The following is a 144,179-nucleotide window of genomic DNA, read 5'->3' as shown; positions in this document are numbered from 1 at the left end:
CATCGACCCATACAGTCTACTTAAAGCCTCGGACGCACCACACAGATGACACATGCAGGTCAACGGACCCTACTATGAACAGTTCTGGCACATGGCACTCATGCACAAACATGATTGGAATCCAGATAAGGACCACACATCTCAAAGAACCTCCAATTACAGTAAATAACCTTCTCTCATGTACCTAAGTTGTTTCCCATACAGATTGATAGTCTTCCTATACAGAGCCCATCACCATTATTAATATCATAACAATATGAAGAGGAGGAAAGATTTGTGGCACATTTTCTTTGAAGCGAAGTGAAATCCTAATGCTTTCATGCGTTCAGATGCAGTATATAATATGACAGCCCTGAACAAAACAAAATAATTTAAATAAAAATCAAACTGCTTAATTAATATAATGTTAGCCCTACAGTCTTCAACAGTTGTCCTATGTTCTCACTTGTAGTTGCTTAGCAGCTGAAGCCTGCATATGGATCTGTGCAGAGCCTTATTGAAGTCAATTGTGGTTCGCCTACTCATTACAAGCTCAGGGCTATGGACTGTAAGGTCTTCAGGATAAGGACTAGGGCCCAGAATCCTTAGATGTATTGAGGTACCTACCTTCCATTGAAACAAAGGGGAGTTAGGCACCTAAATGCAGTTGAGGATGTGGGCTTCGGCTTAATAGTCTAACTCTTGTAAACACGAGGAGATCTGCCCCCTCGGTGGCCGCCATGGACCTGGTAGTTGAAAGCAGTTTCCAGGTCCGGAGGAGGTCCTGGTAGAAGACCGACAGCCCGGAGAGGTCTCGCGGAAGACTCTCGGATGGAGATAAAGGAGCTGCCAGTTGTATCGGAGCCCTCGGAAGCGGCATAGGAAGGCCTGCGTCAGTATGCTCCATGCCGGACTACCTGCACCATAAAGGAGCCTCTGCAAGGCTGGAGGCGGAAGACATGGACCTGAGTAAGCAGACATTTCAGACTCTGCCCTCCCTCCTCCAGGGGTAGATGGAGAACCCCTACAGGGATCCACTGCAGTCCTGACCAAAAGAACTTCAGAATCGATGTCGGGAGGTTGGCCAGGAAACCTGGAGCCAGGACCAGGGTGTTGAGCCGGTACCAGAGCATGGACAGGACTAGTTGATTAAGCACCAGCGCTCTCCCTCGAAGGGAAAGGCCCCGGAGTAGTCCTGTCCATTTCCAGAGCCACTCTATCACCCCACCCTCTAAATTCTGCCAGTTCTCCGGCAGAGAGGGATGCGTGGCAGAAAGGTAAACGCTGAGATAGAGCAGCGGACCTGCACTCCACCAGATGGCCTGAAGCGCGGGTGGGAGGGAGCTCACCTGCCGCCAGTCCCCTACCACCAAGCCAGAGCTCTTGACCCAGTTGACCCGTGTGGAGGAGGCTGCCGAATAGATGGCCTGACAAACCTCCACCCGCACCAAGTTGCCCGGGTCCTGGACCACAAGGAGCACGTCATCAGCGTACGCCGACAGGACCAGCCGCAGCTCCGGCTCCTGCAGCACCAACCCTGTCAACCTCCTTTGGAGGAGACAGAGGAAGGGCTTGATCGCCAGAGCATACAGGTGGCCTGAGAGGGGGCAACCCTGCCGTACTTCTCACCCGAAGCTGACCGGTTTGGCTGACTAGAACACGCATTAGAACTCCATGGTCAGCCCGTCCATGCCTGGAGATTTACTGGTGGGCATGCGATGGAGGGCTTCTGAGAACTCAGCCAGCCAGAGTGAGAGGCAGCTTTAGAGGTCTCGGTCGCACGCGCTGACTGTTGGGAGCTCCTCCCAGAGCACTCTGCAAGCATTAGGATCGGTTGGATCCGGGGAGAAAAGGCTTGCATAGAAGGCTCTTGTCCTCCTCGCATCTCCACCGGATTCGTGAGGGGGGTGCTGTCTTCTGCCAGAAAGCAGGTGATGTGTTTTTTGGTCCCCCTCCTTTTCTCCAGGGTGTAGTAGAAGCGAGAGCCGTGATCCATCTCCCAAAGGAGACGGATGCGGGATCGAACAAAGGCCCCCCGGGCCCGATGGTCCTCGAGGGCCCGGAGCTCCTCCCACTTCTCCCTGCATGCTCTGCAGAGGGGCGGATCTTCGGGGCTGGCAGCCAGATGCCTCTCCAGCTCTAAGACCTCCTGTTCCAACTGCTCTATCGCCGCATCCCTCCGTCGGCTGGTGCCCCGGGTGTAGTCACGGCAGAAGAGCTGGGCGCGCACATTCTGTAGGTCTCACCACCGCCACGCCAAGGGAAAGGCACACCGCTGCCCTCGCCAGGCCAGCCAGAACTCCTGGAAGGATGCCACGAAGCCCACATCCTCCAGCAAGCTGTTGTTGAAATGCCAATAGGCCAGCCCCGGCCTCTCTGTGCAGAGGGAGGCTGTCACAGTGGCTAAATGATGGTCAGAAAATGGGGCCGGCCGGATGCTGGAGGAGTGGGCTCATGAAAGATGGAAGCGTGATAAATAAATGCAGTCCCACCAGGAGTGGCTTGACTGAAGGACCTCCACCCAGACGAAGGTGAACGTGGAAGTGTCATCCGGATGGTGGTCGCGCCAGACGTCCACCAGGGAGTGGCGTTTGACTATCTCCCGGAGGATGGCGGCGGCGGCCGGGCTCTGCTCAGTCCCACTCCTCGAGGGTGATGTTAAAGTCCCCTCCCAGGACCAGGCACTCATGAGGATCCAAGGTGCCGAGGAAGGCAGACACCTGCTGATAGAATTGCAGCCACTCCGGGCTCGCTGCTGGGGCATAGATGTTAACGAGGTTTACCACGAGCCCCTCCATACGGACCCGGAGGTGCAGCAGGTGGCCCGGCCCAGCTTGGCGACCCCCAGCACCTCGGGCCGTAGGTCGGGGGAGAACAGGGTCGCCACTCCACCCATATGAACTGTGAGATGGCTAAAGTAGACCTGTCCCCCCAATTCAGCCACCAGCTGTCTTTGGCGGTCAGATCCATATGGGTCTCCTGCAGGAAAACCACAGAGTACCCCCTCTCCTGAAGGAAGGAGAGCACCTGGGACCTGCGGAGACCCATCCTACAGCCCCGGGGGTTCAATGTTGTAATGGTAAGAGATGCCATGAGGAGGGCTGGAGGGGATCCTCGCCAGCAAGGACACTCGCGACTCCCGACAGGCCGCGCAACAGTCCGTGACCTACCCTGTAGGTGAGTAAGGAGTCACGGAAGAGGTGGACCTGCTGGTAGGCTGTGGCACCCTGCTTCCCGGTCCTTTTACCCTCCCCCATGAGGGCCCTTGTGGCCTGGAGGATTTGATGAAAGTCCCCCCATCACTGGAGAGCAAGCTGTACTTTGTTGCGGGAGCCACGGATGTCTTCTAAAAACTCCCACAGCTCCTCTCGCAGTGCATGGGGGGGTGAGGTTACGGTCTCCTGGTTACTCCCCGATGGGGCCCTTGGTACAGCCCCATGGCCCATCGAGACAGGCAGACAGGGTGCGGACCCCCGATGGGGCGCCTGATGGGCTGGCGCCACTAGGCCTGCCTCAAACCTTGGGGCAATAGGGGGCGGCGGAGGGAAGATAGCAGCCCCTGGTGGGTCGGGACGGGTAAACACAAAGGCTGATCCCTGGGGGGTCATCTACTGGAAAAGGGCCCCAGGGGTGGCAATAACATTGCAGGAGGTGGTTGGGATAGGGGCAGCGGCAGGGGCAGGGGCAGGATTAGAGGCGAGATTTTGGGTGAGGAGAGGGCTCTCAGTGACGCCGGGCACAGGCTCTCTGGTGGGTTTGGCAGCCACGGCATCAGGAGGTGGACTATCTTCTGTAGGGCCCCCTCCCGGGAAGGAGGTCGATTGCTCCTCACCAACATGGGGTGCCCCTGGTGGCTCGGGTCCTGGGCGTGTGGCACTGACCATCGTCTCAACAGGCTCGATGGCCCTCAGCTGGGTGCCATCTGCGGCCGGGTTGATGGAGAAGTCCAGGGGCTCTTCGGAGGTGGGAGCGGAAGCAATGGTTAGGGAGAGGGAGCATGGGGAGAGGGGGGCTGGAGTGAAGTCGCCCAGATCGAGGCCCACTGGCATAGGATCGTCCTCCCACTGGGTGACCGGGGTCAGACCCAGGGCCTCGATCTCTTCATATATGGATGGGAGATCGCTTTCCACCACCCCGGGATTCTCCCCACCAGCACCCAACATGATGGTCGCCTTGGGGCTCACTCAGGTTTCAGACGGCACCAGGGCAGGAGAGGCTTCCTCGGGGGCCTCGGAGGGGAGGGACTCCCATGGAGGGGAGATACTGCCTTCCAGTGCTGCCACGTCATCCCCAGCCGGCTCTGGTGGATGGAACACACCCGTGGGTAGAGCGGAAGGCTCGGCATCAGTGCCCCCCTTCCTGGTCTTTCAGGGGGCCTCCACATCAGATGGGAGGAGCGGAGCTCAAGCCTTCCGCTTGCCCCGCTTCCCCTGGACTAGGACCCAGCCCTCCATGGCATCATCCGGGGGCTGGCTAGCAGGGGTTGTGTCAGGGGGCAGAGGTGATGGCTCAGGGACTCGAGGGGGTAATGGTGGGGCAGCACAAAGGAGGGAAGATCCCCCTCGGGGCGGGCCCTCTCCCACACCTGGTAGTGTCCCTGTCGCACCCTCCTCCACAGGCCCCGCCAGATTGCAAGCAGCGAGGGCGGGGCTCTCCCTGGGCATAGTGGGGGAGGTGCCCCTTGGGCCCGAGCGGGAACGGTGGTGGACTGGGAAGGAGGAGGGATGGTTTCGGGTACCAGGCAGCCGGGGCGCCGGCAGTGACGGGACCGGTGCCCTGACGAGGCTCAGGGGTCCCGGATGCCCTTCCTTGCCGGGCCCATGGGCAGTCCCTCCGGACGTGCCCCATCGCCCAGCAGAGGTAGCACCGGGCCTCCCCCGTGGAGTAGTGCACCTGCTAATGGGCCCCCTGGTAGGGGACTAGGAAGGATCCCTCGAGCGCCTCTCCGTCACGCGCCGCCAGCGGCAGTTGAAGCTGCACTTGCCGGCGGAAGGAGAGGACGTGACGGAGGGCGGGGTCTTTGCAGCCCAACGGGAGAGGGCTGATGACAGAGATGGGCTTCCCCAAGGTAGAAAGGGCGGGTAACAGGGTGGCATTGGGGAGAAAGGGAGGGACAGAGGTCAGGACCACATGGACACCCAGGTCCTCTAGCGGCTCTAGGGGGATGAACACGCCCCCCACCTCCAGGCCCTTCTCCACGGCCTCCTGGGTGGCAGCCTTTCCGTACATTTTGGAGGCCACTTTGATGGCCATGGGCCCCACCACCCTCGCCACACCCGCACGTAGGTCTCCACGTGGGGTGAGGCGGGCACCAGGAGGCAACGGACACCGTGCTTCCTGGTCATGGTGGGAAAGGGGCCCCGGCAGCTATAGCTGGTAGCGGAGGCGGTGGGCGGGAGAGATGACGAAACGGCAGGTGGGGGGGCTGCCGCCACCTGGGCGTACGCCCTGGGGGCTGGAGGAGGGACACCCGCAGAGCTGTGGAGGGAACAGCGGGGAGGGACGCCGCGGCCGGTGGTGGGGCCATGGCAGTGGGGGCAGCCCCTGCCATGGAGGACCTGATCTTTTTAGCAGGGCCCTTCCCCTTTTTCTTACCCTGGCCTTTCCTGCCGGCTGGGGGGGCTCCCCCAGAATCTGAGGGGGGGAAGGATGTGGCAGCAGCGGAGGTCACCCCGGTGCCCGTCGCTGCTGGCACCCCAGCAGAGGCAGTTGCAGATGGTTCGGCAGCGGCGGTTGAGGTACAGGCTTGGGGGGGTGACAGAGGGGCAGGCAGGGGAGGAATAGCTGGGGCTGCTGGAGGGGCCCCACCAGTCTCATCCCCTGCCATCGTGAGCAGGGAGGGAAGGGGAGACACCAGAAGGAGGAGGGGAAAGGGGAAGCAGGTTGACCACTCCTCCCCGCTAGGCTGCAGGCAGGGGAGGAGGGTGCCAAAAGGGATGGGCTGGACACGGGGGCAGTTAGTGGTTAGGGGGTCAGTTGCCGACACGGGGTGGAATTCCGGCTCCTCTGGCTGCACTAGGGGAGGGGGGAATACAACAGCATTGGGGGTGGAGTGAAGAGGGTTGAAACTAAAATGGGGAGTTGCATAAGTGCATGGAGCAAGGGGCTAAGTGGGCTGGAGTTAGGGCAGGGAAACCAAGGGGCTAGCTTCAGGGACTGGGGCGGGGCAAACAAACAAAGGCTGCAGAGGGAAAACGGGCAGGGCAGGCAAACAAACTGAAGCTAGTAAGGGGGCTGGGGCAAAAGGGGGGCAAAAGCTGCAAAGGGCAAATAGGGCAGATTGCAAGTGGAAGAGCAGTGAGGTGGGTAGTCCGGGGGGGAGGGGGCACGTGCACCCCCGTGCGCTTGCATGAAGTCTGTTTAGGCTAGCTGCTACTTCTGGCCCAAAGGGTAGAAATATGGCATGGCAAGTCAAGCAGCTGGGTCTAGAGGCAGAAGCTGAGGCAGATGGTATACAGCCAGTGGGGGTTGTGGAGGGGGCAGGGGTGATGGTGGTAGTGGTTGGGGGACACACAGATGGATCAGGGGGCAGCTCCACACCACATCCCCTGTGTCCCTGGAAACACAGTCAAGACCCCCACCACAAGAGCACAGTTTGAAAGTTACTCAGTCTTAAGACCCCCTCCACAGTGGTCTGCAAAGTCTCTAGGTGCTCCCCCACTGGTAGACTGTCCTCTTCTTCTCCTCCTCAGGGCTTCAGTAGCTCTAGGCAGCAGACTCCACAGCAGTAGCAGCTCCAGGTGGTGGTCCAGGCAGGCAGAAAGGACTCCTCTCAGATGGTGGTGGTGTCCCTCACTCCCCCCCCAAGGGGCTGCAGTTAGAGCAGTAGCAGTACCCAAAGGTGGGGGGTCTAGTAGCCAGCCAGCCAGCCAGCAACCAGGTAACAGAGAAAAGGCATGGTGTCTAGCCTAGCCAGGGGAGCAGCAATAGCAACCCTCTCCTTCCTTCTCCCTCTAAACCAGCTAGCTAGCTATAGTAGAATGATCAAAACAAGAGCTCTGGGTCCCAAGTTAAGCAGGTCCCTTTTCCCTGGGTAAGGGAACAGGGAAGGTTCCAGAACAATCAGGAACCTTCTGGAGACAATTAAGACAGGCTGATTAGAACACCTGCAGCCAATCTAGAAGCTGCTAGAATCAATTAAGGCTGGCTAATCAGGGCACCTGGGTTTTAAAAAGGAGCTCACTTCAGTTTGTGGTTTGCATGTGAGGAGCTGGGAGCAAGAGGTACTAGGAGCTGAGAGTGAGAATGTGGACTGTTGGAGGACTGAGGTGTACAAGCATTATCAGACACCAAGAGGAAGGTCCTGTGGTGAGGATAAAGAAGGTGTTGGGAGGAGGTCATGGGAAAGTAGCCCAAGGAGTTGTAGCTGTTGCACAGCTGTTCCAGGAGGCACTCTAGACAGCTGTATTCCACAGGGCCCTGAGTTGGAACCTGAAATAGAGGGTGGGCCTAGGTTCCTCCCAACTCCTGGTCAGACACAGGAGAGGTCAACCTGGACTGTGAATTTGGAAAAACAGCCAAGCTGAGGGCTGCTGTGAAGCTCCAAGGTGAGCAAATCTGCTAATAAGCACAAGATCCACCAAGGTAGAGCAGGAACTGTCATATTATGTATTTCTTTTAGTTTGGTGAAATCAGCATCTATATTATTTTCATGGGTATTAAAGCCTGATAATGCATAGCACTGTGTCATTTTGAATTGGTTTCCAGCTCCATTCCAACTGTTGATTGCCTTGCTTTTTTTAAAAATAAAATCAGCATTCCATTCACAGGTTGCAAATGAATAAGGCTTGAACAGATGTTAAATAATGTTTTGTGAATGTAGGGCACTTTATGAATCAGGTTAGTATTCTCTAATTACAATTATCTCACACACATGCTGGCATTCAGCCTCATTAATCGCAGCTATTTGATTTCATTTGCCATAAACACTCCTTGCCTAATGTTGTGTGAAATTATCTCATGTGCAGCAAAACATAACACATACTGGGTAAACAGAGAGAAACTATAATAGTGCTTAGCATACATTGGCATCAGATGCAGATTTTGTTTGCCACACATGGTCAATTGCTTTAAAAAATCTGAATGTATGAATCTAAAACAAATGTTTTACTTTGAGTAAACATTCACGTAAAAACATTCACTTGTGGACACAGACTATCAAAACTGCTTCTTTAGAACATGTTCACACCTTGTAAATCAGAGTACTTAAGATATACATAGGGGACCACATCAACTTAATAAAATTGCTCTTGACAACCAGCCTCTCTTAATTAGGCTGATTAAAAGTTGACAGTTTGAAGCCAACACAAAATGTAACATAAGCATATACTTGCCAATGGCATAAGTTCTGACTTCATTTACCCTGGGACCTTTTAAGGCTCAAGGATTCTCTTACCTCCAAAACTCAATCTTGTATGGAAGGACATCCTTCCTCACAGTGGGGAAGAGAGCATGCAGCTCCCCTGTGGAGTATAATGCTGTACTTCAGTTGGACAGAAGCGGCGCAGTGTAAAACCTCCATAAAACTTTACACATCTACTAGCCCAGGAATCAAGAGCTAACTAATTTCAAGCTCACATCCCTTTGTGGAAACGTATGTTGCTACTGCTTGCCTGGCCCAACTGTAATTTTAAAATTGAAACTGTTCAGTGGCTAATAACATCAGAGGATTTCATATTTCTAAAACTTAACTTGCTCTTTATTAACAGAACTTTTAGCAGAGATGTTGCAACTGCAGCTGGCGTTCAAACCATAGGCACCCAGAGTGGCTTCCTGCTGCCTCCTTCAAATGCTTTCCTCCCGCAACCTGTGTTCCTCCCTCCAACTCCCATGCAGGTTGCTACATTTAGTATGTCATTTACAAATTAGAAGATCTTATGTTAGAAATCTGTTTAAGTTTTAAGTTCTATGACTGGCCCAGTGTGACAGACTGTACCCCATATAAGGCACAGCCAAACCATGGTTTGTAAGCCACATGTGGCTCTTTTACAGTTGAAGTGCAGCTCGCGGAGCCCCTTCCCCCACTCCATTCTCCACCTACCAGATGGGGGGCAGGAAGCTCGGCGCTTCTGCCCGGTGGTGGGGGTAGGGCCTTCTGCCCTGTGGGGATGGGGTCTTGGGGCTTTAGCCCCACGGTTTGGGGGGGGCAATGGGGACAGAAGCCCTGTGCCTGCAGGGCAGATTGTGTGTCTTGCAGCTCTTGAACTTCTGAAAATTATTGGATGTGGCTTGGAGGGTTAATAAGTTTGGCCACCCCTATCATATCTTCATCCTTTTTACAAGACTATGATAAATTTTGTATGAAGTATGCCTTGTGAGGTATTATTTGAAAACTCAGAACCTGCTGAATATTATTGTCTTGGTAAAATATATATCAATGCTGTGTGTAAAGTTATAAGATTGTTCTGTATAATATTCCTGTAACATGTGCCAGAGTTAGAAAGGCAGGCCCAAACCAGTTTTTCAGAGACAAAGACAAACTGGCACCCTCGCCAGGTATCAGCATAATTCAGATGAACAATTATAGACTATCACCTAGTTAAGTGGCCACTCTGTGGCAGTAAGAAAGGTCTGAGTGAGGACTTTATACATTGACAACAAGATAGCTAGGAGCTTTGGGGTAAACAGACTGTTGCCTGAACCTCCACTGGATGTAATCAAAGAGGGAAGAATGGTATAAGAATGGAGGGGAGACATAACACAAATTCTCCCCCACCTCTTCTCTACTCATGACATCAAAAAAGCTTGAAAGACAAGGAAGCATCACTGAACTGGGCGGAGGTCCTGGCTGAAACAATTCAGCCAGGCCCCTATAAGCTTTTGGTGCGAAAAACTTTTGCTTTTAAAGTTCGCTTAGCTTGTTAAGTTAGGCATAGTTTGTGATTTATCTTTTTATTTTCTTTGTAACCAATTAGGACTTTGATGCCTCATTACTTGTAAATCTATCTTTCTGTAATTAATAAACTAGTTTCATTGTTTTACTGAACCAGTGTGTTTGGACTGAAGTGTTTGGGAACCATCATGTGAGATAACAAGGCTGGTGCATATCACTTTCATTGATGAAAGGATGGACTTTCAATGAGCTTGTATTGTCCTGAAGGAGAGAGCTGGGCAGTACAAGACGCACATTTCTGGGGGAAGGTCTGGGACTGGGATGTTCCTGGTGTTGCCCTGTATGTAATTCATGAGTGGCTGGCCAAAGCATTCATTGCAATTCAGCTAGGAGTGATTTTGCATGCTAACGGCTGTGTGTGAGCAGGCCAGGAGTGGTTGCTCTCACAGAAAAGCAGTGTAAAAGGCACCCAAGGTTGGAGATTTGAGGGGACACAGCTGTCCAGCAGTCCAGATTGTACTCTGGGGAAATGTGACACACAGGTAGTATGACATTTGCATAAAGGGTGGATTTTAAAGGATGCAGAGGAGAGTTATGATCTAGTGTTCAGAGTACATGAGCAAGAGTCAGGATCTCTTGGGATTTAATGCAAGCTCTCATTCAGAATCCCTCTGTGGACTGGAGCTGGTCAGGAATCTTCTGACAAAATAGTTTTCCCTCAGAAAAATGCCAATTTGTTGGAACCAAAATGTTCTGCAGAAACGTTTTGAGTTTGATGAACTTTTCCCTAAATGAAGGTAGGGTTCTAAATGGAAATCGACTGGTCTCCTGACCGCTCAGCTAGTAGGCTGCTGGGAAGCATGGGCTTCCAGGGGCCATACAGCCTGGAAGCCCTGGCCCTAAAGGGGCTCTCAGAGTCTGCAACATGGCGCCTGAGAGCATCAACCCACTATCTGCAAAATGTGGGACTTCCAGGGCTGCCTCAAATCCTGGAGGATACCCCAGGCTTCCCCTGATGGCAGCTCAGGGAGCTAGGGCAGCTAGCAGCTCCATTTTGGCTCTGAGAAAAAATAACATGGAAACATTTCAATTTTTCAGAAATTAAAATCTTTTGGAATGGCCTTTCCACGTGAAATTTCAAAATTGATAGTTTTAGTTTGAAAAGGTCAATTTCCCATGAAACAAAAATTAAAGTTTCAACCAACTTGGACAAGTTCCTTACCTCTGCCTGATTTCCCCCATAACTAACATATGAACAGTTAGATCACCCACCTGTAAGGATTAATTAGATGATGTTTTGAAAGCACTTTTGGCTCTTAACGCTAAGTTTTAGTACAGCCAGAATTTCCAACTCACTATAGTGTAGTTTTTAATGTTGTCAGTTTTGACTTCCAAGGGTTTATTACACTATGAATTTTCTCTCTCACACTTTTTTAAAGTGGAAATACCTTCTACCGGTACCTTCTTTTTGGAGCTCTCACTCTTCTGCTTACAGATGCATTGCATTACCAAGGCAATCCCTGCAAAGGAAATATAGAAGCCTGATCATTTTAAAATGGAAATAATCCAGACTAAAAGTCAAATCCTAGATACAGGAGTCATAAATTCATTCACATCAAGTCTACTTGAAGACTGGAACTGTATTTGTAAAAAATATAGGCAGGACAACTCTTAAGAATGCAGCACTGTTTTGCCTAAACCATGATTATATTTGTTCACTGCTGCAAAATGGCTAATCAACCAGTCTCGATACTTTGGTTCAGGTGCTACCCCTTCCTAATACAGAGATATTCACAGAATCAAGATATTGAAAAAGGGAAGACATTTTTTTATTTATATTTTTGTAACCATTTCTGAGAACAAAATCAAACTGAAGAAACTGCCCCGAGTGTTCAATAGGTATGAAGTACAGTTCTGGCAATGGATTTATTAACAAGACAGCAGTTTGCATGTATATCTGGCAGAGGAAACAGTGCCCTCTGGGGGCTCAAATTCATATCAATACAGCTGCCTCTTGCAATTGTAATGTTTCCTTTATCATCTGGCTCTTGATATTTGTTTTCTGAATTAACACCAACAGCAGTTTCACATTTTTCTAAACTCTGATTGTTTTAAATTTTATTCATTTCTTTTTATTAACAATCCTTTTTAACCTGTGACATAATAGGAATGTTAGATGCATAGATTATTATTTCTACATAGTTATAATTGTGCATGTGAATAAAAAATAGCATAGTCCCTGCCCTGAGGAACTTAATCTATTTACATGACAAGCACAGCTGTGGGTAGCAGGAAAGGGAAGCTGGGTTGGGCCGTAAGACAGCTGTAGGAGAGCCCTGCTTTAGGGGAGAACAGTTTCCTACAGAGAGCAGAGGGTGTATGATAGTTTCACATGAGTTGTAGTTGGCACTCGGATAAGATGGTGATGGACATGGTAGGGGAAATATGAACAGAAGAAAATTGTTAATTTGATTTAAAATTTATTTTTATTTTAATTTGGGAATAAACAGAGAGGAGAAATCCTGTTACAAGCCGGGAAATGTGATCATTTAAATCCTACAACCAATGGCCCTGTGAGTTCCCAAATAATCTGTCAACCTTTAAGAATGCCAGTATGAGAACCACAGAGCTCTCCTTCTGACCAATAAAATATCGTGAGAGGGGGGAGAGAGGTGTCAGGGTTCCCTCCCCACTCTGAACTCTAGGGAAAAGATGTGGGGATCCGCATGAAAGACCCCCTATTCTTATTTCTACTAGCTTAGGTTAAAAACTTCACCAAGGCACAAATTCTTCCTTGTTCTTGGATGGTACTGCTGCCACCACCAGGTGAGTTAGACAAAGTTTCAGGAAAATGACCACTTGGAGTTCCTGTTTCCCCAAAATATCCCCCCAAGCCCCTTCACTCCCTTTCCTGGGGAAGCTTGAGAATAATATATCAACCAAATAGGTAAACAAGGTGAGCACAGACCAGACCCTTGGGTTTTTAGGACACTAAAAATAATCAGATTCTTAAATAGAACTTTATTATAAAGAAAAAAAATAAAAGAAGCACCTCTGTAAAATCAGGATGGAAGGTAATTTTACAGGGTAATAAGATTTAAAACACAGAGGATATCCCCTCTAGGCAAAACTTTAAAGTTACAAAAAAACAGGAATAAACCTCCCTCAGTGTAGGGAAAATTCACAAGCTAAACAAAAGATAATCTTGCATAATTGTAGATGTATCATTTCAGTAGAAACTGGATTATTTGCTTGGTCTCTGTTTCAAAAGGGAACACACAGAGAGCACAAACAAAACCTCCCCCTCTCCTGTTCAAGACATGGCACTCAGTGCTTCTGAGCACAGAGCCTTGGCAGAAATGACCAATCTGCTCCTTGTCATCATATCCTGGTTTTAAATCTGCATCTCGCTTCTTCTACAATGATCTCTTAGGTGAACATTTCCCTCTGAAGGCCAGGACATCATTTTTACCAAAACTACAAGTGCATGAGTAGGCGTCACCATGCCTTGCTATCATGGAACCACTTGTGTAGCCTATTAATATATACATGCCAAACTTGCCTTCTCAATGGGCATCTTTGGGTTCTCCTTGTTCTTTGATCTCCTACATAGTTTTAGGAATAAGGGAGTAAACTCTTGTATTCTCTCAGGGTGTGAACATTCTGGTCAGACCAGAATTAATCTGAGATATACAAAGTAGACAATTCCTTCCCAGATCAATTTGAAACATGTATTAATGGAGATGACTTTAGTGAGTCCATAGATGTTATGCCAACATTTATTGTTGATGAATGCATTTAGAGCTTTCTCTCTCATCTATCCTTCAAAAGCAATGATAGTTTTTATAATACATTTATATATCATAGAGAATGGAACATTCTAACCAACTTTCCCGGCATGTCAGTTAACTGTGGCTAGTTTACCCTGGAATTGTGTACCTAATGCAAAACACCACCCTACAGGTACTCTCTAGAATTAAGTGAATGAGCTTTGGGCATGTTTACACCTTTTTAACATTCACATTCTATTGTGTCTTTATCAGAAAGTATCCCTTCTGAGAGTCTCCATCCTCTCCTTAGTGTTTCTGCTTGATGATATGAGATCAATAGCTCTAACAAGTGCAAAACCTCGCTTTGTCCTCCTTTGTCCTTTCTTTTTATTAAGGTTATTTTATTTTGATATGTTGGGATTTCCTTTTAATGGAAAGTAATGATTAATCTGGTTAAAAGAAAGAATATAGATGTTTAGGTGGTGTATAATTGCTAATGTGATGTACCAGTGTTATGTTATGTTTCTGGAAGTATGAGATATTACCTTTTTATAGCACTGTTGTATGCATTTACCTACTGGCTAATACAAATATATTAGTATTAGTATACTAATACAATAATACAAAATGTATTTGTTTAAAAGAGTGCCTCCTCCAGGACCTGACCCAAAGCCCCAGTGAAGTCAATGGGAGTCTTTCCATTGACTTAGTGTACTTGGGATCAGGCCCTCAGCCTCCCATTGTATAAAATCTCTGCACATAATTTTTTATAACAAAGGACCAACACCAAATGGTAATACAACATATTGCATAACTTAAATAGACAAGGAAAAGAGGCAAGAATTAAGTGGCTGTCAAATTTAAATAGAATAGAAAATAGAAATAAGATGACCAAATTAGAGTTCTAGGAAATAAAGTTAGTAACATTAGTCCTCTGCATCATATAGCTTTGTATTAGCATCCCAACTATCCGCCTTTTCACCTATCAGGTTTTTGGCAGTATCATAAGAAAACCCCCTCAGTTTAAATATACTGGACATGCATTAAAATCATGAACTCCATGATTGTCTCATAGAATCACATGCACTAGTCATAGAAAATACTATTAGGTCATCTCCACTGTCCGTGCAGGATTCTCTCCTATACTATCCTTTAATGAGTTTTACCCAGACTAGTGATGATGTCTCAGCTGTTAGTTCCTACCATGACATCCATAAACTTCTCTACTTGTAAACCCAATGCCCTATACATCGTATACCAAATGAGCTATACCCTTTCTGCAACAAGCCAACTCAGTCTAGCCAAGCTAAGAAAAGGGAACAGGCAACATTTATTGATGGCTGTTGTTCATTTAGTACAATTTGTACTTTAACTGTTGGCAGAATAACAAACTGGAGGAGCTCGTGGCCAAATCAGCTTTTATCTGTGTGTGTGTGTGTGTGTGTGTGTGTGTGTAGCTGGCACTCACTTTAATATGGAGCTCCTTCTGTCCATCTGAGGAGAGAATGGCACAGAGGGCAAAATTTCCATTATGATGCACTGTTTCAGCCTCAATTTGATACCTGTTGTTGATACATTGTTGTTTTTGTATTGCCTTGTTTTATAGATTTCTATCGCTTCTGTTTTACTTCTAACATTATATTTAAAATATAAATAGAAAGGGAGCTTTACACCTCTCTACAAAAAATAGCAAACATTCATTATAATCCACAAACCAGAGCAATCTGAGAGGATAGACAAAAATTACCAATTTTAAACTGTTAAGTTCTGCTGTGTGTATTTTAATCAGCCCTTAGTTTTATGGTAATAAGTGATTTCCATTATTTTTAATTTTTACATCAGCTCTCTTTGCAAGGTAAAAAATAAACCTTTTACATAAGTAACATGTTTTATGGATCAAATGTTGAGAGAGCTAAATTTCTGCCATCTTGTGGTACCAAAGTTTACTGCAGCTAGGCAGCACAGTCCCTAGTGGTGGCGATGATTAGCCTGCATTTACATCAGGCAGTAAATGTACACATAGTAGGATGACCAGTCCATCAGAGACTTAGGTATGCAGGTTGAGGGTTTCAAAACATGCTGTTATTGCGTTACATTCAGGCACATGAAGTGAACATTTATGTGGCTTTGAATCAATACCTAGCAAAAAATCTTTTTACATACTGTTACAGTGCAGCTAAATATCATTATTAGTATTAGTAGTAAATATTATATTATGGTGAGTGTCCAAAGGTTTCCATTGGAATAGTAATATATTGTGTCTTACAATCCAAAGCTTATCTGTAATATAGTTTTTGTCCATTTTTTATTGTCATGATGAACAAAATAACTTGCCTTCTTGAAAAAATCTGTATATATGAAGGAGGCTGTTGTCTGTAGGACTCAATCTGATTTCTTGCAGAAATTGGAAAGTGTGTAGTGAATAGGGTAGGGGACTGAAGAAAGAGGAAGAATAATCCTATGGTTAAGTCAGTTGAATGCTGACCTGGAGAACTGGATTCTATCTCTATCTGACTCGGCGTTCCTGTCTTATGCTGGACAATTCAGTTAAACCAAGTTGTGCGTTCCTTGTTTTCTTGGTGCCCAACTTGATATCCTGGCTCTAATTTGCAGAAGTGCTGATTCTCACAACTGCAGCTGAAGTCAATAGAAGCTATGCGTTGAATGTATAAAATGCTATATAATGCTAAGTAATTTGAAAAATTAAATTGGGCACCCCAAATTAGTGGACACTTTCAAAATTAATCTTTGTGCCTCAACTTTTATCTTTAAATAGGAGACTTAAGGAGCTTGGCTTGTTTAGCCTAACTAAAAGAAGGTTGAGGGGAGATATGATTGCTCTCTATAAATATATCAGAGGGATAAATACAGGAGAGGGAGAGGAATTATTTCAGCTCAGCACCAATGTGGACACAAGAACAAATGGGTATAAACTGGCCACCAGGAAGTTTAGACTTGAAATCAGACGAAGGTTTTTAACCATCAGAGGAGTGAAGTTTTGGAATAGCCTTCCAAGGGAAGCAGTGGGGGCAAAAGATCTATCTGGCTTTAAGATTCTACTCGATAAGTTTATGGAGGAGATGGTATGATGGGATAATGGGATTTTGGTAAGTAATTGATCTTTAAATATTCAGGGTAAATAGGCCAAATCCCCTGAGATGGGATATTAGATGGATGGGATCTGAGTTACTATAGAAAATTCTTTCCTGGGTATCTGGCTGGTGAATCTTGCCCATATGCTCAGGGTTTAGCTGATTGCCATATTTGGGGTCGGGAAGGAATTTTCCTCCAGGGCAGATTGGAGAGGCCCTGGAGGTTTTTCGCCTTCCTCTGTAGCATGGGGCATGGTTGACTTGAGGGAGGCTTCTCTGCTCCTTGAAGTCTTTGAACCATGATTTAAGGACTTCAATAGCTCAGACATGGGTGAGGTTTTTCATAGGAGTGGGTGGGTGAGATTCTGTGGCCTGCGCTGTGCAGGAGGTCGGACTAGATGATCAGAATGGTCCCTTCTGACCTTAGTATCTATGAATCTATGAAATACCACTCACTCACCTCACAGTGGAATTGTGAAGTTAAATTAATTGTTTGTGAAGCACTTAGATACTGTAGTGCTGAGCACCATAGAAAATCTCATGAGGAAATTAATATATTGAGAGCAGGGTTTGAATTTTAATTAAAAAGGTTTAAGGCCACATATTGAACAATCAGAATTAAACAAAATATGGAATAGTGAGCACCATCCAGCATGTGGACTGAATGAGGCAGGGGTCCTGTGGGAAAACAGTATGACCTAGATCCATGTAGGAACTTAGATCTTGTGATGCAGAACATCGCAACACCTAACTTTTAGGCACCCAGAAAATGCCAGGAACAACACTGTGATCCACAAAGCCTGAGTTAGGTGCCTAGGATCCCCATACAATGAACAGGAAGAAAAAGGCACCTTAGACTGCGATCTATATGACCAGCAAGTTAGGCAGTGAGCTGCCTTAGTTAGCCAATGAGAGACACCAAGGGGGGGGGGGAGGGTGCTAAACCACGCCCCCTCACAGTTGCATGCAGGAGGCTCCTGCTAGCCATTTTGTTTTGGTCCTGCATGCAACTTATGTGGCCACAGACTATCTTTCACAGTTTGTGACTTGCTCTGGGGCATATAGGCAATAGGTGCCCGGTTGTGTATCACAAGGCAGTAGTGCACATGCTCAGGAGGGGGATTGGTATCTAGCATTAGGCTGCACTCTGCATTCCCAGAGGCAAACACTAAGGCACTGAGTGAGTTTAGGCGCCTATAGGGTTAGGCAGCAGTCAAACAAGAGTTTGGTGGTTCACAGTGGTACCTAAAAACAGGAATTAGGTACCCAAGTACCTTTGTGGATTGTACTGTTTGTGATCATGTAATTAAAGACTGCATCATAATGCATATGCACAAGGGAGCTTGTGGGAAATGCTAGAGTTTAGCATTTCCCATCTTTTAAGTGCTTGATTTACATCCTTAATATGTTCTTTAACACAGTTTTTTATGGACTATATATTGTATGTGATCACATTTTGGCTCCTGGTGCATTTCCTATTCACCGCCACAGAAGCATTTAAGGACCATAACAGGTGTGCAATGACTTTTCAGAAAACTTCCCTGTTACGCTGTAGGGAGTATGTGGAATGCTTGGTGATATTATTGATACCAATATTATCATATTGCAAATGATCTGACCAGATAGGCCACGTAAGGTATCTATGGAAATTTTATAATTTGCCAAATATGATGATCTTGTTCATATGTTTGTATCACTTGTGTACAATGAATTATAGATATATAGGGTATATCTGTATTTCCAAACTTGTACAGTGTTTCTGGGTGACACCCCCGGATATAATGGCATCAGCACTGCCTAGCCTGTTCAATGGCCCATCAAGCATCATCAGTCGTACAACGAACCCATTGAAAGGAGTCCAGGAATAGACCTGATGAGTCAGCAAGGTATGTAGGGGCAGGCTGATGGACATAACTCTAGGGCTTTTCCATGCCAGGTGCAGTGAAGCTTGTGTTTGGGACACAGGCAGTACAAGCTGCATGGCAAAAGGAATATAAATGGCAGCTGCATCATCTTCATTTTGTCATCTTCATTCTTGTTTCTTACCTCTGGAGTAACTTTTCTACAAACTGAAGCTCTGAACAAAGGACTGCATGACCCATCCAAGCTGTGGATATTTTCCAGAGGGACTTTCAAGCCAGCAACTCACCAATATTGCTAAGAACCTGAGATAAGGACGTAGTAGTCTTATGTAGATATCTGATTGCTTATCATTTAACAACTTTCTTCTTGTTCTTTCTTTTTTTCCTTATTATAAACCTTTAGTTTTAGACACTAAAGGTTTGGCTTGCAGCATGTTACTTTGGGTAAGATTTAACCTAATATTGACCTGGTAATGTAGCTGACCCTTTGGAGTCAGAAAAAACATTTTGTATATGTGAGCAGAGTTTTTAAATAACTTCTCATTGTACCGGACCTATGTATTGATTGGGACCCAGGAAACTGGAATGCAATGAAGAGGGCTGTGTGATTTATTTATTTATTTATTGCCTTCTTGATAACCAATGTGGGGGATCAGAAGCACAGTTTGTGACTGGTTGTTGTCTACTGCTCTCCCTTTTGCAGGCTGCCCTGACCTTGGCATTTTCAATGAAGGCTATCCTAGGCACACTGGGTCACATCTCCCAAAGCAGGAACAATGTAAAGTTGGCAAATATTGCCCTATGCTGTCCCCCTTTACAGCACCTGGCCAGGGGCATACTGGGGGCAAGAGAGGGAGTGGTCAGAGCATTCTGCACTCTGGCTATTCTGCAGAGCAGCCCTATAGCCTTGAAACTAACAGGCTAAAACTCAACAAAGTCAGGAAAATCAAACATCAGTGCACAGACCCCCAACAGCAGAAAAATAAACCAAGAGAAAAGTCAAGCAAACTAAGGGGCATATTCTGTATCACCCTCCCTGGTGCGCACATGGAACTAGCATTCATCTCAGTCATACTGAGATGAGAATATACCTGCAATCATTCATATGTGTCTTTTTGTTTTCAGCTGCTGAGTTTCAGAGTTGTCTTCAAAGGGCAAACTGCAGGAAGCAATCTGCCTCCACAGAAGTGGCAGCCACCCAGGAACTGATGCTCAGTACAGAGACTGGTTGAGCAAGACAGTGTAAGTGTTCTTGACAAAGCACTTTAAAAAGAATCATTGTGCAGGAACAGAAGGATATGGATAGCACAGTCAGCTGTACACTACCAAGACATTTCCCGTTAAGGCATCCTCTTTAAGATTTGTTTTACAGACTGAGTGGATGGGTCACTACAAAAAGTAGTTTTCCCTCTGCTGATACTCACACCTTCTTGTCAACTGTTGGGAATGGGTGACATTCACCTTAACTGCATTGACCTCATTAGTACTGACCCCCCACTTGGTAAGGCAACTCCCATCTTTTCATGTGCTGTAAAACATATATATTGCTTGCTGTATTTTTCACTCCATGCATTTGATGAAGTGGGTTTTAGCCCATGAAAGCTTATGCCCAAATAAATTTGTTAGTCTCTAAGGTGTCACAAGGACTCCTTGTTGTTTTTACAGACTCAGTTTCAGAGTATTCCAAAAGTCACAGGGCTATAGTTTTCCCTTGTTGCTATAAGTTGCTCCTCTGACTACCACATCTACACATTCATAAAGTGAGATCCTCACCCGTTCTCTGGCCTCTTAAACATAAAAACATTGGAGAAGCTGAAAGCAGTTCTACAAGTCCCATGTCCAGCTGGGGAAGGATTCCCTCAATACAAGCACTATGGATAGCCATATGGCTGCCTTCCGAGAAGCCAGGGTATAGAGGGCCTGTTGGGAGCGGGTCTGGGAGGGGAAGGGGCATGTTGAGGCATGGGGCCACAGTACACAGCACTTTGAAGATTCCAGGAAGCACTACAGATCATAAAGCAGTCCTTGACACTGCTGTAATTTACACAGGCCTCCAGGATTTCTTCAGGGGTCTCTGCAGTCCATGGAGCAGCCCAAGATCAGAAGGGTGCAAAAGGTGGCTTGTAGCTAGCTTAGCATCCCCCTTCCTCTTGGGCTGTGACTTCTGTGCTGGGCTCACAGAATCTCACCTGTACATTTTAAGGCCAGAAGTGATGGAACATTTACCATATCCAGTGGAGGTCAGACAATGCTGGCGCTAGGCATAAACATACAAAGTGATTGCTTTGGGCCCCAAGCAGCTCCAAGGGGACCCCCTATTCACTTGTTGTGGGCCCCCTCCCCAAAATATTCCTGTTAAGGGCTTCCACTGGGCTAGCACAACCTCTGAGGTCAGCTTAAACTATCCTAATGATCTCTCTGCCTTTAAAATCAATGTCAATAGGTGTGTCATGTCAGGAGTACTGCATGTGGGAACATGGGTTTTAGCTCACAGAGTTTATTTGTATTTGCAGGTATAACTTATTAAGCTTTCTGGGATTCTTTTATATAAATAACTCTACATACAAAATAAATTTTAATTATACAATAAATCAGAATATTCAAGATGTCCACATGAGGGATTTAAGGGCACTTGGTACAATAAAAAAAAAATAAAGGTATGTAGTTGATTCTAAGTTGTTTTTCTTTGCTCAGAAGTATAAAGTATTCATGTTTTATCAACTTCTAGTTTCCCTTGTTAAAATCCACGGCCCCAAACTTCATTAATATAGAGTTAAGGTTGACCAGCAGTGCCTCATATTTTTCCCCAATGTTGAGTACATCTGTATTTAAGCCTCTATTAAACCAGCATATCAAGAGTGAAAGTATAATGGTAGATTTTACAGCACTTAGAAAAATCAGCTGTTAAACTGTTAAGCTACTTCAACCTTACCTATAATGGTGCTACTGCTAATTAGTACACTAATTAATTTATGCACTAGAAATAATTCCAACGTTGCCTTGTGTGAAAATGAGCTTGGGTTGTGGATATCTTTTCCCTTGTCAACAGCATGAGTCAGGTTAAAAAAAAAACCCTCACTATACTGGGTTGCATCTCCTCAGGACTTTAATATGCAATATGCCAACACCAAACATTCCAAAATCATCAGACAGACCCCCTCTGATGTTCTTCTCTGTAACCGTGAGGGCTAGAATCTTACTTTGTTTTGAAAAATGAGAGCTAAGATTCTCACTAATCACTTTTCCCCAGGAGCTTTAAGTAAGAAACCAAATATCACAAGACATGATAAAACTGCAAGAGTTGGTAATGTTGATGGTTCAACAAAAATAATTGTTATTAATACAACTGAGGATCAACAGACAAGGTTAAATAATGACCCAATCAAAAACTCATACCTGTATACCATAAACTTTTTATAAGCAAAAAGACCTCAAAAAATCTTAATAATCATATTGAAGTTGTGAATTGCGTATTCCATAGAAATCTATTTGTATTTGGATGTCACTTACTGGGATAATTCTATGCTATAAAGGTATATAGATGTATAAAAAAAAAAACCCCAATCACATAGAAAGTCAAAATAAAGCAATTATAGAATAGCTAATTTTGAGGTTAACATCCCTTGTAAGTTCAAAGCTTGTTCTCTACTTCAGAATAGTTAGTCTGTGGCTTCCCACATTCTATCAGAACTACTGATACAGCTTTCAGCTTTGCACAACTGACTAGATGTCTGTGATTTAAGCTTTTTATTATTTTTGCTATAGGAATAAGAATTGCTATATGAGAACAGACAGCACTGTTCCCTTATAAACCTATAATCAGCACTGTATGGTATCCTGTAGACAGCATGGTCAATCCTAAATGTTTCTGCAGAACAACAAAAAACATCCATATTACACACAAGTGTGCAATACTACACAATGACAAAGGGAAGAATTTCTTCCCAACCCCATCAAACCTAATGATTAGTTCATGCCCTGAAGCATAAATATTGATAATCAGTATAACTTCTATTCTAGAAGGCAGTATTATATCCTAAGATTCAGGGAGAGTGGGCCCCCAATAAGCACAAGTAAATAAAGTAATTGTGTGAATAGCAACCCATTTTCACATGCAGCCACCTTATTTGAAAAGGTCAGTGTGGGAGTTTTATTGGTACAATGTGCCCTTTTGCAGGCTCAGTGAATCTGTGTGTATTTTTGCAGGTACGCCCATGGCACTCACAAGTAAAAAAAAAAACAAAAAAACAAAAAAAAAAACCAACTATTCAAAGACGTCATTATACTGGACTTGAAAGAACCTGCCTAGAGGGTATGTGCCACAATACTGGGTGCAATCAGGAGAGATGTTGTCCCCTAAATGAAGAGATGGATGTGGGGAAGCATGCAAGCAAGTCCTGGCCTCCTGGAGAAGAAAAGATCCAGAATTTCCTGAGTACAGCTTCCTCTGATTTACTGCCATGTCTGTCACTAACAAAGCATTGACAAACATTTGTGATAAACACTTTGTCAGGCTTCTCTTGTGAAAGCTTTGGAGCTGTGCCTGACCGTAGCTGGTGATAGTGCAGCAGCCTTTATCAGCCTAACCTTTATTCATGCCACTTTTTAAATTTGGTATCAAAGAATGACCTTTTATTTCTCCTTTGATTAGCCCCTGTTCAGACAGGTGTTCCCAATTAGCTTGCCATCCTTCACTTCTTTTCTTGCAGCTTCTCTAGTGTTGCCACCTGTTCCTGCTTGTCCATTGCCCTTCCTGTTGTAGTTGCTTTATTCCTTGACCTATATCAAATTGGGATTATTGAAGTTACTGGTTTAAGGGCTTTTGGTCACTCAGAGGACTTGTAATGGGATACAGAACCTTACCTTGGGGACATTTGTCTGCATCCAGCATAGGCTAGTAGTTAACAAAAGAAGTTAACCTTTGTTAGCTGAAATGGGTTGCTGGTCTCAAGCCTGTTCCTGATCATCATGGATCATCATCATCATGAAACCACCACCGTAACTAGCACTCCAGTGCGCAGACTCAGGAGTAAGGCAAAGGACCTACTGGCCTAGAGACTGACCTACACTCTGTCCCCTAGAACAGAGCTGAAGTATGTTGGTGGTGTGGTGTGCTGAGAATTTTGGTTTTTACTGGAATCATTACAGTATTTATCAATTCTATTTTAAAAAGCTCCTGTTATAGTGAGAATCCAAATTTCAATCTCCATCTGTCAGGGTTTCTGAGCCAGTCCCACTACTACTAAACAGCTACAGCAAAAAAAGAATCCATTTTACTCCTAACCACTGTCACCCAAAAGATAAAGCTGATAGTCTGACTCCAACAATGTCAGTCAGTTCACTGCAGAGATGTCCTGAAAGAAAGGTTTCTACAGAATGGGTCAAGAAGCCATTACTTACAAGTAGCAGAGAAACTAATGACTACTCAGCCAGGTGATTCTTCAGAGCAAGAAACATCTGAATTCCTTTTATTTCCTTGTGCTTTCAAAACAGATTTACAAGATGATATTTGCTGGAATTCTTGTTCACTTTACCATTTTCAGTAAGGATATACATAAACAGAGCAAGCAACAGGCCTGAGCAATTAACAAGAAAATTAAAGCAAAAGAAAACCTGGAACCCAAATTTTTAGGCACTATTAAAACCAAATAATTCAGCTGGGATTAGGACCTTTAGCATATTGTAAAAGTTAAACACTCCTGTTTTGAGTTATAATGAAAATATGTGGAGTATAAGTTTCTGGTCAGAATTGCACACTTCATATTCTCCAGTTTGGATTAACTCCAGAGTTAGTGGATAGATGGTTCTGGTGAGGTGAGATCCCGGCATCAAAGTATTGAAGCCTCTGTATCCAAATGTTGTATTTATGTCCTTTCCCCAGCAATAGGAACAAGTTAAGTATCTTCAGATTCACCATTTTCTACAGAGACTTTACATGTTTCCCTTGTGAGCAGTCAGATCATTTTAGTTAGAAACCCCATATTCTATCTTCCCTTTGATAAGTCTAGCATTATTAGACCAGTTATGCAAATAGTCTGCATTCACAAAATTGAGTGTCAAATGTACATTAAACCTGTGCTCATAAGCAATGGGGAGAATCCTGTTGGTGCCTTGTGTCTGCTTAGACAGTTCAAAATATTGCACAAAATATGGACTCATGCGAGTCTTTTCTGTATTGTCATTGGCTCCTGCTGATGCTGGTAAGTCGCACAAAGCTTTTGGTGATGCTTGGTCCAACAGGCATTTTGACAACAAATAACTGACTCTGGAAGAGATCCTGAGGTTGGACAATGACTGGACTGCATGATGTTGGAGACATCAAGCCTCTCTGTTCCTGCATTGAGGTGTCTACTCAGTCATATGCATCTGTTGGGACTGATATTATGACACTGAGGTGAAAAGACACAGATTCATCAACCACCAAAGAGGTTGTACACAGAGTGAAATTCGCTAGTGGACTTAAGTAGAGGTTAAACCTTGTACTGATCATCTGCAGAGGGGTGAATTTCACCCACAGTTAGTGAAAATGGCTTCCCATGAATGGGTTATGCTCTGTATTCCTTCAGTGAGAGATAGGCATTGTCTGGTTCTGTGATGAGGTATACAAACCCCACACTTGGCAACAAGGGATTAAGGAACTGCTCTGGACTCAGCCAGACCCTCCCTGTCACATCTTTAGGAAATGCATCAACTGGAGCAGGAGTTAAAAGGCAGAGAAGCAGCTCATTTGGTGGAAGCCCAGGGAAGATAGCAGACCTACAACCTGCAGCTCTATTAGAGAAAAGCTGGGGTAAAGGCAGAATATCTCCTCACAGCACCTGTCAAAAGATCCCTCCCTGAGCGAAGGGAGGATCCACTACAGAGACAGCCCAAGAGGGAAGCATTCCCCTCTCCCTCTAATATAAACTTACCCCCTTTTGTTTTGTATGATTACCCAGCAGGGGAAAGCCCTAGGACTGAGCTGGCCCAGGAGAGCGAGACAGTTGCCACTTGAGAAAGGAAGAGAGCTACCATGTTACACGAAGCTGCTAGAAGGTGCCTTGTGGACAGAGGACATCTTTTACAGCACCTTAACCCAGATAGAAAAGGAGCACTTGTGGCACCTTAGAGACTAACAAATTTATTTGAGCATAAGCTTTCGTGAGCTACAGCTCACTTCATCGGATGCAGCTTATGCTCTAATAAATTTGTTAGTCTCTAAGGTGCCACAAGTACTCCTTTTCTTTTTGCGAATACAGACTAACACGGCTGCTACTCTTAACCCAGATAGTGACCTTGGGGCAATCGTGAAGTGGGTGATAGGAAATGGCCCAGGGAGGGCAGCCTTAAGCATCCTCTGGCTGTCAGATCACTGATAGCCCTCAAAAGGCCCTGAGTCGGAGCCCAGTGGCGAAGGTGGGCCCAGGCCTCCCCCATGACAATCCCCTGCAGGTCATGGGCCTAAGACTCCAAATTTGCCTTCTGGTTTCTGAGCCTTTAGGGTTAATGTTTTCAATTAATCTGCAACCCTGAGGACTAGGAACTTGCTTTTTTTTAAAATGAAAGCTGAGTGGCTATACAATCATGTGACTCTAAGGACATTGTTTTTAATAAAGCCCCCAAATATTGCTTTAGACTCACTGTAAAACTGCATGAGTTGAAAACGCTGCATTTCCAGGAGCTTAAAGCCAGCTTTTGGGCTACACTGGCTCCTGATTTTGTACTCCCTTACACATTAACACTAATCACAGTTTCCATGGTTTTTAGTGTCAACGTCATTTTATTGCTGCTGATATAGCCCTCTAAAATGTAAATTGATCTCGGTGTGTAAGTCTGACCAAGTGGTTCTTCCTATTTCAGTTTGTGGATACCTTCTCCAGGGTTTCTCAAGAGGAGGTCATTGTTCTTGGTTTGGAAAACAGTAGCTGTTCTGACTTAAAGTAAGCATTGTTGAAAGAAACATAGCAAAAACAAGCAGAACTAAGAAGCTTTCCTGGTTAAATGACTTTAGAGTCACCAGTCATGTTCCCCTTCAACAGATGTCGATATTACAGAATGCACCACCACAACTGGCTTAGCTGGCAACTTTACAGGAGGTCTCAGCAGGAAGGCCCAGGATTGAATGAGACTTGGAGACTGAACTCCCAGCTCAACCGTAGGGATGATCCTTTCAAGTCTGGGTTGATTCATGAAGTAAATGGGTGAGGCAGGATGGAGAATTTTGCAGTGCTGTTGCACGTGCCACACCTAGTCTACATATAAAACTTCACTCTACAAAGCCAGTGATACACTGGACAATATTTTTACAAAGAAAATCTCAAAAGTGCTAGATAGATGTCATTCCTAGCGTGCATAAGATTCTTGTTGAAACCCTAGCGCTATTGAAGTCATTGGCAAAATTCCCATGCATTCCAATAGGACCAAGATTTCACCCATTGTGTCTAGAAAGAAGGTGAACTCCAGAAGGGAAATTGTTTTAAATGTCTCATCAACTTAATGGTGCAATTTTAACTAAGGGTTCTTGTGAGCCCTCCCCAGCCTGGATACCCCCATTAATTTCATGGATATCAAGCCAGTTTTTATTGTTCCCTCCCATTTTGTATTCTGCTATTTAGGTGAAAAATTTAGGGAAAGATGTGATCCTATGCACTCAATTGGCATTCCTGCGGCACTTTTTGAGAAAGATCCCAGAATATAACCTTGCATGTGTCTTCCTTTGCTATATGTACTGTCTTTGGTGACTGAGGTTGTGTTAGTATACTATCTTATAGAACTCTAAGGAATAATTAAAAAACTTGCTTGTCCATATCAAATATAAAAACAAAAACAACAATGAAACCTCTTAAAGGCCTTGAACAGCTCTTAATTTTAGATTTTTTTAAAAAAGGAAAAGCTGCCTATTAGTAATACAGTTTACAAATTCTAATACTTTGGAATTTACAGACTATGGCCCCCAGTCTCGTGACTGAATTGTGACAGAGCTTATTCCTTCACTCTCCCACTTCCCTGGTCATTCTCGCATGAACAGAGAGCAACAATACCCGAAGTCTGAAGGTGCAAACAATTTGATGTTTATTGGGGTGAACTTCCAGCAAGCTTAAATCCAAGTTCCTTTTCGAATCGCAACTTACTTCCTGTTTGCCCCTAATTTATATAGTAGTATTCTTAGCTATACCTTAACCAATCATTCTATTGAAATTTACCTAACCAATCCTAACATATTGTAACATGATTAGCTAATCAATTATATCCCACCACCTTAGTTTACACCAAGCAAAATTAATTATACAGCAGACAGAAACAATCACAGAACCAGACAGAGACCATGCAAATAAACAATAGCAAAGTAGGAACTATAATGACAAAGAAATACAGAAATGAGGATTTCACAACTACATCTATAAAGACATAAGGATTTCCCAGCTGTGTCTATTGATAAGTGAGTTCTTACCAGACAGAAAACTATCAACCTAAATTTCCTTTTACATCTTCTAGACTCTTCCCTTGCTCTGGAGGCGATAGATTGGATCACCTTCCTAACAGCCCCATATTGACGAGTTTGGAATGTGAGGATGTGACCATTCGCTTCCCAGGGGCATTGGCCTAAGAACAGGGCCTCAGACTGTCACAGTGAGAGAAGGCCCTTACACGGATTCTTTCTTGTATATCTCTATTACTAGCTAAAATGATAAACATATACCTACATTGTTAGAGTATAGACCTTTACAGGCAGGCCTGAATATCTATATCCTAACAACTTACAGTGTACCGGTAAGAGCCGGTGTGCCATACTGGGACCGGCTTTCCCAGAGGGCAATTTAAAGCCCTGGGGTAGCAGAGGTGGGACTGCGGTGGGGATTTAAAGGGCCCTGGAGCTCCAGCCTCCACTACCACCCCAGCCCTTTAAATACCTGCCACCGCTACCCCAGGGCTCAGGCAAGGATTTTGGCGTAGTGGCAGTGGGGCTCTGGCGGGGATTTAAAGGGCCCTAGAGCTCCAGCCGCTGCTACTGCCCCGGGGCCCTTTAAAGCCTTACCTGACCCCTGCTGCCCGAGCCCTGGGGTAGCGGCAGCAGGGCTCTGGTGGGGATTTAAAGGGCTCTGGAGCTCCAGCCGCCACTACAGCCCCAGCCCTTTAAATCCCCGCCTGAGCCCTGCTGCTGAAGCCCTGGGGTAGCTGTGGCAGGGCTCTGGAGGGGATTTAAAGGGCCAGGGCGGTAGTGGCTGCCGGAGCCCCAAGCTCTTTAAATCCCTGCCTGAGCCCTGCTGCCGAAGCCCTGGGATAGGATTTAAAGGGCCCTGGGATTTAAGGCCCCTCCTCTTCCGGTTGAGGCCACACCCTCTGCCCAGGACTCCAGCATACTGGTAAGTCCTCTAACTTACTTTCACCCCTGCCTAACAGGCACAAGGGTCTGTTTGCACAGAATCAGCTGCAGGAATTGGGCTGTAAAAAGAACACGTGTTATATTCCTAGTCATAACTGAACTAATCCAGACAAATATAATGAGATAAGACCCTATAGAAACTTGTTTACAACACATAGGATTTTAAACAAACTAGAGACAATGCTGGAGGTCAAAGCCAGTACAGAGATTTAAGAGTCCAAGTAATGCATTAGACTTAGTATTGGAAAGAACCATGCACAGCAGAATTTTGAATCAAATGCAGTCTATGAATCAGCAGCTCTGGAATGTCAGTGCAGAAAGAATGGCAGTAATGGATGCAAGAGGACGTAAAAACACGTGTAGGCCATTCCAAATCTATTTTAGTTTAGAGACAAGTGCTTTGCTAAAAGATATTCCTGTGATGTCTTGGTAACATATTAACTAAAATCCTTAAAGCATTAATTCAGATCCCTAAGATTCTGAACAAAGGACAAAATCTGTTAACCAGACACAGAGAACAAAAAAAGAGCTTCCTGAAGCAAGGAGTGGATACTGGAGGGGCTGAGTGTGGCAACAGGATGTTGTCTTATCACTACTAAGTTTCCAAAACATTTTGGGCCAAATCCAGTGGTGCAAGTAGAAATAATTTCTTGCTGCTACGCTGCACTCATGGGAGGGACACAAAGGGGGGGGAACGTGACCTCCCCACGTGACTCTGCCCTGCCCCCAGCCTGGGCTCACCACGCTCTCCCCATCCCCTCACCATGATCCACATCCATCCCATGTTACATGGGGGGAAGGAAGGTGCTCTGTGCTCCTCCTGCTGTGCTGGAGACTTCTGCTGTACAGACCCCAGCCAGGAGGATTCAGGAGACAGTTGTGTGGAAGGGTTGAGGACCGGGCTGGGGGCGGTACAGCTGTGCCAGAGGAGCTGCTGGTGTGAGGCTGACCTGCAGCCCCACATTCTGCTCCTTTTGCTGCTATGGTTCCTGGGAGATCAGGGCTCTGTGGAACCGCAGCGGGGAAAGGAGCAGAAAATGGGGCTGCCCGACAGTTCCTCCAGCACAGCTGCTCCCAGGAGGAACTGTTGGGCAGACACAGGAGGAGCCTGCCCCCAGCCTCCGCCCCCAGTCCCGTCCTCCAGCGGGGCTGCTGTACAGACCCCAGGCAGGAGGACTCAGGAGTCGCAGCTGTGTGGAAGGGCTGGGGACAGGGCTGGGGGCAGGCTCCTCCTGTATCTTTCCAGTATACCGTACCAGCTATAAATATCTTACTGGTACGGCGTATCAGACTGTACCACCATACTTGCACCACTGGTTAAATCATACTTTGGCTGGTACTGAGACAGACCAGAGGAAGCAGAGACTGCTGTCTCAATCCTCTGTAAAAGCGGCAAAGAGTTCTGTGGCACCTTATAGACTAACAGATGTATTCGTCACCCACGAAAGCTCATGCTCCAATACGTCTGTTAGTCTATAAGGTGCCACAGGACTCTTTGCTGCTTTTACACATCCAGACTAACACGGCTACACTTCTGAAGCTTCATAATCCTCTGTTACTGGCATCCTCCTGGCTAAAGTAGCATTCCTCAAAATGGGTGGGGAAAAGAGACACGTACTCTGGACAAGAGCAGCATCTGTTCCCAGCTATCTCAGGCTACTTACTGCATTGCAGAAGGATAAATGCCAGCTATCTGGAAAGCTGGATATAAACCTTTAAATTGCAGAACACTCCCCCAACTTAGGGAAGTAGTATGTCAGACCAATGCATTTCCTGGCGTCATTACTAACTTTCTCTTGAGCACTATGGAAAGATCTTGTCCTGCTGTTCATGCAGTGGAAAAGACTCCCTATGCTTTCCTGCCCCCCTATTCCCACCTCCTTGCCTCTCTCCACTTGTGCCCTAGCCCAGTACAGGGAAGCATTTTTTCCTCCAGCATCTTCCAGGATCCCAAAGCATCTGAACACTCATTAGAGAAAAAATGATTTTAGACTAAGTTAACATGAAGAAAAAAAATGGAGTAAATCACTTTTGTTACTGTGAAGGAGGGGAAAGCATGTGAGCAATGCTAGAAGAGTTTTGGAACTGAACTTTATTTTTAAATGGGTTATAATTCAGGACCTCTTCCCCCTTGTCAAATTCATTTCAAACCTTTGTAGAGAATGTCTACCTTTGCTCCAAATCTAACCTACCAGTTTTGAGGCCAACGTAATCTTTTTGTGCACTTTAAAGGGGAGACAAAAAGCAGTCTTGGAATGAAACTCAGTTACAAACTTAACTGCCATTGCTACATAAAAGCACAAATTGATTAAGAAATAAAATGATTTCAGAATAAACTTTTCCCCAGGCTTCTGCACAAAAGAATTCAGACATCTGAAAGACTCTTCTGGTTAACTTTCTGCATCAGAAGCAGCTGACTGAATGGGTAGATATCATGAACTGATCAGCATACAAAGAGTTCATTGCTATCATTCGCAGCGTGGACTCTAAACTCTATTAGAAATTATGTGGCAAGACAATAATGGTGACTGGATGGACAGTTGGCAGGCAGGGCTCTGATAGTAATGGGAGAGAGCTACTAAAAATCACCACTTAGTTCTCCGATTTTCAGTTGTGCAGGATTCTTTCACTCATTTCAGTTTCCTGTGAAAAGGCAGGCTATATTGTCAACAGAAAAGAGTATCTTCAGTGCTTCCTATACCTACTTCTATAATTGTCTCTGACTGGAGCTTCTTTCAGCATATAATAAGGGGTATACTTGTGGCACCTTAAGTAGTCACAAACAGGTTCTAGTTTTGAATGGTTTCCTGGGTTATCCAGTAATTGCATTACAATTAATTTCTAAACAACAACATGGAGTCCTTTTCAGAGAAAAGGATAATAATCCTTCCACCACTACCTGTTGCACTGAAATCATTGAATGGGATTGGAATAAGGACAGGCCAGAAATGAGGAGGAAGAAGAGTCACTACATTTCATGCTTCTCGTCAGTATAAAACATTCTCAAAGGTATCATAAATATATTTCAGCAAAGATTGTGGTCAGAGGGAGAATATTGCATTTAGAAGATTATTGCTAAAGTACTGTTCTGAAGAACTGAATATGCTGAACTCCGAGAGCACTTTAAGACACATTCTTTTCAGCCTCAGTATGTCCAAACCAAGATCTTAAGTGGAACTTTAATGATGCATAAGACCTTGCGTGGGCCACCTGCACTTGGGTGAATTTCACCCACAATAATGTGAATGCAGGCAGCAGCAACAGGACAAGTTTCCTTACAAGGTTCCGCTAATGACCTTAGCACTGGTTTGAAGGATGAGAAAGTAATTCACTCCCTTTGTTCATTCAGTCCTTGGTTTCTACCGAGACTTCCCACAAGTGTGACAATTAATGTCAAATGTGATACTGTGGGTGATGAGGACACCTGTCCACTGAGACCTGGACTGAGACCACCAAAATAATTTCACACAAAACACCTAATAAACAATATGTGGTAAAAACTGTTGATTACTACCAGTGTGGTATTTGAACCAATAAATTAGAAGCATAATGCTCTGTTCCCCATTACTAAGCCCCTGAGCCATCCAATCCTCCTTCAAAATTTTCTGTGCTGTAAAAACATGAAAGGAAACTACTGAAACCTCCGGCTATTTTCTTTTGAGTTATTGTACAGGGAGAGTAGCAGCCGTGTTAGTCTGTATTCGCAAAAAGAAAAGGAGTACTTGTGGCACTTTAGAGACTAACAAATTTATTAGAGCATAAGCTTTCGTGAGCTACAGCTCACTTCATCGGATGCATTTGGTGGAAAAAACAGAGGAGAGATTTATATACACACACACAGAGAACATGAAACAATGGGTTTATCATACACACTGTAAGGAGAGTGATCACTTAAGATAAGCCATCACCAGCAGCGGGGGGGGGGGGGGGGGGAGGGGGGGAGGAGGAAAACCTTTCATGGTGACAAGCAAGGTAGGCTAATTCCAGCAGTTAACAAGAATATCAGAGGAAAAGTGGGGGGTGGGGTGGGAGGGAGAAATACCATGGGGAAATAGTTTTACTTTGTGTAATGACTCATCCATTCCCAGTATCTATTCAAGCCTAAAGTTAATTGTATCCAGTTTGCAAATTAATTCCAATTCAGCAGTCTCTCATTGGAGTCTGTTTTTGAAGCTTTTTTGTTGAAGTATAGCCACTCTTAGGTCTGTGATCGAGTGACCAGAGAGATTGAAGTGTTCTCCAATTGGTTTTTGAATGTTCTAATTCTTGACGTCTGATTTATGTCCATTTATTCTTTTACGTAGAGACTGTCCAGTTTGGCCAATGTACATGGCAGAGGGGCATTGCTGGCACATGATGGCATATATCACATTGGTAGATGCGCAGGTGAACGAGCCTCTGATAGTGTGGCTGATGTGATTAGGTCCTATGATGGTATCCCCTGAATAGATATGTGGACAGAGTTGGCAACGGGCTTTGTTGCAAGGATAGGTTCCTGGGTTAGTGGTTCTGTTGTGTGGTGTGGGTTGCTGGTGAGTATTTGCTTCAGATTGGGGGGGCTGTCTGTAAGCAAGGACTGGTCTGTCTCCCAAGATCTGTGAGAGTGATGGGTCGTCCTTCAGGATAGGTTGTAGATGCTTGATGATGCGTTGGAGAGGTTTTAGTTGGGGGCTGAAGGTGATGGCTAGTGGCGTTCTGTTGTTTTCTTTGTTGAGCCTGTCCTGTAGTAGGTGACTTCTGGGTACTCTTCTGGCTCTGTCAATCTGTTTCTTCACTTCAGCAGATGGGTATTGTAGTTGTAGGAATGCAGGCCCATGGTATTTCCCCATGGTATTTCTCCCTCCCACCCCACCCCCCACTGTTCCTCTGATATTCTTGTTAACTGCTGGAATTAGCCTACCTTGCTTGTCACCATTAAAGGTTTTCCTCCTTTATCCCCCCCCCCCCCCCCCCCCCCCCGTTGCTGGTGATGGCTTATCTTAAGTGATCACTCTCCTTACAGTAAAAAGAAAAGGAGTACTTGTGGCACCTTAGAGACTAACAAATTTATTAGAGCATAAGCTTTCGTGAGCTACAGCTCACTTCATCGGATGCATTTGGATGAAGTGAGCTGTAGCTCACGAAAGCTTATGCTCTAATAAATTTGTTAGTCTCTAAGGTGCCACAAGTACTCCTTTTCTTTTTGCGAATACAGACTAACACGGCTGCTACTCTGAAACCTCTCCTTACAGTGTGTATGATAAACCCATTGTTTCATGTTCTCTGTGTGTGTGTGTGTGTGTATATAAATCTCTCCTCTGTTTTTTCCACCAAATGGATCCGATGAAGTGAGCTGTAGCTCACGAAAGCTTATGCTCTAATAAATTTGTTAGTCTCTAAGGTGCCACAAGTACTCCTTTTCTTTGTACAGGGAGACTTTGTCTTGCCTCTGAATAAGAGACCTGGTTCCTGCTCAGCATCCCACCTTTAATGAATAATTTTAAATAATTTAAATTAAAACTAAGAAATCATTGCAGAATAATTGTTTTAACCACTGCATATAAAGCTGGTCCTTGGAAATAAATACATCATTAAACAAACACAGTCTGTAATATTTCCAGTCGAAGACTCAATTCATTTAGATTACTCAGCTGGTCCCTTCCCCAAAGGCTGAGGAAAAAGGGCTCTCCAGAGGAACAGGCAGAAAAGAGGAAACAAAAAATTATGTCTAATGGTTTGAACAGAATCACTCTCAATATGTGTACATTAAATAAAACTGTTTAAAAAGCTTATGATTTTGGACAGCACTGTTTATGGGTGGGAAAATTAGGTTGAACAGTAGAATGTTTTACCAGTAGAATGTCTGTTTTGGAACACTTAAAGTAAAAGTTAACTAGGTATGGTACATCATTGTTGTCATCTAGACAGACAATTGTAATGCATGGCTATGCACTTTAGGATTATTTAATTCTTTATTTTAACATCCTTTTATCAATAACAAAGTCTGTAGAAGCTTGTAGGGAAAAGTGCATAATAGTCCATTATTGATAGGCTGTTTGGTTAAATTGTGTAAATGTTTACACTTTAAATCTGATTTGCATTTTTGAAAGACAAGTAATGAGCAGAGGCATATGCAGAATTTGTCTCTTTAATGTTGAAGTAAAATGTTTGTTTTTTCTCTCGATTGGCTTTTTAATAGATGAAGTATAATGACACGACAGAAAATTAAGAAGTCACTGGCAGATTTGGGTGTGCAAGGAATACAGAGTTAGACTCTAAAGTGTGCATTCTCTGTATTAATGCTGTGTGCAAGCTATATCCCTTTATACTCTAACAGCCCGTTTTTTTTGTGAGCAATAAGAAGACATCTTAACAGCCTAAAGGCAAGAGGTCCACTATAATATTAAAGTACTGTACGGAGTCATAAACTTAAATACAAATCTTTTATGGATTATTCTTGATCATGCACAAAATTTTGACTTGAGACAATGGTTTGTTGTGGAGAAGGTTCTTATCTGTATAGCTAGTGCCAGTAGCATGCCAACACAAGAAAAAATAACTCTGAAATGTTATGTCATTTATTAATTGAGCCAGCTGGAATCCCAAATACAGCTTCTCCAATGGCATAAGTGTCCATGGCAATGCACTATATACTAAATACATGATGCAAACATGAGCCATCCTCTCTCATAATAACTAGAGCTGCAGTTCTGAGGTTATTATTTCGGCTGTCAATTAATCGCAGTTAACGCAAGTGATTAACGCAAAACAAATTAACACTTTTTTTAGGGCTGTCAAGCGATTAAAAAAATTAAATTGTGTGATTAATCGTGCTGTTAATAATAGAATAACATTTACTTAAATATTTTTGGATGTTTTCTACATTGTCAAAATATTGATTTCAATTACAACACAGAGTACAAAGTGTACAATGCTCACCTTACAAATATTTGCATTGTAAAAAACAAAAGAAATCATATTTTTCAATTCACCTAATAAAAGTACTGTCGTGCAATCTCTATCATGCAAGTTGAATTCACAAACGTAGATGTACAAAAAAACCTGTATTCAAAAATAAAACAATGTAAAACTTTAGAGTCCAGACTTCTTGTTCAGCCAATCGCTCAGACAAACAAGTTTGTTTACATTTACAGGAGATAATGCTGCCTGCTTCTTGTTTGCAATGTCACCTGAAGTGAGAACAGGCATTTGTATGGCACTGTTGTAGCCGACATTGGAAGATATTTACATGCCAGATGCAGAAAAGATTGATATGTCCCTTGATGCTTCAACCACCATTCCAGACTATATGTCCATGCTGATGACAGGTTCTGCTTGATAACAATCCAAAGCAGTGCGGACCAATGCATGTTCATTCTCATCAGATGTCTCAGACGAAGATTTCTTTTTTGGTGGTTTGGGTTCATTAGTTTTCGCATCAGAGTGTTGCTGTTTTACAACTTCTGAAAGCATGCTCCACACATCATCCCTCTCAGATTTTGGAAGGCACTTCAGATTCTTAAACCTTGGGTCGAGTGCTTTAGAAATTTCACATTGCTGTCTTCTTTGCATTTTGTCAAATCTACTGTGAAAGTGTTTTTAATACAAACAGGCACTGGGTCGTCATCTGAGACTGTTATAACATGAAATATATGGCAGAATGTGGGTAAAACGAAGCAGGAGACATACAATTCTCCCCCAAAGAGTTCAGTCATAAATTTAATTAATGCAGGATTTTTTTAACGAGCATCATCAGCATGGAAGCATGTCCTCTGAAACAATGGCCGAAGCATGAAGAGGCATATGAATCTTTAGTGCACCTGGCATATAAATATCTTGCAAAGCCAGCTACAACAGTGCCAGACGAATGCCTGTTCTCACTTTCAGGTGACATTGTAGTTAAGAAGTGGGCAGCATTATCGCCTGTAAATGTAAACAAACTTATTTCTCTTAGCGATTGGCTGAACAAGTAGTAAGACTGAGTGGATTTGTAACTTCCAAAGTTTTACATTGTTTTGTTTTTGAGTGTAGTTATGTAACCAAAAACCCCCACATTTTTAAATTTCACTTTCATGATAGAGATTGCACTACAGTACTTGTATGAGGTGAACTGAAAAATACTATTTCTTTTGTTTAAATTTATACAGTGCAAATATTTGTAATAAAATATAATATAAAGTGAGCACTGTACACTTTGTATTCTGTGTTGTCATTGAAATTGATGTATTTGGAAATGTAGAAAAAATCCACAAATATTTAATAAATTTCAATTGGTATTCTATTGCTTAACAGTGCAATTAATCGCAATTAATTTTTTAAATCATGATTAATTTTGAGTTAATCGCATGAGTTAACTGTGATTAATCGACAGCCCTACTTTTTTTTTTAATGAGCGTTAATCGCAAATCTCTGTTTTGAACCTCTTCACTTACTGTACTTTATCACTCTGTGGAATTGGCACAGTTCCACTGTGTTCTCATGATCTGAAGTGATTAAATATCATAAGAAGTTAATGGAGCAAAGTAGCAAAAGTTCAGGTCTTTTGAATAGGATGTTTATTTTTTAAAAACTTCTGGATCATTCTCTGGATAAAAAGAGTGTTATCTGTAACTATTCCAAGGCTGAGTTCCGACACCATCAAAGTACTTCAAGTCTGCAGTAGCACCTATGTGCTAAACATGCTTTTGTCTCCAGTTCTTCTGCTATAGATAACTCTCCAACAGCAAATGAATCCTCCCAGCCATGACAGAGTACACTTACAGAGTTTCAGGACTGCTACAAGCCCATGGATCAAACAAAAGTACAACAGCTTAACCAATGCTATTGCAAAATGGATAGCTATTGACTGGAGACCACTCAACACCGTAAATGACAGAGAGCTAAGACATGGTATTCATATTGCATCTTCCAGAATTGCATATTTTGTGTTGTAACTGAAATCAATATATTTGAAAATGTAAAAAAAATCCAAAAATATTTATAATAAATTTAAATTGGTATTCTAATATCGTTTAACAGTGAGATTAAAACTGTGATTAATTGCGACTTTTTTTTAATCTTGAAATTAATTGCAATTACTTTTTTTTTTTTTTTTAATTGTTTGACAACCCTAGTTACTATGACAGGTTTCAGAGTAGCAGCCGTGTTAGTCTGTATTCGCAAAAAGAAAAGGAGTACTTGTGGCACCTTAGAGACTAACAAATTTATTAGAGCATAAGCTTTCGAATGCATCCGATGAAGTGAGCTGTAGGTCACGAAAGCTTATGCTCTAATAAATTTGTTAGTCTCTAAGGTGCCACAAGTACTCCTTTTCTAGTTACTATGTATACCTATCAATAGAACTTTTCTGGAAACAGAAAGTTGATCCAAGTTTATTGTAGACAGCAACAATGCTAAACTTGAGAATCAGCATGAAATTGCCCTGGTTTTCTGTCTGGATAACAATAGTTCACTATACAGTTTGAATATTGGATTTTGAATCATGTAGTTGTTTAACATTCTAAAGAGCCTCCTCATCTGGGACATGGTGAATGACGAATTTAGAATCTCGGTGGGTTATAGAACTTGAAAACAAGTCTGGTGCAAAGTAAAACCACCTTCAGCTTTGCCCAATCTACGTTGAACCCAAAACAAAATATTGAACAGATTCACCCAGACACCAGCCAGTTAACAGGCCAAGAACCTTGCAGAACCTCTCAACTGCTGGAGATGCATCCACTTGAATGCCTTACTATCACAAAGCCTTTGATCCTGTCACAGGACTGCCCTCACATGGACAAGTATCTGCACCCAATGTCTCAGAAGCACTGAACTACCACATTAGATTTTCTGCAAAACTCTCAGGCAGGAAGAGCCCATATCAGTTTATCTAATGTGCCATTAGAGTTTTTACTCTTTACAGAAGAGATTTATTGAGATATTAAAATTCGTCTCCTCCAGTCTGAGTAGAAACTGGATTTAACATCTATCCTCATAGTGAAAAAACATTGTCCGAAGAGGGCAATTGGTTTTGTTCTTCCAATCCTAGGAGATTCTGCAAGGTGAAAGGCATTTTTATGCCATGAAAACCACTTTTATCACCACATTTTATTGTAGACCCTTCATCACACAAACTAATGGGTCCTTACTTGGTATCCCCATGCTCATCTCTTTTGGTCTCTCTTTCTTTCTCACTTCCTTTCTTTTTTGTTTCTCGTGAACTTTTTCTTTTCTTTCTTATTCTTCCTCCTCTGTTTTTATTTCATACAGGTTGACAAGGTGTTAATGGCATATTGTTAACCTGCACTCTCTTCTTAAGAGAATCTGATTTTTAATGCTCTTGCATTTTTGGGTGCTTAAAAATCTGACACCAAGTTATTTTTTTCCTAATTCCTTCCCCCACATAATGGCAATGCCTTGGACCAAACTGATCCTTTAAATATTTCCCTTTAAAGTTTCCCTACTCATTGGTTTCTTATATAAAATTAAGTTTCCTTGTATGGACTTTGTCCAATCTGCTATCTCTTTACATCTATACTTTGTTTATATGTTTATGGAAAAAAAACAAAAAAGAGTATTTCATGTTAATAGAAAAAGAGATAGCATTCTAAAGAGCTATTCCATTATAAACACAGCCTTTTAAAAGATAAAAGATCAGTCTTTTCTTACTCTTTAAAAGCATTGCTAGATAGTGGTCTAAGAAGGGGAAACTAATCCGGATAAAATAATAACTGATCTGAAATTTCTTTTAAGTTTGGTTACCATTTGTTTTTGTTTATTTTAATGTTCTTGTTCCTGGGTTGGAAGTGGTACACTAGAAGGCTATTCTTATGACTCAGCCAAAGTCAGGAAGTACTGGAAATCTCAAGAGAAACCTGTTATTTCAAAACATCTAGCCCTGAAAGGTTCAGATAAATTGTTACTTAAAGGTTTGATTCTTTATAAATAAGACATCAAATACTCACAAATAACCAAATTTATTAACCCATGAGTACTCGTCAAAGATCAGTTAGCACAAATACAGAAAGATAAGAGTTAAACACTTTTTACTATTTAATTGATCATCTGGGGATGCAATCAGCAGCATGGACTGTTCCAGAAATAAAACTCACCGCTGAGGAGTATATATACACCTTATGTTGTTACCATGGGCACAAACTTCCCAAAATTAGTTTGCATAATTCTTGCCCTAATATTTCCATTTCTATGTAGTCTACACTTGCTATCCAAGATTGTTGGGAAATTGTTCCTAGTTTTTAGCACAATTATATTAGTTGCTTCTTATTTTCACAATCCTCAGCAAAATACTATTTTATTTCTGTGCTAGTTAAGAACAAAATCTTACACCCAGTTTATAATATATTTCAGTATAGACGATGCTGGGGAAATGGTTTACTTTAGCATAAGCATGGATTCTCTTAAAAAAACATATAATATTGACTAAGTAATTTTGGCAACAATTGGAAAAGTATCTGAACTTTTGATTTGATTCAAACAAGCATCCCAACCACCACAGGTTTTGAAGTGTGCTCCTTATGGAGTTGCACAGATGTACTTGACTGGAATATAGTTAACAACTCTCCTGCCGCTGTACAAGAAAGAGCAGAATTTGGCTCACGCCCTTCAACAGGTTTGACAAGAGTAAATAGAAATACTTTTTTTTTTTTTTTGGTCATTAAAGCCAGCAAATAAACCTTTTTATAGACAAAGAAAGCAGATCTCATTCTCAGGTAATCACTTTTTCAGGATAGAACCATTCTTTAAAGTAAAGCAAAAACCAAAAAAACCCTCCCTCACACCTCCTTTATATATTAGAAGTAAGGACTTCTTTGTATTCTTGATAATTTCCCACTCATTATTACTTCTGTTTGTAGATCTTCTAAATCTCATCAGGCCTTCCTGGGTCTTACTGAAGAGTCATGCCCACATCAGAGTTGCTGGTTAATTTAAAAGTGATGTAATCAGCAGTCTAACATGCTGTGTCTGTTTTATAGTCCAAGTCATACTGCTCAGCATAAAAAGCCATAGCTAAGGATATGTCTGCCTCCCAGGTAAAGAGCTGTGCCACACCCACATGCAAACAAGAAACAAAAAAGCACTTCAGACCCAAAGAAATAACTGGATCTTCTTATATATTCAACAATCTCTAAGCACTCACCTGGAATTTTTTAAGAAAATGCTTAACTTTTATTAGACCTAGAAGGATGTGCTCCAAGCAGTTTAAAGATCAAAAGAGCCAGCCTTCCATGCTTACAGAAACTGCTTCTCCCTCTGCCTCTAGATTTATACCTATGTGCAATGTAGAACATTAGCTGTAACAATATACTATTGTCTGTCTGTTCCCAGGCAAATAAATCTAGCTTGTAGGAACACAACAGGCACCAGGTGTGTTGCTTTTTGTTTTAAAGAAACAAGAGCTTGTAATTAACCCTTAAATTATTTTTATTTAAATGTTACAGGTGAGATCCATAAAGGAACTTAGATACCTAAGTCCCATTTTTAGGCACTACTGCAATCCACAAAACCTAGCTTGGTTGCTTTCTAACTCTGTAGGCATCTACAGTTGCTTGGTGTCTATGTTTTTTGAAGTAGAATTTCCCTAGGTGCCTATGTTTCTGCCTCAAGCATGCATATTGCTGCCTCCCTCTAGGCAACTGGGTGCCTACCTCCCATCTAAGCCCCACAACAATCACGGACCAGAGGAAAGATAGATGTTTAAATTGTGCATGAGGTCTGATCCAGTAGGTCTGCTCAGAGGCCCCCCCTAACCACTAGGCTATAGAGTCAGTCCAATAGAGCTTTCTCTAGTCCAATTAATATGTAATTGAATTAAAATGCAACAACTTTAATAAGAGAGATTGAGGGAGCCCCACATCAGAATATTCCACAGGATAGTGATTAGGGTTGCCAACTTTCTAATAGCACAAAACCGAACACACTAGTCCACCCCCTTGTCTGAAGCCCTGTCCCCTGCCCTACCCCTTCTCCGAAGCCCTGCCCCCTCCATTCCTCCCTCCCTCTGTCACTCGCTCTCCCCCACCCTCACTCACTTTCACCAGGCTGGGGCATGGGGTTGGGGTGTGAGAGGGGCTGAGGGCTCTGTCTGGGGGTCCGGGCTCTGGGGTAGGGGGATGAGGCATTTGGGGTACAGGAGAGGGCTCCGGGTTGGAGTCAAGGGGTTTGGTGGGGGGGGCTAGGGTGCAAGAGAGGGCTCAGGGCTGGGGCAGAGGGTGCAGGCTCCGGCAGGGTGGCGCTTACCTCAGGAGACTCCGGTTGGCAGTGTTGCGGGGCTAAGGCAGACTCCCTGCCTGCGCTGGCTCCACGCGGCACCCCGGAAGCGGGCAGCATGTCCGGCTCCTAGGCAAATGGGGCCAGAGAGGCTTCTTCTGCTCAGAGTCTCCAACTCCAAACCCCATTCTTGTGTGAGGCACCTAAGCCAGATCAGCTGTTTAGGTAGCCCATGCAACTCCCATTTGCTTTTTATTTGCCTGTTTTAGTAGTATGGGAAGGGGGCCAAAAATATTCTGCTTAGGGCCCCCAATGGGCTAGTGTAACCCACACACCTTCTGGGTGTGGTGTTCTGTCCCATCTAGTGGCACTGAGACCACTTAAAAAGAGTGAGAGAAAATGAGTCTGCCCAACAGCCTTAGCTAACAGCCAGTTGGCTTTTAGCTCATGCTTCTCCGCTCCTTGGAGTTAAGATCAAAGTGTAAGTTCCAGAGGCCCCAGGTTCTATCCCGCCCACCGATGACCAGGGTCTGTCGGCATTACACTAGCACTGGCTCTGAGTCCTGACTTGTAGTCTGCTGACCCAAATGCTGGAGTGCTGCCCCGGTGCTGTGATATGCACCAGCTGGCTGCAAGGAGAGGCTCAGTCAGAGCAGGGATCCCTGTGCCTGGCCTGTGGGGAGTTGGGCACTAGCCTTCAGCACAGGAAGGCTCAGGCTGGTAAATCTCCGGCTGGGGGGACACAAACTCTTTGTCCTACCCCAGCCCGCCTGCCCCGTGGCCGGGGCTGTGCATGGGTGGTGTTACTGCAGCATGACTTAGGTGGCCAAACGCCTAACTTTCCCATTTCGTGACTCACAGGCAGAGCTGGGTGCCTCACTGCAGCCTGGACTTAGGTGCCAAACTCCAACAAAGGGGTAGGGCTTAGTACACAAGCTCTCTTGCTGGTATCTCCCATTGGCTAGCTAAGGCGGCTCCTCACCTAGAGTGCTGGCTTTATGGATTGCATTCTAAGGTGCCTATCTCTCCCCATTCATTGTACAGGGAACTTAGTCACCAAACTCAGGCTTTGTGGATTGCAGTGTTGTGCCTGTGATTTTCTAGGCGCTTAAAAGTTAGGCATTGTGGTGTTCAGTGTCGCAATGCCTCAATCCCTTTTGTGGATCTGGGCCTACATAATGCTAACATAACAGCACCAGAAACTGGTGTTTACTACAACCAGCAGTGCCCTGCAGGCCAGACCTCATCTTCCAAAAATGAATGATGATCTTTGGTTTACATAGCCAAACCCTGCATCCTTACACAAGGATCCTTGCACCACACATCTGGCATCTAGTTAATCGACATAGAGAAGACTTCAGTACAATTAGCCCTGGACAAACACTCTCTCACAACTATAACCAAGGAGGGAGGCAGCGCACGGTGCAAACAAACTTGTATTATATGTCTATCACCAGGGATGTTTATACTGTGTTCTTGAAAAATGTGCAGAGTATAGTGACACTCCAGCACAGTATACATTCTGTGTAATTAGAAAAAGACTTTTTAGGGGCCATTACAATAGCAAAAATATGGCTCTATTTTTATGAGCCCCAGAGACAAGTCATTTCTGGCAAGGTGTATTCTACTCTCCTCCCTCCATTCTGGAAGTCTGATGTTAACCACAGGCTCTAGACTGAGAGCCCCAGGGAGCTCTCACCAGCACATCTATTTTCATATCCTTTCCCTTGGAGTGAAGGGTCTTACGCCTTTGGTGGGGTCATGTTGGTAACATCTGCCATTGGATAAATGTTTCTCCTCATAAGATAAAAGAAAATAATAACACTTTCCTATTGCTGAAATCACAGGTTAAAATTCTCAGGTCCAAAAGAATCTTAGTCTCTAAGGTGCCACAAGTACTCCTTTTCTTTTAGTGAATACAGACTAACACGGCTGCTACTCTGAAACCTGCTCTCCTGCTGTGACCCATAACTTCTCTGTGTCTGTAAAAAGAAAAGGAGGACTTGTGGCATCTTAGAAACTAACAAATTTATTTGAGCATAAGCTTTCGTGAGCTACAGCTCACTTCATTGGATGCATTCTGTGTCTGTGACATTTATTAACGGCGGCCCCCATCAACACAAATCCTAACTCTCATCCCTTGTGTAACATTCTTACAGGAAGTTGACAGATTTCCATTCTATATGGCTAAATTCAGTGCCTTGCATAATGACAGGTTTCAGAGTAGCAGCCATGTTAGTCTGTATTCGCAAAAAGAAAAGGAGTACTTGTGGCACCTTAGAGACTAACAAATTTATTTGAGCATAAGCTTTCGTGAGCTACAGCTCACTTCATCGGATGCATCCGATGAAGTGAGCTGTAGCTCACGAAAGCTTATTCTTACAGGAGTATCAAAGGAGATCTCATTTTATCTTGGCATATCCACACCTCCAGAATCACTTGATTGACTTCCTTTAGATAAGTTTCATCCACTAACATTAAAGACCTCAAGATTTGGTCTGAGGTCTTCAGCTGTGTATACCTGAAAACATTTTATACCTGAAAACATTGAGCATGAAAATCCACACTCAAATTTCTGCTGTTTCTTTTTGGATTATTTTTCTGCTTCTAAAATTTACTTTTTCATGAGTTTGATAAAATGCCTTGTTTTGCACTGAAGCCTGAATACATTCAGCCATTTTACATTTCTTTTTGAATTTCAAAGCAATTTTTCATTTGAAATAGGCCCTTTTTCCACTGGCAAAAGAGGTAATTTCTGAGAGAAAAATTCATGAACCGTAGCATATTTTGAGAAACCGATTTGTTTTTTAAGTTTGCAAGGAAATAAATGAAAAGAAACCTATAAGTTTTGCTTCTGGTTGTAACTATTATACCCACTTCTGCTCAGCAGGTTGTGCTACTTGAGTAACAGGAAGGAAGAGCAGCCATTTGTTTTGGATTGGTGGAGCACCAGGCAGGAAGATGGGCGTGGAACAATTCTGAGAATGCGCTAAACTGCACAGAATAGCAGAGAACAAAGGCAAAGAAAGGAGATTCTGAAAGCTTTGAAAATAGCTTTACAATTCTCTTGTTGTTGCTGTTGCCTTATCTATGCTAGTCCCACACTTTGCTAGGAGTATCTCCTTCTAAACAAAGGAGGCACCTGCTTTGTAGATGCTCAGACGTCACTGTCTGTTATGTAATAGGGGTATAAAATTAAATTCACAGAATTAAATATAGAAATACAGTAAATAAGATAGGGAATAAAATTCCTGGATAGCAATGCCAAAGAAGAAATTCAGTACTGTACTACCAAAGACATTATAGATAGATCCAGGAAATGGATCTGTGCAAGCAGACCCCTCTGTCTATTGCCCACATGGATCAATTTACAGGATCTGGCACATAGTAGGCATGGTATATAACTATTCTCATATCCTAGTGGTGGTCTGCTTACCCTACTTCCTTTCTTCCCCTCTCCTATGCTGCTGCTGTGCTATGAATTACAAAGATTATTCTTAGGTTTCAGAGTAGCAGCCGTGTTAGTCTGTATTCGCAAAAAGAAAAGGAGTACTTGTGGCACCTTAGAGACTAACAAATTTATTAGAGCATAAGCTTTCGTGAGCTACAGCTCACTTCATCGGATGCATTTGGTGGAAAAAACAGAGGAGAGATTTATATATACACACACAGAGAACATGAAACAATGGGTTTATCATACACACTGTAAGGAGAGTGATCACTTAAGATAAGCCATCACCAACAGCAGGGGGGGGGAAACCTCAGAAACAACTCTGACATCATAATCAAAAAGGCTGACAAAGGAGGTGCTGTCGTCATCATGAATAGGTCGGAGTATGAACAAGAGGCTACTAGGCAGCTCTCCAACACCACTTTCTACAAGCCATTACCCTCTGATCCCACTGAGAGTTACCAAAAGAAACTACAGCATTTGCTCAAGAAACTCCCTGAAAAAGCACAAGAACAAATCCGCACAGACACACCCCTGGAGCCAGGACCTGGGGTATTCTATCTGCTACCCAAGATCCATAAACCTGGAAATCCTGGACGCCCCATCATCTCAGGCATTGGCACCCTGACAGCAGGATTGTCTGGCTATGTAGATTCCCTCCTCAGGCCCTTCGTTACCAGCACTCCCAGCTATCTTCGAGACACCACCGATTTCCTGAGGAAACTACAGTCCATTGGTGATCTTCCTAAAAACACCATTCGAGCCACTATGGATGTAGAAGCCCTCTACACCAACATTCCACACAAAGATGGACTACAAGCCGTCAGGAACAGTATCCCCGATACTGTCACGGCTAACCTGGTGGCAGAACTTTGTGACTTTGTCCTGACCCATAACTATTTCACATTTGGTGACAATGTATACCTTCAAATCAGCGGCACTGCGATGGGTACCCGCATGGCCCCACAGTATGCCAACATTTTTATGGCTGACTTAGAACAACGCTTCCTCAGCTCTCGTTCCCTAATGCCCCTACTCTACTTGCGCTACATTGATGACATCTTCATCATCTGGACCCATGGAAAAGAAGCTCTTGAGGAATTCCACCATGATTTCAACAATTTCCATCCCACCATCAACCTCAGCCTGGACCAGTCCACACAAGAGATCCACTTCCTGGACACTACGGTGCTAATAAGCGATGGTCACATAAACACCACCCTATATCGGAAACCTACTGACCGCTATTCCTACCTACATGCCTCTAGCTTTCATCCAGATCATACCACTCGATCCATTGTCTACAGCCAAGCGCTACGATATAACCGCATTTGCTCCAACCCCTCAGACAGAGACAAACACCTACAAGATCTCTATCATGCATTCCTACAACTACAGTACCCACCTGCTGAAGTGAAGAAACAGATTGACAGAGCCAGAAGAGTACCCAGAAGTCACCTACTACAGGACAGGCCCAACAAAGAAAACAACAGAACGCCACTAGCCATCACCTTCAGCCCCCAACTAAAACCCCTCCAACGCATCATCAAGGATCTACAACCTATCCTGAAGGACGAGCCATCGCTCTCTCAGATCTTGGGAGACAGACCAGTCCTTGCTTACAGACAGCCCCCCAATCTGAAGCAAATACTCACCAGCAACCACACACCACACAACAGAACCACTAACCCAGGAACCTATCCTTGCAACAAAGCCCGTTGCCAACTCTGTCCACATATCTATTCAGGGGATACCATCATAGGGCCTAATCACATCAGCCACACTATCAGAGGCTCGTTCACCTGTGCATCTACCAATGTGATATATGCCATCATGTGCCAGCAATGCCCCTCTGCCATGTACATTGGCCAAACTGGACAGTCTCTACGTAAAAGAATGAATGGACACAAATCAGACGTCAAGAATTATAACATTCAAAAACCAGTTGGAGAACACTTCAATCTCTCTGGTCACTCGATCACAGACCTAAGAGTGGCTATACTTCAACAAAAAAGCTTCAAAAACAGACTCCAACGAGAGACTGCTGAATTGGAATTAATTTGCAAACTGGATACAATTAATTTAGGCTTGAATAGAGACTGGGAATGGATGAGTCATTACACAAAGTAAAACTATTTCCCCATGGTATTTCTCCCTCCCACCCCACCCCCCACTGTTCCTCTGATATTCTTGTTAACTGCTGGAATTAGCCTACCTGCTTGTCACCATGAAAGGTTTTCCTCCTTCCCCCCCCTGCTGTTGGTGATGGCTTATCTTAAGTGATCACTCTCCTTACAGTGTGTATGATAAACCCATTGTTTCATGTTCTCTGTGTGTGTATATATAAATCTCTCCTCTGTTTTTTCCACCAAATGCATCCGATGAAGTGAGCTGTAGCTCACGAAAGCTTATGCTCTAATAAATTTGTTAGTCTCTAAGGTGCCACAAGTACTCCTTTTCTTTTTGTAAAGATTATTCTTAAGCCTTTCAATACAAATACACATTTTATGCTGATTTCACTGATTTTTGTTTGAGGACAGGGAGTCAGGAAGGAGCTCAGGTATCCAGGAATCTTTTCTGTCTATTATTGTCACTATTTATTATTTGTTTCCAGTAGCACTTATGATGCTGTGCAAACACCGAGGAATACAGCAGAGTCCCTGTTCTGAAGAGTTTTGGGAGAACCAGGGGTACAACACACAAGTGAAGTTATTGAGGAGATGACAGACCACATCTTCATAATACATTAAAAGTACAAAGTTGTAATGATGCTGGTTCTGGCGGGACCCAACTGAGAGTGTCAATTCAGGACAGGTTTCAGAGTAGCAGCCGTGTTAGTCTGTATTCGCAAAAAGAAAAGGAGTACTTGTGGCACCTTAGAGACTAACAAATTTATTAGAGCATAAGCTTTCGTGAGCTACAGCATCCGATGAAGTGAGCTGTAGCTCACGAAAGCTTATGCTCTAATAAATTTGTTAGTCTCTAAGGTGCCACAAGTACTCCTTTTCTTTTTGCGAATTCAGGACAAACTGCTTAAAGCAGGGCTGTTACAGCCCAAGGCTGGGGTTTTTCCACCTCTAAGGCAAACCAAACCAGACAGACAGAGAAGACTTTGGTTTTACCCTACTGGCTAACCACAAGTCAGACCAGCAATTCCCTTAGACACTCCAATTTCCCAGTATCACCACCAGTGGCACTCGATATGGGGACAGATGGTTATGAAAACCAATACCCCAGTAAAAGAAAAAAGGTTCTCTTGATCCCAAAGGACCAAGTCCCAGACCCAGGTCAATATACAAGTTAGATCTTATCCACAAATCATGCTGTTGCCCACCCTTTAGAATCTAAAATCTAAAGGTTTATTCATAAAAGGAAAAAGATATAGATGAGACCAAGAATTGGTTAAATGAAATCAATTACATACCGTAATGGCAAAGTTCTTGGTTCAGGCTTGCAGCAGTGATGGGATAAACTGCAGGTTCAAATCAAGTCTCTGAAGTACATCCACAGCTGGGATGGGTCTTTCAGTCCTTGGTTCAAAGCTTCAGTGTAGCAAAGTTCCTCCAGAGGTAAGAAGCAGGATTGAAGACAAGATGGAGGAGCTGCAGCAGCTTTTTATATTCTCTTACCATGTGGTCTTCCTTTCTTTGTTCCAAAGAGAAGCTGTCCATCCCATGGCATGGAAAAACCTCAGGAGTTCTATCCATAGGCCTGTCCCTGCATACCTTGCTGAGTCACAAGTGTGTCTGCCTTCTCTCAATGGGTCAGTTGTATAGCTGATGGTCCTTAATGAGCCATCAAGCAGGTTAGGCAGAGCTGACACCAAGTTGTCTGGGGTGTCACCCAGAAACATAGCACAAGTTTGAACTACAGACAGTATAGAGCCACTAGTCATAACTTTAACTACAAAAATGATACACACAGATAGACAGCATAATCATAACCAGCAAACCATAACCTTGTCTGAGACACCTTATTTGACCCAGTTTATACAAGAATTGGTGCCACTACAGGACCTTAGTTGCAACAATGTTCCATACGGTCACAGTCCAATTCAATAACATCACAAAAGTGTATATAGACTATTCCCAGTTGTCCCTCTACTTTGCCATTACTAGTTGGCTAATTTCTCATAGCCATCAGAATAGTAGTGGTTTTTTAGGAAGAACTGAACTTACAGATCAGCTCAAGAGGGCACTTCATATGTAAAAAGTGATGTGGTAGAAAGCATAGAGCAGGCTGTAGAAGTAGACAATACTGTACTGAAGCTGGGATCATTGGCAGAGCAAAGAGATTGAAGAAAAGAGGCAAAGACAGATTAGTAAAGAGAGATAGGGTTATGCAGGGCGTTGAACACAAGAGCAAGGATCTTGAACTTAAAACAGTGGATGTATTCAAAGAAGGGGTGATATGATCAGAACAATGGGCAAGAAAGATTATTTTAGTAGCTATGTTTTGTAAGGATTAGATGAGGACTGTGTAGGAAATGGGAAAGCCAGAGAGGAGGATGTTACAGTAATCAAGGCAGGATATAATAAGAATTTTAGCAGTAAGGATGGAAAGAAAAGGTAAGATCTTAGAAATTTTGCAACTGGTTGACAGCATGAACAAAATCTAGATGTGAATTAAATTTACTCATCATGATCAAAGCTGTGTCAATGCTACCCGTGGAGTGATTAGCAACTACCTTCTATCTTACCTCATTTTCTTTTTGACTCAGCCACTCCTGTGTGTGCTAAATCAGCACTTCTAGAAGCAGAAGCTTCTGACTAACCACCAAAAACCTTTGCTTTCAGAGATGCCAATTCAGTGTTGTAAGGACTTGGCAAACATCCAAGTTAGAAAGGAGATCTAAGCTATTGCAGCCCCTCTGTTGTATCCGGTGTGCGTGGCAGCATGATGAATGAGCGTGGTGGAAGACTTCAGAGTAGGAGCCGTGTTAGTCTGTATTCGCAAAAAGAAAAGGAGTACTTGTGGCACTTTAGAGACTAACAAATTTATTTGAGCATAAGCTTTCGTGAGCTACAGCTCACTTCATCAGATGCCCCTGGTAGAAGAGTGATTCTGAAGTGACTGAGAGCACTTGTTTTTTAAAGCTTGTACGCCTGAAGCTATGACACTATGGCATACGCACACAAATAACGTCACACCAACTTTTGCAATCTTTCCAGCAAATGAGGACTCTTCTACTTCTCTGAACACATCCATTTATGGGAAGATCAGAAGTCAATACTGTTAGACTGTTTTGTATGAGGAACTCAGGGCAACAGCAGAGGTTAATTTTAATATGCGGTTGTACCCTGAAAATGGATCTGTAAAAACAGCATAAGGTTCCAAGGTGTGTCTATCATTGCCAGAGAAATTATGCTCATTTTACAATTAAAAAAATAAATCTTTCAGCCTGACAAACTCAGCCTGGGTTCTGAAAGTCAAGCTGCGTTCTTTTCCACCTGTATGACTCATGTATTAGAATCAGTAATAAATATTGGTTTCAGAGTAGCAGCCGTGTTAGTCTGTATTCGTAAAAAGAAAAGGAGTACTTGTGGCACCTTAGAGACTAACAAATTTATTAGAGCATAAGCTTTCGTGAGCTACAGCTCACTTGCATCCGATGAAGTGAGCTGTAGCTCACGAAAGCTTATGCTCTAATAAATTTGTTAGTCTCTAAGGTGCCACAAGTACTCCTTTTCTTTTTTAGTAATAAATATTATAAGCTAGTTAATTGTTTTCCCGATATGTGAGCTAACATACAATTCAGACCCTTCTCCCATAGGTTTGTTGGCTCTGCAGAGCTTAAAATACCAGAATTTATTAGAAAGTAGTAAAAAAATAGTTGTCCAGTCATCAGGTCTGATCTGTAAAGTAATGCCTCTGTCCAAACTAAAGTCTCAGCCTGTCACTCTGATATCTTCTTATGGATATCGATCGGGCTGTCAGCTCAGGCTGAACATGGCTAAAACAGAACTCCTAATCTTCCAACCCAAGCCCTCCCCACTACCTCCGTCCTCCATCACTGTGATAACACCAATCATCCTGCTCTCCTCAAGCTCTTGTCAAGCTCTCATCATCTCACATCTTGATTGCTGCAACATCCTTCTCTCTGGCCTTGACAAATTCAGTCTTGCCCTACTTATATCCATTCATGCTGCACAGATCATTTCCCCAGCCCACCGCTTTGACCAGATCAACTCTCTCTTTGTATCTCTTCATGGAACTCCCCCTTTTTTATTACACCACATATAAGATGCTTGTGTTTACTTTCAAGCCTTTATGGTCAATTCCCACCCTACCTTGTAATCTCCTATTGGCTAATGGAATTGTCAATACTCACCTCTGATTGTTTCATGGTGCCAACAACCATTGCCTGCTTGTTAAATTTTCAACTAAACACCTTTGTGCTTTCTCCTATACTGCCCCACATGCTCATTGAGAGGTGCTCTCTGTAAACATCTGCAGAGCAATCTCATTATATCCATCTTCAAATCCCTCCTTAAAATCTCTTTGCTATGATAGCTATAAAAAAACTTACCCTTTAGACAGCTGGTGTGCTCATATCACTGCGTATCATACTGACCAATATTGTCTCACTGTTTTCTCTCCCACCTGTCTGCATCCATCTGTTATTTCTTGTTTTATACTTAGATTATAAACTCCTTGGGGTAGCGATCATCTTTTTGTGCTGTGTTTGTATAGCACCTACAACAATGGTCTGCTGATCCATGATGAGGGTTCTTAGGCTCGATGGTAATACAAATAAATAAATAATAATAAATAATTACATGTATATAACCACTTTTCCAATAATAACCACACATGGAAAAATAAATTGTATGTGAATTAGTTCATCTGTCATTTCACAGTGCAAGACTTATTTCATTTAACTTTTAACCATTTTGCTGTGTTCCTGCTTTTATATTTTCATCTCTTTTTAAAGTGTTTAGTTTAAACTGTCCAAACTGACAAGCACTAACAAAATTAGTACTAATAATAACTGTCCCTTCTCTCTATAATATTGTATGTGAGGTTATAAACCCCTTTCCGCAAATAAAAATGTGGTTCATATTTGTTTAAACACCCCTCCGCATTCAGTGCTCACTGAATGAGCAGCTATTCAGTATTTTTTTCTCCTCATTGTTCAATGTGAACATACTATTCATACCCTGCTCTGAATACAGAAATATTAATTTCCTCATGGTTTTTTGATGGTGCTCATTATTATTGTATCCAAGTGCTTCACAAACATTAACTAGTTCATCTTCATCACTCCCTTGTGAGATGAGGGGATGGTATTATCCCCTTTTACAGATGGGAACTGAGGCACTGAGAGATTAAGATCAAAGTTATCCACTGCTTTTCAAAAAGAAAAGGAGTACTTGTGGCACCTTAGAGCGAGTGAGCTGTAGCTCACAAAAGCTTATGCTCTAATAAATTTGTTAGTCTCTAAGGTGCCACAAGTACTCCTTTTCTTTTTGCGAATACAGACTAACATGGCTGCTACTCTGAAACTTGCCACTGCTTTTCGGTGCCCAATTTGAGATGCCAAGGACCTGATTTTTTAGAGTACTTTGCATTACGGGGCACTTTATAAGTTTAAAGCACATCTCCCATTGACTTTGGTTGAAGTTGTCAGTTCTCAACACTTCTGCAAATTGGACCCTAGTGTCTCAAGTCAGGCACTCAGAAAACAAGGCACAGAGTTAGTGACCACTTGTGAAAAGTTTAATTTCAGTGACTTGCATAGGCTCACTTAGACTTCTGAAAGGCATTTGACTTGGATTAAAAAACTAAAACTATATAAAATTAACATGGCACACATTAAATTGATTAAAAAATTGGTTGACTGATAGGACTCAAAATGTAACTGTAAATGGGAAATCATTATTGTACAGGAGTGTTTCCAATTAGTTTCAAGAGGGATCAGTTCTTGGCCTTATGCTATTTAACATTTTCATCAATAACCTGGAAGAAAACAAAAACAATCCCGGATTAAGTTTGCATATGACACAAAAATTGGGGGAGTGGTAAATAGTGAAGAGGCTACAGAGTGATCTGGATCACCTGGTAAACAGGGAACAAGCAAATAACATGTGTTATATTATGGCGAACTGTAATGTATACCTCTAGGAACAAAGAATGTAGGACATATTACATGAGGGGGATTCTATCCTGGGAAGCAGTGAACTTGAAAAATATTTGGTGGTTGTGGTAAATAATCAGCTGAACATGAGCTCCCAGTGTGACACTGTGGCCAAAAGAGCTAATACAGTCCTGGCATGCATAAACAGGGGAATCTCGAGTAGGGGTAGAGAAGTTATTTTATCTCTATATTTAGCATTGGTGTGACTGCTGCTAGGATACTGTTTCCAGTTCTGGTGTCTACAATTCAAGAAGGATGTTGATAAATTAGAAAGGGTTCAGAGAAGAGCCACAAGAATGATTAAAGGATTTGAAAACATGCCTTCTAGTAATAGACTTAGAGAGCTCAATATATTTAGCTTAACAAAGAAAAGCAAGGTTAAGGGGTGAGTTGATTACAGTTTATAAGTATCTACATAGGGAACAAATATTTAATAGTAGGCTCTTCAATCTAGCAGAGAACATTATAACACAATCCAATGGCTGGAAATTAAAGTTAGACAAATTCAGATTGCAAGTAAGAGTATTTTTAACAGTGAGCATAATTAATCATTGGAACAACTTACCAAGGGTTGTGGCAGATTCTCCATCACTGACAATTTTTAAATCAAGATTGGATGTTTTTCTAAAAGATATACTGTAGGGATTATTTTGGGGAAGTTCTATGACCTGTGTTATGCAGGAGGTCAGACTAGATGATCAAAATTATCCTTTCTGACCTTTGAATCTATGAATCCAATCTTAGGGTATGTCTTCACTACCTGCCATATCGGTGGGCAGCGATTGATCCAGTGGGGATCGATTTATCGCATCTAGTCTAGATGCGATAAATCGACCCCCAAGCACTCTGCCATCAACTCCCGTACTCCAGTGCCACGAGAGGCGCAGGCAGAGTTGATGGGGGAGCAGCAGCACTAGTACTGAACATGTGCAAACTAAGATTTTTCAAAGGCTTATAAAATGGCTAAATTTGGGCAGTTTTACAAGGGCATAGCAAAGGCATTTTCCTGGCACAAGGTTAAATGCTCCCCTCTCTCTTCCCCCCCTCCCCTTTCTCCTGCCAAATTCAAGGTTCTGCTCCAAAGCTTGATTGGGTTAGAGCTTTGAAATGACACAGCTGTAAGATTTTTTTTTAACATGGCAAAACAACAGGACTTTCCCTAATCTCGTTCTTGGAAACTGATGAACTGTTTTGGCTGAAAAATAAATAAAGAAAACAGCCTGAAGCAGACACCCAGGATGGAAAAATTTCAGTCTAAATGGTTGAAGTTTAACAAAGTTATAAGCAACTGAAAAAAGGATCTTATAATGGGAAATGTCAGGCAACCTTTATGAGAGGGAACAGTGCCAGTATAGTAGTTGAAAATTTAGATATAAGGTCCAAAACCATATTCATTTGTCTGAATGGGTTTCAGAGTCAGTTTTCTAGCTAGGGAGGTTAATAAAAAAAGCTTCTTTAAAAAAGTATTTCCAGAAAAAATAAGCTGAGATAAATATGTTATATGGAAGGACAATATTCTCCAGGTATGAAGAATGGTATGAAATAATATGAAAATAATTTGGAGCATGTTAATTGGATGAAAAGTCAAACCTGTTTTAAGTGTTTCTGGTTTAATCAGCAGAAAAAGAGGTGAGTTATTACTTAGGATGTACAACTAGAATAAGCTGATGTGCATCAGGAGTTGCATCTTCAAAGCATGTTCCATTCTGTTGCTTCGTTCAGGGGTCAGATATAACTGAGACAGGAGGTACATTCCATAGAAATTCATACATTTCATATAATTTATGTCCAGAAGGAATCATTAGATCATATGCTCTGGCCTCCAAATATCACAGGCCATTAAATTTTACCCAGACACCACTATCTTGAGCCCAACAACTTGGGCAAGTTGCAGAGCTCCCTGAGCTAAGCGGGGGAAACTGCTCCTTTTCAGTCATGTCATGTTAATGTGGGTATGAACTTTGAATGGAAACTGGGTAGTGAATTTGAATTAAGAGATTTAACTTGAAGGGTGGAGTGGGTTTGCAATCAAGTTTTATTGGATTGGACGGCATAATGTTATTCCTAGTTACATGCCAATGAAAACATTAAACTGATGTTAATGTTGCTTACATGAAAATACAGGGTAAGAGGGATGAAAGGAAGATAATTCCTGATATCCATGACTGTCAGGAGACCACAAATCAAGAAATTTGTGTGAGATAGCAAGCTACACTTGGAAAGGGCAAAGGATCCAGCAAGGCTTAAAATTAGCTAGGTTGCATGTGGAGGCAACCTGGTTGTTGGTGTGGAGATGTTATAAATGTATTTGAATAAGCTGTCAGAGCCCTAAAATATTTTTATTCTAAATTGACAAATTTCCATTGTCAGACAATAACAGACCTAACATATCTTTGATGCCACTTTAAGCCATGTTGTCCATGGCTTGCTTTTGTCACCAGCACCCAGAAATTCTCTTGGTAGCCCTAGATATATATACAAAGAGAAATGTGAAGTAACAAAGTATTTCAGACTGTTCAAAGGATGCCATGTCTGACAGACCATTCTCCCATCTGCCTCTGCATACTGATTTTCAAATTCTAAATAGCTTTGACATGCAATATACTTTGAATTCTGGCAAGTGCTATATATTTCCAGCACATTGAAAATTAAAATGAAAAAAGCACTTGTGTTTGCATTATGGATATTGAATTTTGATTTGTGCTATCAATCGATGAATCTATCATCTCCTTTAATTAATTTTTTTAAAGGGTGGGTAATTAACTTTTATTTGCTTCTGCAAGAAAACTTGATTTAAAGATTTAGTCAAATATGTTCAATCGTTTTAGATCAACTCAAGATTGCTGTCATTGCTCCCAAAACAATTTTGATGGGCCAATTACATCATTATTCGGATATAGTTTCACTGTAAGCCTCAGAATTGGCATATCCTCTTTGCTGAAGATGCTGCTTTTATAATGCTGGATAGAGATAGGAAATCTCAAGTAGCTGCAAATCTCCTTGAAGAATTTCTAAAGTTTGTTGCATAAATCATTAATGAGTAGAAACACTGTTGGTGAACTGGCAGATATAAATCAGTCGGATAAATTACTGTTTTACCAAAGTCATCCGTCTTTATCAACCTACTTTACTAAAGTTATCAGTAAGATAAAGTATGACTTTAAAATTATGTATATATATAAAATTATATATATCTAATACATGGCAAAAATCAAGTCTCTTCTGAGAAAGCAATGAACGCTTTAGTAGTATGCACAGCAGATGATTAAAGAGAATTCAATCTGAAGTGTCAACAGCACAAGTCATGGCTTCTTAGAAGACTGTCACCTTGATTTTTATAGAATGCATTTTCTCCACTGAGAAAATTCTCACCACAATTTTACACCCAAAGTTTTGTGAAATAATTACTACTTAATATATTGAGATATCAAAGTACAGGTTCTACATTTGCCAAAGACATAATCTCAGGAATCTGCTTGGAAAATTATTGGGGACTTTTTAAAATTCATTCTTTATGAATATTCATTCTTCTACTAATCCTGTGCTTCCCTGAAACTTTGTGAAGGTGTTTTTGTGATGGGAACACCACTTCTTAAGAACTGATTAAGTCTCAGCAGAATTCATTTCACAAAAAGGTCCCCAATATTAATTATGAGAAGTATTGTCAACCAATATTCCAATGAGTTTGCATGAAACAGGTAACATAGAAGTGAAAACTGTTTTTACTGATACACTGAGCCAACTCTTTGTGATATCTTTTGTTCGAGAGTAATTCAAATATTGGTAATTATTTATTTCATTCTTCCTTTTTGTGTATTTGTGGAGTTTACACAATTTAAAACATTTAAAAGTTTAACAGTTGGCCCCTTCATGTAATTTCTTGAGAATTACTTCAATTTAGCACTAGGATATTATGGAGTACTTGGGAGCAAGCTACTGCAAACCTGCTCCTGTACTGAAGTTGTTTTAATAATATGCACAGTATCTCATCATATTTGCTAATGGTTTATATTCCCTTTGGTTATGGATAATGGTAATTACAAAATAAAGGATGTCTCAGCAGTTGAAGCAATTGTTTATGTGAGTAATAACCATGGAGGGGAAAGCTTGTTGATTTTGCAGTTAATGTATTTGTTTTTGCTTGGAAATGGATAGAAAAAGACAAGGAATTTTCATTGTAACAAATAATTTACCTCCATGTTCTTTAAGCAAGGTACTTAGGTACATGCCTAATTATAAACACATGAATAGCCCTATTAATGGTTAAAGTTAGGCATGTGTTTAAGTATCTAATCACAATTACGAAATTATCAATAAACAGAAATAAGCTCTTTTATTTAGAAATATAGAGTGCATATTCTTAAGGCTGGCAGCCATTATGTTTAAAATATTTTACTACAATTAAAGATAAGCACAACTTTAGAGTCACATACATATGCTATATTTCTTATGTTAGATTGCATCACGCCTCAGTGCCCCATTTGACTGTGTTCACACCCTGTGCCTATCAAATAATTATTGCATAGAGTACTTATGTGGCTGGGAGGTGTAGCTGTTGTTGGCCTGATTAAGACAATATGCTCCTGCAAAGGTTTTAACTAGAGCAGAAGGATGGACTTGTTACAACATGATCTTGATTGAGAAGACTGAAAACTTGCTTCACAACACAGAACTAGATTTTAACAAATTACATCATGTATTAAAGTGAGAAAAACAGCTCTGAATACATTTAGACAATTGGTAATATTTAGAATGATTCCCAGATGCATGATCCATAATCTGCTAGTATAATTATTGGGGCTGCACAGTGTCTGAGTGCACCAAACCCTAGGATGCCAGTTGCATGCCATGTACACTGCTATTCTGAGGCAATCACTGTAGGTTCTTCAGCAGGTAGGCTTTGTAGACATTATTAGCCCTGGTGAGTTCCCATAATCCTTCAGACATGGCTATGTGAAAAGGTATTTTACTAGGGCTGGCAGGAAAGCCGAAGTTTGCATATACCCTAGGTACAGAGGCTTGAATAGTTATAGCTCAAAGTGAGCAATAGTGGTTCTTGGTTGGGCCACTGGGGTAATCCACTTGAGGCAGTCAAGGCTCTTCAGGCCTAGCGATGCCTGCTCCAAGTTTATATTCAATCAAATAAGAACTTGCAGATTTCCAGGAGAGGTTCAGTTAATGCCTCTCATTGGGCCACTCTGCACTGGCTCCCTACCCAGCCACTTCTGCTCCTCCATAAGTCCCACCCAGACCTCTGCTCTCATGTCTGACAGTCACAGCCTATTTCACGCATGGCTCTGTGTACATTTCCTGAGGGTCCTCTCTGGATTCAGCTTTTCTGCAGCTCCTCCCTCACAATGTGGCTGCTGCTTCTCAATAGACCCTGGCCCCTTCCGGGTTCAGTACCTGGCTAAGGGAAGGGGATATGCAGTAGGGAGGGGGCTGGTGAAAGGTGTAGTCCCCTGTGTTGCAGATCCATCACACTAGTTTTGGAACAGGATCCATCTAAATAGCCTACCCCCAACAAACACATCGTATTCAACCAAGTCTTTGCTGTGAGAAAGGTCTTGGGGATAGACAATGCTGTGTGGCAGATCAGTCCCCATTAAAAATCATAATCCTCACATTTAATGTATAAGCACAGCCTCCACTTTTGTTCATAAAATACATAAATAGTGCAGCTACCATTAGGGGCCATTTAGACCTACTAATCTTACTAATTTAAGAAAGAGGCTTCCTCATTTTTTTTAAATAATTTCATGCCATTTTAAAAGTTTCTATTTTGCAGGCTGGTAATCTCTGAATGTGAGCAGACTAAATTGAACAGAGAAGTAAATTTGTACTTGGATTCAATCTCCAGCAGTGGAAAAAGCTCATAGTATATCTGAATTTAAACCAGCAAGGTGGTAAAACCTGCTTGAACCACCCCTTGAGAGCCTTCACGCTGAAGGATTTAATTATGTTTCAATTACATTTAAAACTTCATTCAATTTTAACTTTCTCTCTGAAAATTGTTACAGCCTTGAAGCCAATTGATGAGTCAATTGATGGGTGAGAGGATGTCTTCTCTTCCAGCCCAGGAGCACAGAGGCAGAACAAGGTAATGAGCTTGGCTATTCAATAGTTCTCTCCAACATCCCTGCCACTGCTTTGACAAAACAAAATGAAAGATGTTAGGTAAGCTTGACCTAAACTGGACAAAATCAATGGGTTTGTATTGACTAGGGTTTAAAGGGACAGGGACTTTTCAGCTTGGAAAAGAGATGACTAAGGGGGGATATGATAAAGGTCTATAAAACCATGACTGGTGTGGAGAAAGTAAAGAAGGAAGTGTTATTTATTCCTCTCATACCACAAGAACAAGGAGTCACCAAATGAAATTAATAGGCAGCAGGTTTAAAACAAACAAAAGGAAGTATTTTTTCACACAATGCACAGTTGACCTGTGAAATTCCTTGCCAGAGTATGTTGTGAAGGCCAAGACTATAACAGGGTCCAAAAAAGAACTAGATAAATACATGGAGACTAGGTCTATCAATGGCTATTAGTCAGGATTGACAGGGGTGGTGTCGCTAGCCTCTTTTGGCAAGATACTGGGAATAGGTAACAGGGAATGGATCACTTGATGATTACCTGCTTTGTTCAGACCCTCTGGGGCACCTGGCATTGGTGCCAGGAAGACAGGATACTGGGCTAGATGGACCTTTGGTCTGACCCAGTATGGCCGTTCTTATGTTACCTTACGTATGGTACCCCAAATAACTATATGAAATGCTTTGTACACTCATTTTACTTTCAACATGTAGTGTGTTCTGTGCCAACCATCGTTCAAGGCAAAGCCTGTCATTACTTGTCAGGTGACAAAATTGCAATGAGCCTGAAAAGTGACGGCCTGGTCTAGTCTGTGTAAAGTTCCTGTTCTGGCCCCTCCCAGGGCAGTTGGTGAAAATACGTAGGGGCCTGGTGCTCCCTCCCTGCCTCTCATCTGTGGTTGCCAGAGCCAGAGGGCTCTAACCAGGAGCTGCACATGGCTTCCGATTACAATTTCACGTGGACATGATTTTAAAAAGATAGGAAACCACACAGACGATGCATGCGACGCCATCGCCCAGTGCTTCATGAGCACTTTCATACAGATGCCCGTGGTATAGCTGGGTGGATCTGTGATATATCACAGCCATGGTTAATGATGATTTTGTGATGCTAAAACGTGATGCCACAAAACTGCCCCGGGTTACGTATTTTGAAAACAGGGTGACTGCTGGGGGGAAGAACCCAGGGGCTGACCACCTGCAGGGGTGATGGCCCTGACAGGCACAGAGCCTTGTAAATGAGCCCTTGGCAGCACCCCTGTCGCTCCGCCCCTGCCTGAAAGCAGGGCTGGGAGCCCTCGGCCGCCGCACCTTTCCATCATGCTGTTCACACCCCACACCTCTAATCTGCCCCCTTGACCCGATCACCGCGCCTGCGCTACAACATGGCCCAACCCCCATTTGTGCGCCTGCGCAGGAAATACGTGAGTCTGCGGGTAGCCATGTTTCCCCCTAGTCGCCGAACCTAGTGCGCGCCTGCGCAAACGAGCCCTTCGGCGGCCGCCGCCGCTGTCCTCGATGCGCGCCTGCGCGGTGAGTCTGAGGTGGCGGGGTAGGAGTTCCCTGCGGAGGGTGACGTCACCCCCTCCCTGCCCTGCTGTCGGCAGCGCCTCTGCTCGAGGAGGGGAGGGTCCGGTCTCGCCGGCTGCAGGCGCCGCCATGGCTGCCATATTGGGGAGGAAGTGAGAGCAGGAGGCGGCAGCGGCGGCCAGGGAGGAGCCCTTCCCCTTCCCCTCTCCCCTCCGCTCAGTGAGGCGCTGCTCTGCCGGCGGCGGCCGCTCGCAGGAGTCCGGAGTGAGCGGCGCGGCGGCTGGGCTGAGCGCCCCGAAGGCGGCGGCTTTGGCCTAAGATGGCGGACCCGGCGGAATGTAACATCAAAGTGATGTGTCGCTTCAGGCCTCTCAACGACTCCGAGGTGACCCGCGGCGACAAGTACATCGCCAAGTTCCAGGGAGAGGACACCGTTATCATCGCGGTGAGCGCCGGCCTGGGGAGGGGGCCGGACACCACGGGGATGGGCGCGGTACGAAGGGGAGAGGCCGGTCGGAGAAGAGCTGAGCGAGAGCGGAGGGGGCCAGGCGAGGGGAGCAGCCGGGCTTCGTGGGGGCATGACAGCGCAGAGGAGGGAGCAGGGCAGGCACAGGGGTTGACTTGGCCGGGCGGAGTACAGGTACTATCTAAAGCTGCCGCCTAATCCAAAACTCCCTCTTGCAGAGCCTTAGGCAAACAGCACTCGAAACTTTGGGCATGACTTAAGTGGCGGTTTTGAAATTGAGGTGGGACCGTCGTGCACATTTCATACACTGTGCATGTGAAAGTTGTGGTGCTTTATCGCAGAACAGTGCTGCGATGAGTGCCCTCCCCCACGCCACCTAAGAGACATAGAGAAACAGCTCTTATGTGTGGAGGAAAATGGTGTATACAGCAGTGCGTGGGCCATTAGTGGATTTGGATGGTTCTTTACTGACCAGTAGTAACTTTCTTTACTAATCGGTCTGAGGAAGTTTGCACTGAACTAGGGTACAAAATAAGCAGGGTGACTCCTGAGAATAGAGCGCCCCAGATATTGGGCTTTCCATTCTTCTGTTTTCAGGATATTATTGAGAGTGGTTTTGTGAATACAGTAGTGAAATTTTAAAATAAAGAACCGACATCCTAGAAATAGGTGTATGGGAAGAGAGAGAAAATGGGCAAAAGATCTAGGCTTCTTTTGTGTAAGCTAATGAGTTTGGCAACTAATGTAATGTCTGCATTAGTAACGTCTAAGAAAGAAGTTACCAGAGTAATTTGTCCACTGAATAGTTTTGGCAAAAGAAAATCTGTTGAGTGGCTTTTGTGATCAGTACATCAACCAGTGCGCTAATACTTTGTCCAGCAAAATAAATTGAGCCTGCTTATGTCTTTGTGGTTCATCACACATATGTGTTTGCAATTTAACAAAAATCACTTTCTGTAGAATAGAGGCCTGCTGTGAAGAGATCTTGTTGGTGTCCTGGAAAAGATCATTCCAGCAGTGCCAGTTTGCAATGCAGCTGCTGTAGAGTGAGTTATTGAATGGAGAGCTAGACTATATTTACAGTAATAGTCTTCTCTGGTATCATTTGCATTTGTTGGTAAATGGGTTGTACAAAGATTTTTTTTCCTGTAATTATCTCTCACTTGTACTCATTCTTGATCTGCACATTCAGATGAAGAATTTTGCCACAGTGTCACAATTGCAAATTTAGAGAGGAAATGAGGAATATACTTTAAAATTTACCTTGCTAATATTTGTTTAGATTGTAGGTTCTGTACACCATATTTTCTTCTTGAAGCAACCCAAATTAAACATATCTATCCATAACAGCTTAACTTGGAAGTGGAACAAATGTGTAACAGTAAATAAAGATTCTGTTAGAAAGCTTCATATTTATAGCACAAGGCTTTAAGTAGAAGAGAAGTAATACTTTAAATTCAGTTTTAGAAAACAAATGGATTGCTAATGGAATATGGAACCTTTTGCTGTTTCTGGTATAAATTCAGATCAGATCAGTAGTAAGTAGGCCACTGAAAAGCCAGCAAAATGCTTGTGAAATTAGCTGGTATTGGCCCATTAAAGATCTCATTTCAGAGATTGGTGAAGCAGACTGCATTAATTCTCACAGTTACCCAGAAGCTTGCCTATCTTTTATCTAGACAGTTAGCAAATGCAGAATATGACAAAACTGAGGTCACTATTAGAAGTAAACGTGCTCACTTTCATGCTTGGTCCTGAGTATCCATTCAGAGGAGCACCATGTGCCCCATCTGAAATCAAAGGCTGTAAAGTCCGTTCTTGAGATGCATCAGATTTTCTAGGTGATAAATTCTGTTCCATCCTCACTCTCTCTAACCTTCTAGCAACTACCTTTTGGGCCAAAGTGCAATCATTGCTAATGGGGCAGGGGCTTGAAGTTCATTAGGAGGATCCATGGTTTAGGTTTTAAATGATAAAAGTCAGGTAATTTGGAGTGGACATTGAGAAACATTACCATTATGGTTTAGACTATGTAGGAGCTTCCACAAGAACTCCAAGATGGTCAGTTTTTACAAATTTAAAAAAATGATTGAATGTTTTCTCATTGCTACTTTTTACCACTAATGGAAAAGCTAGAATTTTCCCTGGGTAGTAAAGAAAATATCACAGTGGTGCGAGCTTTGCTTTTCTAGTAAGATTTCAAAATAACATCTGAAGGATGAAGTGGTCTGGAGACTCACTAAGTCAGTGTGAGGCAAACTAGTCCTTCTCCTTAGAGACCACATGGAGCTTGAAATTGACAGAATTAGTAGGGAATTAACATGCATTGTAATGACTTTTTTTTTTAACTGTATTCCTCTGCAATAGTGAAGGCTAAATGTAAAACATCCAGTAGTCTTAGGTCCAGGACTTGCTATTTTCAGCCTTGGACCAGTGCCCAGGAAAGCACTGATAGGTTGAGGTACCACTGACAGTCTTTTAAGTCCTGTTTCATGATATTCCAACCATTGGGTGTGTAACAAATGCTCTTTACAGTGAATATGCTGGAATTCCCATCATTCCAGTAACATAAAGCATTTTTACTCCTGATATATGGCAAGATTCCCAAACTCAAAATCACATCCTCTGATTACTAAATAAAATTGAAGACCTAATTCTCTGGGACTTTCAAATTTGCACCTTTCATGACCATTCAGTTTATCTCCAAGGATGAGTTAGTCAGGTTTTTCAAAGCTTCACTGATCCCTAGTAGCCTGAACACTTAACCAGCTAGCCTGTCTGAAATATCTTGTCTGAAATAGCCTTCCTAAACCCATTCCTCAGTTATTTCCATGCAGAGTACTGTACATCAGTTTCCCTCTCCTTTTCATGCATATCTTATCGGGCTTCTCTTCACCACTGTATATAGTGGTAGCTGCCTGCCAAGCTCTTCTTTTCAGTAACTTGGGCTAGGATTCTCTTCACAGCCTCCTCGCTCAAGGGGAGGCTACACCCTCTTGATTGGACCATGGTACTTACAACTCTGCCTCTGCAGGCCCATGCTGAAATATGGAGAAGCTTGCCTCTTACCTACCCTGTAGCATTTCGGAGAGTTGTCCCTATTGGCTGGAAGAAGGGCAAGATTAGAAATAAGATAGGAGACAGAGTGGGAGCAGAGATGCTCCCAGTATTCTTCTGTGGGTTTGTCCTACTCTAACCATACACATGCGTTCATTGATTTCCTCTTCCTTTCTGGGGAAAGCAGCAATAGTTTTCTTTTTCCTGGGCATCCATACATCTACAGGCATGATTGTTATCCTGGACAAGTGTGTCTTTTCCATCTCTGTCTTTTAGAAAAATGATTTATTGTAGTTGTAGATGTTGATTATTTCACAGCAATTTGTGGTTGAGATGCAATATTATTTTGTTTTGAAGAACAATAGCTATAAGAAAGATGTAGCTCCTTAATTGTTCTTGCACGAGGCCATATCTCTTGGGCTTTGAATTCTAATTCCAAGAAAGTCTTTTTCATTTTAGAAATAGTTAATTTTAAGGGGAATCTTTTCTAGCTGTTCTTCCTGATGAATTCATGTGTTTAAAAAAACAAATGCACATCATTAAGACAGTATGTGGACTTGTATGCATGTAACATTTTTGTTATAGCAGTATAAAGACATGCTTTCATTGTGACTCCAGTTCTTTGGAGGTTGGGTGAGTATTATCCTATTTCTTCAAGTACTGTTAACACTGGGGATTTGCTCAAGATATTTTTGCTTTGGTGCTAGAAAAAGCTGTCAACCTAACCTCTCTTTAAATTGACTAAGTTAAAGAAAAAATCTAATTTTTGTTAAAACACCCTCTAATTTTTAAAGATTCAGAACACAAATTTCTTTAAAAAAAAAAAAAAAAGATTTTTCTGATCTCCTTTAAATAATTAGAGGTATTTTTTCATTGAGGGATGAACTGACTGTAGAGGGAAATAGTGAAACTGACAATATATTCACTGGTCAAATACACAAGTTAAGTAAAAAAAACAAAAACAAAAAAACAACCCCCCCCCAAATTCTATAATCCCTACAGTTTATAGTAACCTTAAGTGTTGTAATTATTGTAGGTAGAATATCTTCATCTTTAAACATGGCATTTTGTGAGGAGCACTGAGACTGTCTGGAAATAGCTGTGCCCCCTAAATGTTGTTATGCAATTTAGTCCTAGCACAGCTCCTCCTCTCTTTGCTAGGAAAGTGAATTGTGCTTTAATATTATTTTTAACAAGTTAGCAAGCACAATGATGATGGGGTGTGTGTAGACAAGGACAAATCATGGGGTTTGGGCTGTGCCGACAGAGGTGAGTTGTTGGTAAAGCTTTCAAGTGTGGTCCAGGCTATGATAAGCATTATGACACCTAACTCGAGGCAACTTAATCTTGTCTAAACATGACTGTCTTACTGATGATATTTCCTTGATGATTGCAGCAGCATAATTTTCAAATTGATAAATTTAAGTTATTGTGCTTTTAAAATAGTAAAGCCTTTTCCAGCTAATGACTCTATTGAAATATTTACAGCATGAATGCTGAGAAAACTGGGTTCTTTAATGCTGAATTCATTATAATGCCTTTTTGTTTAAGAATGTATGCAAGGCAAGCTGGAACCTAACACAACTGCAGTGAACATGTTTTTATAAGTCCCTGTTGGAGTTGCCCACAGATTTATATTTCTTCAGTGTTAAATGTAAGTTATGGGGAGTGCTTACTGAAAAGGTCACATGAAGAGAAACCAGCATATTCATATGTATGTGGTTTTGACCTTTATTTTTTTACGCTTGAAACTGTTTGTTTGCAAGCAGAGAGCATTATCACTCTGAATGAAATGCTTGTATGCCACTTTTAGTACCTGTATATGTGCTCTTTCTTGTCTTGTGATTTGTTTCTCCCCCCTCAAGGAAACAAAAAATAAACTAGTGTCCTCAGTCACACCCAGACCTTTCAGACTGTTCACAACTGCTTAAGTCTGGATTGAGATCTGGAAGAGGAGTCTGGGTATTGACATACAAATAAGCAGTGTCCTATTTTTCCTTCAAATGCCTATATTCGGTAATGTAGAGAGCACTCCCATCTTTGCCTCACTGTCATCTAAAAAAACAGAAAATCAGATATATTTTCTAATTAACTGGGTAGTATCCTTAACATGCAAGGCCTGGTCCTTGCCCTGAATATCTAAATATATGTGGCTTTCAGTTTAAAGAATATACTTCTTTAAAACTGGTTTTGTATATTAAGTTAAAGAAAGGTTTGGCTCTGTCACTTTCTTGCAGAACCAGACTAGTGAAGATCACTTTCTTCTACTGACTTCATCGTCTTGGCAGCAGGAAAGCAATATTCAGAAAGAAAATGTAATTCATATGGAACATTGAAAGAGGGTAGGGCATGCAAGAAGTGGGACACTTACACAAAACAGCAGAAGTAGGACAATAGTATGCTGTTTTGTATTTTAGAAAGAAAAAAACACTTCCATACTTGTAAAAGTACTCCACCTTAATATTATAATCTGATCTCATATGGAAAATGACTGCATATGTTAGAAGCTGTACTCTTACCTGTAGCTGAAAAATTTGGATTTTTCGGTGGTGGTTAGTTTAATATTTTGCCGAACCTTGATCACTTAGGGAAAGTACAACAGTTTCTCAAAGCATATGGCTTTGACAAACTCTGTAATAGTGCAGAAATGTATGGCTAGAAGACTTGTTTCAATACTGAAGGAAGTATACTGTATTGCTACTGTGCTATATCATTTTAGTAATAATCTCTGTTCATCTCAAATGTGGTGTTCATTCTAAAACCTAAAGACACTTTAAATATCAGCATTGTTAACTGTTTCACTGTTGATCCCTTTAGAACAACATCCAGCTAGAGCGATAATCCCAGGTCGGCTTGAATGCTAAAATTCCAGCTGTCCCCCACCCATCTGCTAGAATCACCAGCTTTCCCTAACATCTTCCCAGCTGCAATTATGTATTTTCATTACAAAAACTTCTCGTGTTGAAACTGAACATGGGGCCATCATAAAATGGAGACCATCACATTAAATACCAGGGCTATTTCACTGATAGTATTTTCCCATTTATCCTCTGGCAGAGGAAATGCTGCCGAACTTTATCCTTACTGGTTGCAGAGTACACAGAGCCTTATATATGATATATTATGTAAGCAAGCAAGTAAGGAAGCACTCAAATTACAATCTTAACACAGAAAAATAAGAATGGAGGACTGGAAAACTAAGGTCCAATGACATACCCTGCACCCTCTACAGTTGCAGAAAATCAGTTCTACATGAATCTTATTCTCCTCATGCACCCCAAAAGAATTGAAAAGCATCATTTTTCTTCCTAGAAGCAGAATACTGTGCTGGGACTCTGCTTGTCTGTCTTTTTTGCTACTTTGAACTCTGTCACTGACAGAGCAATAGTACATTATGTTTCAAACTGGGAAAGAGGGATGGGAATGGAAAATAAATGTGTGCTCTCAAATTAATGGGGGAAAAAAGGGATAAGTTTTGCTAAAATCACTCCATTTGTGATTTCTTTGAATCATAGAATATCGGGATTGAAAGGGACCTCAGGAGGTCATCTAGTCCAACCCCCTGCTCAAAGCAGGACCAGTCCCTAACTAAATCATCCCAGCCAGGGCTTTGTCAAGCCTGACCTTAAAAACTTCTAAGGAAGGAGATTCCACCACCTCCCTAGGTAACACATTCCAGTGTTTCACCACCCTCCTAGTGAAAAAGTTTTTCCTAATATCCAACCTAAACCTCCCACACTGCAACTTGAGACCATTACTCCTTGTTCTGTCATCTGCTACCACTGAGAACAGTCTAGATCCATCCTCTTTGAAACCCCCTTTCAGGTAGTTGAAAGCAGCTATCAAATCCCCCCTCATTCTTCTCTTCCGCAGACTAAACAATCCCAGTTCCCTCAGTCTTTCCTCAGAAGTCATGTGTTCCAGTTCCCTAATCATTTTTGTTGCCCCGCTGGATGTTTTCCAATTTTTCCACATCTTTCTTGTAGTGTGGGGCCCAAAACTGGACACAGTACTCCAGATGAGGCCTCACCAATGTCTAATAGAGGGGAACGATCACATCCCTCGATCTGCTGGCAGTGCCCCTACTTACACATCCCAAAATGCCATTGGCCTTCTTGGAAACAAGGGCATACTGACTCATATCCAGCTTCTTGTCCACTGTAACCCCTAGGTCCTTTTCTGCAGAACTGCTGCCTCGCCATTCAGTCCCTAGTCTGTAGCGGTGCACGGGATTCTTCAGTCCTAAGAATCTTTATTTAGACCTAAAGCTTTACATTTTTTGTATATTTGTGGGGAAAAAATGGTGGTAGCAATACCGTCATACTGTTTTGCATTGGGAGAAAAGCTGTTTTTTTTTTTTTTTTTTAATATCTCAATCTTTTATAAATGGTCTTGTGCTCCTCATGCCAAGAATAAGCCAGCTACAGTGTCACAGAATGGGTTTCTAAAATGATTACATTAGCAAAAAGAATATGCTTTAGCGTTAAAAGCGTTGTGTACGTTGTGATACAGAAATGGAACATTACTGACTGCTCATCTTACAGTATCAATAATGAAAAGACTATTCCAGGTATTAAGGATCAGAAAACAAGATGATCCAAGCCACACATTGTTATGGATGGACTCTGAAAATCTTACAGTAAACTTTAAAACTATAGGTATGAATGCAATAGAAATAAATAATACTTTTATACAATTTATTTTCTGTACTTCTGAGGATAACCTGAAGTTAGAGGTGATTCTGTCTCATTAAGAGTAACAGAATTGTCTTCTATGAACAAGACACTGGGAGATGATGACTTGCCAGCGGACATCTGTGAAGAGCAAAGTTTTGTACATTTCAATTGTTTCGAATATATTTGAATGTAGGCTAATACTGAAAACAGTTGCCCAGTACAGCTAAACTGGCCATTAATTATGATAACAAAAAGATACTGTGTCAAAGTCTGTAAAAAGCCTCCATTAAGATTTGAGTAACTACTGCTGGGTCATGCTGGCAGGTGGCTGCAAGTTAGCTTCAATGAGGGCTTGGAATATTGCTTTGAGACGGACTGATTTAGGTTCATTTTGAGAAGGTTCATAGAACTAATAGAAGCAGCCAAGACACCATAGAAGCAGCCAAGGAGGAAGCTTAGGCTGATTCTTATGGGGTAATGTTTGTTTCTAGTACAGCCAAACTCTGGGAAAGAGGTGAATCTGGATGTTTAACTCCGGGTCTGTGGGCTCTGGGGAGACTGGAAAATAGGGATTTGGCGCACAAATGAATAGGCAATCTATAGGCTTAATTTGTAATTTTACTGAGCTATTGTGAGTCTGATTCCTAGTCAAAAGGATATCTGTATTCCAAAACAGAAGGGTTGTTATACCTAACGTATAGAGTATATGTGATGGTCCAGCTTGTTTTTTGTCACTTATGGTAATACCCAAAAACTGCAATCCAGAGCAAGGCCTGATTCTGTACCCTTCCTCAGAAAGCTTTCAGTCATAGCCTCTTGATGCAGCTAAGGTGTTTGTGGCAAAGTGAGGGAAATCTGTGCAACAATAACGGTGCAATCTGGGCACTGAAAAATAGGGTTTGCTTCTTCGTAATGTATAAAGACATACTTTTTTTTTCTTTTCGTAAAGATTTTTTTTTTGTTTTAGAAATTTGGTTGTCCTGCTGTGAGAAAGTAGGCCACTGGAAAACAGGTAGAATTGATATTGTAAATGCCAAATAAATGAAACCTGTTTGGAATTCACAACAATCTTTCAGACTGTTTTTTGTGATAGGTGTATATGTAGTTCTAGGCAAAGCTCTTCTTTATCACCTCTGCTTATTTTGGCATTGAAATATTGATCGTTTTAAAATTAAAAACAGTTGTTTGACAAATATGGATCAGTGGAGATGCCTGAGCTAGAGCCTCATTGGTATAAAGTGTGATGGGAGGGAGTGGACTACAGGCAGACTATTCTGTTAGGACACTGAACCTTTGGAATTTGCATTCCTGGTTTGGTCTGTAATCACTCAACTTTCAGGGCATGCCACCAAGACCGCCACCTTTTTGGTCAGTAATGAGAATGGGGAATCTAGTGGGGATTCTGGTAGATTTAGTAAATTTATTACAGGGAACTGTTCTGGAGGAAGTCAATCTGTCAAGGGTTCCTGAAGTTTGTGATGTATAAACTTTATATTTTAAGATCAATTCAAATAAGGGATTCATTGTTTGAGAGAGAAGTCCTTATTATATATAGATTACTTCCTTTAACTAATCCATAAAATTCAACAAAGTGTAGTATGTATAGTGAGTAATCCTATAAATCAAAAGGAGTGGGAAGAAAATTTGATTATTTTTTTTCCTCTAAGCTCTGCCCTTTCATAGTACTATCTCAGTGGCAGCTTAAAGGAGAATTATAAAGGCATGATATAGCTAAATTATTTTAAGTAGAGTTAGTAAATTCAACCTCCCTGCCTACTGTTTGTTAATGGGGATAAATTTTATACCTTACAATGTGGAGAAGAATGTTAAACTGATTTTCAAAGAAGCTTCTGTCTCTTACCAACAGAAGTTGGTGCAGTAAAAGATATTACCTCATCCACCTTGTCTCTCTCTAAAGAGCTCAAAAAAGTTAAACTAACATGAAGTTTAATTTGATTGAAATTAAAATGTTACAGGCACACTGAATGTGATGTTTAAGAAATTCCTATAGGACTTGGCATTAAATCAAAATAAAATATAGGAGTTTGATTGTTTTGGACAACATCACTAACCTATCTATCCACTACTTAACAAAGAATTGTGGAAATTTCTTATGTAGCTTACAGCTTTGTTTTATAGTTCTGTTTTCATTTTCCCATGTGAGGAAATGAAAAGCTAAAAATTAACAAAACATTGTACCCGAAACATCAGGAATCGGGTACTTTGACCATTTACATGAAGAAAAAAAACTGGATGAGTTAAACAGTCTTTTAACTGTTAAAGATAGATATGGATTACTGCAAGATGTAATGTTTTAAGAACAATGACCTGCCTGACTTAATCCCACTAGAGAGTCTCCAAAATCAGTTGATAGTCACTTAAGACATTTCTCAAAAATGTACTGACTTGAAATAAGAAAAGGAGTACTTGTGGCACCTTAGAGACTAACAAATTTATTAGAGCATAAGCTTTCGTGAGCTACAGCTCACTTCATCGGATGAAAGCTTATGCTCTAATAAATTTTAGTCTCTAAGGTGCCACAAGTACTCGTTTTCTTTTTGCGAATACAGACTAACACGGCTGCTACTCTGAAACCTGACTTGAAATAGTGTATTCATGAATATCAATTTTTTTTTTAAGTGGAAATAATTTGGAGGAAGTTTCAAATTGCATCTAAACCTGAAGAAATGCCAGGCACATCAACAGTACACCATAATTTTTGTTTAGGATGTTATTGGACACAATATGAATAGTGTAGATATGGTACAAAAGGTGATAATGGGGCAACTTGATCCAGCAATAGGGATGTTTATATGAAGTAGTGCATGCAGACTTTTGCATATTAGACAAATGTTACCTGTGAGTTATAATGAGTTGGCCTGCAACACAAAATAGCAGATATGCCTGTTAATATTCCTTTTATTAAAGTCACTACAGGAAGATTGAGGAAATGGCTGTATCCTTTATTCAATGGCTAATTTTATAGATGTGCTTATTGAAACTTCAGCCTGACATCTCAAGACTGATAGTAATTGTTAAAGAAGGCATCTGTCTTGCTAATAACAGTGTCCATCCCAGTTTTAGTTTGGCTTGGATAAACTTCTTAGACTGTGTATTAGATCATGGGTGGGATTTCCAAAAGCACCTAAATGATTTGATGAAGATCCCTGAATCTTGTGTCCTAAATCACTTAAGTGCTTTGGGAAATCCCGTCCCAAAACACAAAATTTCTTTCATCATAATGCATCTACCATGCCGATGGGAGTGGTTATGAGCGTCTCAGAGTAGTCACTTGGACGATGGGAGTGGTAGCCGCATACTCCAGAAAAAGGGGATAGTGACATACTCTACCTCAGAGACATAATACTACATTGTCTCTTTAGTCAGATCAGCATGTAGTCACCAAAGTATTAGTAATGGACACCTCTAAGAACCTGCTAAGTCCAAAACTAAGTCTGCACTAACTGAAACACTTAGAAGTAGAATTCAGTACTTCAGCAGCTTGAATATTTCCTTCCATCCAGAGAATAAAATATAGGCAGCAGTCTGCTTTTCCAGCATAGACTTCAGGTTTGGCTTCTGCCTATAAGCACTGTTGTTTCTTGGCATACCTCTAGAACGCTACTACTCTTCCCTTTCAAGAGGGGTCTCATCTATCAGAATCTTGAAGTAATAACCTTCTAGTCCTTTTCTCAGAGGAAGCAATGTTCTTGGGTGTACAGTATTAACCTGAGCATTTTGGTTTAAGATTTGTGTGAAAACTTAAAATGAACTGACTTACTGCCAAACTGTAATTAAGTGAGACTGGGGCATACTTCTGGTGAAAGTTCTTTTGAAAAACTGTTTAGGCTGGTTTCAGGATGCAAGTAAGTTTAGTTCAAGGCTTCATTCGTATGTGGTCAGCTATTGATCATCTTTCACTCTGGTAACTTGTGTATAAATCAATTCCTCTTACTGAAGGCTTCAAGTATACAAACAAAAGCAAAAAGACACTGTAGAAGCAGGCTTAATATGGACCGTTCAAATTTGAAAAATGTTCAGTTTTACTTTCTGTGACGGGGATTTTTTACTCTTCTTGTGTCTTTTCAGTCCAAGCCGTATGTGTTTGACCATGTATTCCAGTCAAGTACATCGCAGGAACAAGTATACAATGATTGTGCTAAAAAAATTGTAAAAGGTAAGGAAGAACATTGAACTTGACAATAAGGAAGCCATCAATAGGCTGTTAAGTGGCTTTTACTGTTGAAAATTGTGATGTAGTTCCATCTCTCCTCTTCCTACCCATCTTTCCCCCAAAAACTGTATCTAAAAGAAACAGCATGAATTATAGCAGGAGTGGCAGCAATCACTACCATTAAAGTTGATGAATGACATCAATTCTGAACCCATGTATTCAGTTCATAGCTGTTTTTGAAATGTTGATCTTGTCAGGTTGCAATTTTTCAGGCAAGCTCTCTTCCATTAAAATTCTCTCTTGGACAATTATAGGGGAGAAGTTTTTCTTAAGTAAAAGGATGGGAAAATATAACTTTTCTATTTTAAAATGATGCTCGAGACTTTTTAAAAAAAAAAAAAAAAAAATTGCAGCCAAAATCAATGGGGTTGAAATATGGCATAGGAATAGACTGTACTATGGAAATACCTGATCCAGGATAAAGTCTTGATTAGTATAAACCTTCAAAAATCAAGAATATGCAATGTTTTTTCTAAGCTTGTATAATACATAGCTAAGTAAGAGTTTGAGATTGTCTTAGTTGAGTAAAGAGAACTTTAGTCAACTATAGTGAAGATCTGCAGATAGAACTCCTGCCTTAATGCTTATGCATCTTAGAGTACAGAATCTCTGTCCTTGAATATATTAAAATTTGGTTGAGGCAATCCTTTTAAAATAATTATAAAACACCTAGAAAATCACCATGTGATAGTCTAACCAGTTCATCATTTGCAAAATAAGACACAAAAATAAGGCACAGACAGCTGCAGCGGCACAGGAGCTAGCAAACAGAGCTCTAAACAGGGGAGTTTGAGTGGGAGTTCTGTTGGAGGAGAAGGTAGTTGTACTTGGTTTTGTATTTTTAGTATTTGAGTGTGTGTGTAGGGGTTTTGTGCTGGGAGAGCAGCTGAGCCTGATTAGGGGATGGGCTTTGTGCTGAGAGAGCAGCTGAGCCCTGCTTAGGGGGTGGGGCTTCTGACTGGGGCCCTATAAAGGTAGCCAGCCAGTCAGGCAGTGGCACAGACAGCTGCAGCGGCAAAGGAGCTATCAAACAGAGCTCTAAACAGGGGAGTTTGAGTGGGAGTTTGGCTTGTGGTGCTTGTTTGGGGTTTGCTTTTGCTGGGGGGTGTGTGGTCTTTTTGGTGTGGCTCCTGTTTCCCAGATTAACAGGATTTAGGTGGGAAGGAGATGACAGATACAGAGGCAGCTGTGGGAGTCACTCCTGTAGTGAAAGACACATTGAGGATGACTGGATGTGGAAGCTGTGGTATGTACATGATCCTGGAGGGGGGAACCGGTAAGAGTTTTTTCTGCATGAAATGTCGTCTGATAGAGCTGATGGAGGAAAAGATACGAGGTTTGGAGATGCAGGTGGAAAGTCTGGTTGAGTTTAGGAAGGGGTTTGAGCAGATGATGGAGCAAAGATATGAGGTATCTGAAGGGAAAAGCTCAGACTCACAGATGGAAGCAGGGCTGGGGAATTTTGAGGAGAGACTGGATGAGGAAAGTGGTCAGTGGAAACATGTGACTCAAAGAACCAGGCAGAGAAAAAGACGGGCTAGTGAAGGAGAAATAGAGCTTAGGAATAGGTTTGCAGAGTTGGAAAATGAAGAAGGGGCTCAGCAGGTACTTGTTGAAGGTGGAAGGATAAGGAAGAAGAGAAGAGAGGCTAGTCCTATAGAAAAAGGGGAAGAGTCAAGGGAGACTACACCAAATATGAGCCCCAGGAGGATACAGGATGGGTTGAGGAAGATTGTAAGGGAAAATAGGAATGGAAAGAACTTGCAGCCAGAGGGAACAGGGGAGAGACTGGAGAATAGCACTGTCACCAGGAAAAGGCAGGTCTATGTGATCGGGGACTCTTTATTGAGAAGAATAGACAGGCCTGTAACTAGAGCTGATCCTGAGAATAGAAGGGTGTGCTGTCTTCCGGGTGCTAAGATACGGGATGTAGACCTGAGGTTGAAAAGGATCCTAAAGGGAGCGGGAAAGAATCCCCTAATTATCCTTCATGTGGGAACAAATGATAGAGCCAGATTCTCGCTGGAAAGTATCAAGGGAGACTATGCTAGGCTGGGGAAGACACTTAAGGAAATTGAGACTCAGGTGATCTTTAGCAGGATCCTTCCTGTTCCTAGAGAAGGGCAACAAAGGTCTGACAAGATTATGACTGTCAACAGATGGCTTAGGCAGTGGTGCTATAAGGAGGGCTTTGGGATGTATGGCCACTGGGAGGCATTCACGGACAGAGGTCAATTCTCTCGGGATGGACTTCATCTGAGTAGGGAAGGAAATAGACTTCTAGGATGGAGGCTGGCACAACTGATAGAGAGCTTTAAACTAGGAATTGGAGGGAGATGGATGGGAGATGTCCAGAAAATCTCCATGCCAGATTTTAGCATTGAGAGGGAAGAAGACGAAGTAAGAAAGGATACAGCCATGGGTAGGAGAATGTATATAAGGAGCGAGGGCGGTGTGGATACTAGTCTAATAGGTTATACTGGCTGTAGAATGACTGTGCCTAATAGGGTACAAAATGTGAGCGAGGCCAAACAGCAAAAATTAAGATGTTTGTACACCAATGCGAGGAGTCTAGGTAACAAAATGGAGGAACTAGAGCTACTGGTGCAGGAAGTGAAACCAGATATTATAGGGATAACAGAAACATGGTGGAATAGTAGTCATGACTGGACTACAGGTATTGAAGGGTATGTGCTGTTTAGGAAAGACAGAAACAAAGGTAAAGGGGGTGGAGTAGCATTGTATATCAATGATGAGGTAGAATGTAAAGAAATAAGAAGCGATGGAATGGATAAGACAGAGTCCGTCTGGGCAAAAATTACATTGGGGAAGAAAACTAGTAAAGCCTGTCCTACGATAGTGCTTGGGGTGTGCTATAGACTTCCGGGATCTAATTTGGATATGGATAGAGCCCTTTTTAATGTCTTTAATCAAGTAAATACTAATGGAAACTGCGTGATCATGGGAGACTTTAACTTCCCAGATATAGACTGGAGGATCAGTGCTAGTAATAATAGGGCTCAGATTTTCCTGGATGCGATAGCTGATAGATTCCTTCATCAAGTAGTTGCTGAACCGACTAGAGGGGATGCCATTTTAGATTTAATTTTGGTGAGTAGCGAGGACCTCATAGAAGAAATGGTTGTAGGGGACAATCTTGGCTCAAGTGATCATGAGCTAATTCAGTTCAAACTAAATGGAAGGATTAACAAAAATAAATCTGCAACTAGGGTTTTTGATTTCAAAAGGGCTGACTTTCAAAAATTAAGGAAATTAGTTAGGGAAGTGGATTGGACTGAAGAACTTATGGATCTAAAGGTAGAGGAGGCCTGGGATTACTTTAAATCAAAACTGCAGAAGCTATCGGAAGCCTGTATCCCAAGAAAGGGGAAAAAATTCATAGGAAGGAGTTGTAGACCAAGCTGGATGAGCAAGCATCTTAGAGAGGTGATTATGAAGAAGCAGAAAGCATACAGGGAGTGGAAAATGGGAGGGATCAGCAAGGAAAGCTACCTAATTGAGGTCAGAACATGTAGGGATAAAGTGAGAGAGGCTAAAAGTCGAGTAGAGTTGGACCTTGCAAAGGGAATTAAAACCAATAGTAAAAGGTTCTATAGCCATATAAATAAGAAGAAAACTAAGAAGGAAGAAGTGGGGCCGCTTAACACTGAGGATGGAGCGGAGGTTAAAGATAATCTAGGCATGGCCCAATATCTAAACAAATACTTTGCCTCAGTCTTTAATAAGGCTAAAGAGGATCTTGGGGATAATGGTAGCATGACAAATGGGAAGGAGGATATAGAGGTAGATATTACCATATCAGAGGTAGAAGCGAAACTGAAACAGCTTAATGGGACTAAATCGGGGGGCCCAGATAATCTTCATCCAGGAATATTAAAGGAATTGGCACCTGAAATTGCAAGCCCATTAGCAAGAATTTTTAATGAATCTGTAAACTCAGGAATAGTACCGAATGATTGGAGAATTGCTAATATAGTTCCCATTTTTAAGAAAGGAAAAAAAAAAGTGATCCGGGTAACTACAGGCCAGTTAGTTTGACATCTGTAGTATGCAAGGTCCTGGAAGAAATTTTGAAGGAGAAATTAGTTAAGGACATTGAAGTCAATTGTAAATGGGACAAAATACAACATGGTTTTACAAAAGGTAGATCGTGCCAAACCAACCTAATCTCCTTTTTTGAAAAAGTAACAGATTTTTTAGATAAAGGAAATGCAGTGGATCTAATTTACCTAGATTTCAGTAAGGCATTTGATACCGTGCCACATGGGGAATTATTAGTTAAATTGGAGAAGATGGGGATCAATATGAACATCAAAAAGTGGATAAGGAATTGGTTAAAGGGGAGACTGTAACGGGTCCTACTGAAAGGCGAAGTGTCAGGTTGGAGGGAGGTTACCAGTGGAGTTCCTCAGGGATCGGTTTTGGGACCAATCTTATTTAATCTTTTTATTACTGACCTTGGCACAAAAAGTGGGAGTGTGCTAATAGAGTTTGCAGATGATACAAAGCTGGGAGGTATTGCCAATTCGGAAAAGGATCAGGATATTATACAGGAGGATCTGGATGACCTTGTAAACTGGAGTAATAGTAATAGGATGAAATTTAATAGTGAGAAGTGTAAGGTTATGCATTTAGGGATTAATAACAAGAATTTTAGTTATAAGTTGGGGACGCATCAATTAGAAGTAACGGAAGAGGAGAAGGACCTTGGAGTATTGGTTGATCATAGGATGACTATGAGCTGCCAATGTGATATAGCTGTGAAAAAAGCTAATGCAGTTTTGGGATGCATCAGGAGAGACATTTCCAGTAGGGATAAGGAGGTTTTAGTACCGTTATACAAGGCACTGGTGAGACCTCACCTAGAATACTGTGTGCAGTTCTGGTCTCCCATGTTTAAAAAGGATGAATTCAAACTGGAGCAGGTACAGAGAAGGGCTACTAGGATGATCCGAGGAATGGAAAACTTGCCTTATGAAAGGAGACTTAAGGAGCTTGGCTTGTTTAGCCTAACTAAAAGAAGGTTGAGGGGAGATACGATTGCTCTCTATAAATATATCAGAGGGATAAATACAGGAGAGGGAGAAGAATTATTTAAGCTCAGCACCAATGTGGACACAAGAACAAATGGGTATAAACTGGCCACCAGGAAGTTTAGACTTGAAATCAGACGAAGGTTTTTAACCATCAGAGGAGTGAAGTTTTGGAATAACCTTCCAAGGGAAGCAGTGGGGGCAAAAGATCTATCTGGCTTTAAGATTCTACTCGATAAGTTTATGGAGGAGATGGTATGATGGGATAATGGGATTTTGGTAAGTAATTGATCTTTAAATATTCAGGGTAAATAGGCCAAATCCCCTGAGATGGGATATTAGATGGATGGGATCTGATTTACTATAGAAAATTCTTTCCTGGATATCTGGCTGGTGAATCTTGCCCATGTGCTCAGGGTTTAGCTGATTGTCATATTTGGGGTCGGGAAGGAATTTTCCTCCAGGGCAGATTGGAGAGGCCCTGGAGGCTTTTTTGCCTTCGTCTGTAGCATGGGGCATGGTTGACTGGAGGGAGGCTTCTCTGCTCCTTGAAGTTTTGAACCGTGATTTAAGGACTTCAATAGCTCAGACATGGGTGAGGTTTTTCATAGGAGTGGGTGGGTGACATTCTGTGGCCTACGCTGTGCAGGAGGTCGGACTAGATGATCAGAATGGTCCCTTCTGACCTTAGTATCTATGAATCTATGAATTAAAATCTTGCCTTACTACGGTAGTAGAATCCCTTGAACAGGTCAGTAAAATATTGGGTAAAGAGAAGGTGTCCCAGTTGATATAAATTTGGGCTTTCAAAAGGCTTTTAACCAAACCTTCACAAATTATTAAAGAAAAAAAATTAGTCTTGGGGTAATAGGGAATTTACTGGCAAGGATCAGAAGCTGACTAAGAGATAAAACAGAGAAATAAATGCTAAATTTTCATCATAGCAGAAGTTTAGCAGTGAGTTGCTATAAGGGTCTGCAGTAGCACTTGTTTTGAATGCATTAATGATTTTAAAAGGGGATGAGCCGTTTGGTACTCAAACTTACAGATACAAATTACTTGAGCAAGACTGCAGAAGACTGAGAAACTTCAGAGGATCCTTACCAATCTAGGTAAAATGCATAACATGGTGGCAGATGAAATTAATTGTTAACAAATGCTAAATAATGAGCATTGGAAGAGATAATTTGAACTAATCATACACCTTTCAAGGTTCTAAATTAACTGTAAAAACTTAGGAAATTCATAACTGTGGACAGCAAAGTTAAGACGTAAGCTCAATATGCAGCAATTGTCTAAAAAGCAAATAAAGTTAGGAGGCATAAGGAACAAAGAGATGAATAGTACAGAAGTATTATGTCAATTGTATAAATAGTGTGTTCTAACCTGGACTGCAGTGTTCTTTTTTTTGTGAGGCGATAAGTAAAAAGGCACTGCATTATTTGAGGGAGTTCAGATGATGAGCGATTAAGGGGATGGTTAAACTGTCATGAAGAGTTTTAAAGATTGGTACTACTCCCTTTCATCGTGTTCCTCCTTACTAGTCTCCTCGCAAGTACAGTAATTAATAGTATTGAGAGGTAGATGAGGAATTTCTGTTTGTCATCTCATAACACAAGGACAAGGTGCCATTTAATGAAACTGGCAAATTCAACACTGATAAAAATTTCCTTTTTCACACAAGTCACAATTAAATTATAAACTTGTGGTAGTGAATTAATCATTGAGGCAAGTTACCTAGGAGACTTCAAAAAAGTTTAGATATTTATATGGATAACAAAAATATCAGTTCAATAAATATTACAATAAATTTGAAATGTACATATATTAGTCACAATACTTTTAAAAAACCTAGCTTTAGAAAGGATACAAACGTTTAAGCTTATGGCATAAGCTAACCTCTTAACTACTGGAAGTTAAAAAGAAAGTTTCTCTGGGTGGGCTGGTTATCCAATAACAGCATGTTGTAGTATTTCTTCCTCTGTCCTCAGAAGCCCAGTATTTTTGTTCCTAGTTTTTCAGTTCTCATAGTTTTCCAGCCTAAACAAGACACTAATTTCTAATGTAAACTTTTTAAGAAAGCCTTTCTCCCTGCCTTATATACTAAAAAGAAGCAAAAAGGTACAAGCCCATTTTTTTCCTTTGCAGCTCACCTTTTAAAAGTGTCTGTATGTTGAGTCTGAAACTCTTATGTAATGCATTAGTTTACATTTTAATTTATTAATGTAACTTCTCCTACTCTGTCATGCAATTCTGTTTTATTAGACTTGTGTTCATAGTGGAAACACCTCGTAATGGTCAAAAGTCATTTGGAGTCAAAATCCTAAATTAGATTATTTGTCCATCAAACATTCAATTATCTTCTTGCAAACTTCTCCATAGGAAAGTTTGCTTGGAAAAGAACACTAATGCATAAATTCTTTCTTGTTAGATGTACTTGAGGGATACAATGGTACAATATTTGCTTACGGACAAACATCATCTGGGAAAACACACACTATGGAGGTAAGGTATCTAAAAAGGACTTTCTCACAATATTTTATCATTTTTTCCATCGTGTTATACCCTTCTCCTTTTGAAATAAAAGTCCTCAGTCTTCTCTGTTCATCTGGCATCCCTCCGCCACAATTTCTTGGTGGGCTTGATCATAATATAGTATTTTGGGCATCATTATTACCATGAGTCTGGGAATAACAGTAATTAATTTGTGGAGCCTTATTTGGCCCTCCAGCAGCAGAATAAGAAATACTAGGTATTCCATTAATAGCAGCTTTTTATCTTCAATTTATTATTTAAAAGATTCCTGGGGTCATTTTTTACCTTAACAAATCTTGGTCCTAAATGGGTTGGCAAGACTTCTTAAAAATTTTCTTTCTAGTTACTATTCTAAAATCAACTCCTTCCGTGTTCAGTTTGTCGTCTTTGAATATTAGAAATCTGTTGTGTTCATGGAATTATAACTGATAAAGAATATTTCATTTAGTTGTCTTTTTTTCTCAAAAGGGAACACTTCATGATCCAGATGGGATGGGGATTATTCCAAGAATAGTGCAAGATATCTTCAATTATATTTACTCCATGGATGAAAATTTGGAGTTCCACATTAAGGTAAATTGCTTGGTTTAAGAAGTACTATTAAAACAAAAAGTTGCATCTAATTTTAAAGTAAAGTAATTGATGGTTATATCTTTGGGGTTTTTTGGTATATGTGCAAGGCTCCCAATTTATTTGGAAGATATGAATCCAAAGACAGTTGGGCCCAGAGGTTGGGAATACCTATTTTTCATAAATAGGGAATTCATTGACAATAAGATGCTAATCTTTAACAGTGAGGGCAGTTATCCTTTGGTAACTTGGATAATGGTTGTGGTAAATTCTCCCTCACTTGATTGATTAAGCTTGGATGTTTTTCTAATAGAGATGCTTTGGTTCAACCACAAGTTCTTGGGTTAGGTGCAGGAATCACTGGAAGGAAGAAAGTCTCCTGTGTTAGGCAGGAAGTCAGACTAAATTATTGTAATGGTCCCTTTTGGCCAAAAATCTATGAATTACTGTGTTTTTAATGCTGTATCTTTTTTATTAGGTGTCATATTTTGAAATATACTTGGATAAAATAAGAGACCTTTTAGATGGTAAGTCTGTGCCCTTTATGTAGGATGGGGATAGCAACTTGTTAGACTGCAAAGAAGGGGGAAAGAAACTTTACCGCCAGATTAGGATAGTTATGTGGCACATTAATGATATGTTGTAAATGGCAACTATAAATGTAGTCTTTTGTTGGCTTTCATAACCTTACAATTGTAAAATTAAGTATAGCTATGCCTTTTCTTTGTATAATGTGTTATCTGTATAAAAGCATTTGGGTTTCTCTAATGGCCACTTTGTGTAAATCCTTGTTCAGATGTTAGTATATAAGAATTGCATGGGATACCATGGGAAATGATGTTTGTTTCCCTAGGGATATATATGATCATTCACCGTATTATTCTTTTGAACAAATGAAATATCTTATCTGTAGAGTTTTGTTTTTTTTCTTCCAGTTTCAAAGACCAATCTTTCTGTTCATGAAGACAAAAACAGAGTTCCTTATGTAAAGGTGAGTATAAGTGTTACACTATTGAACTAACCTATCTTTTCTCCATGTATATCACTTATTTATGCTTTGTCAATTTTTAAAGGGCTGCACTGAACGTTTTGTATGTAGTCCGGATGAAGTAATGGATACTATAGATGAAGGAAAATCTAACAGACATGTAGCAGTTACAAGTAAGTGGTTCTCCCCCCCCCCCCCCCCCCCATGGCATTCTTTTCCTTTCATTGGTTTTATAAATGAGAGAAGCCCAAACTGTGAATGTAAGTGAATAGTTCTAGTTTTTTTTTTTTTTTTTTTTTTGAAATATTGACTTTTGTGTAACTCGCCTCAGTGTGTCACTTGCGGCAAGAGTAGGTTGACAAATTAAAACAATCTTGGTCTATTTAGTTTGTCTCCCCTTCATCCAACTTCCTCTTTCTAGGACAGTGTTACTCAACTTGAGGTTGCATGCCCTCTCTTGGAGTAGGGGCAGAGCACAAGCATGGGGTAGTGAAAGGTCATGATCCCAGATCCATGTCCCCCACCCCTTGAATGTACTCCTGTGTCTGGAAGTAAAGCAGTTTGTGTCTCATGAAGCCACCTGCTTTTTGTCTCTACTACTGCAGAGGCCTATAACAAAGCTGATCACGAGATGCTCATGTTTACCTGTCTGCAGATTTAGGCAGCATCCCATAGGTCTAAGCTTCTCTCTTTAGTCCTATGGCACTCCACTAAGTTGTAAAAGTATGTGCCTTGTGTCTTTGGAGCTGTCAGTGGACTCTCACTGTAGGCAACATGTAGCCTTCTTCTGAGTGGGACGTAGGGAGGGGAAGCTACAAAATGAGATGGCAAAATGAGGAAAAACAGAAAATGGTGCAGTGGGGTCAGGGAACAGAGGCACAAAAGGTAAAACTGAGGCAGAAGGAAAGAGAATATAAACAAAAAATATGACAGCATTTGGCCAAGGGAATGGACAAGCTTTTCATCCACAGAGGACTTCATCAGAAAAATGTTGGGACCTGCTATTTTTGGTGGAAATTTCCTATTCCTGCTGCCTTTTCTTACTTTATCAGTAAAAGGTTGAGGAAGGCAATCAAATATTGAGGCCAATCCTGCTCTGACCCTCCTTTTGATCAGGAGTGTGTTTTGGAGGAGTGATAAGCCAAACAGTTACTTTTTTTTCCTTGGTGGCAGCAAGGAACAGAAACCAGGACTGGTCAGCATTTAAAGGCTGAGGAACAGGGAAGTAGCAATGGATGGGAACAAGAGACTATTCCTTCTTTACACTTTCTCAGCTTCTCTTGTAGCTACCCGCACATCTTTAAAGGGGTGAGGGGGATTTAGGGTTGTTTCTGTCTGACACAGAGCTAGAGAGAAGACTAAATAGGGGGCTCATCTTCTCCCTTTTCACCTCCAAAGTAAATCAGCTTAGACTTCTGTTACTGGACTCGAAGAACTGTTTGAATTCAATATGAAATGTCTTGTGTTTCACACATCTTACCTATGCTATGAAGCATAAAGAAAAATCATTATCTTTAGAAGCTATTTCATTTTTGTTATAAAATTAAAGGAAACTCTACACGTTGGGTCAGTATGTAACAGCTTTGAAAAAAAAATTGACAAATGTTCTAGTGTTTCTAATAAACTCCAAAAATACTTAAGCCCAGAGTAAAAGGCCAGACTAGTAAACTGTCAATATACTTTACATTTTATTAATAGAAATGTGTAGAGAAAAAGCTGACTTAATCTATTGAATAAAATGGGATTGACCATTCATTTGCCTGCTTTAGTTTAAATACACTGTATTCATCACAAACTACTGTAAGGCTGTCTATCTCTAGATATATTTGTTCACTGTGGGAGGTTCATATTAGTACACTAAATGTTCAGCTAAGGTCAAATTAGAGTAATTGTTATCCAGGGTAGATTTGTTGTATAAACAAGTGTTTTTTGAAAATTCTTAAATATTTGCATTATAGATATGAATGAACACAGCTCTCGAAGTCATAGTATCTTCCTTATTAATGTAAAACAAGAAAACACTCAAACGGAACAGAAACTGAGTGGAAAACTTTACCTTGTGGACTTGGCAGGCAGTGAAAAGGTAACTTTTTCTTTATATATTTGAAAACTAAAGGAACATACAGAATCTTTAACGTAGAGCTCAAGTATCACTTTCTAAGAACACACAAATCATAATTCTGACTCCTCAGTCATCTTCATGACTCTTTTCAACTCCAGCACTCATATGTGAAACCCAAACTCCAGTATAGGCTAGGTTGATAGGCTCCCTATTGATAGATAAACTTGAATTTGGTAAAAGGTTGAGTGATGGGTTTTTTTGTACATGAAAAAAGTAGATTTAAGTTCATTGTCCCTGTTTAAGTGTGATATGGCAAATGGGAGGCGTGGGTTGTGATTGGTTACATGTTGGAATTGAAAGGGAGTTTGTCGTGAAGGTCGTGTCAGTGTGGATATTTGTGTAGGTTGTGGTTGCTTGTGTTAACGCTATCCTAACTGGTGATCACGCTGACTGGAAATGCACTTGAGAAACCTTAATTCTGAGACAAGGCTGTTATGTGAAAATTTCTTCCTTATTTCCACTGAATGAAGTGGAGTGTGCACTCTGCCAGTACTGTGAGCTCCCTATTTATGGGGTTCTGCTTGTCCCCTGTAGTCCACCAGGAGGCCCACATTTGGCCTGAGTGTACTATGGTGTTTAAATTGAGTTTGGATAGTAGCATGAGTGATAGGCGCAAAGCATTTGACCAAAAAGAATAAGATCATGAAAAAGGGGGATTGTCTAGGTTAAGTTTGTAGTGACCCTTGAAATACCAGTGTTATCTATCTTAGGATTTGGGTTGAGGTAATAAAAATAAAGAAAAACATGGCTAATCGGGTACCCACCAGGTGCAGGAAATAATTAGTTATATTAGTTTGTTTTAAAAATAAATGCTTACTCCTGTAACTAGGGAAAAATATGGCACAGTGAGATGAGGAAACCTTGAAGAGAGCAGGTTTCAGCCCTGAACTGCTTCATCTGACTTTTTAGTTAAGGTCCAATAACCCACAGTGACATCACTTGTTTGTTTATAGTGTATAAAAAACCTAAGGTTTTAAAGGTTTCTTTGTCAGAGCTTTTCCTTGCCCCTCGGGAGTCATGCTATGATGGAAAGTTATTTCCAGGCTTGATCCTGTTGTGATTATCTGGCCAGTGGAGTGCAACAAAAATTACAAAAGGTTTAGAAAACTTGATCTACAAGGAAACATTTAAAAAAGTGGCCATGTTGTTGAATCCCCTTCATTGTTTTGTTGGTTCCTAAAAATGGTCAATGAGCACAGTTTTCCAACAAATTGTGCATCCACCATATAGCATATGTATTTGTGTTTTAGTAGTTTACACTTAACGCTTATTTACATTAATAAAATAAAACGCAACTTCAAAATTCTTTCAGTGTAGATTGGGAGAATGTGAGGGAAGGGAGATGCAGATCATAGAACTGTAGAGCAAGGTTGGGCATTTAGACTAGGAAACTAGGCTGGGCAGCAGATCTGGGGACAGGTGTTAGCAGGAACCGGTGATGCTTCCTGTTCTTCAGTTTCTCCCATCTTTATCCATGACCCTTGGGTGCCTTCTGAGACAAGTCAGGTTGTAGTAATTTTCCACTGCAATCTCCTCTGCTCTTATAGACTTTCAATGTCAGGAACTTGTATCTGAGGTTTTTTTTTTTTTTTTTTGTGGCAGAGGCTGTTTTTGAATCTGGTCTATATCGACTTCCCCTATTTTTTTAAGATGGTAACTTTCCTGCCTGACTTGATTGACTTTCGGGTTAATTGGTGTCCATAACTTTGAATTTCTTAGTTTTTGCACATGAATAAGGTTAAGATTTTGTCACTGAGGTCATGGAAGTCACAAAATTGGTGACTTCCAGGCAGGGCTTTGGAGCTGTGCTCTGGCTCCGCTCCGGCTCCAGGCAAAAACCTGCTGCTCCGCGAGCTCTGCTCCAAAGCCCTGCTTCCAGGGACCTCTGTGACATTTTCACTTCAGCCCTGGAGTAGCAGGGTTGGAACTGTCAGCCAGCGGGGCAACCTGGTGGCATGGGCAGACCCCCGCATCTCCAGGCTGCTGCATGGGGGGAACAGGGGGATCCCACAGTCTCAGTCACTGAGGGTAGGGGGAATCCTGGAGGCCCAGAAGCAGTTGGTGCTGGACCCTCCTCTTTCCCCATTTTGTCATAATTATTTTTAATAAAAGTCAGGGACTTCTAGTTATTGCCTGTGAATTTTTGGTTATTGCCTGTGACTTGTCCATAACTTTTACTAAAAACCATGACACAGTCTTAGCTTTATGCATGAATTGTTTGCATTCAATCCTTTTTTTTTTTTTTTTTTGACGGGTGAGTACAGTTGGTCAGACTTTTCACCAAAATTGGGTTTTCAACTCAATTTTTTCACAGAAAGTGTCTGCTTTCCTTGGGAAATTTTTGATTTTCATTGGAAAAACTGATTAGTCTCGAGCTGAAAACTTGTTTTGATGGAAAATCAGAATTTTTCTTCAGATGATGTGGAGTGAGGGAAGGGAATACATTTTCCAACTCCTTTTCATTTTCCCAACTGGCTCTACCAGTTAGTGGTGCTACAGTGACACTTGGTTTTAAAAAAGAGCAAGCTGTTCAGGCTTTTTTATAAGCACTGAACCTGAAAAATGCTTTCTAGAATGTTTACTTTTATTTACTCAATCTTTCTTAGGTTAGTAAAACTGGAGCAGAAGGTGCTCTGCTGGATGAAGCTAAGAACATCAACAAGTCTCTCTCAGCTCTTGGAAATGTCATTTCTGCTTTGGCTGAAAGCAGTGTAAGTGTATTTTTTTAAGTCCAGAAAAAGAGAGAATACAGAGGTAATAGTGCCCAGGAGCTATGGACTGAAATTTTCAAGGCAGTGCATGGTATTTAACCACACATCTCCCCATACACTGCCTTAAAAATCTCAACCATTGTATTACTGCATTGCAAGTGCAACAGTGTCTGTTAGTGTCTCTTGCTGTGTAAAGTAGAATTTTAAATAAGCTTATATAATGTCAAAGATTATATTAAATATCTTAATGGAAGTTTCCTCTACCCTAAAAGTACAAAAGCTTGGACATAACTCTTTTATTTGAAAGGTTTGTGCTTCTACCACTGTGTTGGGCATTGTTTAAGAAATTTCTTAAAGAAAAGTTTCTGAAGAGAAATTATCTTCTTGCTAATTTATTGGTCTTAGCTGAATTGAGCGCAGATCCTTATCCAACAAACTAGATAGATGTCTGTCAACTCTAACTTAATCCTTCAAACATATGCTAATCTATACATTTATTTATTCCAGACTTATGTTCCGTATCGTGACAGTAAAATGACCAGAATCCTTCAGGATTCATTGGGTGGTAATTGCAGAACTACTATCGTAATTTGCTGCTCTCCATCATCATACAATGAGTCTGAAACTAAATCTACGCTCTTGTTTGGTCAAAGGTGAGTAAACAATTTAAAAATGCTGGTCGCGAGAGATATTTGTCTCATTGAAGGCTTGTAAGTCATGAAGTGCAAGCAACTTTTTATTACGCTCCCATGCATCTTATCTGGTAAGATTGGTGTAAGTAAACGCATTCGATGAAACGATAATTGCAAAAGATGTCTGCTCTTATCAGGCAAGTAGGTTGAGCTCTTAAATTCTACTGCTAACTGCATGTTCAATATACACATTAATACTTCATTCTTTCTGTTTAAAAAACAAAAAGATCAGTGCAGAAAGGCACTAATGCAGAATAATTTTTAATTTAAATTTACAGATGGTTACGGTTCCTATATCAAATATAATATAAACACTTTAACTCATGTATACACACTGCTAAGCATTTTAGTGCCTGATTATGTAGTGTGCCTAAAATATCATTAAGCAGGGTTTGAAAAATCCACTCATCATTGCAAGTAGTCTTTTTTGTGAGTGTTGTGGACCAATATCATCCTCTTCAGCAGAGTTTACTTTCATTGAAAATAAAGTTTCTCATCCTTATGGAAGAAAAGATTGATCTAATGCTGTCTTCCTAAGACTGCAGAGGTTCCGGTCTTACTATGCTGCAGAGTAAATACTGATCAGAATGTATGATGGTGGTGTCTTTGGTGTGTGTTTTTTTTTTTTTTTTTTTTTTTTTTTTTTTTTGGCTGTTATTATTCATTACCTTATGTGGTTCAATGAAATGGGATCTTGCTCTTTTGCTGCTTAGCAAAGCACTGAGCAGTAGCAAAGGCTGTCACTGAAGCTATTTGTGGTGGAGGAAAACTCAGAAATGAGAACAGTGAATGGTAGAGTAGCAGAGACCAGGCTTTTGAATGGGGGGAGCACAGAATACTGCATCTCCTTTCTGGCAGCTGAGGAAAGAGGCGTTCAAATTTCAACTATGCTGTTCAGCTAGTCCCTGAACGAAATCCAGCAACAATACCCTGGTAGGAATCCCAGCAGGTGGGGGTGTATGGATATAGGCATCTTATGTGGGTGTTTCCCCTACGCAGTGAGCACTCCATTTCTGTGTAGGGTAAATACTTAGATGGGATAAGTCTTTGACTATTGGATGTCCAGTAAAACCCGGTGGATGTGGATGAGGGTTTGAGCATGTGGAACATGAGTTGGGACCTGGGGGTGGGGAGAAGAGATCAATGGGTGGGATAACAAACTTCAGGGCAGAGAGTAAGGTGGGATGTACACGCAATAAGGGGGGAATAGACAAAGATATACGGAGGCAGAAGGAGAGAGAAGGAAACAGACACTTGCTTCATAGTCCTGATTTCTGCCTCTTCAGATTCACTTTGCTGTTGTGGTTACTGGTAAACGTTCTCTTTCAAGTCCCTGGGGAAGGGCATGTAACTGCCAACAAAACATTGAAATAGATTATGTGCAAAGTAAACAATTGAAAAATAGATAACTGCTAACATTATATAGACAATCTGAATGGTTACAGTGCATTAGTTACACCATTTTCAAATGGAAATGAAGGGTCAGATTCTTGAACCCAGTGACTGTGAACTATTTGAGCCATCTCTGTGCCACTCGTTCCCTGCCTGCACACACAATTCTCTACCTCTGGGCAAGATCTTAAATTGTTGGTGCTGATTGAGCTCTCTAGCCCGTTTCCTGTAACGTGCATTACACTTTAACACTTAATTACTAATACAGGCTCATTTTATATTTAAATCCAAAATAGAGGAACATGTTGTTCCAAAAAAATAAACGAATCGGGCATTCCTTATCATTAGGAATGCTAAGAATTGGATATTTTTGACATGAATCTGTTTCTCTCATCACTACTATTATTCTGTCTGATTTTAATTCTCTGTTTTTAAACTGCCAATTTAATAATTCCATCCACTGAAAAGTGAGTTGACTTTTCTTCTTACTCTGCTTTTCTTTATCCAGCCATTGTTTTACTTAGAACACATGCATCCGAGGAATTAATTTAGTTGATCAAGTTTCCAGCTAGCCTTACAGGGAAAACATTTTAGTATGGAAAGCATTTGTTGTGTGGAGTGATTCAAAAAGTTTTCTGATACTTTGCCAGATCAAGGAAACTGAGAGTAAGATGGCTGCTGCAGTTCATCTGAAAGACTGAAGTTTTGAGCTTAACATCCTTAGTTTCCCAGGTTCCTCTCCTCTGAACTGTTATCTAAGTAATTTCTCTAGAAGTTGGTCTCCCAATAATTTATCTTCATAAAATGTGAATGTATCGCGTTCCTACCATCTCGTTTCATAAACTATACACTTAGTGTCTTTCACTCGCATCTTGAAATGCTTTAGTAACATTAATTCTCACACCCATTTTAGAGAGATATAAAATGTCTTCAGAGTAACCAGCATCAATTAAAAAATGTATCCTTACAGTAACATTCCTTTTTAGTTACAATTTAGATTAAATCCACCAAAGGTGTATACACCTCTACCCTGATATAATGTGGTCCAATATAACGTGAATTCGGATATAACGTGGTAAAGCAGCGCTCTGGGGAGCGGGGCTGCTTTACCTTGTTATATCCGAATTCGTGTTACCACAAGTGGTTCCTCTTCGCGCCCCCCCCCCCTTTACTTGCTGCAGCCCCCCTGCCCCAGCTCACCTCTGCTCTGCCTCCTCCCATGAGTGCGCCACAGCTCCGCTTCTCCCTCCCTCCCTCCCTCCCAGGCTTGATTGGTGCAGCAAGCCTGGAGGGGAGGGAGGGAGAAGTGGAGCGGCGACGGCATGCTCAGGGGAGGTGGCGGAGCAGAGGTGAGCTGGGGCGGGAAGCAGTTCCTCTCCCTACCCCAATATAACGCGGTCCTTGGGAACCAAAAAATCTTACCGTTTTATAGGTGAGACTGCGTTATATTGGGGTAGAGGTGTATATGTGATAGCAATCAATTTTGAGGAATAAGAGGCGTACTAGAAACCCTCAGGGAGTGAGAAGTATACTTTGCTGGAGTCTAGGGTTTCATAATAAAAAATAACAGAGGAGCATATGGGGAAACATTTCTTCTTCAAGTAGTGTCCCTGTGGGCATTCCACTTCAGGTACATGTGCACCCCACATGCTTTCCATTAGAGATTTTCATTAGTAGTGTCCGTTCAGTCCGCGTATGATATCCTTGTGTCCCACACTCAGTGGTGCTGGAACAATTTTAATAGTAGGGGTGTTGAAAGCCAGCCCCCTTACCCATGTTCACGTCCCCCACCCCCGAGCTGAGGCTGGCAGCCAGGACCCCGGGTGCGGGGCTGGCAGCACCCCTAGTTCCCACACCTGTGCCCACAATGAAGCTATATCAGGTTGCACTGGTGAACTGCCCTCAATTCCTTCTCAGCTGCCTCAGCCTGAGATGGAACTTTTAGCATGTCTTCTTTACATGTACCTCAGCTATTGCTGAGCTTGTTTCTTTCTCAGTTTAGTTACCTTAATAGTTAGTTCTGATTTTTTTAAAACAAATTTATATTCTCTGGGAAAGTCCTTCCTGAGAGGGACATGCCTGATTCACTGGGGTTTAAATTTTGCCTCTTGTGTAGAGGCCATCCTGGTTAGAGACAGACACACTGTGCATTTGCTGCTGGGAGAGTCGAACATACTATAGAAGTGTAACTTCTATTTAGCCCTCAAATCCAGGGCTCAGAAGAACAGTCATTACAGCTCGATTTCCTAGATGATGGTGCACCCCCATGTATATCAGTTTTCCCCATGAGTCTCTAGCACCTCTTTGACCTCAGTGCAACTCTTTCCCAGAAAGGGAAAATCCTCAGAGACCTCCTCTAAACATTGTAAGAGAAGCTTTAATTTCCCTCTCAGGGATCCAACCCCCAAAACCTTGTTTCCTGACCAGGTTGACACCTCAGAAACATCATCCTTGAGGCTCAGTACTGTGGAGGCAAGGAGCTCCACCAGAACTGGTGAAATAGGAAAGTGCCGCAGCCCTAAGGCTAAACAGGGCTCTGGAAAGGCTTTGATACCATCTAGTGGAGATGGTCAGAACAAGTTCAGATGTTCTGTACCATCAGAGTCTACTCTTGTTCTGTTACCCTTATTGAGTTCTTTGGTACCAAATAAGCCTCCAGACGCATCAGCACCATTTGCAAAGCACTTCAAACTATCAGTACTGTCTGGCAAGGACAAGCTTACAGGTCTGTCTCTCACACAGATGTTTGAGGCTCCCCCCATTTGATGCAACTTCACAACCAGGCTTAGTCATTAAAGGATCAGTTTTGACAGGATGATTGAGGGTTTGACCTCTTCTGCCGCATTAGCCTGCCAGCTTCAACGTTTTGTCCACCTCCCTCCCATTTGGAGACCGACTGTTCCATTTTGAATAACCACGGGAACGTATCACCTTGGACAAATGGGTGATGGAAGTAATATCATTGGGCTACACCATCCATTATCCATTACACCATACCTCCCTCCTTGTTCCCCTTCTCTTTCCCGCTTCAGGGACATATCTTACAAATTACTGTTAAGACAAGAACTAAAACCCTTCTTTGTTTAGGGGTAATAGAAGTGGTCCCCACTCAGCACAGGGGAAGTGGGGAGGGGGCTTTTGTTCCCAGGTGTTCACTTGTACTGAAGAAAAATCGGGGGTGGAGACCAATCTTAGATCTAAGACTTCTAAACAAATTCGTGGGGCCTCAAAAGGTCAGGGTGGTGATTCTGGTAGCTACGATTCCTTCTCTGTATTCAGGGGTTGGTTTTGGCCCTTGACCTTCAAGATGCATACTTCTGTGTAGTGATACACCTGCCTCGCAAAAGATTCCTGCATTTTGTCATAGGCCAGGATCATTTTCAATACGGGGTGCTCCTGTTCGGGGTCTCCTTTGCTCCAAGAGTATTTTCAAAGATTCTGTCTATGGTGACTGCCTATTTGGATTGTCAGGCAATTATAGTATTCTGTACCTTGAGGACTATAGAAAATTCTTTCCTGGATATCTGGCTGGTGAATCTTGCCCAGGTGCTCAGGGTTTAGCTGATTGCCATATTTGGGGTCGGGAAGGAATTTTCCTCCAGGGCAGATTGGAGAGGCCCTGGAGGCTTTTTTGCCTTCGTCTGTAGCATGGGGCATGGTTGACTGGAGGGAGGCTTCTCTGCTCCTTGAAGTTTTGAACCATGATTTAAGGACTTCAATAGCTCAGACATGGGTGAGGTTTTTCATAGGAGTGGGTGGGTGACATTCTGTGGCCTGCGCTGTGCAGGAGGTCGGACTAGATGATCAGAATGGTCCCTTCTGACCTTAGTATCTATGAATCTATGACTGGCTACTCAAGCATCAGTCATACCAAGAGGTGTGTTGTCTGCCACAAGGACAGCACTTCCTCTATTCTTGGACTTGGGTCTTCAGCGTGGAAAAAATCCACGCTGACTCACGTTCAGAACATATGATTTATAGGGGCATCCCTGGATTCCTTCCTACCCATGGACAGATTTGTGACTTTATCACACCTTGTCAGAACTATTCAAGGGAGCCCCCAGAAACTGTCTTCATCTTAGTCACATGGCAGCTTGCACCTTTGTGACAAGTGTGTGCAAGGTTATGCCTTCACTGTTTTCAGGGGTGGCTCAAATCCGTTTACTCATCTAACAGGCACAGTCTAGACAAATAGGTGTCAGTTCCCCAGCCGGTGAACTATTCCCTAGATTAATGAAAGGTCCATTGCAAGGTAGCTGCAGGGGTTCCCTTCCTCCGACTAACATCATCGGTAACCATGACCACAGATTCATCTCTGTTACGGTGGTTGGAGGGGCACACCTTGATTCTCTAACAGTGCAGGGCAGATGGTGATCCTAGGAAACCACCCTCCATCTCTACCTGTTGGAGCTCAAAGTGATCAGATACACCTGCCTTGAATTTCTGCTTCTCATCAGGCACAGATCTATCAAGGTCATGATGGACAACATAGCCTACATGTTCTATGTCAACTGGCAGAGAGGAACGAGATTCCCTTCTATGTGTGCCGAAGCAATGAAATTATAGAACTGGTGCATAAAACATTGCATAGGAGTTTCAGTAGTGTAACTTCAGAGCAGTCATGGCTGATGCTCTCAGCAGGTGTTTTCCGCAAGACTATGAACAGGAGTTGGATCTCCAGGTTCTAGTTGGTATTTTTCAGACTTGGGAGTTTTGAGAAGTGGACCTCTTTGCCACAACTGGAAACAAAAATGCCATTTGCTTGCTTTGGGGAAGGTAAGATCACAATTCCTGAGGGGATACCTTCCTTCTCCCTTGGATGAAAAAGCAGTTTTATGCTTTTCTCCTGATGCCTCTGATCCTCCGAATGACGACAACAATCAGACAGGACAAGACCAGAGTCATCCTTAAAGCCCTGATGTTCAAGGCAAGCATGGTTTCCTTTCCTGTTCCACCTAGCTCTTTATCCACTGATAAATCTTCTGATTACACCTGAACTTCTCTCTCAGGATGCCAGTCGACTGCTGCATGTGAATCTGAGCAGTATCCTCAAGGTGTGGCTCCTAAGTGGTTTGCAGGGCTAGAGGTTGTCCTTTTCTAGAGAGGAACAATACAGATTATTCAGTAGTAGAAAGATTCAACCAGAAATTCTTATCTTTAAAAGTGAAAAAGAGTTATTCATTAGTGTGAACTCCAGAACGCTGTCCATGAAGTTGCCTTGCTTCTGCTCATTTTCGAATACTTGTTGCAGCTTAAAAAAGCAGGACTTTCACTTCGTTCCTTCCAGGTTTTCACACCACGATTGAGAGGTTCTCCCTGTTTGCTAACCCTGCAACACAAGGTTCATGAAAGGTCTGGGAAATCTTTTCCTATGGGTGAAAGTCCCTACCCCATTTTGGGACCTTTAATTTGGTTCTTCAGTCATATGAAGCCTCCTCTTGAACTGATGATGACCTCCTTACTGAATTTCTCTATGGAAACAGACTTCCTAATGGTTATTACCTCAGCCCACAAAGTTTGAGAGTTTGGGGCATTAATGACTGACCCTCCTTTCACAATATTCTACAAGGATAAGGTTTCCATTACAGCTGCATCCCAGTTCCTTCCTAAAGTGTCTTCTAAGTTTCATCTAAATCAGATAATTTGGTTACCAGTTTTTCCCCCTCTCCCCCCAAAACTGAACAGTTCCAGCCAGGTGGCTGTCCTCCATATTCTAGCTGTCAGAAGGGTGTTATCTTTCTCACTTGATAGAACTAAATTCTTTTTGTGACTCTCCTAAACTGTTCACTTCCTTTGCAGACAGACCAAAAGGTTCTGCCTTTTCTATCCTGGGACTATCAAAATGAATACTGGTGTGTCATCTCATTCAGAGAGGTCACAATCTATGTCTGTGACTTTACTCAAAACCCCCCAGTTTCAGATATCTGCAGAGCTGCTGCATGGTCTTTGGCACATCGTTTTTGGCATATACCTTCTCCAGACACTATGTATTAGTCAGTGCCTACGGATCTGATGCGGCAGTTGGCATTGCAGTTCTTTCCTTTAACTTATTTGACTCTGAATCTCCTTCCTCCTTATGGGGATGCTGCTCCGGAGTCACCTGACGTGGAACACCCATAGGGATACTACTCAAAGAAAGAGAGGTTACTCACCCTATGCAGTAACTGTAGTTCTTTGAGATGTGCATTCCTATGGGTGCTCCACTATTTGCCCTCCTTCCTCTCTGCTTCTGAGTTTCTTTCTGAGACTCAGATGTGGAGAAGGAACTGAGGAAGGTTCACCCATGCAGCTTGATACAGCTTCAGTATTGGGATGAAGATGTTATTGGCACATGCAGGGGGTCAACAGACAGTGATAATGGAAAATCTCCATTTGAAGGTGTGCACATGAACACCTGTTGGGGGACACATCTCAAAGAACTACAGTAACTTCTCTTTTTGCCTAAACTAGAGAACATGAAAGAATCTGAGAGATTCAGAGAGTTTGTCAGGGCACATATCCTTTCCCTCAGGCAATATATTCTCAGAATAAACCCTACTTCGTTCCCCTTCGTTAAGTCCACATTAGTAGTGATTCTTCATTTATGTAGAATTTGCAGAATTAAAATCTGCGAATGTCTGGCACTGGAATTATCTTTATGATTTGAAGTTAAGGCCAACCACTGGTGGTTGAGCATATGGAGCTTATCTATAGATGGTTGGAAGGAAGATGGTGGTGGTTTAGAAGAGGAACTGATTAGTGCAGTGTAGACTGGATGTTTAATAACTTCACTGCTTAACTTTTGATGTACTTTGAAGTTGGCTTATCACAGTTATTGAAGGTTTTCTATGTGACAAGAAGAATAAGGACACAGGCACAATATTGTGCCTGCTAGATAGGTTAGGTAATGAATCAGTCTGACCAAGCTGTGGGAAGGTTGGAATCTCCATATCAGACTTGTTCAGCCTGGCTAATTTTCTGATCTTTCTATCTAGAGCTAAGACTATTAAGAACACAGTCTGTGTCAATGTGGAACTCACTGCAGAACAATGGAAAAAAAAGTATGAAAAAGAAAAAGAGAAAAACAAGACACTGCGTAACACCATACAGTGGCTTGAAAATGAGCTCAACAGATGGCGCAATGGTAAGAAGTTGTTACATTTTTTTTTGTGTGAATTTTAGCTTAGTGAAGATAGTTGAATTAGTCCAACTAGATCAGGCGTGGCCAAACTGTGGCTCTTGAGCCACATGAAGCTCTTTTTTATAGTTAGTGTGGCTCTTGGAGCCCCTCACCCCCCCATTCTCCACCTACCAGACAGGGGAGTGGGGGAAGCTCAGGGCTTCTGTCCTGCAGCGGGGTGGTGGGGATAGGGGCTTCTGCCCTGTGGGGGTTGGGGGGTGGAAATGTCATGGGGCATCAGGGCAGAAGCCCTGTGGGGCAGATTGTATCTTGTGGCTCAAACTTCTGAAAATTATCAGATGCAGCTTGGAAGGTCAGTAAGTTTGGCCATCCCTGGACTAGATGATCATTGTAGTCCCTTGGAATCTATGAATTGTTGAAAAGTAAACTTTAAAAATGGGTATATCAAAAACTGATAAATCATAAGTTGTAGTGTCAATCTGAAGTCTCATCTTCAACTTTGCATTTCATGGCTCGTTGTAACCATAACGATACTGAATTCTAGGTTAACTCTTCAGTGTTACACACACTTTTGCATTTTGTGAATCTGAGGTAAAACCTATTAATTGCTATTCTTTTCCAAATTAGTGTATTGAGTTTATTAAATTAATTTTAAAAAGTTAGTTTGGTACAGTTGCAGGTGTCTAAACGTGGTAAACAATTTTTTACCTTTATATAACTTTGACCAAATCTATTTTTCCAATTCAGTTTGTGTTACTATAAGACTTCGCTGACAATTTGAACCAGTAAACAAACTTTTACAGGCACATTAATAGCCTGTGAAAACTAGGGTTGTATCATCTTGAAACATGCTATTAAAATAGCATATCATCTTTGAGGCTACTGCAGTAGTCCTTACTCCTTTTAAAATAAATTGTGACTGAAACTACTGAAATGTGTGGCTAAGAATATTTCTTCATTTCTTCAATAAGAATATTATTTCCAGTTGAGATGACGTGTGTTAGCTTTCAATTTACTGGATTTTTTTACTTCAGTAGACTCTGTATTTGTGTTAGGTGTTTAACTTCTAGGAAAATATTGATTGCATTAAACCAGGAGTTCCCAAACTTGGTTTGTGGCTTGTTCAGGGTAAGCCCCTGGCTGACCGCGAGACACTTTGTTTACCTGAGCATCCACAGGTATTGCTGCTCGCAGCTCCCAGTGGCTGCAGTTCGCGTCTCGCTTACCCTGAACAAGCCGCAAACCAAGTTTGGGAACCCCTGCATTAAACTGTTGTACTTTTTAAATACATTAAATTGTATGGGAACTGTGGCTGTTTAAAGTAAATGTGCACTAATATGTTAAATGTTCTTTGTGGGAAGCACTTGTGAGATTATGGAAAGCGGAAACTTAGAATGCTGTGTTTTGGAAAATGTACTATCTGTGGATGGCAAGATAGTTTTCATAATACTAATATTAACAGGATTCTATTAATTAAAGGATAAGAATATAATTAATGTTACTCAGAATGGTTTAATCAAACAAACCTGATTACATTCTTTGAGATTGCAAGTTTGGCTGATAAAGGTAATTACATACATGAACTAGACTTGTATAATATGTTTGATTTAGTACTCACACCAGGCTAAAAAATTAGCATTATGCAATATTAAAGCACAAATTAAATAGATTAAGAACTGGTGAATTGACAGATCTCAAAGTAGTCATCAGTGGGAAATCATTGAATGGTGGGAGGGCTAGTGGGGTTATGCAGGGACTAATACTTGACTTGATTGTATCAATAGCAGTGTTAAATAATTACTGTTTAGTAAATATTTGATACTGTTTAGTAATATTTATATACTAAATATTGACACTATTTAACTGCTTGGCAAAGCCATTCAAACAATATGCATTTTAATATAGCCAAATGCAAAGTTAAACATCTAGAAACAAAGAATGCGGCTATACTGTATCTGGGAAAGTAGGGACTATGAACGATATCTAGGGATCATAGTGGACAAGCAACTCAGCATGAGCTCCCAGTGTGGTGCTGTGGCTAAAATGTCTGTGATCCTTAGATGTATAAACAAGGAAGTAGGGTCTATAGGAGTTGCGAGGTGATTTGACCTGTGTATAGTAGTGGTGTGATTGACACTAGAATATTGTGTACATTTCTGATGTCCACATTCTAAAAATTGGAGTGGGTGTGGAAAAGAGCTGTAGAAATAATTCAAGGGCTTGAAGAATGCCTTATCAGAGAGACAAGGTGGTTGATAATATCTTTTATTGGACCAACTTCTGTTGGTGAAAGACAAGATTTCAGGCTTACACAGAGCTCCTCTTGCAGCAAGAGACTTAAAGCTTAATTTATTTATCTTGTCAAAAAGAAGATTGAGAGGTGATTTGATTACAGGGTAGAAGTACCTTCACAGGGAGAAATGCTGGGTACTAAAGAGCTCGTTAATTTACCAGAGAAAGGCATAACAAGACTCAAACTGGAAGCTGAAGCAGCAATATGACTTAAGTTTTTAAGTGAGGGTGATTTAACAACTGGACCAAACTATCAAAGGAAGTGGTGAATTCTCAGTCTTTCAGATAACTTCTAGAAAGGGATCTAGCTTTTATGCTTTAGTCAAACAAATTATGCTTACTCAAGCATACAAGTTATTGGACTCAGTAATTAACTGGAATAATAACTAGGTGAAATTTAAAGCCAGAAAACACCATTCGCCCATCAAGTCTGACTTCCTGTATATCACAGGCCCTTAAACTCTCTGAAATATTTTATTAACCATTTAACTAGTTTCAGAGTAGCAGCCATGTTAGTCTGTATTCGCAAAAAGAAAAGAAGTACTTGTGGCACCTTAGAGACTAACAAATTTATTAGAGCATAAGCTTTCGTGAGCTACAGCTCACTTGAGCTGTAGCTCACGAAAGCTTATGCTCTAATAAATTTGTTAGTCTCTAAGGTGCCACAAGTACTCCATTTAACTAGTATCTGTCATAGCTAGGGACTCTCTCATATATAAAATTTTCTAAACTAACTGTGATAAGAGAGAACATATTTATAAAATCTTTTTACTTCAGGGGAGACTGTACCAGTTGATGAGCAGTTTGACAAAGAGAGAGCCAACTTGGAAGCTTTTGCAATGGATAAGGATGTTGCTATCAATAATGACAAACCAGCTCCTACAATTGGAGTGACTGGTAATTTTACTGATGCTGAAAGAAAGCGTGAGGAAGAAATTACTAAATTATACAAACAACTTGATGACAAGGTATGTTGTTCTTGTTTAAATATAAAATCTCTTAGTAAACGTATTTGGAGCTACAGTGGTTGATATTTAATTCAGACAAATCTTCATTTGTTAGTACAAACGAGCATGGTGGGTGTTCTCAATCCAAATAACATGGTCTGACTGCAGTTCCCATTGGTTAAACACAACAGAAGCAATCACCTCATTTGGGACTAATTGGCATTCTCCTTGTCAGTTTCAACAGGCAGGGATGGAGATTGAAAGGATAGAAAGAACAAAGCAAAGTGGGCAGAGCATAGGAAATAGATGAAAACGGAGTCTGATGTAGGTAGAGTTGAGTTGTCTAGTTGAATGCAGAACATTCTTCAAGTTGAAATGCTCTTGATTAGTTGGATGTCTGTGATAATACAATACTAAGGGGAGTGGAAGGTAATGTGCATATAAACTGACATTTGAGTAATCTGTTTTGGAAAGGCTGAGAGATGTTGCTCATTTGTCTATTATATTTTACAAAATATACCATTTGGTTACATATCTCTAAAATTTAAACAATATTACTAAATACCTTGAAGTAATACATTTATATAAAGTCAGGAGAATTTTCATCCAAAGTAGGTTACTTGGGAGTTAGAGAGGACATGTCCTAGTTCTTGAACTTGGAGAAGACATTGTGACATAACAAAGGGGTAGGATTTTGCTCTTGGGTGCAAGGTAAATTAGGACAAATACATATAAAGCTAGAAGCCTGCTATATTTTTTTTCATATCCCTTTTGAGTCCATGAATCGTCGGTCTTGTATTTAGTTTAATAATTGTTTCCAAACGTGGAAAGGTTGATGAATAACTGACTTCTAATGTGTATTTGAGATTTTTGTGTGTTCAAACTGTTCAATTAATTGCTGGTTTTAATTGGAGGATGAAGAAATCAATCAGCAGAGCCAATTAGTAGAAAAGTTGAAGACACAAATGTTGGATCAGGAAGAGGTGAGTTTCACTATTGTGTATTTTATTTTGGGTTTTTCATTTGATACAAATATTTGGAGATAATGCAGGAAAAAACCACCTTAAAGTCATAACTAACTTTTCAGTAAACTGAAAGTAGGATGATTATATAAGCAAACTGGTTTATTCATTTACCACATCATAATCCTTCTCCAGTTTTAAAGTTAGAATCTAACTGTTCAATGTCTGTCCAGAGCTCCCGGTTTGATATACTTTGGCCAGACAGTAACTACAGATTCACAAACCCCTTTAGCAATTTAGTGTGTCTGTTAAGAGTTTTTTGGCACAGTAGGTCTTCCCCACCTTTTTCCCTAGGTGTCAAGAAGCCTCATTCTTTAGATGTTTCAAAATACTTGTGTTCCTCTGTAGGAAGAATATGAAATGGAGGGGGAAAAACCCTCTTAAGTAGTGTTCATTTTAATCACCACCATATTTTGGTCACAAAACTGTTAGTTTTTCAAGGCATTGAGTTGACATCATAATTTGTATACAGTTAGCCTTTTATCTAGGTTTGCTGGAAGTATTGGACACTGTTTTCTTTCTATTTATGAACTGTATATTAATCTGCTCTTGCTGTGTAATGCCAACCAAAAGTATTTAATTTGGTATAATTTGTTTAAAAAACAAAGCTTTACCAGATCCTTCTTTTTCTATTAATTTTGACAGATTTTTGAGTAGGTAATTTTAATATCTAATCTCCATACAAAGCTGATGATTTTTTGTAAAAACATAACTCCTTCAGTCACTGAATTATTTCTTAATTTTAGATGCAAATGTTTCCATTGCTAGAGAAAACAGAAGGGAAGCACGGGCAACTTTGCCTGGCTCTCCTATGTAAGAAAATAGATTTACTTCATTTTAAATACTTGTCTGAAGCCATGTCTACGCTACAGAGTTGTATTGACTTAAGTTAGAGCTATTCAGGCTGTAGCTGCAGATGTCAAAATTTCCACCAGCTTGAGAGATTTTTCCTGGACTCCTCTAGTTGGATATCTGGGCTATAGCCATCCTCCTCAACAACTCCTGATGAATCTTAAAATTGTCCCACTATAACTGCCTCATCTGGGGATGAGGAAGAAGTACTTAAGTTATGTCGACGATCATAAGCCACTTTAATTACATCAGTTGTGCATGTCCATAAAACACTCCTTGGGTTGGCGGAATGTGTACACAGTGAGTGCTCTTGCATCGACAGTGTGTTGCATTGTAGGAAGCTATCCCACTGTGCAACTTGCAACCCTCTGCTGCTGGGAGCTCTGGGAACAGAATGTGGTGCATCATGGGGGCATACTCATCCTCACGTGATGCAGTTCTTTCAGTCCTATCATTCCATGGGCTTCCGACTTAGTTTTGTGATGTTTTTCAACAGCCCTTGTTAACTGTGTGCCCACCATCTCTGCCTGAAAGCATAATGAGCATTATGAACACAATGGGACTGGTTCTGCAGTATTTCATGAGCTGTGAATCAGTGTTGCCTGCCCTGCTGCTTGCCATGGAAAGAAATAATTCAATATTGCTGCTGACATTCATGGAGCAGCTGCACATAGTGGACTGTCTGTTCTGGGCTCGGGAAATAATCACTGAGCGGTGGTATTGCATTGTGATGCATGTATGGGATACAAGCAGTGGCTGCAGAACTTTCGGATGCACAAATCCACCTTCCTGGAACTGCGTGCGGAGCTCACCCTAGTGCTCCAGAATGAGAGCTGTCCTCACTGTGGAAAAGCGAGTGGTGGTCGCCATGTGGAAGCTTGCAACTCCAGACTATTGCTGGTCAGTCACAAATCAGTTTGGAGTTGGAAAGTCCACTGTGGGAGCTGCAGTGATGCAAGTGTGCAGGGCCATTAATCTGCTATGAAGGACTGTGACTCTTGGTAATGTGCAGGAAATAGTGGATGGCTGTGAGGCAATGGGATTCCCTAACTGCGGCAGGGCAATAGATGGAACAAATGTCCCAATTTTGGCCCCAGACCATCTTGCAACAGAGTACATTGACTGGAAGGGCTACTCTCCATTTTGGATCACCAATGCCTTTTCACTGACATCAGTGTGGCGTGGTCAGGAAAGGTGCATGATCTTTAGGAACACTGGACTATATGGAAAGCTGCACAGTGGGACTTTCTTTTCTTACCAGAAGATTCAAATCGCCATAGTAATTCTGGGAGACCCCATCTACCCCTTGCTCTTGTGGTTCATGAAGCCTTACGCCAGGATCCTAGACAGTGGAAAGGAGTGGTTTAGCAGGTGCCAAATGACCATTTAATGTGACTTGGGCTGATTAAAAGATTGCTGGTGCTGCCTTTTTGGCAGGTTGATCATTTTCAGTCGACTGTGCTCTGCATAACATTTGCAAAGTGAAGGGAGAAAAGTTTTCCCAGGGATAGAGTGCTGAGGTAGATCAGCTGGCTACTGATCTGGAGCCGCTAGATACCAGGGCAATTAGAGGGGCACAGCAGGGAGGAGGCTATTCAAAATAAGGAGGCTTTGAAGAAGCATTTTGACAATGATTCGCAGTAACGTCTTTATGTGATGCATTCGGCCAGGCAATATTTACATGCTACCCTGAACAACCCCTTTAGTGCTTGCTTCATGAGCTTTAATTGTACTGAGCAAATATTCCTGCCAATAGCCACCAACTAACATGTAGGAAACACTCATTTCATTTCAAAGACTAAAGTTTAATAGGATGAACCTCTCAAATTTTATCGAACAGGACATGGTAATGAGGAACAGTCTCTCAGTTACGGCTCTCACAGCTGCATGAAACTGCAACTTTCATTGTGTCATGTGTAGCTTTATCATCTGCTCCTGCCTCTGTTGATTTGCAGCACTCTGCAAAACGTATCCTCCTTTCTCCTCCTGGTTTGATTTGAGGCGCTCCACTGGTGTGGAGGAATGGTCTTCAAGGGCACATCTGCAGAAGCCAAAGAAACAGTTAACAGAGACAGTATTGTGAATTCACTCAGAACCATGAATCACAAAAGTTACACACACCTCTTTCTCACTGTCCCTTTGCTATCACACAGCTTGGTGAGAGTCCCAGTGTGGTGAGTTTGGGAATGGGGTGGGGTTGGGAAGGGGGGAATGAGCAAGAGGAGACAAAGGGTCTGGGAGGTTTGCAAAGAGGGTCATTACATGCGCCTAGGGAGAGTATTCTGAATATGTGGTATCAAAACAGTATCTCACTCCTATAACCCAGGATGCAGGGTATATCTCCTGCATGCATGCGGCTTCAGACTGGGTCTGTATGCTGCTCGCCAGTGTGCTGCTCTGATCCCTGCAGAAATAATTTCCAGTTGGCGTGGCAGTTTCCTATAGTAGGGGGAGAAACAAGGCAGCTCTGCCAAGGAACCTTCAGCAGAAGATTGCAGATTACCTACAGAAAAATTTCCTAGAGATCTCTATGGTGGATTCTCGGTACATGCTGGTGTACATTAAAGAACTTCTCCGCTGGGCCTACGCGGCATAGAAATTTGTTTATTTCTGTGCCTTATCCCTCCTCTACCATATAACAAAGTACAGGAGAGCTCAGTGTCTTCTCACTGTGCTGTATCAAAGCAAAATCAAAGCTTACCAGAGCTCGTGTCCCTTGCTTCAGGAATGCCAGAGCTGGATTGCTGGGACTGGCTGGACTTCTCTGGAGTCAAAAAGAGGTCCTGACTCACCACGCCACTGGATGACCCTGTCATGTGTTCCACAGCCGCCTCCAACTCCACTTTCTCATCTGTCACTTTACCACTTCGTCCTCAGGATTGACTCCGCTGATCGTTGCCCCAAGTCCTCCCAAAGTATGCTTGGGGCTCTTGGTGGTCGAGGGTGGGGTTGCCGCCAAGGATGGTGTGCAGCTCCTTGTAGAAGCAGCATGTCTTCTGCACCGCACCAGAGTGATGGTTGGCCTCCTTGCCTTCTGGTATTCCTGTCTCAACTCATTGGTCTTAGTACGGCACTGCTGCATGTCCCTTTCATGCCCCTTCTCCTGCATCCCTCTAGCAATCAGCCTGTAGGTATCAAAGTTCCTATGGCTGAAATGAAGCTGTAACTGCACAGCCTCCTCTCCCCACAAACCCAGAAGATCCAGCCGCTCTGGTGTACTCCACGCAGGAGCGTGTCTACAGCAGAAAGCTGGCGTGGTCAGCTGGAAAGATGCTGTGTTAACTGTCCCTGCTGAGCAAACCGGAAGAGGAATTTAAAAAATTCCCAATCCTTTAAACGGGGAAGGGGCGCATGCCTATGTTTCTTCAGGGCAGCCGAGTTCAAACTGCTAATTAGTGCAGTCGTGATGGGCATTGTGGGATACCTAGAAGCCAGTTAGTGTCGATACTGACACTGCATTGATCTAACTTGTGTCACTAAAAGTTCTACTCCTTTTGTTTAGGTGATTTTATTTTTGTCGGCATAGCAGGAATGTTAAATCAGTGGGAGGAGTATTGTAGTGTGTACACCTCCACACTCTTGTCAATGAAAGCTGACTTTTGTTGACAAAACTGCGTAGTGTAGACAAGGCCTGAGCATATAAGATTTTGACCGTACTTCAGAAAATGGTTTCAGCTCTGGTTTTTCAATATTTTGAAAACTCTCCATTCTGCTAGGTCATGTGCCTATTCGGTAATTAAATATTAAAATACAAAGAGGGTGAAGTACTGGCCCTGTTTAAGTCATTTGGGAGTTTAGAACATTCTAATTAAACTAACTATTAGCAACTTCTTTAAAGTTCACCAGAAAGATCTGCTATATGATTTTCAAGCCTTTCCCACTCTCCCCTCATCCCCCAAGGTTTTGACTTTAACTTTAAATAAAAATGCAGATCTTGTCAGTTATACCAGATATTGAAATATACAACATGAGCTTTGTCTACTCTCCTTGACAAATGGTTAAACTATCTGTTACTTAAAATCTGGTTGTACTGAGGATAAATTCAGGGATTGCTATTTCATGATGAAAAGGAGTACTTGTGGCACCTTAGAGACTAACAAATTTATTAGAGCATAAGCTTTCGTGAGCTACAGCTCACTTCTCACGAAAGCTTATGCTCTAATAAATTTGTTAGTCTCTAAGGTGCCACAAGTACTCCTTTTTCTTTTTGCGAATACAGACTAACACGGCTGCTACTCTGAAATATTTCATGATGGTAGACTATGTACAAATTCTAAATAAATAAGGCTTTATGCTCTAGGAGAAACTGTTCAGTAAGTTTGGGCTCTCACTTGCATTTCTTAATGTCTCTGAAGTGACAACTTGTGTTTAATTGCTTTATCGCTTTTGTAGCTTCTAGCATCTACCAGGCGGGACCAAGACAATATGCAAGCTGAGCTGAATCGCCTCCAGACTGAAAATGATGCCTCTAAAGAAGAAGTAAAAGAGGTGCTACAAGCCCTTGAGGAACTTGCTGTCAACTATGATCAGAAATCTCAGGAAGTAGAAGACAAAGCAAGGGAATATGAGCTGCTTAGTGATGAACTCAATCAGAAATCGGTAGGAAATCAGGGCAAGGAATTACTAAATGTCTGTAATGTAACTTTTTGTTGTTAGGAAACATGTTTTTTTAACTGCTTCCATACATTGTCTTTTAAATGGCTTTTCTGAGTGTTAAATCATGAAATTTAGCTTTATTTCTTTCTGATGTGGAATTGTAATACACCCCTACCCCGATATAACATGACCCGTTATAACATGGGTTCGCATACAACGCGGTAAAGCTCTGACACGCTGCTCTGAGCAGCGTGTTAAGGGTCCAGGCTGGGCTGGGGCTGAGGGGTTGGACAAGGGGCAGAGGGCCTCGGGGGCAGTCGGGCTCCTCCTCCCCCCCCCCCCCCCGGGTCTGGGAGACAGGAGACACTTTTGGGGGCCCCGCAGTCCCAGAGTGGCCCGGGGGATTAGCAGGGGGCTGGGAGTAGCCTGCTCCGCTTCCCTTGCCCCGGCCCCAGCCCCAGCCATGTCGCTTGGGGGAAGGGATCCCCTCACACTCACCGGCAGCGGTGGAAGTGGAGCAGCCCGGCCCCAGCCTGTTCTACTCCACCAGCTCGCAGCCACGGTGCTCTGCTTCCCGCTGCAGGTGAGTACGGGGGGCGTCCTTTCCCCAACCTCCCAACATGCACCAGTAGCGGGAAGCAGAGCGCTGCGGCTGGGAGGTGGCGGAGTGGAGCGGGCTGGGGCTGCCGCTGCCGGTGAGTGCCTATCAGGGAGTGGGGGTGTGGATAGGGTTTGAAGCAGTCAGGGGACAGGGAGTAGGGGGGTTGGGTAGGGGGTGGGATCCTGAGGGTGATTAGGAAAGGGGGTCTTTGGAGGGGGGCAGTCAGTGAAAAAGGAACGGGGGGGCAGAGTAAGTTCGATATAATGTAGTCTCACTATAACGTGGTGAGATTTTTTTGTCTCCTGAGGAGTGCATTATATTGGGGTAGAGGTGTAGTTCTGATTTGATTATCTAAACAACAAATCATAGTTAATGGGAAAGATAGAAAATACAATTAATATCTGCCACTCAGATTTCCCTTCTGGAGCTTTGGCTTGGAGTTGCCCTTTTGAGGAGTTATTCCATAGCTAATAATTTTTGCAATTTGCCTTGGGGGACGGGTCAAAATCCTATCAAGTTGCATTGTAGCAGCAGGTTGTACAGTCCGTTCTGTTGCCTAAAGTGAGCAGAGGTAGGTGTTGACTCTCAACACGTTAATGCAGTAGGCAATTCAAACTTATCACTCTTCAAAAGCTACCAGCAGTTAAGTTACTATATTACTGATGAGAGAAGTGCCTGCTTGCCTTGCATTCTTGGTGTCTGTGGGTCTGTTCCGTCCTAGTCCAGGTGTTAGCGGTATGTCACCAACCAGAAGGTGGAGAAAGATTTTGCTCTATACTTTCTTCTATTTGAGCTGCTTCAGAAGTTCTAATATCTGTCAGGTTTTGAATTCATAAAAAAAATGTACTTAATCCTCTTTCCTATGGATTCTTTCAATACTTTTCAAAACTATTACCCAGGTAAAATATTTTTCTTGTGGATTCAGTTTCCAGAAATACTCTGGTTTTGGGATGAATTTTGCCTTTGCTTCCATCACACTAGTAACGTGCAATTTTCTTTGTGTTTATTGCTTATATAAAAATTGTGCAGTTTCATACAGGCAACATAGATATTTTAATTTGTTTCCTTACCAACCAGTTGCTGAGTTTCTTAATTAAAAAACATTTTGTGATACCAGACTAGATCTTCATTTGCATGAACAATTTTAGTTCTGTCAGCTGTACTCCAGCCTGGGGAATGTTCTTTTCTTCTCTTCCCTTTGCTGACTTTATTTACATTTCACTTCCTTGCTATGTCAATGAGTAAGTAACTGGAGATACTAGCTTGAGGGATTTGTTCTAAACTCTCTGCTATGGTGACTAGATATACATAAGAGGCAGTATTTGTTGACTGTCAGCAACCTGAAGTTAGTTGAGCCTTATTTGAAATAGCAGTATCTGCCATCATGCCCAGCTTGATGATAAGGGGCTTGCTTGCTACAGGATGTACACTTTTCTTGAAAACTTACTTTTGCCTATTTTGTCCACAAGGACACTACTATTTTCCAGTGAAAAATTTATTTCATAGGTCTGTAAAACTAAAAGGGTTTTCTGCACTTGATTTGCAGACTGATCTTAAAAACTCAAAGGTTTTTTGTTTTGTTTTTGTTTTCCCTCCAAACATTCTAGGTTGTGTGGATAGCAGATACTTTAAGAATAAGAGTGCTGGTAAATTAGGATGATTTGACACTGGAATGATTTTAGAAGAAAGTGCTTCTCCATCTTTTTGTGGGTGGGTTTTATCAAACTTGAGTAATACAAAGACCTTATAAATGAGCAATCTAGAACCAGTACAAAAATATTTTTAAATTCGCACTTCACCAAAGAACCTAACTCCAGGAATCCCTCTTGTGTGTCTGTGTGCAAGCCATCTTGGGACTTCAAATAGTTATCCTAAACTTTTGCGCTCAGCAGCAGATCTGCGGCATCCCTCTTGGCTGGAAATCTGCTAACTTCAGTCTGCATTTAGAGGCTTAGTTTCTTTCTGATTATAGTTAACAAAAAAGTTTCTTAGGAGTGGGATCCTCTGATCACTAGCTTTTCTTAACGCAGTGTGAGGTGTCAAGACATTGCTGCATGTACCCTAGTTACATTTTTTTTGTTTTTGTTTTGGGTATAAATTTTCTGTTTAAACATGATTGACAACTGATGTCCCTTTGTCAGTGACAAGCCTGTCTCTTCTGGGCATGTTTGTGCCAAAATTGGGATAATTGGTTTCAGGCCTCCCTTGATCACAGGTGTGATGGGGATCCCAGGGTACAACCTGGAACTGGGGCTGCTGTTGCCCCATAACTCTCCAGCCTGGGCTGTCTCTCACAAAGCTATGCCAGTGACAAGCAGCAAGACTCTTGTGATCAAAAGAGATGCTGTGATTACTCAGCCATCAGCAGGTGGAGCCTCATACCCAGCTAAATTGTATGAATTCTCTCTGAGCCACTCATGAATCATAGAGAGAGCCACCAGCAAATCACTGCAGCCTTGCACCCCAGAAATTTAGTGTCTTGCACTGTCCAAGTAAGTCTTGAGCAATGTAAGTGTTACTAATTAGTTCTCCACTTCATCAAAGGAAAGTGGACATGCACCAGCCTTTGTAATCTGAGCTGAGATTCCCCAAACACTTCAACCAAAAACACACTGTTCAGGTAAAATATAAAAACAGATTTATTAATGACAAAGATTTTAAGTGATTGTAAGTAGCAGGTATATAGATCAAAGTTGATTACATAAGAAATAGAATTGAGTCTGAATTTATTTTTAACTTTAACTGACTAAGGAGGATTTGAATCAATCTCTCACAGATCATACAGCAGCTCACAGTTCTCAGTACACAGGCTGGATGCCCTTTCCAGCCTGGGACCGATCCCCCCCAGCTCAAAGTCTTCGTCTTTCAGATGACCTTCCAGGTTTTGAGATGGGGGAAGAGAGGCCAAGTGATGACATCAGTCCCTCTTTTATATTTTCTTCCATCTGCTAGAAAGATCCTTGCTGTGAGGTGGGTTAGGCTGTCCTTACTGAAAAGCCTCTGAGACAGTGGATTTTTCTTGATTGGCATCAACACCTGTCTGGCCAGTGATAGTTGCTCCTTCTGTCCCTACTGAAAGGCCAGCTATGGATGTCTCACAACATATTTCACTAACACATATGGCAGTACTTCATAACTTCACATACAATGATAGTACATACAATCCAACAGGATATAAAATGAGACCGCACCAGCATTCAGTATACAAAATATATCGTATGACGGTGGTGAATATGGGGGTTTCATGGTGCTACTTTGAGGTCCAGAGAGTCACAACATGTGCAGTGATGTTGAGCTTATTAATCCCAACTTCATTAGAACATTGTTTGGCTTCTGAAACTTGCCTTGATACAAGTGTACTATTTGCATTCCAAGCTTTATTCTAATCTTAGTAAGTCATTCCTTAGCAACAAGGATGGGGCTCACATTTTTACTAAAGTAGTGTAAACAGTCTCCTCTGTGTAGCTTCCCCCTCCACCTTTTTTTAAAATAGTTTTTGCCAGAGCCTTTTAAGTGTGTGTAGAGTGCAGTTTTAACTTGCCTGTCATAGAATGGTATGATTTACATGTGGCATTCTTCAGAAACATCCATGATTGGCTGTGGGATATGTTAACAATTGTGGCCATGATCCAGTGAACACACCTGAAAGCTCCTCTGGTTTCGTACAGTTGTTTATCCAAGTCCTTTTCAAAAAACAGTCTTAAGACTTAAAGTGATTTGAGACTTTATTGGTGCCATAAATCCAAAAAGGCAGGCACTAGTGTCATTCTCATCATTTTAAAACACCTAGCTGGATCCCATGCACTACTTCTGCTGCTCTGTCAAGGCTTTGACTCCTCAGGTGCCTGAATCTGCTTTGAGTAAGATGTCACCTCTTTCTATCTTGATCTTTGAGAGTGGACCATGCTTGATTTGTACCATACTCTGCTCTTAACTTCAGAGACCAAAAGTTTCTGATCACTTCAGATAGGCCTGGTACCTTTGACTCTGTTCCTGGTCTTTGTACTGAAGCACTGGCCTAACAGCTGTAGAGGTCAGTGTCCTCTACGTCCTGGAATACCTGGGTGCATTGGCTTTGATACCCATGCACTGAGTCTTGGAACCATAAACATCATTGCCGTGTCCACATTGTTGGTCTCTTTGTAAACAGTGCATGTTGCTGCCAGTGCAGCCACAGTGCTGCGTGTTGTTATAGCATACTGATGTTTGTCTGAGATGAAGTGAATGCTGCTAAGGAACAGGAATGTTAGAAATGTGTTTACTGTTCAGAAGGCCAAGAACTACCAGGTTCCCCCAGGATGATCCAGCTTTCTGTTTTTTGTTTAAAGGTAGCTATAGCCATCCCATTTGAGATGGAGACTGTCTAGGAAAGCCCAAGGGCTTTGGTATTACATACCTAGAACAGAGATGCTTCCCACAGAAAGGGCCCTTATACTGTACTCTGGATCAGTCGGTAAAATATGGCAGAACACTCAATTGTAGAAAGTACAGTTTGGATTTAGGATGTCACAGGCTGTCCTTTCCACTGTGCCTATGGTACAGTGTCCCCTAGCCATGGTTCAGAATACAAAGATGCATGGCTAAGAGTGAGCAGTATTCGGACCATCTTTCCTGCTAAAATATCAGCAAACTGTGGGAGAAATTGCACCTTTCCTTAAAGAATTCACAGACTAACGTGCTACAGGATGGATATGACCACGCATCAGGTGCAAGGCTCCCTTGATAATGCATTGATATCTGTTTGTTATTGTGATGTTTGAGGTGATAGTGATAAGTATTTATCATTGATACTTGCAGGCATGTATGGCCGCATTCATCAAGCCTTCGTATTGATACTCAGCAGAAGGTAAAGAACCTGGCAGCAAACCTTTGTGAAAATGGAAAAAATGAAGTCACTCAAAGACTAAGGAAACTAAAACAACCCTCTCTTCTCTTAGGGTCATTATCCAGTATCTGTCTACCTCTGTCTGTAGAAAAGGCAGTCTTTTGGTACAAGTTTCTGATGCTGAATCTAAGTGTGTTTCGGATGACTTTATCAAAATTAAGGTTGGAGAACAACAAAGAAGTATGTTCTGTTTGGCAGCTGGTATTGACATAAAGTGGCTTTTTCAATTTAAGTCTAACCCTGGATTTAGAGTTAGCTGTTGGTTGCACATGGATGGGCCAGTCCTCAGTCTGTGTAAATTGTCATACCTTTATTGTGAATGTCTGCTCTAGAATTAGTGGCACTGCACAAAAAGACAACTTAGGGTATGTCTTCACTACCCGCCGGATCGGCAGGCAGCCATCAGTCCAGTGGGGATCAATTTATCGCGTCTAGTCTAGACACGATAAATCGACCCCTGAGTGCTCTCCCGTCGACTCCTGTACTTCAGCGCCGTGAGAGGCGCAGGCAGAATCGACGGTGGAGCGGCAGCAGTCGATTCACTGTGGTGGAGACACCATGGTAAGTCGATCTAAGTATGTCTACTTCAGCTACGTTATCCACATATCTGAAGTTGCGTAACTTAGATCAATTCCCCCCCACCCCAGTGCAGGCCAGGGCTTAGAAAATTCTCCCACGGCGATATCTGTTCAGAAAGCTCTAGGCAGGGATGGACTGGAATTGATATAATCTGCTTCTGTGCAGAGGACTGCAGATAAACATCTAAATTGTCCCACCAGCAAAACATACAGTGATGAATGTATGTTTTGCTATGAGAGAAAGCAGATACGGATGGGTCCCATTTTAATGTCTTTAAGAAAACCCCCTGTGCTGTCTCACATTGGTAGATGTAACCATAAATGCTCTTCTAGGGTGTTTGGCAGAATCATTGCCAGAGTTGCAGGATTATATATTGTGTGCTGAAAGGCTGTGTCTTTCAGAAAAGAACTCTAGGAGTTTTGGTGAAATACTGCTAGTTGTTGAAACTTTTGTTTTGCATATTATGCTACTGTACAGTGCTTACAGGATTTTTAACAGTTACTTTTAAAACATAATGTAGTTACCAGGTTGGGGCACTTTTAATTAAAAATATAAAATTCATTTTAAGGTTGCTGGATGAAAAGCAAGAAGAAAAATATTCCCATGTAAAGATTTAAACTGATAAAATCTAATTTTACACCTTCATCCCTTTTTCTAGGTAACTTTAGCCAGTATAGATGCAGAGCTTCAGAAACTTAAAGAAATGACCAACCACCAGAAAAAGCGGGCAACAGAGATGATGGCCTCCTTATTAAAAGATCTTGCGGAAATAGGAATTGCAGTAGGAAATAATGATGCAAAGGTAAAGAGGAGCTGTCACAAATGTAAAATGATACATACATTCATGTTTAGGTCTTTTCAGTGTAGTAAAGATGTAATAACTAGGGTAATTTATAACACCTGTAACCATATAAATGTCTTCCTGTAAGGTTCTGAGAGAGGATAAAGAGAACCCAAGTGTTAGTATTTGCCTTTTACAGCTTTATACAGTGTTTATAATGGACTTTGTACACTATGCCTTATTATAAACAAGTCCAAGAACAGTTTAGTCTAACTACGTACAAACATTCCTCAACTTAAGTCACTTCAGTCCACATTGCTAAATCACCAGATGTAATTTGGCACAGTTGATGGTACCTGCTTAGGAAAGGCTGAGCACTGACCAGTAATGGTTGCTTTTACTTCTAGAATAACTGTTCCTTCCAGCGTAATTGAGTTAACTAATAAGCCATATATAGAAGATACTACAGCTGCCTATACCTGCCCTGTGGGTATAAGATGACTTCTTTTTCCACTTCAGACAGTTTATTTTCAAATGCTCACATGTGTTCACTTAGAAAATTCCCAAATAGACTAACAAACTAAATTATTTTGAAGAGTTTGTCGCTGACCTGTAAACACTTGCAGTGACCTACAGCTTGGCAAACACAAGTCAGAATTTCTTGAGGGGGGAAAAAATAAGTATGACTTAACCCCACCTGCTTCCCACTAGAAATAAGTTGTGTATGAATTTATTTAAATCTGCAGAGAAAAAAATGAAAAACAGTAGTAGCGGTGGCTACCATAAACATGGTCTGAAATTGAATAGCAGTGCAATGACTGCGTACTAGGGACTAGGCATTTCTATTTTCTGATTGTACTTTGTACTATTGTACAATAGTACTTTGTACTATTTTCTGATTGTACTACTGATTGTACGCATCCCATATTTAATATGAATATTTTAATCACTTAAACCTTTCAGATTCTGAATTTCTCTTTCAGCAGCCTGAAGGAACTGGCATGATAGATGAAGAATTCACAGTTGCAAGACTATACATTAGCAAAATGAAATCAGAAGTGAAAACAATGGTAAAACGCTGCAAGCAGCTAGAAAGCACTCAAACTGAAAGCAATAAAAAAATTGAAGAAAACGAAAAGGAGCTGGCAGCTTGTCAGCTTCTTATCTCACAGGTAAATGTTGCATTACTCTAGCTTTGCTGATTCAAGTCACTTTTGAAACATAACTCTATGTTGGTTGGTTGGTTATCTAGTTACTGGTCGGTACCTAGGTTGCTCTCACTTAACCTATAGCATACAATTTTGAAAATAGACAAGGTGGATGCGGTAATATCTTTTTATTGAACCAGCTTCTGTTCGTGGAAAACAAGCTTTCGAGCTTACACAGAACTCTTTTTCAAGTCAGATTTTGAAAATACTAATTCAGAGATTTTGATCTGAACTTCTTTTTGCAGAACAAGTGAGAAATCAGGCATCCGTTTCTTCAAACGGTCTTAATGGTGTATTCATCAACCTGTTTTTAATATCAGCAATATACTAAAGTGTTCAAGATTGTCTTTAAAAAATCTTATCATTCTTGATACAAAGTGTACTGAGAACTATAGACGCCAAGGGATTAATGCTTCCTGTGAAACATGAGAACACAGGTGTGTGGTTTAGGATGTCTTAAAACCCCTCTATAGGTCCCTAGACTTAAATCTCCATTTTCATAATTTTATATTTAACACTGAAACAACATTCTTATACTGGGTTAATCTTTCTTTTGTGACTGGCTGACATTCTTTTTGCTGTTGGAGTGTTGCATACAAATAATTTCTCAAAGCTTACAAAAGCAGCCCTTTTTCTGAAGTGCTCTGAGGAGACAGCCAGTTTAAACACCAATGAAAGGAGGAGGGGAGGCAAGGCGAGGCATCAGGGTTTAGACACAGTATGAAGAGGTTATCACAGTAGAACTGCTCTTTTTTTTTTTTTGTATTTTGTTTGAGCTTTTCAAAAATTTCAAATTAACAGTCTGGCTGTTCCCCTAAGTCTTTTCTCTGTATGACTGGTATGACTTTATCTCCATCTTATAGGGCAAGCAACTTTCCATTTCTGGGTAGATAAATCCTCAAGTGCAACAGGGTGGATTGATTTAAATCAGGGCAATTTAAATAATCATTTTGAATCAACTTTTCCATTTATACTTCAAAAAAGAAAAGGAGTACTTGTGGCACCTTAGAGACTAACAAATTTATTTGAGCATAAGCTTTCGTGAGCTAAAGCTTATGCTCAAATAAATTTTAGTCGCTAAGATGCCACAAGTACTCTTCTTTTTGCGAATACAGACTAACACGGCTGCTACTCTGAAACCTACCATTTATACTTGGTTTCAGAGTAGCATTTATACTGCAGTTATTTTCTAAAGAAAGGTGCATTGTCATTGGTTGATCTAACCATTAAAACATGTTGATTTACAACTAAATAAAGCCTCCACACTAGTTTTGGTACATCTTTTTGATACCTAGGAAGCTACACTATAACTATATACATTTATTTAAGCAACTATATAGCTTAATATTTTCAGATTCTTATTAATTACACATTTTAAGTATGTTAGAAAATGGTGAATGAAATTTTTATTTATTTACTAGATAATTAACTTTTTGCTTATGATGTGTGTCAAGCTGCATTAGGATGGTAACTGGTATTTAAACACACACAACCACATATAACATTTATTTTTATTAAACAAAATAACCTTAAATGTTTTGGATACATAAACTTATCAAAACATGTTTCACATTTACAACTCTGTTATTTATTAAAGAAACACAAGTATTTAACAATAATCAGTGAATTAAACTGATTTTTTCAGGTCTGATGGGAAAATTTTCAAATATGCCTAAATAAAACTGACTGGAGCTGAAGTTCCTACTCACCTAAGTCTCTTGAAAATGAGACAGAAGTCTCTTAAGTTACGTAGGTTGTCCTGCAGACTTTTAAAACAGTAAATATCATCCCCTCCCTCCTCATTTTTATTCATAGGCTGCTTTTTCAACTCCCAATCAATTTGTCAACTTTGAATTAGTCCAAATGAAGAAAATATTCTTTCTATGCCTGCAGAAGAAGCTAGTGCTGTCAAAAGCTGGGTTAGCATTTCAACAATGTCTGGTTCTACAGATTTCCATCAGTTCATTGGTGTGACTTTCTTTAAAACAGCAGCAGCAAACATGTACTGCTTGAGTGGTTCACCTCCACTCCTGAAATTTAATAGGTTTGCCATGATTGATGGGTGATGCCTATGTTACAACAGCATCTTCTCCAGCTCTTAAGTATCTACTCTGGTACTTTTGGGTTGAGAATATTGACAAGAAAATGAGATGGACTAAGTCCTTGATCCATCCACTTCCGTACTGCCTGCAATTTAACTTTATTATTGTTTCTTTCATTTCTTTCTTCTGTGTCTCCTGAAGTACTCTTCCAAATTTCAACAGCATCAGCAATACAGCAGCAATCTTTCTGCAGTTTGTCCAAAGCCATGGAAATAAATTTCAGAGTATTGAGTTCCAGCTTATTTTCGTGTCTCTTAAATCCATACTTTGGCTTAGATAGTTTCATTTGTTTTGTCACAATTTTCCTTACAAATGGTCATCAGAATAGGCCGGTTCTTAATAAGTAGCACAAAACAGTCAACCACTGAATTCCGTCATACATCTTGGAGGAGAATTATTTTGGATCCTCCTACTCTCTTTAGTGAAGCTGAAGCAAAGTGGTTGTTACGGAAGTATTTTGCTCTTTCAGCATTTTCCTTTATTCATGCAGTTGTATTTACATCTTTGGCTAAAAGATGCACCAGATGAGCATGGCCCCCATGTTATAAGTTTCAGGTTCACTTCATTATCTTCTAGATTTCTTCTTATCTTTGCTACATTTACAGCATTGCCTCTGACAAAGCTAAGCATTTGACACTTGATTTTTTGTCCAGTTTGTTATAGCTTTTACTGTTTCTTTTAAGTATTCTGATATATGGGCACTTACTGACTGCTCTAATTCTTTCGGTAAGATAGACAACCACATCTTGTGTTACACAGCACATATTACTGGATCAGTGTGTGCATGGCTAAACCATCAAGACTGCAATTAACAAATTTCCTGTCAGTTTTTTGCACACGGTTCATTTCCTTCTCGTACACTGTATCCAGCAACTTTCCAGCAATGTCTGCTCTGCTGGGTTGAGTATAGCATGGTCATATTGATTGTATCATGTCAATAAAATATTTATTCTGAACAAGACAAAAGGGGAGAACTTGATGCATAAATAAACCAGACATCTTTTTCATCTATGGAGTCTTGCTGGAATTTGCTGATCCAGATGATAAATTCTTCCACGATTTTATTGGATGATGAAGAAAGTCCCCCTTTTTTGTTTTTATGCAGGTGATTTATTCTCTGGTGTCTGTTAGTTGCAGCACTGTTTGATGGCAGAGTTAGATGGCTCTGAAGCTGTAGATGTTGCAGATGGATGTTCATAACTCTTTGTCTAAGCTGGACCCTGAAACAAAATGTTGTGGGGTTTTTTTTGTTTTTTTTTTTAAAAGTCCCACTCACACTGAGTATTAAGCAGTGCACTGAGATTTGTAAATTGATTCATCCTACTGCAGCTGTTTGTACCACTGTTTAAATAGTATAACTTATTATAAACCCAACTTTATAGGGAAAATAATAAATCATAAGTATTAGCTAATTCTATTTAAGTCTTTATTTCTAGCAACATACCAAACAGCTTGGAGGGAAAAAAAATTTAAATGTTAAAATTCATGAATGCCTAATAAAACTTTACTGTTAAACAGGAAATCTGCACCTAGGATATTTGATCATGTTAGCAATAAAAAATTCTCAGAAGTTCAGCGGTTACTGTAAAATGTAACTGATAACTACTCCCACAGCAAACTAACATACCAAACATTTGAACACACACACACTTTGAAATTCATAAGGAATCTAGCCATCCAAAACGCAGCTTAGATTACTGTCAAAAATTTATTATTCACAAGCATAGTAAAACATGGTAGGCAGTGCTTAAGAATGGTGCAAAACTAAGTTGACCAATCAGTTGATCCAAATTGTTTCAAACATGTCCACATCATCATCTTCAAAGTCATTGCATTCTGAGAAGCATTTTTCATAATGTTTCATTCTGACAACTAGATCTTGCATCTTTGTTGCACTGTTTACATTTGGCACGTTCCTTTTTTTACTCAAAGGTACAGGATTTTCTTGAAAATATTTCCAAACAGGGACTATGGTGTGCAGCTATGGCAGTTTTTTCCTCCTGTTTCCAGGTGCTGAAATCAACAGTAGAGGCTGCACTCAAATGAATGTCATCCCTTCTTCACACAGTGTCCTGCTTTGACACCAGTGTTGCTCCCTTTGGGTTATGTACACTATTTCTCCCTTATTACATAACTCCGCCATCACTATCCCCAGAAAAACAAGGACTAACAACAATCCAGGATTGTTGCTTGCCTTTTGCACTGCAGTATTTTGTTTGGAGATGGAGGGAGCCAATTGAGAAATTAATGGATTTCTCTTTGTAACTCTGTGTACACATGCCATGAGACAGAGAAAGGAGGTCATTTTCCTGAAGTGCCAGAACCATCAGGAAGCAAGGGCTGGTGGTTACTAGGCAGATCAGTGTTTGTCCATGAGCTGGAGAATAAGTTTAAATGGAAGGTGGAATCTTAAATATTCGTAATTTGAGATCATGTGGAGAGAAGCTATAAAACAGGAGTGGACGATCCTAATGAGATGCATGATGATGTCTCCTGAAGACAGAGGCCAGATTCCAGTGCCTGTGATGATTTTGCCAGTCTTTTGCACCAAGTAGCACAGCCCCTGGCTCCCCCACAGGACCAAACCCTTAAACAGTATATGATGTATTATGCCATATTTATAAAGTTTGACCTTAAAAGCTAGATATTTTTCCCCTGACTTTCTTTATAGAGAATAGCAGCATTTAACTCAGTTTTTGATAGAGACTCATGGATTCAGCATATTTTTTATTTTAAGATTTTAAGATTATAATTTTAGGTCTTAACAGATCTTGCATTAGATTCAGATTTCATTGTAAACAAATTTATTTTTTAAATACAAACTTATTATTTAAATAATAAAATACTTAAATTTTAAAAACATTTTTATATTTTTTCCCCAAAAAACAATTTTTTATCCCCCTGATGTGCAAAGATAAAAATCTGTAGCTTGCCTTTCTCTCATTCCATCGATGTATTTACGTATGAGCAGAGGTTTTTGAAGTATTATGATAGTGTATACAAGGCATACTGTGAGGATCTTGATCCTGAATTGGGTCAAGCCTTCCTTTTTCTAAAAAAGGAGAATATTTGTATGCATTTGCTTTTCAGATTAGTTATTTTTGCCTTTTAAAATTTTTAATAATTTTTTAAGTCTTGCATGGAACTTTAATTTCATATGCCTAGTTTAAACGTAAATTAATCTCGTTTTCATTCTGAAAGCATGAAGCCAAGATCAAGTCACTGACAGAATATCTTCAGAATGTGGAACAGAAAAGGAGGCAACTGGAAGAGTCTGTGGATTCCCTTAATGAAGAACTAGTCCAGCTTCGGGCACAGGGTCTGAATTATTCTTTATATTTAAGTATGTAACCATTAATGTGGCCATGCAGTGTGCAGAACTGGCATCAGAGAAGATATGTGGGTAGTGTTTGTCCATTAAGATAGCGATCTAGTGCTAAATAATGTGTAGTATTAATGAAGTATTAGAAAACAAAGTAAAGTAGTTAGATAATGTATTTGGAGACACTTGTCTGAAAGAACTATTCAGAAAAGGGTTAAGATACAGATATAAGACTGCACCTTAATCTGTCTGCATATGAAAAACTTCATGCAACCTAAAATGAAACGTGGTAAGTGTAAATCTGATAGTTGTTCCTATGATTGACTAGGCTCTGAAACCGAAAACTTTATTTTCTCATTAGAAAAAGTCCATGAAATGGAGAAGGAGCACTTAAATAAGGTCGAAACTGCAAATGAAGTCAAGGCAAGTTAATGTATTTTGCTGTTCCTTAATAGTTTTATATAAAACTTCATATTTTAAATAGTAAAACAAATATTTTTTTTTCTATAGCAAGCTGTTGAGCAGCAGATTCAAAGCCACCGTGAGACGCATCAAAAGCAAATTAGTAGCTTAAGAAATGAGGTTGATGCAAAGGAGAAGCTTATTACTGAACTCCAAGAGTAAGAGTTGTGCTGTTTAAAATATTTTATTGATTTTTACTTAAATTTTTATACCTAGCTGATTACTGAATTCCTTAGGATATTAATTTCTGGGTAATATTTGATTATTCTGATTTAATTAGTTCTTCAGTTAAGTCTTTAACCATTCTTCGTAGTAGTGAGTAGGATAACTCTTTGTTGTCACCTGAGGTACAGTGTTCAAAGCAAATAATGTCATCCTTTTTTTTTTTTTTTTAAACACTGGTCTGTTGGTGCTGAGTTTCAGGGTTTCTACAAGTGATGAGTAATGAAAAAACAATGGCATTTAGCATTTGGAAATCCTAACTTTAGTGTGGTAAAATAAATATAATATACCAGGCATCTGTTGGTATAGTGGAAAAAACCTTCTTTCTAACATTGTAAACCTGTTTAAGGTGAGCATGATGCTTTGATAAAGGTTTCATTCGTTTGACAGACGATCAACAAATGAAATGATGATCATCTGTCAGATAATCAGACCTGCGTAACAGTTAGTTGCTAAGATTTCTGATTAAATTTATAATGCAGTCTGAACAGATTCCTTTTGGACCTTATAATTCTTTATTAAAGGGAGCAGAGCCCTTTGTCTCAGCTTAGTTTTGTTAAGAATAGCATATAATGATGAAGACTTGAAGCATTGTCAGAGTATCATCATGTTTCTATATATTTATATATTAATCCTAACTTTTTGCGTCCAGCCAAAACCAGAAGATGATGCTTGAGCAAGAACGTCTTAGAGTTGAGCATGAGAAACTGAGAGCTACAGATCAGGAAAAAAGCAAAAAACTGCATGAACTTACGTAAGTAATAATCATACTTCAGGCAAGAAAATATGTGGCTGCAGATCTTAAAATTGTAAAATACTAGTGAGCTGAAGTGGTGTGGGAGATGTTCATTACTTAACACATTATTAAGGATACGATTCTGTCACAGAGGTCACGAATTCTGTGATTTTTCTGAGGCAGAGCAGGAGCAGCTGTCAGCCCTGGGCTGCTGGAGCAACGGCTGCTGGAACAGCTGACTGGTGGCCACCCGGGGGTTGATGGAACAGCTGGCCACCATCCAGCCCCGGGGCAGGCGTAACAACTGGCTGGCGAGAGGACACTAGAGCAGTGGCTTGGGTTGGGTGAGCAGCAGCGGTCAGCCCCTGCAGGGCTGGAGCAGCTGCAAGCCCCGACAGCTCTGTTTGTCTCTCTCTGCCCTCCAAGCTCGTGGGCTTCCATGAATTTTTTTTGTTGTCTGCGGCCTGTCCCTGACTTTTACTAAAAAATACCTGTGACAGAATCTTAACCTTACACATTACTTAAAGCCTCCAGAACTCTGTTTATTCTGGCTCAACCATACCATCCATAGTCATGATGATTCCTTCAGTATTAGAATGTTATATTAGTTTGGTGCCACTTCGCTTCAAAATAGTCCCTATTTTAAGAGAATTGTTTTCCCTCCCCATGGCAGCCACAGTTACTTGAGTTTTTATTGTGATTTAAGAATTCCATTACCGTTCTGAAGTGGAAATGGGCTACTACTTGTAGGATTATTCACTCATCTTTAATATTTTTTTCTTCCTCTCATCTCACTGTTCTCCCCTTCCCCTTTTTAAAAATCAAAGTCTGAAAGTGTGACCTGATTCTGATGCACTTCCTCCCCGCCCTTCAAAATAAACATGCTACTATTTAGTTGGCTGTACTGCCATTTCTTTATGGGAGAACCATTTTCGATTACCCACATGTCAAATTTTTAAAATGGTTTGCCCAGTGCATGCAAGATTGAATCTCATATAGACTTCAGGAAACTAAATAAACTGTTTAAGGGAATTGGTTATGATGGCTCAAAATTGGATATACAAATGTAAAATAAAATTTCTCTAAATGCCTCTAGCCAGAGGAGCTCTCATGGATATCTTTTTAAAGACTTTGTCCAAAAATTCATTGATTTATGTGGGGATTGGGACACAAAACATATTCTAGTTTACAGAAAATTGGTGAGTATGTATTTGGAAGGATTACCAGAGAGTTGAATGCATTGTTTTATTGACTGCCTTGTTGAACTATGTAATTTACATTTATGGGTGTCGTATTTTGACCTGTCGTATTGTAGTTTTCCATAAAGACAAAACCTGAAATTTTTATTCATGCCTGCAAACTTGTAGGAGATTTTACTTTTGTGTAGCTAAAACTTGAAAATCAGTTATGAACTTGGTTACATTGGTCTGGGAGCTGCTGATGAGTCAATTACCAGTGGCAAAACAAAATCCCTTTTAGAGTGATGGCAGCCAAAGCACGTCTAAGGTCTAACATTAATCGCCAAAGATTTTTAAACAAATGCCCTTACACCAGTGGAAAATGCAGCTTTGTTTTATATCCTGGTAGGTTACGATTTTTTGGCCCATAAAATCACTTCATACTAACTCTTGCTTTATGTCCACATCCCTAAAGCTTCAATTCCAACACAATTTTTGTATCTGCCATCTTGAACTGTAGGAGTTAGAAACTCTGGTGCTGTGTATATATACTATCTGAAAGCAACTTGGAACCAAATTATATAAGCAATAATCTCTTAATCTAGCAGTTCTTCATACAGTGTGCATAATTGAATCATATGAATTTTTGATGGCATGAAGTGTAAGATTATCACAATTAGATGATTTTAAAGTGTAGGCCAAGGTATTCATTTTTAACTTTTTACAGTACAGTATCATAATTGTGCATGGCTTTTTCAAACCAAAGACAATGCTGAATACTAACAGTATAAAACTTGTATAGCCTCAAACTCAAAAACATATTTATAAATTTGCTGTGGCTCCCTTCAGATGAGATCTGAAATGCAGTTGGAGCTCATGAGCATTTCCTGTTGCAGCATTAGAAGTGGTAGAATAGCTTAATCAATTTAGACTTTTAGTGATGCTGGGTGGAAGGAAATTGTTGTTATAAAGACAGAAAAAAAACTTGCAAAGTTCGGTTTCCTTTCTCCTTAAACCCAACACTGATTTCCCTTCTTTTCACCCTTCACTATGTTTTTGATCGTAATAAAGTTCCTGGGTCCTTTCCCCAGTATCCTGCCTGATCTCTCTAGTTGCTTCATAATTTGAAAGAAGCTGAAACCAGAGTCCTTAACAATAAAGTTGATGCTTATTTCCCAGGAAGGAATCTTAAATAGGATGATTGAGAGAGACCCTATTTTGTGACTGATGTCATTAGGCTGTTGTATCTTTTGGAAAATGAAAATCTGAACTGCTCATATATAAAGAAAGAAATCAGTAAAACAACGTGAAAAGTTTTTTTCAAATTGAATAAATTCCCCAGCCCACCTGCACATAATATCTATAATCTCCTTGACCAGTCAATGTTAGAAATATTGGTAGGAGCAGTAGATCTTTCCAAGCAATGGATCTGGACCTATAATCAGAACTTTTCAACCTCTGGTATGTTAATATGGCTGTTTTAGGATGTTCTATAACTCAGTTGTCTGAACTGACTTACTAAAATCCCTTTTAACACTAATTATATACAGATTTTCTCACCATATCCCTGCTTTTCTAGTCTTGGGCTCTTGAATTCTCTGCCATTTGTGACTGATTGTAGGGTGGTTTTGCACTTTGCATAATTAAGGACTTAATCTCCTTTCATTTTGGAACCTAAAGTAGGGTTTATAAGGTTTGTATTTTACACAAATATAAATCTTTACTGTACTAGTGTACATATATTGTGTTTTGATTGTTAGGGTTATGCAAGACAGAAGAGAACAAGCAAGACAAGATTTGAAGGGTTTGGAAGAGACTGTGGTAAGCTAGTTATTACAATGTGTACTTAAGATAAATGCTTGTAACTTTTGTTCATGTTAAGAATTCTAAGCTGTAAAATGCTTATTTATTGTTTTAGGCAAAAGAACTTCAAACTCTACACAACCTTCGGAAGCTGTTTGTTCAAGATCTGGCTACTCGAGTTAAAAAGGTAACATGGCATGATAGCAAGACTTGTCTTTATTTAAATGTGGAAGGAAGGAAGTGAGCCTAACTAATTTAATGTAATGTAGTTCCTTTGGTTCCGGTTTTATTAGAAATCTGAACACCCACATATCACTCTTTTCTGTTATTACCATAGAGTGCAGAGATTGACTCAGATGATACGGGAGGCAGTGCTGCGCAAAAACAGAAAATTTCCTTTCTTGAGAATAATCTTGAGCAACTTACAAAAGTTCACAAACAGGTATAGAAAACTTAAGACTAAATGAAATTAACTTTAGAACTTCAAAAATTGTTCCTTGTTCAAGATGTATTTTAAAGGTATAATGCATGTGTACATATTTGTATCCTGGAGTAGTTGTTCATACACTTCAGAGATGCTTGCTTGTCTCAAATTTTAACTTCAATTTTTAATATTAAATACATAGACTAATGTATTCCTGTGAAGGTTTTTTCCAATTTAGACTGAAATGGTGGTGTGTGTTTGTATATATAATACAGCGGTATCTATCTATATTTAGTTAAATGGTGTAGTTCTATTGACTCTTAATACTTAAAAGGAAATTTTACTGCTCATATGTGTTTAATTAGTTTATTCAGTTTAAACTTTCAACAAAGGAAGTATTGTCCCATCTATTATGGTTACTTCCATCTTGCTACAGTGTAATTATTATTTTTTCAGGGAAAAATTAAAGATATTTTGCTTATCCTCAGCTGGTACGTGATAATGCAGATCTTCGTTGTGAGCTTCCTAAACTGGAGAAACGACTTAGAGCTACAGCTGAGAGAGTTAAAGCTTTGGAGTCTGCACTAAGGGAAGCCAAAGAGAATGCATCTCGTGATCGCAAACGATATCAGCAAGAGGTAGACCGTATTAAGGAAGCCGTGAGATCCAAGAACATGGCCAGAAGAGGACACTCTGCTCAGATTGGTTAGTAAAGAAGATACCGCAGTTTCCAAACATGTTTTGGTTAACTTTCCTTTTCTTTCTATTCTTCTTCTTTTTGGATAACTTAAGGCCAAATTCTGTCCTGCATACATGCCTGCAGCTCCTAGTAATGTCAGTGAGAGTTGCACATGTGAAAAAAGGCAGGACTTATCACTTAGTACAAAAACTGCTGAAGTTAATTTCAGTGTACAGTACATGCAAATCTTTGTAAGTCATTGCTTTGTTGACCTGATTTGTCTCTTCGGTAGTTGGGCTTTCACACCATACAAAACCTCACCTGCATGGAAAGCTAACGACCAAGGTGAATGTTCTGTCTCCTTTAAAAACAAAAGTTTTAACATAAACAAAAAATTCTATAATTTGCTCTGCAAGTCTTTGTTATACCCTTGTGATGGCAAGATTACGAAGTGGCTGTCAAAACAAGGGAAGGGACAAGAAACTTAAGTTACTCAATTTCATTAGCAAATTAGTAATGCCAAAACTTGACTCTCATGTCTCTCTAAAACTGGAAAATCCCAGGAGAAAATGCAAGATCTAAGACTTCTGTAATTCAATGTTTTGAACTTAAACATAAGGATCACAACAATCCTCATCACCTTCCATTCCAAATACAAGGTCCATTCCTTCAACTTTGCCTTCTCTAATATCAGTACAAAGCAACATGTACTTAAACAATTAAACAAAAAAAGCCCGTTCTCAAAACACTCCATCACTTGCAAAATTTCCCCTCTAGAGAGGATGAGAACAAAACCACATATGACGGATGTTACTCAAATCTCTTAATGTAAAATTGTAAGGCACTTGGATACTGTGGTGGTGAGAACAGTGTAAGAACATGGAATAGAACATGCATTTTATTAATTTATAAAAAGTTACCCTAATTTCCACTTTAAACAGTAGGATAGGTACAAGTTACTATGCACAGTAATTACCATCATCATCATCATCATCATCTGTAAAGCCACTCCTCTGCATGCTTAAATATTGAAGGTGCTTGCCAATCAAAATATAGTTTTTTACTCAAGGATTTAATGCTGTAGCCATTACCTTAGTACCTGAACAGCTATCACCTACCATGATTTATTACACAGCATAAAGAATAAGATGGTATCTTCCCTAAAAAGAATAGGTAAGTTTATGGAGGATAGGTCCATCAATGGCAATTAGCCAAGATGGTCAGAGATACAACTCTATGCTCTGGATGTCCAAGTCTCTGACTGCATGATGCTGTGACTGTATGACAGAGGATGAATCACTCAATAATCACCCTATTTTGTTCATTCCCTCTGAAGCATCAGCATCTTCCACTGTCAAAAGACAGGGTGCTGGGCTAGACAAACTATTGGTCTGACCCACTATGGCCATTCTAATGCTGGGAACAGAAAGTGATGAAAAGAGTTAATCTCTCTAAAATGTCTTGCATTCACAGAAATTGGTAAGGCTGGGCAGAAATGTATTCCCAGAGAGCAATTATGTATCCAAAAAATGATACGCGTCATTAGACAACTTTTATAACTTGTATTAATCCAAAATACCAGTTATTAAACAGGAGTTCATTTGACACAAATTCTTCTATTGTTTGTGGGAAGTCACTGATGTGACTTATGTGAAGTCGCATCCGATGAAGTGAGCTGTAGCTCACGAAAGCTTATGCTCAAATTTGTTAGTCTCTAAGGTGCCACAAGTACTCCTTTTCTTTTTGCAAAAACAATTCTGATATCCGATCTAGCTAACCTGAGGGTGGTCTAACACAGCATTATCATCCATTTTTCTTGTGTTATACAGTAACAGCTTTCAACCTCAGATTTCAATGGCAGATTAAACAACATCAAGAATATTTGCTTATTTAAACCTGAAAACACAGTAGAATCTTGCCAATCTATACTTTAGTAAACCATCAGTCTATATTGAAAATGAATTTAAAGATTTGTTGCTCAAAGAAGTAGGAATTTGGAAAATTTTCCTTGTGCTGCTGGGGTGGGGCCAGCGCAGTGAGTGAACGCTCCCCACTAGTCAATAGCAGAGCACCACCTCATCCACTAACCTTAATCCAGTCTTCATTGAAGCCCTGAGACAGGACTGGAAAAGCTGCTCCCATCTTGCCCGTCTCCCCCAAAAACCATGCTTCTGAAATGGGATCGGGATAAACCCTGCAGCAAGTGTCTTATGTTTGTTGCAGAGGTAGAGGGGAGAACTGCTGTATTAAAATGGTTTTGGTTGTGCAGACCGTAGTTTGCTTTGAGGGGGGAAAATAGTCCCTTATTTCTACTTCCTCTTAGATCACCAGAAGGACAAGGGAATGGGGAAGATTTGAGGGTCCTCTTCCTACCTTTGTCAAAGAGCATAGGGAGAGGCCTCTGATATGCTAGAAAATGGCCCTGGGCTGACCTATTCAAAGAGAGTGGCTTTCTATGAAAGGCCAAAAGCTAGCTGGACAGGGAAGGGAGGAGGTAAACTATTTTAGTCCAATTTTATAAAATTGTGCATGCAGAGTTCTCTGAGCATGCCAACTTTAACTATAACACAAACACAGAGCTTCTTGTGCTTCCAAAATTCCAGTTTTAGAACTGTACCCTCTCTCCTACTCCTGAGGTCAACTAGGCAGGAGAAATTGCTCCAACTTCAGAGCCCTAAGAGGGGAGTGGGACATGTCCCGGGCCTATTTTATGATTTTTGCTATAAATTGGGGAAGGATGAGGGAGAAAAGGCCCTTCCCATGCTGAGTTGCTGGAGAGTGATGGTAGTGCTCCTGTCCCTGATCTCCCGTCTTCTCCCTGGGGATTCCTAAAGAGGAAGAGAATCTGTAGCTTGATAAAGGCCATAGCTTCATTTTTGTCAGGGAGTAGTAGCTGTTTGCCAAGATAAAACTTCACCCCACTAGCTTTCAGCCTAGGCCCCAAAACTTCTCCAGCTGATGCTGTCAGCTAAGATGATTCCTAGTCAGGATGTAAGAGAATGCATAACCACCATGAACCCTCTTGCTATATATGGCGATCACACTGGCAGATCTTTTGATTCGGCTTTTTGAAGCAGCTGCTGAATGCCTGATGTGGTACGCCGTAGCCGTTAGCAAAAAGTTGGCACCTCCACCTTTGGATAGGGCACAGCTTCTGCAACTGCATAACTCAAGAAGCTCAGATATAACAGCAGAAACTTCAGTAACTTGTTTTCTTGTAAGGCCAAATCAGTCTATTTGGGCCTTAAGGCACAGAGTAACTGAATTTGCACGTAGTTCTTCACCTAGTTGGTTTTAAGAGATACTTAGACATCTAAGAGCAAAAAAGGACTGACTTTTGCCTGCAACAGTTGTTGCAGCCTTGTGAACCTAATTTTAATTATCCTAATTAGCATTCATCTATTTCATACAATCAATCATATGATACATCACCTCATTATAACAATGTGGTTATTATCCCCAAAACATCACTTCCTTAGATTTTTAAAATGTTTTTCTCATTTTAGAAAGCATGATGCAAATAGTAAAAATATGCATTTCTCAGGGTGTCATAAAACAAAATATTAATGAATTTAAACAAAAGGTCAAATGATTAGAATTGGTTGTTGTATGATTTCTCACAGTTGCATTTTATTTTCGTGTAGCTAAGCCTATTCGTCCCGGCCAGCATCCAGCAGCTTCTCCAACTCATCCAAGTGCAATTCGAGGGGGAGGTGCGTTTACTCAAAACAGCCAGCCAGTCACGCTGCGTGGAGGTGGAGGACGGCAGGATAAAGTGTAAGTTTCTCTTAGTCTCTAAGGTGCCACAAGGACTTGTTTTTGGTGATACAGACTAACATGGCTACCACTCTGAAATCTTTCTCAGGGCTGTTTTTTAGTGTCTCCTTAAACTACTGTATTTCAGTTTGTGTTTGTGATCCATCCAGCTGTGCAAACAAACCACAGAATATTCAAGTGGTTATATCTTGCAATTAGAGGACTATGCTAAAATATGTAAATAAGCAGCCCATACTGTTGCCTCCTTTTGTACACCAAAGTCCAGTTGTGTAGTAAAGGGGCAGTTCTGGGGCTAGGAATCGTACTTCTAATTGAACAAAATACAAAAGCTGTAATGTGCAGATCAATTTGCCACAACCGTACTACATAAAACATTGAATGTAGATGTAAAAAAACTCTTGCTGTTTGATTTGAGTTCTCAGTGTTACTCTTTTAAAGTACTATACAAAGTGCTTCAGTGGTCAGTTTGTCAGTAACTGAGATTGGTATGTGATTTTAAAAAAAGCATGAGTATATATATTACAGCAAATGAGCACTTATTGAAATCAGTGGGACCCTTCACATACTTAAGTACCAGTATTGATATGGGGCTTTAAAGCATATTTTCACACTGATAGATTCATGGCAGTTGGTCGTTCCCCTCTGCTCACTGTAAAACATCGGCCCCATTTTGAGTATTCCATCTGTCTGAGCATCAGCTGCACAATTAATTTTCTGTATTGAAACTCTGCATCTTAGATTGAAGCACAGTGCACATGTAGAGCCCTGTAGGTCCTCAGATCCTGTATATGTAATAAATCTCTCCTTAAAGATTCAGACTTTGGCTTTTATCTTAGTTCCATTCTTTCCTAGTTACTATTAACATATTTTCTAAAGTTTCCTTTACACTGATTTGAAAGTTATTGAAGGCTATTAGAGGTTATGCTTTTTGTTTTTGGGATTAGAGAGGGGCCAGGGAACAGGAGTGTGAAGTACAAGATTTTTAAGTCCAAGTCTCTTAAGTATCAGACAGCGAACTGATTCTGGCAGTTTATTAGCACCTAGATACCCTGGTGATTTGGGTGTTTTATAAATACTCGGATCATAGTTCTCTCCCATTGATAGAATTTGTATATTGACTTTCTCACTCTCATTGCCTATTGAGCTGTCATCTCATTTGGAAAAGAAAAAGAACTTTCACTCTTTGTAGCTGTATACTAGTTGGCATTGGGAAATTCAAGCAGGGAGGCTGTTAGCTGTTAGACTGAGTTCTTAAGTATAGCAGATTAGCCAGCTAAGAGAGATAAAAGACACAACTTTTGAAGCCTTAAATTTTTGTTGTCAGTGCTAAGAAAATCGCTTCTGCATTAGGTTATTGCAGTACTCCCCAGGGAGAGGGAAGGAAAAGAGAGAGTGTCATCTGGGCCAGTTAGAAATGAATTTTTTAAAGTTTTTAAAAAATGGAAGAGTTGTAAAACTTCTGTTTAACACTGGGATCTGCAGACCTTCCACTGATGTCGGTAGTAAGTTCCATGTGTCCATCAAAGGCATGGTAATGGCCCCTAGTATTTTATGCTTTTCACATTTAATTTTACAGAGTAAAAAAACATTACCAGTGTATGGACAAATGGAGTTGTGCTCTCTTTGAGCAGTTACATCAGTTTTACCATTGAAAACTCATAAATTGCTCCTCAGTCTGCAGATCATGTCAAAAACCTTACCACCTGTTCCTCTCTACCTCTCCATTTTTCCAGCCACCCAACAATGGTATTTTGTTCTGAACAGGTATGCGGCAGAGAGTGTAGGAGATTGGAAATGTAGGTACATTATTCAACCATTTCTGCCAGGGTTAGTATGGATATTTCACACTTGAAACTTACTGAGTGGCAGGCCTTTAGGGAAGAAACAGGGAGGCAACTTTTTAATAGGTAAAGTAATTTAATTTGTTTTCATGAAAAATATTAATAAAACAAAAGAAGGGTAATTATTAATCTACTACCCTTACAACCCAACCTTTTGGGGATGACTAGTGGGTAAGGATATCTCATTCCAAACACCCCCTTCTTTCTAAAACAGCTGTAAAGATACAATTTGAAGAGCGTCTTTATCAGGTGCTGCTGCACCCAACCACCACTGTGAAAATCTAATGTGCTGAAAACTGTCAAAATATCGGTTCTAAGTAGCTGCCAACTTAATATACATGGGCAATGGTCAGAGGAAGTATTGGCATATTGTGTGTTTGTATTAACCTAAGAACAGCCATACTGGGTCAGACCAAAGGTCCATCTAGACCAGTATCCTGTCTTCTGACAGTGGCCAATGCCAGATACCCCAGAGGGAATGAACAGGTAATCAAGTGATCCATTCCCTGTCGCCCATTCCCAGCTTCTGGCAATAGAAAAGAAGACACACGATAGAAAAGTCTTTTTTTTTTTTTTTTTTTTTCCCCCTGCCTTCCAGGGAATTGGCTACACAAAAGAATCATAATTACTGCAAGCTACTTATCTTCCTATAAATTGTAGACATCAAGGTATTTAAAACAAACATGCCTGTTGCTCATTTTGACATTGTGAGGTATAAAGCAAACTTCAGACCGTCAATTTGCAGCCAGAGGGAACAGGGGATAGACTGGAGAATAGCACCGTCACCAGGAAAAGGCAGGTCTATGTGATCGGGGACTCTTTACTGAGAAGAAGAGACAGGCCTGTAACCAGAGCTGATCCAGAGAATAGAAGGATGTGCTGTCTTCCAGGTGCTAAGATACGGGATGTAGACCTGAGGTTGAAAAGGATCCTAAAGGGAGCAGGAAAGAATCCCCTAATTATCCTTCATGTGGGAACAAATGATATGGCTAGATTCTCGCTGAAAAGTATTAAGGGAGACTCTGCTAGGCTGGGGAAGACACTTAAGGAAATTGAGGCTCAGGTGATCTTTAGCAGGATCCTTCCTGTTCCTAGAGAAGGGCAACAAAGGTCTGACAAGATTGACTGTCAACAGATGGCTTAGGCAGTGGTGCTATAAGGAGGGCTTTGGGATGTATGGCCACTCGGAGACATTCATGGACAGAGGACAGTTCTCTCGGGATGGACTTCATATGAGTAGGGAAGGAAATAGACTTCTAGGATGGAGGCTGGCACAACTGATAAAGAGAGCTTTAAACTAGGAATTTGGGGGAGATGGTTGGGAGATGTCCAGGTAATCTCCACGCCGGATTTTAGCATTGAGAGGGAAGAAAACAAGGTAAGAAAGGATACAGCCGTGGGTAGGAGAATGTATATAAGGAAGAAAGGCAGTGTGGATACCAGTCTAATACGTTACACTGGCTGTAGAATGACTGTACCTAATAGGGTACAGAATTTGAGCGAGGCCAAACAGCAAAAATTAAGATGTTTGTACACCAGTGCAAGCAGCCTAGGTAACAAAATGGAGGAACTAGAGCTACTGGTGCAGGAAGTGAAATCAGATATTACAGGGATAAAAGGAACATGGTGGAATAGTAGTCATGACTGGACTACTGGTATTGAAGGGTATGTGCTGTTTAGGAAAGACCGAAATAAAGGTAAAGGTGGTGGAGTAGCATTGTATATCAATGATGAGGTAGAAGGTAAGGAAATAAGCGATGGAATGGATAAGACAGAGTCCGTCTGGGCAAAAATTACATTGGGGAAGAAAAGTAGTAGAGCCTCCCCTGGCATAGTGCTTGGGGTGTGCTATAGACCACCAGGATCTAATTTGGATATGGCTAGAGCCTTTTTTAATGTTTTTAATAAAGTAAATACTAATGGAAACTGCGTGATCTTGGAAGACTTTAACTTCCCAGATATAGACTGGAGGACCAGTGCTAGTAATAATAATAGGGCTCAGATTTTCCTAGATGTGATAGCTGATGGGTTGCTGAACCGACTAGAGGGGATGCCATTTTAGATTTGGTTTTGGGGAGTAGTGAGGACCTCAGAGAAGAAATGGTTGTAGGGGATAATCTTAGTTCAAGTGATCATGAGCTAATTCCGTTCAAACTGAATGGAAGGATTAACAAAAAATAAATCTGCAACTAGGGTTTTTGCTTTCAAAAGGACTGACTTAAAAAATTAAGGAAATTAGTTAGGGAAGTGGATTGGACTGAAGAACTTATGGATCTAAAGGTAGAGGAGGCCTGGGATTACTTTAAATCAAAGCTGCAGAAGCTATTGGAAACTTGCATCCCAAGAAAGGGGAAAAAATTCATAAGCAGGAGTTGTAGACCAAGATGGATGAGCAAGCATCTCAGAGAGGTGATTAAGAAAAAGCAGAAAGCATACAGGGAGTGGAAGATGGGAGGGATCAGTAAGGAAAGCTGAGGTCAGAACATGTAGGGATAAAGTGAGACAAGCTAAAAGTCGAGTAGAGTTGGACCTTGCAAAGGGAATTAAAACCAATAGTAAAAGGTTCTGTAGCCATATAAATAAGAAGAAAACTAAAAGAAGTGGGATAGCTAAACCCTGAGGATGGAGTGGAGGTTAAGGATAATCTAGGCATGGCCCAATATCTAAACAAATACTTTGCCTCAGCCTTTAATAAGGATTAAGAGGATCTTTCAAATAATGGTAGCATGACAAATGGGAATGAGGATATGGAGGTAGATATTACCATATCTGAGGTAGAAGCGGAACTCAAACAGCTTAATGGGACTAATCGGGGGGCCCAGATAATCTTCATCCAAGAATATTAAAGGAATTGGCATCCGAAATTGCAAGCCCATTAGCAAGAGTTTTTAATGAATCTGTAAACTCGGGAGTTGTACTGTATGATTGGAGAATTGCTAACATAGTTCCTATTTTTAAGAAAGGGAAAAAAGTGATCCGCGTAACTACAGGCCTTTTAGTTTGACATCTGTAGTATGCAAGGTCTTGGAAAAAATTTTGAAGGAGAAAGTAGTTAAGGACCTTGACGTCAATGGTAAATGGGACAAAATACAACATGGTTTTACAAAAGGTAGATCGTGCCAAACGAACCTGATCTCCTTCTTTGAGAAAGTAACAGATTTTTTAGACAAAGGAAATGCAGTAGATCTAATTTAACTAGATTTCATTTGATACCGTGCCACATGGGGAATTATTAGTTAAATTGGAAAAGATATGAAGATTGAAAGGTGGATAAGGAATTGGGTAACGGACAACGGGTCCTACTGAAAGGTGATCTGTCAGGCTGGAGGGAGATTACCAGTGGAGTTCCTCAAGGATCAGTTTTGGGACCAATCTTATTTAATCTTTTTATTATTGACCTCCGCACAAAAAGTGGGAGTGTGCTAATAAAGTTTGCGGATGATACAAAGCTGGGAGGTATTTCCAATTTAGAGAAGGACTGGGATATCATACAGGAAGATCTGGATGACCTTGTAAACTGGAGCGATAGTAATAGGATGAAATTTAATAGTGAAAAGTGTAAGATTATGCATTTAGGGATTAATAACAAGAATTTTAGTTATAAACTGGGGATGCATCAATTAGAAGGAACGGAGGAGGAGAAGGACCTTGGAGTATTGTTTGATCGTAGGATGACTATGAGCTGCCAATGTGATATGGCTGTGGAAAAAGCTAATGCGGTTTTGGGATGCATCAGGAGAGGCATTTCCAGTAGGGATAAAGAGGTTTTAGTACCGTTATACAAGGCACTTGTGAGACCTCACCTAGAATACTGTGTGCAGTTCTGGTCTCCCATGTTTAAGAAGGATGAATTCAAACTGGAACAGGTACAGAGAAGGGCTACTAGGATGATCCGAGGAATGGAAAACTTGCCTTATGAAAGGAGACTTAAGGAGCTTGGCTTGTTTAGCCTAACTAAAAGAAGGTTGAGGGGAGATATGATTGCTCTCTATAAATATATCAGAGGGATAAATACAGGAGAGGGAGAAGAATTATTTAAGCTCAGTACCAATGTGGACACAAGAACAAATGGATATAAACTGGCCACCAGGAAGTTTAGACTTGAAATTAGACAAAGGTTTCTAACAGAGGAGTGAAGTTTTGGAATAGCCTTCCAAGGGAAACAGTGGGGGCAAAAGATCTATCTGGCTTTAAGATTCTACTTGATAAGTTTATGGAGGAGATGGTATGAAGGGATAATGTGATTTTGGTAATTAATTGATCTTTAAATATTCATGGTAAATAGGCCTAATGGCCTGTGATTAGATATTTGATGGATCTGAGTTACCCAGGAAAGAATTTTCTGTAGTATCTGGCTGGTGAATCTCTTGTCCATATGCTCAGGGTTTAGCTGATTTCCATATTTGGGGTCGGGAAGGAATTTTCCTCCAGGGCAGATTGGAAGAGGCCCTGGAGCTTTTTTGCCTTCCTCTGTAGCATGGGACACGGGTCATTTGCTGGAGGCTTCTCTGCTCCTTGAAGTCTTTAAACCACAATTTGAGGACTTCAGTAGCTCAGACACAGGTGAGGTTTTTCGCAGGAGTGGGTGGGTGTGTGAGATTCTGTGGCCTGCGCTGTGCAGGAGGTCGGACTAGATGATCATAATGGTCCCTTCTGACCTTAATATCTATGAATCTATGAATTTGATAAAATCAACTGAAGGTTGAAATGGATAGGATATTGAAAATAGCACTAAGCACCTTGTTCTTAATTAGTATAAATGATTATACGTCATTGGTATATGTTTGCATATCTATTTAACTGTCTTCTTTTTTTTAGTTGCTGAAAAGTAAATGAAATATGAAGATGATTGGATATCATGCAGAGAGTGTCATTCCATGACAATAATCTCTCCCATTGAGGATTGTAGGATTATTTTTTGAAAATGTATAAATTATACTTGGCCTGTACAGCGCTCTCCCTTCCTACAAATTCTGCTGATTTCCCAACAAAACTAGAGTGCAATTTTGGCGTCTTGAAAAATGACATGTTACTTCAAGTGTAGCTCTGTCCATTACAGTTTGTCTTTCATGTCTTAAATTTAGTCTGCACTGTGCCAAGTTGAATGTATGTTAAGAAAATCTTAGTTCAAATTTCCTAGCTTAATTTGTGTACATTTTATTGTCTTAGGGAATGTGGAACAATGTTGAATTTTTTTTTTTTAATTTTTACCACTTTAAATAACACTACTTTTCCCACTCTGAGTTAGAACAGCACTGTACATTGAAGTTCTCCTTAAGTGATGTTCTATGTAGCCAGGACTAATATTATTTGTACAGTGTGGAAATACTGAAGTGTGCTTATGACAGCTGCCATCAGGCACTTAAATCTTGAAACCACAGAACTAAAGATTTCAGTTTGAACAAGGCTGTTTAACTGTTATCTGATTAAATACCTGTAATGTTATTTTGAGTTAAATACTGTACAAGTAACAAGAATAAACTTAAGTTTACATGGGAAAAGGCTTTGGCAATAGAATATTTCATCTGTCCTGTTCTTTATTCTACGCATAGCTTGATGGAATGAAAACATTCTGCTTCATTCTGATGAGCCTATTCACTATCACCAGAGTTGGACAAATGGATATTTTTCACTAATTTAGCATACACTGAAATGAGCTAGAGTAATCTAGGATTCAATTCTTATGTTTCTAATACTATATACATACTGAAATCTTGAGATGAAATTTAAACTTTCAATTTGAGAAAATGAGTCAATTGAACAGCTGGATAATTAGTTAAAATCCACTAATAATGGAGGCAAAGAAACGTTTTCATAGCTGAGACAGCCAGTAATCCCAGAGACGCATGTAAAAATTGTGCTACGCTGAATTGTATTGTAATCTGTTTACTTCTAGAAATATTTAAATGTCTACTCTACAGTAGTTTTATCAAACTTTTCTTTTTTCTCTTTGCAGTATAGTTCTGTATGATTGGCTAACAACAAATAAACTGTTTTGGTTTTGAGCTGATTTTTCAAAAGTTTTGAGCACCCATAACTCCCACTGAGGTTAGGATCAGGCTTTTAATGTGGTAATTCCATCATTTGTGTAATTTATTCCTAGGGTTTTAGCCACTATATTTTTAGAACAGTCCTTCTCAAAAGATAGAAATGTTACCAGATCTTTTGAGAGGGAAGGAACTTAGTGATATGAAAGAGAGTTCAAATAGTTTTTCCTGAAGCAGTTAATGTTACCTTTAATATTAGTGGTCTGACCTTTTTTGGCTATTCGTCAGGCATAATGGAAACATAAAAACTCCATAAGGACCTCAATAGTAAATCACTTTTAAAAACTTTTTATACAAAGTAAAATATTTGTGCTATGATGGAGCATATTCAAATCTTAGACCGTAGTTCAACATACTTTTTTCAGTTTCCTTGCTAACTACTGCAGCTTGACTTTTGTAATAGGTTAGATTTTTAAACCTATTTGTTTGCATCAGCCAGAAATCCTCAATGTTTTGGAGTTTTCAACCTTTAAAGACCTATTTTTGTTCTTTGGAGTGTGTTTCTAGCAGTCCTAATTGTGCAGATTCTTCTGAAGCATCATAAAGGCAGCATATCAAGGAAAGGGGACAGGGAAGTGGCAGTTATGGTAGCTGGTTTTAAATAGAGTCCTCTTAATGGAAACAGCCTTGTCCATTATCTCTGAATATTAATTGCACATTTTCAGACCTCTACATATTTTATTTTACACTGGCTAAAAACTGGCTTCCTTGGAAATATTCTCAGATGAAGCAGGATCTTTTTCTCATGTAGATGGTAGTTTCATTCCTGTAAGTAATGTATCACGGGTATTGGTGCTGAACATTGCTGTGTAATAAGCAGTAAAATAAACTGTAACTAGCATGTAGCTCAAAATGTACATCACTTTTTTTATATCTAAGCTTTTTTGTTTTAAGCATTGATGAAGTTTACCAAGAACTGCAACTTACAGTTTTCAAAGAAATTGCTTTTTTGTTCTTTTTGATTCAGTTATGGTAGGTCATCTGGACAGGACAGTTACTGTTTTGTAAATTAAATCTGTAATAGACTGTTAAATGCATTGCTGTTTCAATTTGCAGTCAGAGTGGTTTTTATTTTTATGTTCCTCTGGATCATATTTTTTAAAAATGGTTTAGAGTAGGAACTTAAATAAAGGAATAATATTTATTCATGGTGATCAACTAAATTATTTGCATAACTTAAATACTGACTCACTACTGTGTGTAACTCTAAATTTGACATGAGATGACAAGTCTACCTATGGAACACAGTGACTTAATTTCAGTACATGAAGATGCATTAAAACATAATTGGTTTGGAGAAGACGCCATCTAGTTTTAACTTACCTGCATGCTGTAAATGTATCTGTGTTTAAATAAAGAGGAAAAAAAAACTTTGAAATGTAGTGAACTTTATTAAGACCTTGCAACAGTGTCATTGAGTCAGCTTCATATTAATACTTTTCACTTGGCAAGACATGTATTTTGTTGTGGGTTATAATCATTATACTCCTTCACTTTATTAGAGCCTTTGTTGTGTAGTTAATGTTGGTTAGTGTAGGTGTTGGGAAAAGATTATTCCATCAGTCTTAAGTTTGCATTTTTTCACTCTAGTAAGTTCATGTTATGAAAAGCTTCCCAGATTGATTGCATCTTATTCATGACAAGACTTTTAAATATGGGGTGAGCTGCTTCAGCAGTGGATTTGTTGACCCACCACAAAGACAGAGGCATTGATAGCATATGCTGTTTTCCTAAATAAACTGATATGGAGAAGAGCTTGGATTTGATTTCCTTTTCACCGGTATCTTCACTGACTCCTATAGTTGCTTCTAATTATTAAATATGAAATCAGGATAAAGCCAAAATCTCTCTTCTCTCTTCCTCCCTCCCCCACTTCTCAGAATGATTTGTCAGTAATAGTGGTCACACTGAACTGGCTAAAGTCTGACTACAGCAGCCAGTTCCTTTTCCTTAAAAACAGGATAAAAGCACATCCATGGATATTAACTGCTATTTTGCCTTTAAAATACTTCAGTACACCATTTCCTGGTTATGGGAGAGTCATTACCAACCTTCCACTACATTGCCTTGGTTAGATTGTTTCATAAACTATTCTAGAGGGCAGGTTAGAGTGACAGTGGGGAAGAGAAAAGTATGCTGACACTGCTTCTCTCCCTCACCCATTTTTTGCATTCCTCAAATTGCTGGGATAGCAGGGCCAGAGTAAAGCAGTCTGAGGTCATAGGCACAATGACAGCACGATCTCCTCCCCATACTGTGGCTGTGCTCTCATGCAACAACAGAGGATGCCTTCCCATTCTAGACAGGGATGGCAACAGGGAATGCAGCAACAAGGTCCCCCTACCTCAAGAGCCAGAGGGCTGCAGCACGCAAATCCCTAGCACTTTTATGCTGGAAGCCGTTCTGCTTTACCAAGGGTATGTCTACCCTTAAAATGCTACAGCAGCACAGCTACACCACTGTAGTGCTTTGGTATAGACACTACCTATGCCTGTGAGTGGGGTTCTCTTGTTGGTGTAGATCAGTGTTTATCAAACCATGGGGCACACCCCCTAGGAGGGGAGGTGAAGAGAGAATGCCAGCCATGATGCGGGGCAGGGAGGGAGCACCATGCTTCCAGCCACACTCTGCCCTCAGACCAGCTCTGTCTCCAACCCTGTTCAGCCTCCAGCCTCAGCTCCACTCCTCCCCCATAGTTCTATCCTTAGCTGTGCCTTCAGCCCAAGCTCCACTGCTGAGGAAGCCTTGGCTGTGTAGTAATTGGAGAGGGGGGCGCAGACAGATTCAGGTACTGGTAAGAGGCGGCAGTGGCAACTGAAAAACTTTGAGCACCACCTGTGTAGATAATGAACTTCCCTGAGAGGGGGTAGCTAAGTTGATGGAAGAATTCTGTGGACCTAGTGCTGTCTATGCGGGGACTTGAGTCACCGTAACAATGCTGCTGAGGGCTGTGGATTTTTCACACAGTGAACCAATGTGGTTAAATCAACCTAATTTTCTAGTGTAGATAAGCCTAAATGGACTTGGCCCATTGAACTCTTTTCCTGCTATGCAGCCCATTGTGAAGGTGGCAGAAGGCTCCACCAGAGCAAATGGTCTTGGAGTTAACACCCCAAATGAAGTGAATGAGGCAATTCAAATTTGAATTATTGCTTCCGGCTTTCTGTCCACTCTGGCAGATGTCAGTACACCAGTCCTACTCCATTCACATTTTCTACACAATCATGAGGTGAGAAACTTTTAAATTTTAAAGCTGACTGAATCTGTACTCGCATGACTCCAGAAACTGTTTTATGTGCTGACTTATAGCACATATGCCTTGATCTGGGCTTGCTTGGGCAGCAATGGAGGAAAGAAGTAAAATAAGAGACGCATGAAAATCTGCCCTTTCAGCATCATGACACATCTGAAAGATGGGCACTTTGTACAAAAATTTTCAATACTATAGGGTTAAGAGGTCAAAGCAGAATTCAGCCTCTGGATCCAGTTACCTCAGTTTGTTATATTTTTCTCTGTCCACATTATTCCAGATTAACAAAATGGTTTCTAGCTTTACTCAATTAAAATGTTGCATAAAAACAGGAAAACTGGGGTAAGGGAGGTACTTTATTTTAAATACTACTACCAAAGTCATCTCAGCCTTCTCTAGACCTTTAGACTTCAAATCTAATTTTACTAGACCTTTCTGAAAGCAAGACAATTTTCTCAGAAGCCTGCCTAATTGACTTTTTTTTTGTATGGAACCATGGATTATACAGCAGGATAAGTAAAGGATACGAGATAGAGAAATTAAACTGCTTTCATACTCATTAGTTCTCCTGGGCACAACCAATTGATCGAAGATCACTTAAATCTACCTCTAAATCCAAGTACAATTAAACCCCTTTGTCATCATTGTCACAGTTCAGGGCAACAGCACCTATATTCTCCTTCATGATCCAGCAAGGGTACCCGCGCTTTAGGCTTCCGGCACCACAGCCCTCACATCTCTTGGGTGGAGACACGTCATGCTCCCTTGTGACCTGCGTTCCCTGTAAGCTGTGCTGCACTGTTGGGCGGCCACCCAGGAGAGATTCAAGTGCTGCCCAGTTGATTAGCAGCGTGTGTACAGGCGGCAGCATGTGTTGAGGTGCTCCTTCCCCTGCTGCTTTGCAGCCACATTGCTCCATGCTGCAACTGTTCCTGGGACCCTCCTGCTGGCTGTGCAGAGTAGGGCAGGAGAGAGGAAGGTGCTGATGTCAGGGTGACCCCCTTCTCTACCCACACCTGTACCCCATCTCCACAGAGCAGGGGAGAGGGGACAGCCTCAGGAGGACTCGGAGGTGGAGCTGTTGCAGTCTCAGGTCTGAATGGTGAGTGACTGAGTGCCTTTCTTAAAGAGAGAGCACATGGTTTCTGAGACTTTCCCAGCAGCCAGCTCACACAGTCTCACTCTTGCACACTCTCTCCCCCCTCCCCATGAGGAGAGACAGCAGGACTCAAGACAGAGCTGGGGAGCCTTCTGTGAGTGCCTTAAAGAGACAGCACACAGTGTCTCTAAAAATGGCCATGTCTACACGACGAAAGTACTCCAATTTTACAGAAGTCAATTTTTGGGAACAGACTGTATAAAGTCAAGTGCATGTGTCCATACTAAGCACATTAATTCGGCAGTGTGCATCCACAGTACTGTGGCAAGCGTCAACATTCCGAGCGGTGCACTGTGGGTAGCTATCATAGATTCATAGATACTAAGGTCAGAAGGGACCATTCTGATCATCCAGTCCGACCTCCTGCACAGCGCAGGCCACAGAATCTCACCCACCCACTCCTATAAAAAACCTCACCCATGTCTGAGCTATTGAAGTCCTTAAATCATGGTTTAAAGACTTCAAGGAGCAGAGAAGCCTCCCTCAAGTCAATCATGCCCCATGCTACAGAGGAAGGCGAAAAACCTCCAGGGCCTCTCCAATCTGCCCTGGAGGAAAATTCCTTCCTGACCCCAAATATGGCAATCAGCTAAACCCTGAGTATATGGGCAAGATTCACCAGTCAGATACTACAGAAAATTCTTTCCTGGGTAGCTCAGATCCCATCCATCTAATATCCCACCTCAGGGGATTTGGCCTATTTACCCTGAATATTTAAAGATCAATTACTTACCAAAATCCCATTATCCCATCATACCATCTCCTCCATAAACTTATCGAGTAGAATCTTAAAGCCAGATAGATCTTTTGCCCCCACTGCTTCCCTTGGAAGGCTATTCCAAAACTTCACTCCTCTGATGGTTAGAAACCTTCATCTAACTTCAAGTCTAAACTTCCTGGTGGCCAGTTTATACCCATTTGTTCTTGTGTCCACATTGGTGCTGAGTTTAAATAATTCCTCTCCCTCTCTTGTATTTATCCCTCTGATATATTTATAGAGAGCAATCATATCTCCCCTCAACCTTCTTTTAGTTAGGCTAAACAAGCCAAGCTCCTTAAGTCTCCTTTCATAAGACAAGTTTTCCATTCCTTGGATCAGCCTAGTAGCCCTTCTCTGTACCTGCTCCAGTTTGAATTCATCCTTTTTAAACATGGGAGACCAGAACTGCACACAGTATTCTAGGTGAGGTCTCACCAGTGCCTTGTATAATGGTACTAAAACCTCCTTATCCCTACTGGAAATGCCTCTCCTGATGCATCCCAAAACCGCATTAGCTTTTTCCACAGCCATATCACATTGGCAGCTCATAGTCATCCTATGATAAACCAATACTCCAAGGTCCTTCTCCTCTTCCGTTACTTCTAATTGATGCGTCCCCAACTTATAACTAAAATTCTTGTTATTAATTCCTAAATGCATAACCTTACACTTCTCACTATTAAATTTCATCCTATTACTATTACTCCAGTTTACAAGGTCATCCAGATCCTCCTGTATAATATCCCGATCCTTCTCTGAATTGGCAATACCTCCCAGCTTTGTATCATCCGCAAACTTTATTAGCACACTCCCACTTTTTGTGCGGAGGTCAATAATAAAAAGATTAAATAAGATTGGTCCCAAAACCGATCCCTGAGGAACTCCACTGGTAACCTCCCTCCAACCTGACACTTCGCCTTTCAGTAGGACCCATTGCAGTCTCCCCTTTAACCAATTCCTTATCCACCTTTTGATGTTCATATTGATCCCCATCTTCTCCAATTTAACTAATAATTCCCCATGTGGCATGGTATCAGATGCCTTACTGAAATCTAGGTAAATTAGATCCACTGCATTTCCTTTATCTAAAAAATCTGTTACTTTTTCAAAAAAGCAGATTAGGTTGGTTTGGCACGATCTACCTTTTGTAAAACCATGTTGTATTTTGTCCCACAGTTCCCGCAGTCCCCGCTGCCCATTGGAATTCTGGGCTGAGCTCCCAATGCCTGATGGGGCCAAAAATTTGTCACGGGTGGTTATGGGAACATGTCGACAGTCAACCCTCCCACCCTCCCTCCCTCCCTCTGTGAAAGCAACAGCAGAAAATCATTTTGCGCCCTTTTCCCTGGATTGCCAGAGCAGATGCCATAGCACGGCAAGCATGGAGCCCATTCAGCTCACCGCAGCAGTTATGACCATTGTAAACACCTCGCGCATTATCGTGCAGTTTATACAGAACCAGCACCTGAAAAACCAGGTGAGGAGGTGACAGCAGTGTGGTCATGAGGACATGAACACAGATTTCTCTAAAACCACGGTCCCCGGAAATTTGGAGATCATGGTGTTACTGGGGCAGGCTCAAGCTGTGGAACGCCGATTCTGGACCTGGGAAACAGGCACAGAGTGGTGGGACTACATAGTGTTGCAGGTTTGGGATGATTTCCAGTGGCTCTGAAACTTTCGTATGCGTAAGGGCACTTTCATGGAACTTTGTGACTTGCTTTCCCCTGCCCTGAAGCAAAAG

The 144,179-nt window shown here is 41.1% G+C and overlaps 1 protein-coding gene across 4 annotated transcripts; it reads left to right on the top strand.

Moving 5' to 3' along the window:
• Positions 1-61,190: 61,190 nt before the first annotated feature.
• KIF5B (kinesin family member 5B) lies at positions 61,191-139,020 on the top strand. Of its 4 annotated transcripts, none has more exons than XM_038389544.2 (26): positions 61,191-61,738; positions 73,582-73,669; positions 81,212-81,285; positions 81,784-81,888; positions 82,364-82,412; positions 82,821-82,876; positions 82,959-83,046; positions 84,832-84,956; positions 87,602-87,706; positions 88,214-88,359; positions 96,765-96,913; positions 99,980-100,170; positions 101,064-101,132; positions 106,416-106,622; positions 113,343-113,486; positions 114,449-114,637; positions 119,977-120,094; positions 120,459-120,520; positions 120,608-120,717; positions 121,434-121,535; positions 124,456-124,516; positions 124,614-124,685; positions 124,836-124,940; positions 125,411-125,627; positions 129,246-129,378; positions 136,038-139,020. In XM_038389544.2, exons 1-26 carry the CDS (start codon positions 61,613-61,615, stop codon positions 136,042-136,044), a joined length of 2,898 nt encoding a protein of 965 aa, XP_038245472.1. In that variant the 5' UTR covers positions 61,191-61,612; the 3' UTR covers positions 136,045-139,020. The 4 variants fall into 4 exon arrangements, with proteins under 4 accessions (XP_038245472.1, XP_038245470.1, XP_038245473.1 ...); XM_038389542.2 differs by having other exon boundaries at positions 119,977-120,118; XM_038389545.2 differs by having other exon boundaries at positions 61,226-61,738; positions 114,452-114,637.
• The last annotated feature ends 5,159 nt before the right edge of the window (positions 139,021-144,179 follow it).

The sequence above is a fragment of the Dermochelys coriacea genome, chromosome 2, assembly GCF_009764565.3.
Source record: "Dermochelys coriacea isolate rDerCor1 chromosome 2, rDerCor1.pri.v4, whole genome shotgun sequence".
In the NCBI taxonomy this organism is placed as follows: Eukaryota; Metazoa; Chordata; order Testudines; family Dermochelyidae; genus Dermochelys; species Dermochelys coriacea.
The sequence above is the reverse complement of the archived record's forward strand: the minus strand, read 5'-3'. Positions and strand labels throughout refer to the sequence as shown.

Coding starts and splice junctions, on each gene's coding strand:
- KIF5B (XM_038389542.2), top strand. CDS start 61,613: ATGGCGGACCCGGCGGAATGTAACATCAAAGTGATGTGTCGCTTCAGG. Junction 73,670..81,211: donor TGCTAAAAAAATTGTAAAAG/GTAAGGAAGAAC, acceptor CTTTCTTGTTAG/ATGTACTTGAGGGATACAAT. Junction 82,413..82,820: donor AATAAGAGACCTTTTAGATG/GTAAGTCTGTGC, acceptor TTTTTCTTCCAG/TTTCAAAGACCAATCTTTCT.